The sequence below is a fragment of the Salvelinus fontinalis genome, chromosome 7 (assembly GCF_029448725.1).
Source record: "Salvelinus fontinalis isolate EN_2023a chromosome 7, ASM2944872v1, whole genome shotgun sequence".
In the NCBI taxonomy this organism is placed as follows: Eukaryota; Metazoa; Chordata; class Actinopteri; order Salmoniformes; family Salmonidae; genus Salvelinus; species Salvelinus fontinalis.
In genome coordinates, this window is record NC_074671.1 from 26,326,004 (window position 1) to 26,447,899 (window position 121,896).

General features: G+C 41.9%; 3 protein-coding genes and 1 pseudogene across 8 annotated transcripts; 2 read left to right on the top strand and 2 right to left on the bottom strand.

Moving 5' to 3' along the window:
- The window catches only part of LOC129859297 (solute carrier organic anion transporter family member 5A1-like), a 92,185-nt pseudogene extending 87,276 nt beyond the window's left edge, over positions 1–4,909 (bottom strand).
- Positions 4,910–31,195: 26,286 nt separating this feature from the next.
- apbb1ip (amyloid beta (A4) precursor protein-binding, family B, member 1 interacting protein) lies at positions 31,196–120,480 on the bottom strand. Of its 4 annotated transcripts, XM_055928903.1 has the most exons (15): positions 119,931–120,480; positions 119,331–119,453; positions 117,362–117,448; positions 49,011–49,070; positions 47,869–47,956; positions 47,104–47,402; positions 45,904–45,981; positions 41,022–41,181; positions 37,244–37,365; positions 36,368–36,442; positions 36,094–36,237; positions 35,387–35,497; positions 32,911–33,009; positions 32,658–32,790; positions 31,196–32,463 (listed from the first exon to the last, which is right to left on the bottom strand). In XM_055928903.1, exons 2-15 carry the CDS (start codon positions 119,343–119,345, stop codon positions 31,766–31,768), a joined length of 2,169 nt encoding a protein of 722 aa, XP_055784878.1. In that variant the 5' UTR covers positions 119,346–119,453; positions 119,931–120,480; the 3' UTR covers positions 31,196–31,765. The 4 variants fall into 4 exon arrangements, with proteins under 4 accessions (XP_055784878.1, XP_055784877.1, XP_055784880.1 ...); XM_055928902.1 differs by having other exon boundaries at positions 117,362–119,453; XM_055928905.1 differs by lacking the exons at positions 117,362–117,448; positions 119,331–119,453; positions 119,931–120,480 and adding an exon at positions 80,443–80,520.
- Positions 69,962–76,378, top strand: nell3 (NELL (neural EGFL like) family member 3). Its single transcript, XM_055928901.1, has 4 exons — positions 69,962–70,228; positions 70,459–71,138; positions 72,847–73,482; positions 73,646–76,378. The coding sequence occupies exons 1-4, from the start codon at positions 70,086–70,088 to the stop codon at positions 75,181–75,183; spliced, it is 2,997 nt and encodes a 998-aa protein (XP_055784876.1). The 5' UTR covers positions 69,962–70,085; the 3' UTR covers positions 75,184–76,378.
- On the top strand, positions 95,113–114,398 carry nle1 (notchless homolog 1 (Drosophila)). 3 transcript variants are annotated; one of them, XM_055928910.1, is made up of 13 exons: positions 95,113–95,174; positions 98,507–98,680; positions 98,868–99,088; positions 99,173–99,252; positions 102,880–102,956; positions 105,045–105,142; positions 105,227–105,419; positions 105,545–105,680; positions 106,654–106,700; positions 106,800–107,002; positions 107,457–107,616; positions 112,913–112,983; positions 113,067–114,398. In XM_055928910.1, the coding sequence occupies exons 2-13, from the start codon at positions 98,546–98,548 to the stop codon at positions 113,077–113,079; spliced, it is 1,434 nt and encodes a 477-aa protein (XP_055784885.1). In that variant the 5' UTR covers positions 95,113–95,174; positions 98,507–98,545; the 3' UTR covers positions 113,080–114,398. The 3 variants fall into 3 exon arrangements, with proteins under 3 accessions (XP_055784885.1, XP_055784883.1, XP_055784884.1); XM_055928908.1 differs by lacking the exon at positions 95,113–95,174 and adding an exon at positions 95,258–96,062; XM_055928909.1 differs by lacking the exon at positions 95,113–95,174 and adding an exon at positions 96,069–96,233.
- Positions 120,481–121,896: the final 1,416 nt, after the last annotated feature.

The following is a 121,896-nucleotide window of genomic DNA, read 5'->3' on the forward strand; positions in this document are numbered from 1 at the left end:
AGAAGCAATAGGATTTGAAGCAAAAGCCTACAACTATTTTAGCACTGTTTCATGCTGCTCTGAGACAAGCATGGGGACTGGTCTTGATAAACAATGATATGAAAATGTTCACTGAATCTTCGTTTGGGTATTGTTTAGACGAAAATTACACAAATAGGGTGTAGAAATGTTATGCTCTTTGTGTATCCTTTATTTAACTATTCAAGTCAGTTAAGAACACATTTTTATTTACAAGTACAGCCTACTCCTTCTTCCCCATCTGGGAATTAAACCCCGGTCTCCCACGTGCCTGCACAACACGGGGATTCTTTAGCAAAATAGCCAAGCACTGTATCCTACTCCCGCCCATCACGTTGTACAGTGCCATATTTTCCATTCCATCCCAACGGAAACTCCATAATATTAAGCTAATTAATTAAACAAATTTCTTAAAATCAGTCCCATATATTATGTTCTTACAAAAAAAGGTTTTAAATTCTCTAGTACAGCCACTATTGAAGGCTATGAAACACTTCTCAAAAATGCCCTCTGGTGGTCAAACTAGCACTAACTAGCATTAATGATACCAGTGGTTGGCAATTAAATAACGTGCCATAGAATTCTGAGGCACCACGCAAGCTGTGCTGCAGTACGCTGCAACTTTTAAAGGATGAACCACTGTATGTGTGGGTTACAGAGATGAGGTAGTCATTCAAAAATCATGTTAAACACTATCATTGCACACAGAGTGAGTCCATGCAACTTATTATGTGACTTGTTAAGCACATTTTTTACTCCTGAACTTATTTAGGCTTGCCATAACAAAGAGGTTGAATACTTATTGACTCAAGACATTTCAGCTTTTCATTTTTAATTTGTAAACATTTCAAAAAACATAATTCCACTTTAACATTATGGGATATTGTGTGCAGATCAGTGACACAAAATCTCAATTTAATATATTTTAAATTCAGGCATTTTAATGCAGTGGCAGGCACGATTTAGCAGTAAAGGGGAAACACTGACGTAACACCCTGTCTCTAAGCCAGTGTTGGGACATTAAGCAGCTGCGCGTGGGGGGTGTTACCCCAGACTGAGGGTTGTCCCCTTTGCCCCAATTACCCAGCTGGGGGGTATGAGCAGACTGCCCTCTAGACCCTGCCCTTAAGAGTCCAACCCACCACTCTGTGTTTACATTATTTATCACATCATTAGTCTGCTCATAATTGACATAATTGTGTACAGACTGCTGACAACCTGCCTTTGTTAGAGTTCCATGAAGATGTGAGGTGAACTACAGAGGAAAGGCTCTAGTCCTACGGAGACATTGAACCTGGGTTCTACAGGGGGCTAGACTAGTCGAGTAGAGATATGGTAGAGAGATATGGAAGACCATCCCTCACCATAACCTCCACATGTGCCGGTCTAGCCACATTTATAACGGAACCCAATCAGCAAAGCTAATTGGGACTAATTCTGTTAGCGACAGCTAATTGTGTGTCCCCAGAGCTCTGAGAGGAGTGTCTGTTCCCGTCCCTGTTCCTCACCCGACCTCTATGCTAAACAGAACGCATTGGAGAACGTACAATATGAGAACCAAGGTTGGGGCTAATTCCACAAATTAAATTCTAGTTAAATTCCCTCGGACTTTAAATTCAATTCAATTTCAATTCCTCAGAATGATTATGCGACTGTACTAGTTATACTGGAAATATAGAAATACAAGGTGAAATTATTATTTAAAAAATCCTGCAGTCAATGTTTTATACTAAGTGCATTAACTCCATTGACTGGGAAACGTACACATATTGAATTCTAATTCAATTCAATTCCAAAGATGAAATGTTTTTACAGTTCCGATACAAAAACTTGAATTCCAATTCAATTCCAATCCCATAACCTGAAGATTGTTGAAATTCGATTTTTTAATTTGACCTTAAATAATTCCACTGCACCCCCTCACCTCCGCCCCCCAAAAAGTATTTTGTGAACTAACACTTGCACTTTACTTTTCTTCCCACCTTACTAGCTCTAACTTTGCTGATAGCTACTTTATTGAGGAAAAATGTCCTTATTACGATTGTGATATGGTTCTCCCAACCTAGCATTCTTAAGACGAATGCACTAACTAAGTCACTCTGGATAAGGGTGTCTGCTAAATGACTCAAATGTCAATGTTAATGTAAACATAAATTCTCCACTTCATGAGTGAATTCAAGAATTTCTAATTAAATTGGAATTGACCCCAACTCTGATGAGAACATATGACAGCACTATGAGAACTTGCCGTGAACCTCATGATCCGCGAATTCCACTTTCCAGGGATATATATACTGTATTGTATGCACAGGCTACCAACGTTTGATAACACCTGAAACAGTCAGTAGCCCAGTTTACTCAGCAAAGGGCGCCAGTAAAACTTTCTGACCTCAGCTTGGTAGAAATGAGGTTGTTATAACAGATATATAACGATTAATCAAAGGCGTCTTACCGAGGTAGAGGGAGGCATTCTCCTTCTTGACGTTGTCGTCCAGGTAGGTGGGTCCCAGGGTATAGATGGGCGTCGACCCCATACCCACCAGGATCTGTGCACAGATAAATAGCGCCACGTACAGGTTGTGTTCGTTACCCTCCTGGTCTCGGGGGCACGACGCCACGTCCAAGGCATCCCGCCCGCTGCCGTTCCCGCTCTGGCACAGACCCTCGTGGCCCGTGGATGAGTTGAGCTCCTGGATCTGGTAGGGTGGTGAGATGAAGTGTGGCAAGGAGAACAGAGCCGCCCCTACGGCTATGAACACCCCTCCTACCGCCAGCCAACGCGGCCTCTGACCCCTGCCCCCAAAGTAGGAGATGAAGACGACGACGAAGAGAGAGCCGATGTCAAAGCAGCTGACAAGAAGGCCGGACTCGGAGCTGCGGAGGCTGTAACGCTTCTCGATGGTGGTGATGACGCTACTCAGGTAGCCCGATACCATCAGCGACTGGATGAACGTCAGGTAGCACATGCAGAACAGGAAGCAGCGCGAGTCTGCCAGGATGGCTTGCACATACTTCCTGGCGGGGATACGGAGGAAGCGGGTTAAAGAGAACCCTAGTTTCTTATCCCTGGCCCCAGTGGCCATGGAGCTTCTCAACCCCACCAGGCTGGAGGCCGAGGGGGACTGGAGCGTGAAGTCTGTCAGAGAGGAGTGAGACTCTGCCTGGCTAGAGTCAGGGTCAGTGGGGGTTTGGGGATGGAGCTGGAGCTGGCTGCTGTGGTGCTCGGTGGCTGCTGTGGCCATGGAGGTTTGGGTGGTATGGACCAGACGTGGTTCCCCCAGCAGAGGCTCATCACAGCCTGACAGACAGGGCCCATTCAGGATGGGGAGACTCTTGGACTTGAAGCAGCTCCCTGTATCATGGGTCATGTACTGATACTGGTTCTGGAACTGTAGGACCTCACGGACCTCCAGGGAATCTGATAGGTCGGAGCCCATCTCGTCGTTGTCTGATGACATCATTGTGTTTGTTGGGCTACTGAAGATAACTAAGGCTTGAGTATCACTGTATCTCAGTTTAGCTTATTTGGATCCCCATTAGCTGTTGCTCTGGCAGCAACTACTCTTTCTGGGGGCTAGTGTCTCAGGGTGGATAGCTAGAGCCACATTAGCACAAGGTACTAGTGTGACTACTACTACTTTTGGGCAGACAGCAGTAGAAAGTACACTGCCCTGACAGTAGATATGGAGACGTGTGTTGGTGCTGGTGGGACTCTCTAGCAATGGACATGATTCAGCTGCATTGCTGTTTGCACTTAGCAGAGCAATGCTGCTTTGCTTTTATCACAAACATACTATATATGCTCCTCATTTGGGCTAAAATAAATAAATACAAATATCTCACAAACAACGAACCAATACAGACAGCGCTCTCTGGGTTGGATAGAAAAACATAACGTTTTTCAACTGTGTGATTCCAGCGAGCCAGACCGACCGTTATTTCTATAAAGTAATTCTGTTGACAGGCAACACGCAAGCAAAACACTAAGGGAACTATGTAAGCTATCTGAGATGTTTGGATTTGGAGACGATAATAGGTCCTTTGTATAGTTTTTTTTTCAGTCCTGTTTTTCTGGTCAGTGGTGATTTGATAGCTCTTTGTTTCGTTGTCACTGCATGAAGTCCTCGTAGGAAGCTTGTTTCACTCTCAAACAGCTGAGCAGAATCCTACAGAGAAATGACAGTGGAGACAATTTATCACAAAAGCATTCACCTGACAGCACTTTGTGACATCAGCTGATGTAAGAAGGGCTTTATAAATACATTTGATTGATTGACAAATAGCTCTATTCTCAATGTATACAAGGTTGTTACATTTGTTACATATCCATCGTGGTTCGTCTTTCCTATATCCTACTGGCAACATTGTGTCATTTTAGAAACAAGTCATACGATATAGGTTACATATTCGATGAATGACGGTCAACAAGAAACAGTAATTTCTTACAAAACAAATCAACATAATTGAGCCGAAAGTAAAACCTGCCATAGCAAATCTCCCGTTCTGTCAAGCGATGAATTCAGAGAACAATGAAAAACACCACTGGTTACCCTTTCAGAAAATATAGGCTACATGATTCATGTAACTATACCGACATACAACTGTAACCGTTCTTGAACCTAACTATTATGTTGACACCAAACTTCCAGACAATGTAAAGAGAAAAGCGACCGTAAGATGCCATCGTTTACCGTATTGAGGCTCGAAACCTTGCGCAGGACCGAGAGACGGAAGTAGGCTGTTGTCTCCGACGCTGCCACTCAGTGACTGAGATTGCGGATGGTGTGGGGGAATAGTCTAATGTGAAGGGGCGAATTATTTTTCACACAAGCGACCGGGATTTGTAGTCCTTCCATCGCCATGCTCTCCCTTAATTTCCCTTACGTTCTCTCCAAACATGAGAAACAAGTGGTGATTGTCTGCTCTAGCCTACTCTGATTGTCGTGAAAACGACACACGAAGCTTCAGAAAAGATAGTGTATGTTTCGCTATAAATGTAATCGATTATGTGGACTGTGAGACACAGAGTTCCAAAATTATTGGTCAGCCGCTCAGCTCATTCAGAACACAGCGTTGCAATCGACAGCTGGGACCCTCGTTGACCCCACCGGGGATTGACTGCGGGAATGAATTGGCTATTTGCACAATCGCCTCTATTCTTGAAAGAACCCCTTACTGCATGCAGCCACTTATCCAGAAGCTGCATGGCATTTGGATTAAAAGTAAGGAATACTTTCAATTCAAATGCCATGCAGCTTGTAAACTCAATGTATGTGAATTAATTGTAAAGCATTGCGTTTGTTGTTTGCTGCTGTAGTTTTCTCCATATAAATCAAGGATGTTTTCTAGCATAATGTTCTCTATAAGGGAAAACGTATTTAACTAGCCTATGTTTTATTCAATATCGTATTAGCTCTGTTATTAATTAGCCTACATAGGTAAACACATTGGAGCTATGTGAATAAACTGTAAATAAAGCATTAATATAACTATTAGCCCCCACCTTCAAATAACCTAGAGCAGGGGTACTCTGTTAAAAACCCTGTAAAGGGGTTGCCATGAATTTGACAGTATCTTAAAGGGAGCTCTGTGGCAAGTACAACTCTGTATGTCATATTACAGTACACCTACTATAATCAGGGGTGTCATGCACACCAGACATCTGAGGGGGCACAAAGTACGTGAGGATGGCTGGGGGGGTGGTCCGGAGAGAGGCTTGCATATCCAAGCATCTCTGTTATTATCTATGCATAGTCACTTTAATAACTCTACCTACAGTTGAAGTCGGAGGTTTACATACACTTAGGTTGGAGTCATTAAAACTAGTTTTTCAATGACTCCACAAATTTCTTATTAACAAACTATAGTTTTGGCAAGTCAGTTAGGACATCTACTTTGTGCATGACACAAGTCATTTTTCCAACAATTGTTTACAGGCAGATTACTTCACTTATAATTCACTGTATCACAATTCCAGTGGGTCAGAAGTTTACATTTACTAAATTGACTGTGCCTTTAAACATCTTGGAAAATTCCAGAAAATGATGTCATGGCTTTTAGAAGCTTCTGATAGTCTAATTGACATCATTTGAGTCAATTTGAGGTGTAGCTGTGGATGTATTTCAAGGCCTACCTTAAAACTCAGTGCCTCTATACTTGACATCATGGGAAAATCAAAGGAAATCATCCAAGACATTTACTTTTACATTTTAGTCATTTAGCAGACGCTCTTATCCAGAGCGACTTACAGTAGAGTGCATACATTTTATTACATTTTTTTTACATTTCATTACTGAGACAAGGATATCCCTACCGGCCAAACCCTCCCTAACCCGGACGACGCTATGCCAATTGTGCGTCGCCCCACCGACCTCCCGGTTGCGGCCGGCTGAGACAGAGCCTGGGCACGAACCCAGAGACTCTGGTGGCGCAGCAAGCACTGCGATGAAGTGCCCTAGACCACTGCGCCACCCGGGAGACCTCAGAATATTTTTTTAGACCTCCACAAGTCTGGTTCATCCTTGGGAGCAATTTCCAAACGCCAATCTGTACAAACAATAGTACGCAAGTATAAACACCATAGGACCACGCAGCTGTCATACCGCTCAGGAAGGAGACACGTTTTTTCTCCTAGAGATTAACGTACTTTGGTGCGAAAAATGCAAATCAATCCCAGAACAACAGCAAAGGACCTTGTGAAGATGCTGGAGGAAACAGGCACAAAAGTATCTATATCCACAATAAAACAAGTCCTATATCGACATAACCTGAAAGGCCGCTCAGCAAGAAAGAAGCCACTGCTCCAAAACCGCTATAAAAGAGCCAGACTGGTCACAAATGGGTCTTCCAAATGGACAATGACACCAAGCATACTTCCTAAATTGTGGCAAAATGGCTTAAGGACAAAGTCATGGTATTGGAGTGGCCATCACAAAGCCCTGACCTAAATCCTATAGAAAATTTGTGGGCAGAACTGAAACAGCGTGTGCGAGCACGGAGGCCTACAAACCCACTCAGTTACACCAGCTCTGTCAGGAGGAATGGGACAAAATTCACCCAACCAGGAAGCTTGTAGAAGGCTACTCAGAACATTTGACCCAAGTTAAACAATTGAAAGGCAATGCTACCAAATACCAATTGAGTGTATGTAAACGTCTGACCTACTGGGAATGTGATGAAATAAATAAAAACTGAAATTAATCATTCTCTCTACTATTATTCTGACATTTCACATTCTTAAAATTAAGTGGTGATCCTAACTGACCGGGATTTTACTAGGATTAAATGTCAGGAATTGTGAAAAACGGAATTTAAATGTATTTGGCTAAGGTGTATGTAAACTTCCGACTTCAACTGTGCATTTTTTTATATTTTTTTATATATTTTTTATATATATTTTTTAAATATTTTTATTTATATATATATTTTATTTGCCTTCACCTCCCTTATCTCACCTCACTTGCTCACATTGTATATATACTTATTTTTCACTGTATTATTGACTGTATGTTTATTTTACTCCATGTGTAACTATGTGTTGTTGTATGTGTCGAACTGCTTTGCTTTATCTTGGCCAGGTCACAATTGTAAATGAGAACGTGTTCTCAATTTGCCTACCTGGTTAAATAAAGGTGAAATAAATAAATAAATAAAAAATGTACATATTACCTCAATTACCTCGACACTGGTGCCCGGGCACATTGACTCTGTACCTGTACCCCCTGTATATAGCCCCGCTGTGGTTATTTACTGCTGCTTTTTAATTACTTGTTTTTCTTATCGCCTACTTTTTTTAAACATATTTTCTTAAAACTCCATTGTTGGTTACGGGCTTGTAAGTAAGCTTTTCAATGTAAGGTTAGCTGTTGTATTTGGCGCATGTTACTAATCAAATTTGATTTGATTTGGACCTCTTGAGCTGTCTTTATCCTCCTGACTGGTGGTTCTTTTTTTTAAAGAAACTAAATATGCTTCTCTGCATCTCTGCTAAAATCTAGGTAAAAGATTTAAAGGAATGTGAGTCTTATTCAGTACACTTAGTTATTGCCTGCTTGCTTTGCTAAAGTCTACCAACCTTGCCAGCAGGAATGACAGCTAAGATTACCATTAGTCATGGTTGGCTAATGGCTAACCAGCATAGCCATCTCCTCCTCTCTCCTCCCTCCTCTCCTCCTTCCTGTGGTCACTCGCTCCCAGTCACGGTTGGCTAATGGTTAACCATCATAGCCGTCTCCTCGTCCTCTCTCGTCTTCTATATTCATCGCATGTGACAAATAGTATTTGATTTGATTTGGACTTCTTGAGCTGTCTTTATCCTCCTGACTGGTGGTTCTTTTTTTAAAGAAACTAAATGTGCTTTTCTGTATCTCTAATAAAATCTAGGTAAAAGATTTAAAGGAATGTGAGTCTTATTCAATACACTTAGTTTTTTCTTGCTTTTCTAAAGTCTACCAACCTTGCCAGCAGGAATGACAGCTAAGATACAGGTAACTGCCAAAATAATAGAAACAAGAGTAAATGAGGGATACAAAGTATATTGAAAGCAGGTGCTTCCAAACATGGTTCCTGAGTTAATTAAGAAATTGTCACGTTCCTGACCTGTTTTCTCTTGTTTTATATGTCTTTATTGGTCAGGGCGTGAGTGTTGGGTGGGCAGTCTATGTTTTCTATTTCTATGTGGGGTTTTGTGTTCGGCCTGGTATGATTCTCAATTAGAGACAGGTGTGTATCGTTTGTCTCTGATTGAGAGTCATACTAAGGCAGCCAGGGTTTCACTGGTGTTTTGTGGGTGTTTGTTCCTGTGTCAGCGTTTGGGCCACACAGGACTGTTGCAGGTTAGTCACGTTTGTTAATTTGTAGTGTTTGTTGGTTTGCCATTAAAACATGAATACCTACTACTCCGCATCTTGGTCCGATCCATGCTCCTCCTCCCCGCACTCGCCCTGAGGTGCGTGCCCTCAGCCCGGTACCTCCAGTTCCGGCACCACGCATCAGGCCTATAGTGCGTCTCAGCCGGCCAGAGTCTGCCGTCTGCCCAGCGGTGCCTGAACTGCCCGTCTGCCCAGCGGTGCCTGAACTGCCCGTCTGCCCAGCGGCGCCTGAACTGCCCGTCTGCCCAGCGGCGTCTGAGCCATCCGTCTGCCCAGCGCCATCTGAGCCATCCGTCTGCCCAGCGCCATCTGAGCCATCCGTCTGCCCAGCGCCATCTGAGCCATCCGTCTGCCCAGCACCATCTGAGCCATCCGTCTGCCCAGCGCCGTCTGAGCCATCCGTCTGCCCAGCGCCGTCTGAGCCATCCGTCTGCCCAGCGCCATCTGAGTCGCCCGTCTGCCACGAGCCATTAGAGCCGCCCGTCTGCCACGAGCCATTAGAGCCGTCCGTCAGTCAGGAGCCGCTAGAGCCGTCCGTCAGTCAGGAGCCGCTAGAGCCGTCCGTCAGTCAGGAGCCGCCAGAGACGCCCGCCAGTCAGGAGCTGCCAGAGACGCCCGCCAGTCAGGAGCTGCCAGAGACGCCCGCCAGTCAGGAGCTGCCAGAGACGCCCGCCAGTCAGGAGCTGCCCTCCAGTCATGAGCTGCCCTCCAGTCATGAGCTGCCCTCCAGTCATGAGCTGCCCTCCAGTCATGAGCTGCCCCACAGTCATGAGCTGCCCCACAGTCATGAGCTGCCCCTCAGTCCGGAGCAGCTGCCCCTTATCCCGGAGCTGCTGCCCCTTATCCCGGAGCTGCTGCCCCTTATCCCGGAGCTGCTGCCCCTTATCCCGGTGCTGGCCCTTATCCCGATGCTGCCCCTTCATTTAGGTGGGTTGAGTTGGAGGGTGGTCATTGGGAGGGGGATACGGAAGCGGGGAGTGACTATGGTGGGGTGGGGACCTCGCCCAGAGCCTGAGCCACCACCGTGGTCAGATGCCCACCCAGACCCTCCCCTAGACTTTGTGCTGGTGCGCCCGGAGTTCGCACCTTAAGGGGGGGGTTATGTCACGTTCCTGACCTGTTTTCTCTTGTTTTATATGTCTTTATTGGTCAGGGCGTGAGTGTTGGGTGGGCAGTCTATGTTTTTCTATTTCTATGTGGGGTTTTGTGTTCGGCCTGGTATGATTCTCAATTAGAGACAGGTGTGTATCGTTTGTCTCTGATTGAGAGTCATACTAAGGCAGCCAGGGTTTCACTGGTGTTTTGTGGGTGTTTGTTCCTGTGTCAGCGTTTGGGCCACACAGGACTGTTGCAGGTTAGTCACGTTTGTTGTTTTGTTAATTTGTAGTGTTTGTTGGTTTGCCATTAAAACATGAATACCTACTACTCCGCATCTTGGACCGATCCATGCTCCTCCTCGTCTGAGGAGGAGAACGACTACAACAACCATTACAGAAATTAACATCCAATCATGCTTAGGGTCATGTATGAAATGCTTTGCAGGTCATTATTTCTAAGGTCTTCGAAAGCCAAGTTAACAAAAAGATCGCCGACCATTTCGAATCCCACCGTACCTTCTCCGTTATGCAATCTGGTTTCCGAGCTGGTCATGGGTGCACTTCAGCCACGCTCAAGGTCCTAAACGATATCATAACCGACATGGATAAGAGACAATACTGTGCAGCTGTATTCATCGACCTGGCCAAGGCTTTCGACTCTGTCAATCACCACATTCTTATTGGCAGACTCAACCGCCTTGATTTCTCAAATGACTGCCTCGTCTGGTTCACCAACTACTTCTCAGACAGAGTTCAGTGTGCCAAATCAGAGGGCCTGTTGTCTCTTTTCTCTGTATACATCAATGATGTCGCTCTTGCTGCTGATGATTCTCTGATCACCCTCTACGCAGACGATACCATTCTGTATACTTCTGGCCCTTCTTTGGACACCGTGTTAACTAACCTCCAGATGAGCTTCAATGCCATACAACTCTCCTTCCGTGGCCTCCAACTGCTCTTAAATGCAAGTAAAACTAAATGCATGCTCTTCAACCGATCGCTGCCCGCACCTGCCCACCCGTTCAGCATCACTACTCTGGATGGTTCTGACCTAGAATATGTGGACAACTACAAATACCTAAGTGTCTGGTTAGACTGTAAACTCTCCTTCCAGACTCACATTAAGCATCTCCAATCCAAAATTAAATCTAGAATCGGCTTCCTATTTCGCAACAAAGTATCCTTCACTCATGCTGCCAAACATACCCTATTAAAACTGACTATCCTTCCGATCCTTGACTTTGGCGATGTAATTTACAACATAGCCTCCAACACTTTACTCAGTAAATTGGATGCAGTCTATCACAATGCCATCCGTTTTGTCACCAAAGCCCCATATACTACCCACCACTGCGACCTGTATGCTCTCGTTGGCTGGCCCTCGCTTCATATTCGTCCAGGTCATGTATAAGTCTTTGCTAGGTAAAGCCCCGCCTTATCTCAGCTCACCTGTCACCACAGCAGCACCCACCCGTAGCACGCGCTCCAGAAGGTATATTTCATTGGTCACCCCCAAAGCCAATTCCTACTTTGGCCGCCTTTCCTTCCAGTTCTCTGCTGCTAATGACTGGAACGAACTGCAAAAATCTCTGAAGCTGGAGACTCATATCTCCCTCACTAACTTCAAGCACCAGCAGTCAGAGCAGCTCACAGATCACTGCACCTGTACATAGCCCATCTGTAAACAGCCCATCTGTAAATTGCCCATCCAACTACCTCGTCCCCATACTGTTATTGTATTTATTTTGCTCCTTTGCACCCCAGTATCTCTACTTGCACACTCATCATCTGCAGATCTATCACTCTAGTTTTCAATTGCTATATTGTAATTATTTCACCACTATGGCCTATTTATTGCCTTACCTCCCTTATCCTACCTCATTAGCACACACTGTATATAGACTTTTTTTCTATTGTGTTATTGACTTTATGTTTGTTTATTCCATGTGTAACTCTGTGTTGTTGTTTGTGTCGCACTGCTTTGATTTATCTTGGCCAGGTCACAGTTGTAAATGAGAACTTGTTCTCAACTAGGCTACCTGGTAAAATAAAGGTGAAAAAAAATAAACAAATGACAATGCCCCTGTCCACAGGGCATGAGCGATCACTGAATGGTTTGATAAGCATGAAAACGATGTAAGCCATATGCCATGACATCAGTCACCAGACCTCAACCAAATTGAAGACTTATGGGAGAATCTGGATTGTCGCCAAACAAAATGTTTTCCACCACCGTCAACAAAAAAAAGAAGAATTTGATGAATTGTGGAAGAATTGTATCGCATCCTTCCAATAGAGTTCCAGACACTTGTAGAATCTATGCCAAGGTGCATTGAAGCTGTTCTGGCTTGTGGTGGCCCAACGCCCTATTAAAACACTTTGTTTCCTTTATTTTGCCAGTTACCTGTAGTTAGACAAGCTAGCTACTCTATCTTGATAGCCTGAAATGGCTTCTTGGTAGCTAGTTATGAGGTTGGACAATTGGGAATCTATCTGGGCTAGCTAAAGCCTACTTCATAAAATTGCTAGGTGGCTAGTAGTATTAAAGAGAAACAACAACAACAACAATTGTTCAAAAAAAATTAACAGGAGAAATCTGAAGGGGCACGTGCCCCTGTGGCATGGTTGCATGTTCGAATCACATCACGGACATCTTCAGCATTTTAGCTAATTAGGAAGTTTACTACTACTTACTACTACTTTTTAGCTACTTTTTAGCTACTTTAAATACGTAGCATGTTAGCTTACCTTTCCCCTAACCTTAACCCCTAACTCCTAACATTAACCTTAACCCCTAACCCTAATCCCTAGGCTAGCTTACATTTCCTAGTTCCCTCCTCTCTATCCCTGTTTATATAGCCTTGAGGTTTCATCTCCTCTGCTCCTTCTCTGTCAGTGTGTATTGATTAGCAGGCTGTGGGCTGAGACAGAGATAGAAGACCATTGTTCAGTGATGAAAGAGATTTGTCCCAAATGGCACCACATTCCCCAACGTTACTGTATATAGGTTGCCATTTGGGATGCAGCCATAGGCGTTCTGTCACGTTCCTGACCTGTTTTCCTTGTTTTTGTATTTGTTTAGTATGGTCAGGGCGTGAGTTAGGGTGGGCATTCTATGTTGTGTGTCTAGTTTGTCTGTTTCTGTGTCCAGCCTAATCAGTTCTCAATCAGAGACAGCTGTCAATCGTTGTCCCTGATTGAGAATCATATATAGGTGGCTTGTTTAATGTTGGGGATTGTGGGTGGTTGTTTCCTGTCTCTGTGTTTGTATTCTGCACCAGATAGGACTGTTTCGGTTTGCCACATTTTGTTCGTTGTAAGTGTTCACTGTTTTTGTTGAATTAAACATGTTGAGCACTGGCTACGCTGCGTGTTGGTCCGATCCCTGTTTCACCCTCTCTTATAGTGAAGAGAAGAGGGAAGGCTGCCGTTACACGTTCCATGATGGTGTGTGTCTGTGTTTTCCATGGAGGAGGCCTGCCTGTCTGTCGATGGGCGATGATGGTCCTTATTGATCCTCTTATTGAGTTTTGGGAGTCAGTGTTCAGGAAGGCTGCCTGAATGGGTCCTAAGATGTGTCCCAAATGGCACCCTATTCCCTATATAGTACACTCCTTTTCACCAGAACTTTATGGTCAAAGGTAGTGCACTATATCGGGAATATGGTGCCATTTTGGGTGCAGTTCTATTGAGGAGCTAGTCTAGTGTGTGGTTGTCAGGTTTCACTATACTGCAGATTGAAATATGGGATATAGAGAGAATCTCATGCAGAATAGAATGACAAGGCCTCTCCCATTTTATGTCTGCAATTTATGTTCTGCATCCCAAATGGTTCCCTATTCCCTACATTATGCACTACCTTTGAGAAAGTAGAATACATTTATCCTAGCCTGGTAATGCAGACTGACCTCTGCACTCACGTTTTGTTAAATTTGAAGTGAAACAGAAGGTGAGCTATCAAGACCAAGCTGATTCCGCCAGGCTACATTCCTGCTGGATAGACTAGAGGATCATCTCTTTCTGCAATGTTGTTATTAATTGCTTTGCATTGTGTGTAACAATTTGCAGTGTCTAATTTCAGATAGCATCCATCCATCCCCAAACCGGCTGGACTGGTTAATCATTAGCCAACTGGGAGGGAGGGACCACAGGGAGGAGGATGGAGAAGAGGAGGAGGAGGGAGAAGAAAGGAGGAGAGGATGGCTATGCTGGTTAACCATTAGCCAACCATGACTGGGAGCGAGGGATCACAGGAAGGAGGAGAGGAGAAGGAAGAAAGAGAAAGGAAAGAGGAGGAAACGGCCACCTACACCACGTTGTCCCAGGAAATAAATTAATAACATTGTGGAAAGGCATCCATACCTCCGATACTGCCATGACTAGCAAGTTCAGAGCAGCATGGAACAAGATCAGATCGGAATGAGTGACTAAATCTGTGTAGACACTTATTGATAAGGGTAATCTCCAGGAGATATTTTTCTTTGTCTCTGTCTGTAGCATAGTACATGTGGTCAGCATGATTCACTGTAGTAGCATAATATATAGCCTTATATACAGGCTAGCATACAAATGTATTAATATAGACCTATGTATTAATTTATCATTTAAACATATCTCTTTCTTCACGGTTTCCTTATTGCACAATTCACTAAACTCCACTGGCATCTCCACTGGCCTCTCTCCCTTCCCTACTTTCTATTCCCTAGTCGCTCTCTTTCCTCCTGTCTCTCTTTCCTCATCTCTCTCTCTATTCCTCTTACAGCTCTTGATTGAGTAGCCTTAAACAATGAGAGTCCAAGGAATAGCAACAGTTTGGTCACTAATGTTCAGCAATTTTTTTAAACTAATATAAGCCTGTTTGAGGAGAGAAGTAAGCTACCTTGCTCAGCAACCTGGACTCAGGGGTAGAAGTAATATAGTAAATGTAAATCCTCCTCTCCTGTGGATGTCCATCATCCATTTCGTATGATATGTTAAGAATTGCAATTCATACAATATGTTACGAATTTGCAATATTTACGATATGTTACGAATTCGATTTGTAACATTTGTTGTGGCTAACGTTACCTAGATGGCTAGGTGGCTAACGTTAGTAAGGTTGTTTTTAGGGAAATACTAAGGTTGCTATTAGAGGAAGTATTTAGTGTGTGTGTGTGTGTGTGTGTGTGTGTGTATATGTGTATGCGTGCTTGTGTGAAGGTCAGCCATAGCTTTAGTCTCTGCTGGCAAGGGACAGCTGCTATACAGAGTGCTTAACCAATGGCATCGTTAGAGATCACAAAGATTTCAAGTTCCTGGGCTGTGATTGGAAACATCTAGTGATTGCAACCAAAGCCCCTGGCGGCCATCTTTAGGGACCAACAGAGCCCTGTTCACGCTAATAGTAGAGGAGGCAAAGTTATGCTTTTTTAAAGACCTCAATAAAAATCTCATGATTTAAAGATGGCTCTCTTATCCAATACAATAACTTTGAGTAACTCAGCTAAAAGCAAGATACACAAAGTGTTGTTAGTCCTGAAATCAGATGCCAAATTTTACAAATCGAGGTGCAATCACAGGCAATTGACAATTTAAGTGGAACTTAAATTAAATGTATCTTTGTGTAGGAGAATGTATTATAATTGACTGTTAACGTACAGTATTGCCAACCTAAACAGAGGGCTCTGTCCTCTCCTGGTTGGTTTTATCAATCCCACACACACAGGCCAGCAGTTCACCCACTGTTACGGACTCTGGGCTTACACACTCTGGATGTCCCAATCCATTGATGACGTCAAAACCCTTCCGTTCAGACAGATATGATCTAGATTACTGTAAGGCCTTAGTGACTTTGGCTTTATTACAAGGTGAATAATAGATCAAACTAATCCAATCAATTACTTGGACTTATTGAACCCATTACTGAAATGTTTGTTCCAGTTTGGATGGTTTAGGTAGTCTCCTATCTTTGTCTTCCCAACCCGACAGTCATTCTGAATGTAGGTTGCGAAGGAATAAAATGTCAGAATGTTGGATAACCCCACTTTGGCTGGAATCCAATAGGAATTACACATCACGTTGCAAACCAGCATAATGTGATTTGTATGCCTGATGTGGCCTGTAAACCATGTGTTTCAGGACACGGTATTAGGGTAAAACTGGTGATGGGGAAACAAAGTTTCCCGAGGCATTGAAGTTTCCAGCCAATTGTGTCGTAACGAACGTCGTCGGGAGAAGGAGAGGAGGACCAAGGTGCAGCGTGGTAAGTGTTCATTATTTTAATAAACAACTGAACACTGAACAAAACAACAAAAACGACAAACGAACAGTCCTGTAAGGTGACGAAAAACACTAAACAGAAAATAACCACCCACAGACAAAAGTGGGAAAACAGGTTACCTAAGTATGGCTCTCAATCAGAGACAACAATAGACAGCTGCCTCTGATTGAGAACCATACCAGGCCAAACACATAGAAATAGAAAACCTAGACCTACAACATAGAATACCCACCCACATCACACCCTGACCAAACTAAAAATAGAAACATACAAAGCAATCTACGGTCAGGGCGTGACGTGTCAAAAATAGGTTCATTACTCAAGGCTTTGATCAATACAGTGTACACTAGTGGCACCTGCTGGTCAAAATAATTTAGGGTAGCTAAAGTATTATAGATGACGTCCCACACTCCATAGCTCGTGCACAGCATAGCCTTTTTGTCTTCTACCAAATCAATGCCAAAATAATCAGGTGGTTGTTCGACGAAACGAAGCTTCAGACGTCATTGATCACTTGTTTCTGATAAAGTGATACAAGCATCGGCACAGTGCTTCGACTTTGAAGTACACTGCTTAGCGATTTTGTTTAATGATAACATACTCACTTAGAATCTCACTTGGTCAAGGCCACAGGTTTGAAAATTGATGAATACAAGATCTCTGTCACTAACAAATACAGTAATAGGTGAGTCACCTCAGGCCTTCTAATCCATGATATTACATTTGACTGGGCATTGTCAATTGAAGAAAACATTCAGAAATTCTTGTTGAACCTTAGATCTAAAACAGTAGATATCTTGGCTCCATATGTGATCAGGGGCTCTATTTTCGGCTGGCGTTAAGGCGGTGCTAGTGCTAGTGACAAACGCACGTTAGTTTGCATTTTCAACATGTATAATCTGGCTCACTGGCATTTTCCAGTACTAACGCCAGGTTCACCAATTTACCTGTTTTACATCAACTCGTTTGCGCTCAGATGGGCGGGTGGAAATATTTGAGGTGTGTCCTTAAAAACACGATCCAAAATCCTAATTCCAGGCAGCGCCGAAGGAGATATTTAAGACCAACCAAAAGCTGGTTTTAGAGGCAAAGCAGTTGGTTATGGCATGTATTTTGACGGCGGAAATGCAGCCTATCAACCCGTGACGCACGCTGCGCATAGAACAATAGTAGCCCAATGTGCTTTTGGTACCTGTATACGTTGTATTTAGAAACATAAAAAATGAATGTGTTTTCCGCATTTTGTTTTATTTGATTAAAAACCAAGCATAGTCTCCCCTCCTCTCAATTAAGGCTTTTTTGTCTGCCTAATGTAATCATTGTCAAAACTGTCATTAAAGGGTTTGGCTCCTGAGACCGCTCAGAAATAAATCTTAATTAATATAGCTTTATTAAAATATAAAGTTTGAAAGGAGTAAAACAATTAGCTGACATTCCTTTTTATCTATGCATTAGACAGTAGGCAAGCCCACATTATTGTAGGCATTTAGGTCCCGTTTTGGACGTGCGTAAAACCCCCTCCATAATTTAGGCTACGTGTCCATGCCTATCATGAAACGAGAGATGAGTACCTCGTATTTAGAAGTAATCTGTAACCTGTAGAAATGACTTGTCTTTCGTTCAATTTTATTGCAACCAAACTGCGGTTTTATGGTGACAACGTCCGTGGCTCGCTTGTAATGGAACTTCTGGAGATGTGTGAATGTGATCGGATCTGTAAAAATCGTTCCGATTATGTTCATAAAACATAGGCCTATTTGGCGGCAGTATAACAGTGAATGGACATTCTCCCTTTCTATTTATATTGGATATTTGTCCAGCTACTGTGAAAAGTTTGGATGTGCGTAAAACCTTCCATGGTATGCGTTGTTTTAATATTATATGCCCCACTGGGAGAAATTACGGCGAATGTAAGTGTGACAAATCCAATTAGAACAAGTTGTTTTGTTTAGAATTTGATTCAAATTATTCGTTCAATTTTCAGGCCTTGTCAATAATTAATTGAATCTTGGTTATTGACTATGTTTGTGGCATGTCCATGCTCAGCCATAATGCAATTTACAGTAGGCAGAACCCCTATATCAGTGTGAATGCTATCGAAGTCATGCAATTACTTAGAACAATGTAGACTGCAAATGGGTTCAAGCTAACGTATTTAGCAAAGTTAAGTCTAGATTTTGTTATTTCGTTAATGTAAGCCATTTAACTAACTATAACGGACTAACATTGGAATTGGAGTTGATTCCAAAAGAGAAACATAAAAGACTATACAACTTGAAGCAACTAAGGGTTGTATGTGTATCTAGGTTTACATCCCAAATTGCACCCTATCGGCTATATAGTGCACCCTACGTGCCCTGGTCATAAGTAGTGCACTATATAGGGAATAGGGTGCCATTTGGGACTTACCCACCAGATTGGTATGGTATTGGTTTCGGTAGAAGATAAAAAAGGCTACTCTGCGCAAGCGCTAAAGTGTGTGGGACAGTCATCTATATTAATTTGGCAGCTCTAAATTAATTTAAACAGCAGGTGCCACTAGTGTACACTGTGTTGATCAAAGCCTTGAGTAATGAACCTATTTTCTACACAACTTGCTGGAACGCATCAATGCTGAAGGAGCTTAGTTTCCCCATCACTACATTTTACAGTAACTTAAAGGAAGCCGGGATGCCAGGAATAGAAGATTTCTGATGATAATTAAACGTAAAAATACTTCACAATCAAAAGCCATTCTCTGCTGTGAGCACATTTGGGACTCAGGCCTTCCTGAGATTTGAACTCCCGACCTCTTGTTTGGCAGCAAAATGTCCTTCCTTCCACACCATCAGGTAAATGGATTAACTCACATTAAGTTGACAGTGTATTTAAAGCACACTGGACTCCTCTAATACGTCCCTGAGTGTAGAGCTCCGGTCACAGACAGAAGCTTCCAGATCAACAGACTGGCCACTGTGCATGACTAGGAACATGGCGGACCAGTTGAAACTGGAGAAGAGCAGAAAGGAGAATACCAAAGCACAAAAGACTACAGACGAGAGAAACGCATTCAAACCTGTGAGATGCACAGGACGACCCAAAGACAGAAGTGAGTAAGATGAGAAGTGTCTAGATATCTTGTATGCACCCAGGGTCAGAATACCAATACAATGACTATAAAGATCCCAACAGCATGTTAGGTTGTATTAAAGATCCCAACAGCATGTTAGATTGTATTAACTGGGAAGGCATCGAGAAAAGCATTGCATGTAAACTCTATGAATTACAAGAGTCTACGGAAACGTTTGAGGAAGAATCTATGGAAGAACTTGTACTCCCTCATTGTGACATTTCACTGTGGTCGTGGGTCACACTGGGGTACAGATGGAAAAATCCTAATCTGCCGTTGGCGCCCATTCAAATTAGCCCATGGTCGCCTTGTTAAATCCCTTTCATTCTCTTAAAGGTCATGCTTAACAGTCATTCTGATTCCCATGCAAAATATCCTTTTGAGTGACTAAAATATCACCCATAATATTTGTTGTAGAAAGAAATGCTCAACATTTTAGAAAAAGTACATTTTCTCTCATGGCTAACTACCAGGAAGTTTGAAAAGACAGGCTGAGTGGGTGGGGAGCTTATATTCATAAGCTTGCCTTGACTGACAGCTCTTTGAAGTGCCTGTCAGGAAACTTGGATGCAGTAAGCAGTGTTGCAGTAAAATCATCTCAAGCGAATTTGGTCATACCCAAAGCAACTTAAACATTGAAATTGCATCAATGATGTCAATGTCTTTTGAAACATATGTACATCTCCCGTTTGGCATATCTGTTGTGAGGTGGGTCACGCAGCACTGACGGATGTGTTGACTTGACAACTGCGTCAGAGTTTTGAATGACCCTTCCCCTCTTTTGTTCCATGCTGGCTGAAAACCTAGCTTGCCAGTAACTAGCTAACACCAGACACAGATGTAAGGGGAAACATATAAGTATCTTTGCCATGGATGAATAGGGTAAACTTTTAATTATATTTGCTGACACCCTACAGTCAAAATTTGCCACCAGTAGAGTAGCTGTCTAGCTATAGAAATCACAGCTCTCTGTAAACACGCCTTCTGGTTACAAGGCGGTACTTATTTAAATTAGTTAAGAGAATATCATGTTACCATTGGTGTATTTAAATAAGAGGTAGGGTGATGTCACCCTGTCCCCTTAATAAGGAATCCAAGTGTTTTATATTTGATTAAAAATATATATTTTACCTTTATTTAACTAGGCATGTCAATTAAGAACCAATTCTTATTTACAATGACGGCCTACCAAAAGGTAAAAAGGCCTCTTTAAAATAAAATAAAAATCTAGGACAAACACACATCACCACAAGAGAGACACCACAACACTATATAAAAAGAGACCTAAGACAACATAGCATGGAAGCAACACATGAAACACATCATGCTAGCAACACAACATGACAACAACATGGTAGCAACACAACATGGCAGCAGCACAAAACATGGTACAAACATTATTGGGCACAGACAAGAGCATAAAGGCCAAGAAGATAGACACAACAATACATCACATGAAGCAGCCACAACTGTCAGTAAAAGTGTCCATGATTGAGTCTCTGAAAGAAGAGATGGAGATAAAACGGTCCAGTTTGAGTGTTTTTTGCAGCTCGTTCCAGTCGCTAGCTGCAGTGAACTGAAAAGAGGAGCGACCCAGGGACGTGGGGGAGGGGACCAGTAACTTTATGATTCAACTTTTATCAATGTAGAAGCAACCGTAATTTTTCATACTTTGGTCATCATACTTTGTTCTGGTTTCATCTAAATATCATCCAATTTCATAAAAAACATGATTTTGACTGTTCATGACCCTTTAAGAGGGGACAACAGGGGACAAATTTGACACCAAGCTGTAAAAAATGTAATCTTTTTTTTGTATCCTTCTGAAATTTGAGGACTTTGTCAAGCAACTAGCTACACACAAAAAATAAAACAATCTATTGTGATTTCTGTGTTAATAAAGAGGAATTAAATATAATCTCTCTTGTAAATACTAGTGGTGTTCCTAGCTCCAGCAGTGCAGTAATATCTAACAATTCACAACAATAAACACAGATCTAAGGAGTTGACTGGTGACTGTGACGTTAATATATATCATTCAAGATATTTGGCCAGGAGCTATAATCCGGTTATAATGCAAACTAAATGTTTTAATTTTGTGTGTCTTTAATGCTTGAATTCGGGCTTCTTTGAACTGCTTTCAATGGGGAAAGATCGGCGCGTTCCCAATTTCTGTGAATTTCGTCAAACTCTGCTTCTGGTATGGACCTATGTAGCATGAGCCATCTTCAATTGACCCTTCGCTAAACCACAGCCCAGAATTTAGGGCAATTTATCGCAGCGCTACGTTGGATAGCAACTGTCATCGCTATATGCTAAAGTTACTTTTACAGACGTTTTCAATGGTCTTTAATAGGCAAAAATGTAGTGCAATGGTCTTAGTGCAAAAACGTAATAAAAAGAATCTGGCAGAAGTAAATTCATCCACAAGCACGAATATACGTAACTGTAAATATATCTTAAATTACTGCATTTTCAGAGATTTGATTATATTCTCGTCAAGCCAATTCAAAAGATTGGGAGACAGTACCCGGAAATATGATGTAGGACAACGTCAGTTGCATAGCAGGTAGTCTGACCAGCCACGGACAAGCCCTAGTTTGAAACCCATGTTATTATTTGCTTTGTAGAGTTTTTTGTATCCAATAAAACAGCATCACTTAAAATCTATTGACAGTATATAAAACTACTAATGAGACATTGTTGTCCTGCTAGATGGGTTTTAAGTCTCTATTCTGTTCCCTGTTGGATAAATAAATTTAAACAGATTATTCCAACCTCTCTGTATTACTGAAACAAGTGGTTTTATATTCTACATTCCACACATATATATCACATAATGACAATAATAATGATAGCTTAGGTACAGTACCAGTCAAAAGATTGGACACACCTACTCATTCAAGGGTTTTTCCTATTTTTATTATTTTTCCTATTTTCTACTTTGTAAAATAATAGTGAAGACATCACAACTATGAAATAACACATATAGAATCATGTAGTAACCAAAAAAGTGTTAAACAAATCAAAATATATTTTATATTTGAGAGTCTTCAAAGTAGCCACCCTTTGCTTTGATGACAGCTTTGTACACTCTTGGCATCCTCTTAACCAGCTTCATGAGGTAGTCACCTGGAATGCATTTCAATTAACAGGTGTGCCTTGTTAAAAGTTCATTTGTGGGATTTCTTTCCTTCTGAATACATTTGAGCCAATCAGTTGTGTTGTGACAAGGTAGGGGTGGTATACAAAAGATAGCCCTATTTGGTAAAAGACCAAGTCCATATTACGGCAAGAACAACTCAAATAAGCAAAGAGAAATGATAATCCATCATTACTTTAAGACATGAAGGTCAGTCAATGCGGAACATTTCATGAAATTTGAAAGGTTCTTAAAGTGCAGTCAAAAAACCATGAAGCGCTATGATGAAACGGAAGACCCAGAGTTACCTCTGCTGCAGAGGATAAGTTAATTAGAGTTAACTGCACCTCAGATTTCAGCCCAAATAAATGCTTCACAGAGTCCAAGTAACAGACACATCTCAACATCAACTGTTCAGAGGAGACTGCGTGAATCAGGCCTTCATTGTCGAATTGCTGCAAAGAAACAACTACTAAAGGACACCAATAAGAAGAAGAGACTTGCTTGGGCCAAGAAACACGAGCAATGGACATTAGACTGGTGAAAATCTGTCCTTTGGTCTGATGAGTCCAAATTTGAGATTTTCGGTTCCATTCGGCGTGTCTTTGTGAGACGCGGTGTGGGTGAACGGATGATCTCCGCATGTGTATTTCCCACTGTAAAGCATGGAGGACTATAATTTTTTTCCAGCAGGACAATGACCCAAAACACACCGCCAGGCTGTGTAAGGGCTATTTGACCAATGAGAATGATGGAGTGCTGCGTCAGATGACCTGGCCTCCACAATCACCCGACCTCAATCCAATTGAGATGGTTTGGGATGAGTTGGACAGCAGAGTGAAGCAAAAGCAGCCAACCAGTGCTCTGCATATGTGGGAAGTCCTTCAAGACTGTTGGGAAAGCGTTCCTCATGAAGCTGGTTGAGAGAATGCCAAGATCGTGCAAAGCTGTCATCAAGGCAAAGGGTGGCTACTTTGAAAAATCTCAAATATAAATTATATTTAGATTTGTTTAAATAAGCATCAGTTTGGGGTCTTGGCCTGACTCCTCTACTGTTAGTGTTAACAGGGCTCTGCTGGCCCATAAAGATGGCCACCAGGGGCTTTGGTTATAATCACTAGACATTGCCAATCACAGCCCAGGAATTTGGCATCTTTGTGATCTCTGGCGTTGCCATTGGTTAAGCACTCTGTATAGCAGCTGTCCCATGCCAGCAGAGACTAAAGTTGTGGCTGACCTTCACAAACACATGCACACACACACACACACACAGGCACGCACGCACACACGCAAACAAACACACACACATACACACAAACACACATATACCGACATGTCATATACGCACACACGCAGGGTTTACAACACAAATATGGTCAGAAATCGAACCAAACACTGATATAAAACATGAACAGTTGCAGTTGTATTACTTATTGATTAGATATGCAGACAGACTAACTGTGACGTTATTGATTAAACAACATTCCCCACAGATTCTGTCTAGTCCAGTGGAGGCTGCCGATGGGAGAACGGCTCACAATAATCGCTGGAACGGCGCAAATGGAATGGCATCAAATCATGTGTTTGATGTATTTGATACCTTTCCACAGATTCCGCTCCAGCCATTACCACGAGCCCGTCCTCCCCAATTAAGGTGCCACCAACCTCCTGTGGTGTAGTCCTGCTGATTCACCAAAAATGTATATCATCTACATAATCTATAATGCGTCCCAAATGGCACCTTATGGGCCCTGGTCAAAGTACTGAATTCATAGAGAATAGGGTGCTATTTGGAATGCACACTATATTATGATGTGCTAATGAGAGAACATGAAGGTGTCTCCGCTACCCACAGGCACTGATCTAGGATCAGTTTAGCCTCCCCAAATCTTTACCTAAACAATGAGGGGAGAAAATACCAAACTGACCTAGGGGCATGTTCACCCTACTCCTTGGCTCTCTCTCAATTCATCCTTCCTCGATTTCTTTCATCCTCTCTCCTCGCCTTCTTCTCAAAACGTATTGGAAGGTCAGAGGGTAGGGGTTTTGGACCTTCTCCTCCAGTATGGTTGAGAAGGAGGGGAGGAGATAGGACGTGAGGAATCAAAGAAATACAATTGAGATTCACTCTAGGGGTAAATTCACCCTCCTCCTTATGGGTTGCAATGTTGTGGTTTTCAGTATAAAGGAGGATACCACCCCCTAGTGGTATGAACTAAAAGGCACATCTAATACTTTTAAGATGCACTTTTCTTGAATACCAGTCAGTACATGGCACTGTGACCCATTGATTAGTACAGGCCAGGTAGGCAAAAAGTAGTCTACCTGAGGATGAGGCTTGTGTTTGTGTGCAGTTCTTTTTCTTACCCAGAGGATGGACCCAAGCCAAGACCCCACACTGTCGCTTATTTAAGAGAGGTTGTGTTTTCAGTTGCAATTCTAGTAGGCTATTAGGACATGCCTAAGGTATTATTGTCATTATGTCATGTGGTTTATATGTGTGGAATGTAGATGATAAAACTTCTGTGACTGCAATTGAGTAATTGCAGACTGCTTTGAGTGGCCTGTTTGAGTAGGAGTGTAACCCACTGAGACTTTAGTCGACTGTGTTTGAGTGTCAACCGAAGAAGGTAAGATACAGGAAAGAGAATAGAGATGCCGTACAACACAGTTTCAAAGTCAATCTGTTTCATTGGCTACAATGAAAACCTCTGCCAAGCAAATACTGACAGTAAAATATAGACCTTGTTTCAGTATATATGAGACTTTGTTTAGGTGTGTTGGTTGAGTAGACTGCGTTTGAGTATGTCAGCAGCAGATGGTAAGGTAAGATAAAGGAAAGAGGTTTTGTACGTGTGTATGTTGCAGAATCTCACCTTTTTCCCCCTCACTCCTCCTGGCGATACAGCAGCTAAATGTATCCTACATTTCTCCTACTTTCCTACCAACACCTTCAAAAGGCAAATAAGCGCTGCAAGGGGATAAGCGTGTCCACTTAGAGGAGAAGAGAGGGAGAGAGAGAAAGAGAGCGAGAGAGAAGGAGGAGAGAGAGAAAGTAGGTAGACTGAGAGAAGGAGGTTGTGTAAGCTGGAGGATATCTCTTTGTTACCTTCACCCCAACACACACTCAGTTACTGTACGGAAAGTTGTACAGCATGGGCACATGCTGACAAGCCGCCATACAAACATGTTTTCCCACGCTCTTCAGGGGAACAACAGGAGAATATGATAAAAGAATCCAACACATCATAGAAACTATAGTTCAGACAGGAAACGCCACATATTCGTTTAACAATTTATTCGAAAAAGATTACAATAGAGCAATTACATTAGTCCTGACGTCGAGCTCTGCTCCTTCGGGGTAGCTCACTGCCAGAGATGCATCATGTTAAGATAATAATAATTACAGGCAGTGAGAAAGGTACGCTGTACAAATCCCTCTGTCTGAAACAAAAGCAGAGCCATGACAGGTGGAGGCTGGCGTGGGGTGGGAAAGCAGAAAACAGACATGCATGACGAGTAACACGTTACAGCAATATCACTCCAGTGTTCAATTGCTAAATTGTAATTACTTCGCCACTATGGCCTATTGTCACGCCCTGGCCTTAGTTATCTTTGTTTTCTGTAATATTTTGGTTAGGTCAGGGTGTGACAGGGGGGATGTTTGTGTATAGTTGTCTCGTCTGGGGTGGTTGTATGGTATAGGGGATTTTGGTAGAGTGTATGGGTTAGTGTTGAGTGTAGGTGTCTAGGTAAGTCTATGGTTGCCTGAATGGTTCTCAATCAGAGACAGCTGTCATGCATTGTCTCTGATTGGGAGCCATATTTAAGGCAGCCATATGCTATTGTGGGGAATTGTCTATGTGTAGTGTTTAGTGGCAGCACTATTTGTTTGTATAGCTTCATGTTTGTTGTTTTTGTTCGTTTGTTTCGTCTTCATAATAAAGAAGATGTCTTTCTATCACGCTGCGCCTTGGTCCACTCTGCCTCATTACGACGATCGTGACACCTATTTATTGCCTTATGTCCCTAATCTTACCTCATTTGCACACACTGTACATATACTTTTCTATTGTGTTATTGACTGTACGTTTGTTTATTCCATGTGTAAGTCTGTGTGTCACACTGCTTTGCTTTATCTTGGCCAGGTCGCAGTTGTAAATGAGAACTTGTTCTCAGCTGGCCTACCAGGTTAAATAAAGATGAATTACAATGTAAAAAAAAAAGCTGTTTTTTTTAGTTGAGTTTCGGATTATAGTTAGTCAATGCTGTATTTTGGTGACTCCAACTGCACACTGTATCCCATTTTCATGCATAGGTTATCTAGTTAACATGACATTATTACATCTCACAGATTCATTCTGCTATGGTGTTAGATGATTGATTCTTTGTTTTTAATGCCTTAGGCAGCGAGATGATTTTGTTGAATATAATCAACTCAGGATGAATAGTAAGCAATGATTAGTATAGTATACATATCAAGCTCCAGTCTTCTGAATTAAATCAAATTGTATTTGTCACATGCGCCGAATACAACAGGTGTAGACCTTACAGTGAAATGCTTACTTCCAAGCCCTTAATCAACAATGCCGTTTTAAGAAAAATAAGTGTTCAGTAAAAAATAGCTAAGTATTTTTTTTTAATAATAATTAAAGAGCAGCAGTAAAATAACAGTAGTGAGGCTATATACAGGGGGTACCGGTAGAATGAGTCAATGTGTGGGGGCAAAGGTTAGTCGAGGTAACTGAGGTAATATGTACATGTAGGTAGAGTTAAAGTGACTATGCATAGATAATAAACAGAGTAGCAGCAGCGTAAAAGAGGGGGGGGGGGGGGCAATGTAAATAATCTAGGTAGCCATTTGATTAGCTATTCGGGAGTCTTATAGCTTGGGGGTAGAAGATATTTAGAAGCCTTTTGGACCTAGACTTGGCGCTCCGGTACCGCTTGCCATGCGGTGGCAGAGAGAACATTCTATGACTAGGGTGACTGGAGTCTTTGACAATTCTTAGGGCTTTCCTCTGACACCGCCTGGTATAGAGGTCCTGGATGGCAGAAAGCTTGGCCCCAGTGATGTACTGGGCTGTACGCACTACCCTCTGTAGTGCCTTGCAGTCGGAGGCCGAGCATTTGCCATGCCAGGCAACCGGTCAGGATGCTCTTGTTGGTGTAGATGTAGAACTTTTTAAGGATCTGAGGACCCATCCAAATCTTTTCAGTCTCTTGAGGGGGAATAGGCTTTGTCGTGCCCTCTTCACGACTGTTTTGGTGTGTTTGGGCCATGATAGTTTGTTGTTGATGTGGACACCAAGGAACTTGAAGCTCTCAACCTGCTCCATTACAGCCTCATCGATGAGAATGGGGGCGTGCTCGGTCTTCCTTTTCCTGTTGTCCATTCTCCCGAGGCGGGGTATGCAGCACAACCCCAATGCTGGGCCCAGGGGTTAAAGGTCAGCTGTTCCTCCTGAGTGACGCCTCTGCCTCCTTATGACGGGACTCATCATAACACAATATGTTAGGTGCATTCAGGGTCACAAAAAATCTCTTCAACACCAGTTTCAACATTGTTCAGCATCTTTTGACTGCAGTTCACATCTACATAGCCATCATGGTGGAATTAATCTGCAACTATACAGTTAGTTCAGTACTTGCACGTATACATGTTCACGCAACTGTTGGATAACCATGAACGTAACCCTGTTTGCTGACCTCATGTAATTCAAGATGAGAAAGGAAAGGGAACAATCAGAAGCTGTTTTGGAAACACTGTGATGTCGCAATAGATGTGTGGTGTCGTAATAAATGTGTAATGAATGAAATTAAATGTCCTTTTGAACACAGAAACGTGCAATGAGCTCATTTATCCTTTCGTGCTTTAGAAAACAAAACGTCATCGGGTCTCCGCTCCTTTCCTGAGGACGGCTCACCTCTCACAGTTCTGGGTGACTTTAACCTCCCCATGTCTACCTTCGACTCATTCCTCTCTGCCTCCTTCTTTCCACTCCTCTCCTCTTTTGACCTCACCCTCTCACCTTCCCCCCCTACTCACAAGGCAGGCAATACGCTTGACCTCATCTTTACTAGATGCTGTTCTTCCACTAACCTCATTGCAACTCCCCTCCAAGTCTCCGACCACTACCTTGTATCCTTTTCCCTCTCGCTCTCATCCAACACTTCCCACACTGCCCCTACTCGGATGGTATCGCGCCGTCCCAACCTCCGCTCTCTCTCCCCCGCTACTCTCTCCTCTTCCATCCTATCATCTCTTCCCTCTGCCCAAACCTTCTCCAACCTATCTCCTGATTCTGCCTCCTCAACCCTCCTCTCCTCCCTTTCTGCATCCTTTGACTCTCTATGTCCCCTATCCTCCAGGCCGGCTCGGTCCTCCCCTCCCGCTCCGTGGCTCGACGACTCATTGCGAGCTCACAGAACAGGGCTCCGGGCAGCCGAGCGGAAATGGAGGAAAACTCGCCTCCCCGCGGACCTGGCATCCTTTCACTCCCTCCTCTCTACATTTTCCTCTTCTGTCTCTGCTGCTAAAGCCACTTTCTACCACTCTAAATTCCAAGCATCTGCCTCTAACCCTAGGAAGCTCTTTGCCACCTTCTCCTCCCTCCTGAATCCTCCTCCCCCTCCCCCCCCCTCCTCCCTCTCTGCAGACGACTTCGTCAACCATTTTGAAAAGAAGGTCGACGACATCCGATCCTCGTTTGCTAAGTCAAACGACACCGCTGGTTCTGCTCACACTGCCCAACCCTGTGCTTTGACCTCTTTCTCCCCTCTCTCTCCAGATGAAATCTCGCGTCTTGTGACGGCCGGCCGCCCAACAACCTGCCCGCTTGACCCTATCCCCTCCTCTCTTCTCCAGACCATTTCCGGAGACCTTCTACCTTACCTCACCTCGCTCATCAACTCATCCTTGACCGCTGGCTACGTCCCTTCCGTCTTCAAGAGAGCGAGAGTTGCACCCCTTCTGAAAAAACCTACACTCGATCCCTCCGATGTCAACAACTACAGACCAGTATCCCTTCTTTCTTTTCTCTCCAAAACTCTTGAACGTGCCGTCCTTGGCCAGCTCTCCAGCTATCTCTCTCAGAATGACCTTCTTGATCCAAATCAGTCAGGTTTCAAGACTAGTCACTCAACTGAGACTGCTCTTCTCTGTATCACGGAGGCGCTCCGCACTGCTAAAGCTAACTCTCTCTCCTCTGCTCTCATCCTTCTAGACCTATCGGCTGCCTTCGATACTGTGAACCATCAGATCCTCCTCTCCACCCTCTCCGAGTTGGGCATCTCCGGCGCGGCCCACGCTTGGATTGCGTCCTACCTGACAGGTCGCTCCTACCAGGTGGCGTGGCGAGAATCTGTCTCCTCACCACGCGCTCTCACCACTGGTGTCCCCCAGGGCTCTGTTCTAGGCCCTCTCCTATTCTCGCTATACACCAAGTCACTTGGCTCTGTCATAATCTCACATGGTCTCTCCTATCATTGCTATGCAGACGACACACAATTAATCTTCTCCTTTCCCCCTTCTGATGACCAGGTGGCGAATCGCATCTCTGCATGTCTGGCAGACATATCAGTGTGGATGACGGATCACCACCTCAAGCTGAACCTCGGCAAGACGGAGCTGCTCTTCCTCCCGGGGAAGGACTGTCCGTTCCATGATCTCGCCATCACGGTTGACAACTCCATTGTGTCCTCCTCCCAGAGCGCTAAGAACCTTGGCGTGATCCTGGACAACACCCTGTCGTTCTCCACCAACATCAAGGCGGTGGCCCGTTCCTGTAGGTTCATGCTCTACAACATCCGCAGAGTACGACCCTGCCTCACACAGGAAGCGGCGCAGGTCCTAATCCAGGCACTTGTCATCTCCCGTCTGGATTACTGCAACTCGCTGTTGGCTGGGCTCCCTGCCTGTGCCATTAAACCCCTACAACTCATCCAGAACGCCGCAGCCCGTCTGGTGTTCAACCTTCCCAAGTTCTCTCACGTCACCCCGCTCCTCCGCTCTCTCCACTGGCTTCCAGTTGAAGCTCGCATCCGCTACAAGACCATGGTGCTTGCCTACGGAGCTGTGAGGGGAACGGCACCTCAGTACCTTCAGGCTCTGATCAGGCCCTACACCCAAACAAGGGCACTGCGTTCATCCACCTCTGGCCTGCTCGCCTCCCTACCACTGAGGAAGTACAGTTCCCGCTCAGCCCAGTCAAAACTGTTCGCTGCTCTGGCACCCCAATGGTGGAACAAACTCCCTCACGACGCCAGGACAGCGGAGTCAATCACCACCTTCCGGAGACACCTGAAACCCCACCTCTTCAAGGAATACCTAGGATAGGATAAAGCAATCCTTCTGCCCCCCCCCCCCCCCCCCCCCTTAAAAGATCTAGATGCACTATTGTAAAGTGGCTGTTCCACTGGATGTCATAAGGTGAATGCAACAATTTGTAAGTCGCTCTGGATAAGAGCGTCTGCTAAATGACTTAAATGTAAATGTAAATGTCTCTCTCGTCTCCAACAGACATTGAAACACAAGAACAGTAATACTCTCTAGCCTAGAGAACATTATCTCAGGTGCACTCTCCTTTTTTAAAGGAAACAAAGTTGATCATTCCCTCCAATCGTTCAAAGAAAGTCTCTTTTGTTACCCACACAATCTATACGGATGTTAGGTTTCAAGAAATGAGGACAGAATGTTAATTTGCAGTACTGTATAATATATTTATTCAGACGAGAGAAGATTGGAAACATGTCTGTTCTCGGAGTAAAATGATCTTATTGAGAAATATGTATTTATACATTATTTAAACATAAGCCTCCACCGAAATGCAGAACTAGTTACAGTATGTACAGTACATAAAGTCATTGGATCAACTGCAACAAACTTTGTCAAGATCAACTCCAACTGGTTGCCGACTCCCGCCAGATTTTCCTTGTCGGCCAACGGATTCGAACCAGCAAAACACTTACTGGCCGGCTTCTCTAACCTTGAGCCTCCTTCTGCCCCTCAGTTGGTGACTAACATGAATATTTTTCAATCTTGCACTTTACACAGTAGTCTAATAAATCTCTTTGATGTAAAAGCCACTCTGATTCACAAACAAATATCTTCCCAACTAATTTATCACTTACAGTTCAGTAAAGATAAAGTAGTTGCTGTTCTTAAATCAGATCTGTAATACTCTTTGCTTTAAAAGTCTGTTTCAACTACTGTCACCGGTGGTTGATTTTCCAGAATGTAAGGGTTGAGTGTGTGCACCAATCCCCTGTTTACTGATTGCCACGTTTCTTAGCCATAGCCTTGGCTAGTTCTGACATGAAGTCCCCGCCCCCGGGCGCTGCTAGCGGTGGTGTAGTCCTCTTGGGTGGAGGGGGGCCTGTTCTCCTCACAGACGGGGTCGATTGTAACCCTGCCGAGGCAGGTGGGGGCGGAGGTGGAGGCGGGGGTGCTCCAGCCCCTATATAGGACTGGCGAGGCGGAGGCGCTGGTAAGGAACCCCTGTTGGTCACAGGGCAGAAGGCAGGATCAGGTGGTGGAGGTGGTAGAGGAAAGCCTGGGTCCGGTGGTGGTGGTGGTGGTAAGCTGACTGGAGGTGGAGGGGGTAACGAGCCGGCACCTGGACCGAATCCAAGAGTTGGAGGTGGGGGAGGGAGGAAGTCTGGAGGTGACTCAGAGCTGTCGTCCTGAGAGAGAGATGGAGGTGGTGGAGGGAGGTTGGCCATGGATGTCGGTGATGGAGGGAAGCTGGTGGGCAGGGTGGGCAGTTGTCGTGAGACAGAGGTTGCTGGTGGGCTTCTCTTGGTAGTCAGGGGCGGTGGTGGTGGGGGCAGCACTGGGTCAGGGGGTGGCGGGGGTAGGATCTGTGTAGGTAACAGGGGTGGTGGTGGAGGCGGTGCATTGCCAACCTTGGCCACAGGTTCTGCAGGGGGCTGGGGAGCATGTCCATTGGCCTGACCAGAAGCTTTGGCTGGGAGAAGAGCAAAGAGAAACAGACCAGCAATAAATAAGATTTTTCATCTTATCAATACAGTCATTCATTCAAATTTGATTTGAAGGGTTCTTGACTTTGGATAGATCATCGTTGCTTTACTATAATGGGTGTACATTGACAATCTTTTTGCTCACAGCTAATCTCTACCAGCAGAAAGGGTGTTTACTAACCTTTCGTGGTAGGGGAAGGTGTTGACGGAGTGGACGTTGTAGCTGCGGTAGCGGCGGTGCGGTTGGTCCATGCAGTGGTGACGGCAGCCTTCTTCATCGACGTTTTGTAGTTTTCGTACAGAGACTTCCCATACTGAGAGGGACAAACACCAACCGTTACAATACACACAAGACCGCCAAACCCTGTCTGCCTAACACGTCACCGTTTATGTTATGCCTTAGATATACAGGCTGTTGAGCTGTCTGCGTTCACCTTTGCGATGCGTATCCCCGTCACCCAGAGATTCATGGTCCAGGCGTCATCACAGCACAGATACTTAATATACTGAGACTCTTTCTGGATCTGGGGGTGCTGAAGTTAGGGATGGGGATGGAGAGAAAGGACACATCTTTAGGGTAGCGAATCAGTGAGACAAAACGATTGTCACCTCCAAACGCAGGTTTTTTGTATCACTACTCTGTATGAGCTTCCAATGTTTTTTGGGGGGGATGGGGGTGATTCCAGCCATATGATCTCTAAAGTACTCTAATTTAGATTGGATAAAAATATCAGATATCCACGTTAGCAGAATTAAGGGTTACAGACTGATGACAGCGGTGAGATTTGAGATAGTGAACTCCTCCTCCATATTGAATGCGTCACTGAAAAGCTGGTGAAAGTCAGACAGTCAGCACTCACGTGCCTCCCAAATTACATGGGAGGCATCCACCACTGAGATGTCCACCCGGCTCATAGAGTTATGGCACTGCGTCCATCACAGAGGGTGGTAAAGGAGGGAACCGAGTCATACTTTCTCCCCTGGCCCTTGTTCAAACACAGCAGTTTGTATGAGATCATTGTCTATCTGAGAGAAAATGTCTTGACTTTGCTGTAGGGCCATTACCACACACTGATTGGTATGATTCAGTGTTTTCCACTATGAAGCAGGATGTGCCTGGTAGTGCCACTAGGGGTCACAGTCTGTTTACAATTGTGGGCCAGTGCATTTTGTTTTGGTCTTTATTTTGGTCTTAGTGATGTTAAGCTCACCACTGGGCAGATGTAACCACTACTGTCTGGGTAATATACTGTGATTGAAACATTGGAGTGTTGAACCCAGTTAACATTGGTTGTGTCACTCTATAGTAAGATGATAGAAATGTCCAGCTTGTAGTCCCAAAAAATGAAAATGAGTTTTAATTTTCTACCTTTGGTTCCTGTGTTTACCACAGACCTTGTTTTCAGCATTTATTAAAAAAAACATTCAGTTCCCCATAAGCTTTGGCCAATGAGCCATGGTGGAGTTAGTCTCCACTAGTGCCTACAAAAAGATGCCATTACTATTGCTCTCTGTAACATCTGAGTCCAAATGCCTAGCTCCATGTCACTCCTTCAGCGATGCAGTATGAGCATTGATGACCCAATGCAGAGCTAGATATTAGAGACCTTTGCTAAACTTGCCCAGGGTTCCAACCTGTCTCCTGCATTGACTGAGATCATCTTCCTTCAGCCTCACTTCAACCCTCTGGCCTTGGGGGGGATATCTCTCAGTGAAATGTGATTCTGTCTCCTTGCCTCTCTAAGCTCTTTGGCTTTGGTTCCCAACACCTCCTAGACCTAGAGAGTAATGGTTGTTGCTGATTCAAGTGTTTCCAAAAGGAGGGAAGAAAAGAAAGAACAGTTTCAGATCCTTAAAAGACTATAACCACCAACCCATCCAATTCTCGTTTTTTCAAATCAGTGAGGAACTCGTGTTCTGAGAAGAAGTGCGGATCTTATTGAAAGATACAATGTGAAACCGAGCCAACTGAAGTGAGCCCACTATATTGCCTGCAAGTAAAGGGTTTTCACCAAGACAAATACTCTACTATGACTAATGTGTTACAAACCAAATAACCATTTTTGGCGACGTTTACAGTGTTCCTCATGCCATTAATTTTATCTAACTCACTTGTAAATTAAATGGCCTGTAAAAAGGGGGGACTTTTCACTTCCTGAAAATAATGAACTGTTACTATATATTGAAGTTCTCACTTCCAGCGAGGCAGCTGTTGGGTTGACCACAGTACCAGTCTGTAGAGCGACAACAGTATACCCGAGTTATTTACAAATATAATAAACAAAACCCTCACTGTATGCTTATTTAATATGTACATGCATAGTACTTACACTTGCAGCATATGAGATACCTTTCCAAATAAAGCTCAATATTAAGCTCAATATTCAATATTTAGACTATTACAGTAGCTCATAGTGGAAGAGTTAAGCTCGGTTTAAAGGAGCAATCTGCAGTTCAAACAATAACAAAGAGGACACCCAGCTACTGTTAATAGTGAAAAGCTGTGGGATGGGGCTGGAGAAAATGTAACCACTCTCAAATCCATAGACAGAGCTATGGATGCAAGGACTGACCATTGATACCAAAAGTATGGTCTTAACCATGTTTTGAGACTATACAGTGTTTGTTTAGAATTACAATGTTTACAGACAGAGGAGTTAAACAAGCATATTTTGGGTTCTGATGGGGTACGACAGTTGAACGAAGCTAATGAGGCATCGGTCAAGAATCAATGGGTATATATAATTCATTTAAAAGTCAATAAATGTACGTAGCAATTGAAGATAATATTGGGGAAGAGAAGCACTCGTAGTTTCTCTCTTTATCTACCTTGTACTAACTGTGACTTCTAAGCTGTGAGACTAAAATGGGGTCATCCTTCCAAAAAAGGGCTTTCAACTGTTCACTCACCTTCAGAACAAAACAGAAATCTGTTGGAGCCTTGTATTTGTTTTTGAACTCTTTGCCATAGTACACATTTACATTGTCGAACTGGACGAAACACACCAGGTCACGAGATGTCTGTGGGGAAAAAAGGTAGTCAAACTTGAATCTTGAATGACAGTATTGTGTTCGAACACTAAAGCCCAACTTCAAATAATGTGACCACTTAATCAATGCCTTGCAACAAGAGCCAGTAGCCACTGTAGCCTTTCAGTAGCACCTACAATTTAAGGATGTCATGTATGAATGGTGTGTGTATGAATAACTGTTGCCACAAGATGAAAGATGTAAGTTAATATAGGTAGCCAGTGAGGTGCAAATACTGCAGTTGTATTTTTAGAGCGGCTTGAAGGGAACAAGGGGTTGATACGGCAAAAAGTATTCAGCACTATAACTTTGTAGTCCAAGAGTAAAAAACCTCCCAGACATTTCATGAAGGTCTCAGTTGACATCTATTTTTCTCTTACCTTTTTTTTGTTGTTGCGGGGAAAAGGGTTACTTTTGATCACATAGCAACTGAACTGTGTATGTATGTTGGGTTAGCTAGGAGTGTACAGTGTTCTGTTCACACTAAACTGAGGCTGACTGGGCCATATATTCAGTGGATGTGTTTTCTTTATCTGGGTTGTAGCCCAAGATGTCCCTTTTTGACCTCTGAACTTTGATCTGCTGACCTTGCTCTTCCCTTTGGGTACATAATAAATTCCAGAGGCCCGCAGCAGGAAGAGCCGCTGTTTCCACGACTTCTTGCCATCCTCCCTGAGATAGAGCACCCCCTCTAAGTCAGGCACGATGATGGAGGTCCCACAGAAGTTCTCCTGTGTGGGGAGGAGGCAGGAAGGGAGCAAGAAGTCACAGAAAGGTCACATCATTGGAAACTGTCACTCAACATGAAGTCTCACATCTTTTCAGTGGTCTAGTCTACGTGGTGGTGTTTGTGTTGTTTACCTCCACGAGTAACTCCTTGTCTCTGTCTTTCATGTCTTTGATAGTTTTCTTGTCCTTCTTCCACAGATAAAAGTTCTATCGTGAGAAAAATATTAGCGTTACCATGCCTGTTAAAATAAGTCAAAGGGTCATATACATTTTACAACAACAACAAAAATCACGCATGGTACTTCAACCTTTATCTTAACTGATGTGAAGAGTTTGGAGAGCAATAGTAGCCATGCTATTCAACAGGGATTTAAGTCAAATGATATTTTCTTAGATTCACAAGGATTTACACGGTAATCATGTTTCCACGGAAGAATGAAAGCACTTAATAATTGTAAGAATACACAATGTAGTATTTTAGAAATGAGACAATCCCTCACACATTTTTCCATACACTTCAGGCCTGCATATGATACGACAGCCTCTCGCTGCCAACAGCCAAAACGCATTAATACATTACAAAGGGCTCTGTTGGAACAATAAACATTGTTTCAACATTATTTAATTGTCATGTTTTTCACTGGCGGACATTTTGTTTGATGCATTAATGTGAAGACATAAAGGGGTCTGTCTGTTTTGAAAGGATATCTCATGATTGAGCAAACATTTGAAAGTAACCAGAGTTGAAATAATGGAGAGATTGATTTGCAAAAACAGAGAGGTCAAGAAAAATAGTCTGCTGAGTATTGAGCTGTCGGGATATCATGACCAGACCACCTCACTTTATTTGAAATCAGGGCAGTCGGCAAAACCTTTTTCAATTCTTCTTATGGAACAGGCATTTCTGATGATAACTATGCAGGATGTGTGTTTGTTCTATGTTTACTCAGCACAAATGATACACTTAGAAAGTGATTGCAGTTTGAAAAAGCAATGTGAAAAACTCACCTGAGGGTTTTTGAAGACTTCATATTTGTCTGGTCTCTCTTGGAAGATAACTTTGTTTTCACTGTCTCTTGTCCATGCAGACAGTGGGTCTACTAGGTTCTCGTGATCTTCAAAACCCCTTTCTGTCAATACAAAGGCACACGGAGCTCACACAATAATCTGTTATTCATCTATTATAATGTGCTCTTATGTCAGTCCTTGGAAAATAATCTATCAGGGGTCAATCAACTAATGATAAGATGGAGCCTTTGGCCTACCAACATGTAATCCTTTTACATTTACTTATGTTGAATGAGATTATTGATAGTATGGTCAATATAATATCATTATTGCAACGCCTTTGTTTCACAGAAAAATATGCTGTAGAATATAATGGTGACACTAAACCCTGATAAAATGTCAAACACAGCTATGAAAATGTACACTCTTCACTGCATACATTAATTTAGTTTTGTTCGGTACTGTTATTTTTCTAAACAATTCTAGCATATCACCAAATATAGTTTACGAGACCAATGCACATGGACACACATGGTTTGAGGTAGATTTCACTAACATACAATTCTCCATTTACAGTTCTACGCAGAATGGTATTGCGCTTAAAATGGACCCAATAAAAGGCAAGTCACTCATTTGCTTACAGATTTAAAGTGGCATTACAACACATTAAGAGTACTATTAAGAGAACTTTCTGCTTCTTCCCACCACGTTGCCCACCCACACTCTGGTGTTTCATCATCATGTCTGGGCGTTTCATTGTAGTTTCACCATGTGTCTCAATGACAGGCTACTAGTACTAATTAAAACAGAGACAGGCTTTAAGCATTAGCCAATAGCTTCCAGGGCTGTAGTCTGTGGCCAGGCCTATTACTGCCATTAAATGGCTGGTGAGGGCGTGAGACTTTGCCCCTAAAGGAGTCCTATAGGGAGTGGTTACGAGTTCAACTCCCATTGAACTACATTACTGTATCTGCATGGTATGTTGCGGTGCAGGATGCTGTGTATGGTGAACACATGGATGTCTCATGGAAATGAAAGTATTCTTTTTTATTTATTTCACCTTTATTTAACCAGGTAGGCTAGTTGAGAACAAGTTCTCATTTACAACTGCGACCTGGCCAAGATAAAGCAAAGCAGTGCGACACAAACAACAACACAGAGTTACACATGGAATAAACAAACATACAGTCAATAATACAATAGAAAAAGTCTATATACAGTGTGTGCAAATGAGGTAGGATAAGAGGGGTGAGGCATTAAATAGGCCATAGTGGCAAAATTATTCTAGTATGGCAAATTAAATACTGGGGTGATAGATGTGCAGAAGATGAGTGTGCAAGTAGCGGTACTGGAGTGCAAAGGAGCAAAATAAATCAAATAAATAACAATATGGTGATGAGGTAGTTGGATGGGCTCTTTACAGATTGGCTATGTACAAGTGCAGTGATCTGTGAGCTGCTCTGACAGCTGGTGCTAAAAGCTAGTGAGGGAGACATGAGTCTCCAGCTTCAGTGATTTTTGCAGTTCGTTCCAGTCATTGGCAGCAGAGAACTGGAAGGAACTATACCTGCTGGAGCGCGTGCTGCGGGTGGGTGCTGCTATGGTGACCAGTGAGCTGAGATAAGACGGGGTTTTACCTAGCAACAACTTATAGATGACCTGGAGCCAGTGGGTTTGGCGATGGATATGAAGCGAGGGCCAGCCAATGAGAGCATACAGGTTGCAGTCGCGGGTAGTATATGGGGCTTTGGTGACAAAGCCCCATATACTAGCGATCGGTTGAAGAGCATGCATTTAGTTTTGCTTGCATTTAAGAACAGTTAGAGGCCACGGAAGGAGAGTTGTATGGCATTGGAGCTCGTCTGGAGGTTAGTTAACACAGTGTCCAAAGAAGGGCCAGAAGTATACAGAATGGTGTTGTCTGCATAGAGGTGGATCAGAGAATCACCAGCAGCAAGAGCGACATCATTGATGTATACAGAGAAAAGAGTTGGCCCGAGGCTTGAACCCTGTGGCACCCCCATAGAGATTGCCAGAGGTCTGGACAACAGGCCCTCCGATTTGACACACTGAACTCTGTCAGAGAAGTAGTTGGTGAACCAGGCAAGGCAGTCATTTGAGAAACCAAGGCTGTTGAGTCTGCCGATAAGAATGTGGTGATTGACAGAGTCGAAAGCCTTGGCCAGGTCGATGAATACAGCTGCACAGTATTGTATTTTATCGATGTCGGTTATGATATCGTTTAGGACCTTGAGCGTGGCTGAGGTGCACCCATGACCAGCTCGGAAACCAGATTGCATAGCGGAGAAGGTACGGTGAGATTCGAAATGGTCGGTGATCTGTTTGTTAACTTGGCTTTCGAAGACCTTAGAAAGGCAGGGTACGATAGATATAGGTCTGTAGCAATTTGGGTCTAGAGTGTCTCCCCCTTTGAAGAGGGGGATAACCGCGGCAGCTTTCCAGACGATACGAAAGAGAGGTTGAACAAGCTAGTAATAGGGGTTGCAACAATTTCGGCGGACAATTGTAGGCAGAGAGGGTCCAGATTGTCTAGCCATGCTTATTTGTAGGGGTCCGGATTTTGCAGCTCTGTCAGAACATCGGCTATCTGATTAAGTAAATGGCACTTTAAGGGGGTAGACTTCAGCTTTAATTTTACAATGCCAACAGAGGTAAGCTATTAGTGTACATTTGACAATTTTCCAGAACATTTGCACCATGTAACATGCACAGTAAAACATTACGTTCACAAGCAATTTTTAGGACGCAGATCAAAATCTATTTCACTTCCAATCGATCAGATATGTTTTGAGGTTTTATAGAAGCAGACGTACTGTATGCCTTCAAACAAAAATAGGTTTTGTTGCGAGTGGGGCGTAGCTGTGTCATAGACAGGAGTGGAGCATTGAGCATACAGTCATATCAGCAGTACTTCTGGTTTGTTCAAGAGTAACACCCTGTCATGGAATATAGTCGTGAGGGCTAGCATGTGGCAGTCTAAAATGTCATGCGGGTGAGGTGGCCAACATTGGTCTTCAAATAGCCCTCATGACAAAAAATAAACCAAGTGTTGACCAGGGGGGGAAGTTCCTTTTTCCACTCATCTCCATTGGGGTTTACAATACAGGCAAATGCACCACTGTATTCAAATTGCACTAACAGGAATTCAAAGACTTTCATGAAGTCAAGTTGTGCTCCGCCGTTATAGAATATGGTTGGTTTGAATGGTTTGAAGGTTTGTCTTGACTCTCCATAAACTGACTGCAATTAGAGGAATGAGCTTAGTGTTATAGGGGACCAGAAAGGATTACAGATGATCAGAAATGTATTACATCAGGTAAATCATGATTTGTATGTTTTTCCCAAAAGTAGGGCTTCTCCAGAGCAAACCAAAGACATGGTAATGAGCTGACTGAACGAAAATGTTGCCTTTAAAGTCCAACAGTAGCTGAGGTAGAGAGATGGAGGATTGAGGTCATGAGGACTATATTTCCGCATAACAGGGAGGATGACTGACCGTGTCCAATGCAGGAAATGAAACCCACCTGCCTGGTGTGTGTGTGTGTGTGTGGTGGGTTGCATCAACGCCTCATTGTGTGCTCACCACAGCAAGGCTGTCATCGTGAATCAATGAAAACACAGTCCATCATCTGGACCTGAATAAAAAACCCCACCTGGTATATCACCCTCTGTATGTGTGGTATAGAGTGAGTGCATTGAAACCACAGAACAGTATATGCGTGGGTCTGTGTGTGTTTGGCGAGAGGATCAGGCTCACCAAGCTGCAGCTCGGGGTTGGTCTCTGACAGGCTCCAGTCCACGTTGCAGTCACAGTGGGTCTTCTCAAACAGGTTGTCCAGAACATCCCTCACTGTCTGTCTCTCATCCACCATCAGTGTCTTGGAGCTACCGTCATGCATCACTACCTTCACCACCAGCTGCATAGAGATAAGAGACATTTACAGAGATGAACATTTAAATATTGGCGGCATTGGAAAGTATGTATTGTGTACTAAATCCTAGTAATACGTGTAATGACAGTAGGACACTGTCCAGGTTGTCGTTTCATGTTTTATTTATGTGTTACAGAACGAGATGTGAGCTTCTTATAATCATGGCTTTAATGTATATGACAGCTTTATAGCCCAGAGTGTGTTTCCAGTATGATGTTGATGAGAAAACAGTACAGGTGTGGGGGGAATAATACAGATGCCTTGATTCCATCTGACCGTTATATAACAGTCCGCAAAAAGCTAGCCGTTACCGCTAGCATTGGCGCTAGCTGAGCAGTCATAGAGCATTGAATGATCATTAGCCTCTATGGAGCTATGGCGGTCATGGTCTTGCAATCGCCCCATAAATAAAGCCCAAAATAGACTGGAATTAAGCTCACACTTCCTGGCTCATGTGGCCTTGAACTTCCTGTCGTCTGGCAACAGATCCCGACTTAGGAAGCAGAGAAGCTTCGCAGACCATCCAGAGGTCAGCCAAGTTGTGTCATAAAAATGTGCCTTTCGAAGACGATAGCGTCGTAGAGGATTTGTCGTTTTAGTTCAGGTTTTTCCCCCATCTCCTTCGAAGAACAATGGATGGATGTGCACCATATAGTTAAGTAGTGTGTGTAATGGATCACTTCTAGAATTAGGTGTCTTCAAACAAGTGGATTCACAAAGGAAATGTGCTCATTCTGGAACGTTCGCTTTAACCTTTAGAACACATAGAGGAAAAGGCCTCATTGGCGTTTGACCACAGAGAACGACACTGCAGACCACTGAGAAATGAAACGTCTCGCTGCTCAGGACAGGTGTTTCTATGAAACCGACCAGAGAAGGCAGAAAGTCTGTTTCCTGAACCTTCATTAGTGCCATTTTATATTACCATTAGGCACATAGGGCTACATGACATAGGCCTAGTCTAGTTACCTTACACACTGCTTCAGGCATTTACCAAAAAAACGCATTTAACCTTTATTTTGACATGGAGTCATACTGAGACCAAGGTCTCGTTTACAGATGAGCCCTGTAATTACAAGCATATACACATCAATACAATATGAAAACAAAACAGAGATGCAAAACACAGTCATGGAAAACAAGCACATTCTTCATTAAAAATGTCCTCAATCAGCTGTCTGAAATGCCCTAGATGCACCAATTCATCCAATTTTAGAACGTTTGTGAGATTATTCCACAAGTAAGCTGATTTACCTAACTGTAGACACCGAAGGAATTTCCAGAGTTAGCCATCCCTGAGACCGGTATGCTAATGCGTATGTCTAAAGCGGAAGTTTTTGTAAAATAGCTTTATAAACAAAAAGAGAGAAATGCATCAATCTACGAGACTTCAAAGAGGGCCAACCTACTTTCTGACACAGAATCCAGTGATGTGCACTGAGCCTATTGCCCGTAATAAAGCGCAATGCGCTGTGATAAACTACATACATCCAATGGTTTCAGCGTTTTGGTAGCTGCCTTCATATATAGATGGTGTCGTCATAGTCTGGGACCGGCAGGAATGTTGACTGAATTATCTGCTTTCTGTTATTTAATGAGAGGCATGACCTATATCTAAATACAAAGCTCATTTTTATTCTCAGCTTCTTAACTAACTTATATATGCCATAGATATTTACAGTATCTTCAGAAAGTATTCACACCCAATATTTTGTTGTGTTATAAAGGGAGATTAAAATTGATTTGTAATTTTTTTGTCAACAATCTACACACAATACTAATATACTGTATCTTGTTTACGTAAGTATTCAACCCCCTGTTAATCAATACATGTTAGAATCATCTTCTGCAGCGATTACAGCTGTAAATCTTTCTGGGTAAGTCTCTAAGAGCTTTCCACACCTGGATTGTGCAACATTTGCCCATTATTCTTTTCAAAATTCTTCAAGCTCTGTCATATTGGTTGTTGATAACCCTTTCCAGGTCTTGCCATTAATTTTCAAGCAGATTTAAGTCAAAACTGTAATTCTGCCACTCAGGAACATTCACTGTCTTCTTGGTAAGGTACTCCAGAGTAGAGTTAGCCTTTTTTTGTTATTATCTTGCTGAAAGGTGAATTCATCTCCCAGGGTCTAATGGAAAGCTTACTGAACCAGGTTTTCCTCTTGGATTTTGCCTGTGATTAACTCTATCCTGTTTATTTTGTATCCTGAAAACATTCCTTAACAATTACAAGCATACCCATAACATGATGCAGCCACCACTATGCTTGGACTATGTAGAGTGGTACTCAGTAATGTGTTGTGATGGATTTGGCCCAAAAATAACACTTTGTATTCAGGACAAAAAGTTAATTGGTTTGCCACATATTTTGCAGTATTACTTTAGTGCCTTGTTGCAAACAGGATGCAAGTTTTGGAATATTTTTTTTCTATATAGGCTTCCTTCTTTTCGCTTTGTCACTTAGTTTAGTATTATGGTGTAACTACAATGTTGTTGATCCATCCTCAGTTTTCTGCTATGACAGCCATTAAACTAAATTCACCATTGGACTCATGGTGAAATCCCTGAGCGGTTTCCTTCCTCTCCGGCAACTGAGTTAGGAAGAAGGCCTGTGTCTTTGTAATGACTAGGGGTATTGATACACCATCCAAAGTGTAATTAATAACTTCACCATGCTCAAAGGGAAATTCAATGTCTGTTTTTTAGCATCTACCAATAAATGCCCTTCTTTGCGAGACATTGGTAAACCTCCCTGTTCTTTGTGGTTGAATCTGTGTTTGAAATTCACTGCTTGAGTGAGGGACCTTACAGATAATTGTATGTGTAGTTTACAGAGATGAGGTAGTCATAAAAAAATATTTTAAACCCTATTATTGCACACAGAGTGAGTCCATGCAACTTATACTTGTTAAGCAATATTTTACTACTGAACATATTTAGGCTTGCCATAACAAAGGGGTTGAATACTTCTTGACTCAAGACCTTTCAGCTTTTCATTTTTTATTAATTTGTAAAAATTCTGAAAAACATAATTCCATTGTGACATTATGGGGTATTGTGTTTAGGCCAGTGACCAAAAATCTCAATTTAATCAAATTTAATTCAGGTTGTAACACAACAAAATGTGTAAAAGGTCAGGGGTGTGAATACTTTCTGAAGGCACTGTATAAGCAAGGACACAATCAATGTTGGCACCATCCAATGTGCTTATGCATAAATCATCATATACCATTTGAAGTGTTTTGGAAAATAACATATACTTGGTTTTACCTGCATTAAGTACCAATTTCAGTTCAACAAAGCCTTTCTGCAATGGAATAAAGGCAGATTGTAGCTCTGAAAGAGCCCGGTCAACTGTGGGGCAATAGCATACACAACTGTGTCATCTGCATACAGGTGTATGTTCAAATTTCTTGCAGATAGACCAATATTGTTTTTATAGACAGTAAAAAGGACAGGACCTAAAATCGACCCCTGTGGGACACCTTTCGTATTATCAAGGAAACTTGACTTAACACCATCAGAGAATACACATTGTGTCCTTTCTGTCAGGTAGTTTTTAAACCAATTACATGATGCCTGATCCAGGCCAACTTCAGACCATCTTTGAATTAGTAGAAAGTGGTCAACAGTATCAAAGGCTTTTGACAGAACAATGAAGAGGGCAGCACAGAGTTTCCTACAATTTACCACATCATTTAAAACCAGTGATTCAGCAGAGATGGTGCTATGATTTGACCTTAAAGCAGATTGATAAGCACTTAGAATGAATTTCTTAGCTAGGAAAGATATAAACTGAAAGTTGATAGGCAAGACAGTTTAGAGATCGGGCAATAATTGTTTAGGTCGGAGGGGTCACCAGCTTTGTAGAGAGGAAGCACATGGTCAACCTTCCAAACCCTGGAGTTAGCACCAGAGATAATCGTCAGGTTAAAAGTATGAGTCAATGATTCCGCAATCAGGGGAACATAAAGCTGCAACAAGAAAGGATCAAGCAGATCAGCCCCAGTGCATTTTAATTAAAAAAAGTATCAAGCAAGGCGTCTAGTTGTTGAAATGAAAACAAAGATTGACTAGAAATTGACAGATCTTTCATTGAGTAAACTAGAGGCTGGGAGACGGGAAGCAGTTTAACTGTTTTCCAAAATTCAGAGCGATCACCAGCAGTCTAAGATAGAACTTAGAGTGTAGCTTGATTTGATCTTTCTTAATTGAAGAAGTGCATCTATTTTGTAATTGCCTGAAAAGCTGCCAATCCGCTACTGGGTGACAGTGTTTGACATGTTCCAATGTCATGTTATGATGCTGTTATGACAGCTCATTACATCTATTAAAAAATATTAATGATGATAATATTAATGACCGCATTATTGCGGTGAATCTGAGTAAAATTGTAGATTTCACAAACCAAGCTATTTTCTTTCTTGCTAGCAGTAGTGCCTGGAAGGCCACATGTGTCAGTGATTTAGCAGACGGCTGCTTTGAAGATGTGGAAGTGTCCACAAATCACACAGAGAAGGAAACCATTTTGTCCTGTGTAAGGCAGACATCAATTATCAGGATGAATGGAAACAGAAAAGAGAATGATCATTCAGCTTGACTGCTGTTCAGGGTTTTCTTTCCTTCTCCCCGAAATGCCTCTTTTGGTTGGTGGACAGTGTGTTGGGTTTTGTATAGTGTTTCGCCCTCTGTCATGCTACTTACCTTTTTGACTTTGGCCTCTTTCAGCTTCTCCAATGCCAGTTTGATTTTGTCTGCTTTCATTTGTGCCTCTATTTCTTCCTGAAGGAAAATCAATGATTGGTTTTTAATTAAGTGACATAGAGCACAGTAGGTTTATAATTAAGCAATAAGGCCCGAGGGGGTGTGGTATATGGCTAATATATCAGGCCTAAGGCCTGTTCTTAGGAACAACACATTGCGGAGTGGTATATTGGCCTTTTATCACAAACCCCCAAGGTGTCTTATTGCTATTATAAACTGGTTACCAATGCAATTAGAGTAGTCAAAATAAATGTTTTGTCATACCCGTGGTATACGGTCAGACATAGCACGGATGTCAGCCAATCAGCATTCAGGGCTTGAACCAACCAGTTTATAACACACAACAAATCCTTGCTACTGTTTATAATGTACATTAGTCATACGTTACGTAACATAGGTTATGAAAAACGGATGATGCTTGATGGCTATTGAATGAGGTCAGATAATGATGGACTCAGAGCCATATACTGGATACACACATCTCCATACAGTATATGCCTCTGAATGGACAAATAGCAGAGCAGGAGCTGAGTGATGATGAACAGTATTATGGGTAGTGTTATGTGTGACTGTGATGGATACCTGGTGTTTTTCATCTCCATCGGATGCGGTCATAAGGACTGTTAAATGAATAAAATCTCTCACACTAACCCCTCTATCGATCCTGTTACTCTTTCCTCCCCATCCATGTGTGTGTTTGGTCCATTCCAGACAGAATCCCTGCTTTTCCCTCTGAGGTATTGTAATAGATGCCCCAGTGGCCTGGGCCAAGAAACAATCTCACTACGACTTCACTGTGAGAAGGTGGTAAATACAATACCATCCTTCCCTGACATCTAGTACATGTATAGCGTCATTATACAGGCCCTCCATCTTGCAAGTATCTGTTTCAAGCACCTAATGTAAACAACAAATTTGTGTTGATCTAAATTTCAATTAGTCACACTAGAAAATAGCGTCTGCTACAGTAAAGTGAGAAAAACAATGTGGATATAATCAAATGAGTCTGTGCTGTCTCTGTCAGGATGAGATGTGGCTGACAGGCTTTAAAACCATGGTAGAGTGTAGCTTGTTCACTTCCTCTGTGCTCAGCTAAAGGCCTTTAGTGCTGGCCTAGGTGTGGAACCTTAGCTGACTCACCATGGAGGGCTTAGCATGCTGTGGAAGCGTAGGTTGCGAGTGAATGGGTGCGGGGGAGTCAGCTAGTGGGGCGCTAAAGGTGTTGGGGCCCCTCTCAGGCGAGGTGGGGGTGGAGAGTGAGGGGACTGGGTAGAAGCTGAGCCCATGCTGGGCGGGAGGTAGGTCCGGGTGCGGCGCTTCAGCCTCTTTCTTCCCTCCTAGCTCCGCCGCCAGCTTCTCCTCTGTATCATTGAGGTCGGCCATCAAATCAGCCATCAGTGCGTCCAAGTCATTTTCCTCCAATTCATTCAGGGATTCGACTGTGTAGAAAAGAGGGAAAACAAAATGAAGCTCAAGCTACAGTATAATAACAATGGACATTTTGACCTTGCTATGACACAAGCTCCAGACAAATACTGCTTGTTTTGCACTAAGTGAAAGCCGGAGGCCTACAGCTATAATTGGTGTGTAGGCTGGATCTTAATCTGTCTGAAATTAGAGCCTGAACAGTAGCCAGACATATTCCAGAGGTATGATTAGTAACTCTTTTCCTACCTCTCTGCGTCATTGGTTCAATCTTAATTTCTGGTAATTTTCTAGGTAATTGATGTCATTCTTCCCCCGAAAAGTGACCCACTGGAGAAATAACAGGCGTCAAACTGTACCAAAGTTAGAAAAGGCCGACGTTGGCCTCTGGGATTTTTAAACTGATATCTGAGACATTTTAACACTATACTTTTAACACTAGCAGTGTTAGGTAGGGCCATAATTAGGCTTATGATTTACCGTTCATATCAGCGAAGCCCATGGAGAAGTTCATTTCTCTGCTTGAGCTAGAAGGTGGCTCTGGGGGCAGCGTTTCAACCCCAAGACTCTGCAGGGAAAAACAAAGAACAAAGGAGTTTAACAATAAACCAAAGACAACAACTCCAGTCGCCATGTAGCCATCTGGATTTTTAAATCCAATGTGGAGTTCCAGGAACTCAAATAAAGTATGCTGATTCTTGCATAGAAAACAGTTGAAGGACTAATGCCAAATTCATGAAATCAAATGAGAAATGATGTTCAATATGAGGTATTTCAGGCAACATGGAGTTTTAATAGAAAACACAAAGTGGGTGGAACAGTATCAAGTGATCATACGTGTCTTCAAACAGTTATGCTAACGTCTACCCTGCTTATGAGTTTAACGTTTTACCCCCTTTCTTAAAGTGGTTCTCTCGCTGTTTCGCGGGTGCTTGGCAGTCTGAAGTGTCTTGTTGAGCGCTCGTGTGTTTTAGTGTTACTGTCATGTTTCACATAAGCAGTGCTTTATTTACAAGTGGTTTCGGTCCAAATAGACAGGGAACCATCCGAAACATCTCTACCGTGTTGCCCATAGAATATCATTGTTATTATGTTACCAGCAACTTTTCAACGGAATGAGGAGTAACGTATGCATCTTACGGGAAGATGGGGTCCATAATACTGACCATATTGTATTGTAGATCTGTGTGTATGAATAATGTATACATGTTTTTCTTGCATAATAGTCAGCAACTGCTGGCATTTGGGGGATCACCTTGAAGAAATAAAGAGAGATGAATGCTGTCTTCCCTGGTGAGCGAAAGCATAGCAGTCATGACTACTGTCAGTTTGAAACTTCAGGACATTTATTGTGTACGGTATATTGGGTCGTGTGAGGTTCTTTTATCAACAGTTGTTGGGGATTTCTATCCTGTGTGACTGCCGGCATCCGTTGTAAAGATGTTTTAACATGCAGCATGGCAAACTTTACGAGTCACAGGCATTTCTAACATTTCTAAGAATGTAATAAACATTTGTAAGTATTTATAAAGGCTTATTCATGGAAGTTGTTAATACAGTGTTCACAAAGGGTGAGTTACAAATGCCCCAGGCGTTTGCTGTTGTGTGCGGACTGAACTCACCTGGGTGAGGAGATCCATCTCCCCCAACAAGTCACTGAACATAGCGTCGATGTCGTCCATCTGTTGAAGACAAGTCAAGGGATGAGCGAGGAAAGACCTAGAACCTATAACATTGGTAATAGGTAAAGTCGTAGATTGAGACTGATACATTACATCTCAATACAAGAACGCTACCTCCAACCGGAGAATGTTAGGAATGAGTTTTGAGATTATATTTAAGATTGTCGTTGCGCAAACATACTGTGTCACCTTTGAAAAAGTGCACACACTAACTTCAACACACACACATTGCATTTCTCCATTTCTGTGTTGAACCGCCAACTGTAGGAGATTACTGCACTATAGAATGTTTTCATTCGTAATATGTAGCCAAGAGCCAAATGTTCTTGCTCAACCTCCCCAACATAGACTCCAGGAAGTAAAGCATGGTATGTATAACTCCAGGCATTCATTGCTTGTCAAGACATGCAGTGCCTTTCAAAACTCCTTTTTGGGGGAACTGCATGAGTACAACAAATGATGAAAGATTGTTCATTACTTGTTTCTTATGTTGTTTGGTTGATAATCCAATAATGTGGAATTCATAGAAAGTCAATCAATCAGATACTGGAATTCACTTCCTGGTTAGGCCAAACAAAAAAACAAACGTTCAAACAGACCTTCCCCTTGCCCAGAAATGCTACACCAACTGTATATCACTGATAGAGTATGTACAGTACGTTGATATCTTAGATTAGGGCTGTTGATTTTATGCATTTGAAATGCAGACAGTGATATCTTTCCCTTTGATACTTTTAAAATGACCTCATAATTTGTCATTTCCTTGATTACATTCAAGACCACCTTTGAGTTCTCAAACTCAGGAAAATAATGATATGGTAAATTAAGTTAAAATAGTATAATTTTGGTATGCCCGGTAAATCATTAAATTAACTGAGGGTAAAAGTTATACCACAAACTATTACTCAATCACGATACCATCATTTTGAATTAGTTGCTTATCAAATTACTCATCAAGAAGGAAAATCCAGACCCACTTTTAACAGACATGAACAGATCCTCAGTTGTCATACTATGACTCCCATGGTACTATTGTTGGCATGAGTGTGTAGGCTTAATTTATCATGGGGCCACCTCCATCAATTTGATTTACTTAAGTCAAAGTAAAAAATAGATTGGGAGCCATATTTCGAGAGCTACTGTAGTCATGATGTACATTATGCTGTCTCTTTTCCACACACAATATGTTAAGCCCCATTATCTGTAGTAGAACAAATGTTACGGTGTGCCGGACTGTGCAGTCAAAACACAAATCGTGTTTTTCTATTGTAGAATATGGCTAATTTAGTAGTGATGTAGGATTGGTGAGTTGTATAGGATATGTAATTAAATATACTCATGCGTAATTCACATACAATTAATGTCAAATCCAAAATTCATATCAAAACAAACCATTGAAAATAAAATGTTTTGTCAAGACATAATCTATGACCAACTAGACTGGCATTCGACGAACGTTAACTTCTCAAGAAAAAATGTGATTCACTGCTTCATGCAGGCATCATTATATACAGTAACGTTAGTGATATCAAGTTTCTCTAAAACTATTTTAACCTATAACAGATTGAGCACTTGTTTGTACAGATAACACCTGTGTGTGTGGGTATGTGTGTTGCTCCCCCACCCTTGCTAGAATGTCCGGTGTGTCCCAAAACAGAGGGAAGTGGTTACAGGGCAACTTCCTCTTGCTTCTCGTGATGTTGAAAGTATTTGTGAAGGTTGCAGGAGATGGTAATATGCAATGTCTTTTGCAAGCGCTGCAACGCCTGATGTATTTGGTCCTCGCTAAATACCCCATGAGGTTAACATGATCATATCTTGTCAGTTTAGCACTCAGAACACATGACTCTTATTTCACTCAAAATCTGATTATGGGCGAACAGTTGAAAATCCTATATTCAGTATTAAACGTGAGCAAATTCACGACAAAACAGCCAAATGTAAACAAAGTTCCTTCTGCCCCTCAGATGTAGACAGCCTGGTCTCGTAGACGTAATATAGGAAACGTAAATCCGGGACACTAAAATTAGTATGACATGTTACGTTTGGTATGGTTACGTAAGACTGATGTTGGCTAACACTTCCCCTATCCCTAACCTTAACCTTTTTAGCTAACACTTCACCTAACCTTAACGCTTTAGCGATCCCCTTCCCCTAACCCTAACCTTAACCCTTTAACCCAACTCTTCAACTTAACCCCTAACCCCTAGCCAAGCTAAAGTCAGCCAGCTAGCTAACGTTAGCCACTTATTCGTAACATATTATACACTTTTCAAATGCAAAACATATAGTAAATGTTGCAAATTCGTTACATGTTGTATATTTAGAAATGACACATAATACACCTTTAGCTATCCCCTTCCCCTAACCCTAACCTCAACCCTTTAACCCAACTCCTAAACTTAACCCTAACCCATAGCCTAGCTAATGTTAGCCAACTAACTAACATTAGCCACCTAGCTAATTAACATATCATACATTTTGCAAATTCGTAACATACAGTACTTTTTTCAAAATCGTAACATATTGTATATTTTGAAATTCGTAACACATAATACGGTTTGTAATTTGTAATATATCATAGGAAATGGGTGATGGACATCCACTAATTATTACATACCGTACATATATTACGAATTACAAACCGTATTATGTGTTACTAAATGGAGTCCCTCGGATTTACGTACAGAATAATACGAAATGCTCTGAGACCAGGTTGCAGCCCAGTAGCAGAGGTTTGTGTGGTTACAACTGTTTAAGACAGCAGATGAAACGATGAGAAAATTAGACAGAGCATACTTTCTTACTAGGTTTCCCCCACTTCTATGCTCTGTAGTTGTTTTCCACTCTGCATTGGGTTTCTGTTTTGCTTTGTGTTATGACAACCCCAGAATATCATACAATAGCCATCTCTTGGTGATTTCTGGAAACGTCAGCAATCTACAAAACGTACAAACACATTGTGTAGCTGATGTCAGTTTCCATTTGTGCTTGGACGTCACAGGAGGAAAGGATTAGTGTATCGGTCATTTAGATCCAGCCAGCTGTGTTTAAAAGCATCAATTTGAAGAGGATACTAAAGTGCACAGTGCCAAATCTCAACATTGCCTCTCTGAAGTGACTGAAAAATCACTGAGGTTGACTTTTCAGCAAACGGTCAGAACAGGGAAAGGGAAAAGGGATACCTAGTCAGTTGCACAACTGAATGCATTCAACTGAAATGTCTTCTGCATTTAACCCAACCCCTCTAAATCATAGTGGTAAGTGACACCCTTAGCTTGAATGAGAGACCAGTGTCAGTAGCTAGAGAATGGGTGAAACGTGACCTAACAACACCTACAACTATCTTTACGGCATATCATATCTTATATATTATTTTGTTTCAGCCCCAGGAAGATCTAATGGGGATCCTTCATAAATACAAATTCCACCTAGCCAGAGAGGACGGATTGAGAGAAGTCAGGTACAATACTCAATCCGTCGGCTCTGGTTAGTGGTTATATTCCACCCTGAGCAAACATGGTAGAAGATATTCAACAGAAAGCAGTTGGCAGCACTGACCTAGTTTATGTTCAATGCTATATTATCTGATTGGTGCAATAACCTATTGCTATCAAGATAATCTGTGACCCCCACCCCTCTACATAGAAGCCCAGAAAGCCATGTTACTGGAAGATGTGTGTGTAACGGCTGTTGGAAGGAGAGGACCAAGGTGCAGCGTGGTACGTGTCCATATTTATTAAATGAACACTGAAATAACAAAGAATAACGACCGAAACAGTTCTGGCTGGTGCAGACACACAACAGGAAACAACAACCCACAAAACACAGGTGGGAACAGGCTACCTAAATATGGTTCTCAATCAGAGACAACGATAGACAGCTGCCTCTGATTGAGAGCCACACTCGGCCAAACACATAGAAATATAAAACATAGAACAAAAACATAGAATGCCCACCCCAACTCACGCCTTGACCAAACTAAAAATAGAGACATAAAAAAGGAACTAAGGTCAGGGCGTGACAGCGTGTCAAACCTCATAGCTTCATTTTGCTCATTACCTCCACAAACAGTTGAGTTGTAAGCTGCAAAGTGATGTCAGCAAAACCACTAACATCTATCTTAGTTGTCAGTTAACACCCATCATCCTGCTACATGAAATGTTATGCAAGACAGACACAGCATTTGTTACAATGTCAGTTTGTGTAAACACAAAACTACTAGGTATTTCAACCATCGCATCAACTTGAACTGAGCTGCAATTCAAACTGTATGTATGAGGAAGCCATTTTTCTTGAAATGTTGTGTGATTTTATCAACATGGAGGTTTGTTGACTCAGATGAAGAGTACATGCGTTCTCAGGGGCGTCATGCATCTCAAAAATCTGAGGGTGCACAAAGTACGTGAAGATGGCTGGGGGTGGTTTGACAGTCCGGAAGTTGGAGAATTTTGCATTTTTCAAACACTCGAAACAGCTTTTTCCTGCAATTCTATGTAAAAAAAAAAAAAAAGTAAAAAAAAAAGTCATTTTTGAATGCGTATCTAAGCATGTCTCTTCAGCTATCTGAATCCTCCTGTATCCTCCTGTATCCTCCTGTATCCTCCTGACTGGTGATTCTTTTTTTAAAGAAACAAAATATGCTTCTCTGTATCTCTGCTACAATCTAGGTAAAATATTGAAAGGAATGTGAGTCTTATTCAGTACATTTCATTTTTGCTTGCTTTTCTAAAGGTTGGGAGATTGGTTCTCAATCTGGGCTAGCTTAAGCCAACTCCATATAATTGAACTGTAACAGTTTACAGATAAACTGTAATACTGTATTTTGAAAAACAGGACAAATCTGAGGGGGCACGTGCCCCTGTGCCTATAAGCAGGACATCTCTGTCAGTTTACTTCTTCTGTTCAGCGATCATCAACAAAAAGTACAGTTAAGAAACATCTTGTGTTTTAGGCCAAATATACAGAAGGTCTGCAGTGAGAATAGAAGTGCTTCGTGTTTGGAATTGAGGCGACCAGCATTATGATGAATTTCACATCTAGTTAAATAAATAAAAAATCCTGTTTGCAATAAGCCCCTAAAGCAACAACAAAATAGGCAAAGAAATTACCTTTATGTCCTGAATAGAAAGTGTTATGTTTGTGGCGAATCCAACACATCAGTGAGCACTACTCTTCATATTTTCAAGCTGCATCATGTTATGGGTATGCTTATCATCGACAAGGACTAGGGTTTTTTGGGGATAAAAGAAACAGAACAGAGCTAAGCCAAAGCAAAATCCTAGAGGAAAACCCGGTTCAGTCTGCTTTCCGAACAGACACTGGGAGACAAATTCACCTTTCAGCAAGACAATAATCTAAAACAAAAGGCAAAATATACACTGGAGTTGCTTACCAAGATGACATTGAATATTCCTGAGTGGCCTAGTTACAGTTTGACTTAAATCGGCTTGAAAATCTATGGCAAGATTTGAAAATGGCTGTCCAGGAATGATCATCAACCAACTTGACAGAGCTTGAAGATTTTTTTTAATAATCATGTGCAAGTATTGCACAATCCAGGTGTGCAAAGCTCTTAGAGACTTACCCAGAAGACTCAGGGGGTTGAACACTTACAGTTGAAGTCAGAAGTTTACATACACTTAGGTTGAAGTCATTAAAACTTGTTTTTCAACCACTCCACTAATTCCTTCAAACTCAGTGCCTCTTTGCTTGACATCATGGGGAAATCAAAAGAAATCAGCCAAGACCTCAGAAAAAAAAAATTTAGACCTCCACAAGTCTGGTTCATCCTTGGGAGCAATTTCCAAATACCTGAAGGTACCACGTTCATCTGTACAAACAATAGTACACAGGTATAAATACCATGGGACCACGCAGCCATCATACCGCTCAGGAAGGAGACGCGTTCTGTCTCCTAGAGAGGAACGCACTTTGGTGCGAAAAGTGCAAATAAATCCCAGAATAACAGCAAAGGACCTTGTGAAGATGCTGGAGGAAACAGGTACAAAAGTATCTATATCCACAGTAAAACGAGTCCTATATCGACACAACCTGAAAGGCCGCTCTGCAAGAAAGAAGCCACTGCTCCAAAACCGCCATAAAAAAAGCCAGACTACGGTTTGCAACTGCACATGGGGACAAAGTTTGTACTTTTTGGAGAAATGTCCTCTGGTCTGATGATACAAAAATAGAACTGTTTGGCCATAATGACCATCATTATGTTTGGAGGAAAAGGGGGAGGCTTGCAAGCCGAAGAACACCATCCCAACTGTGAAGCACGGGGGTGGCAGCATCATGTTGTGGGGGTGCTTTGCTGCAGCAGGGACTGGTGCACTTCACAAAATAGATGACATCATGAGGCAGTAAAATGATGTGGATATATTGAAGCAACATCTCAAGACATCAGTCAGGAAGTTAAAGCTTGGTCGCAAATGGGTTTTTCAAATGGACAATGACCCCAAGCCTACTTCCAAAGTTGTGGCAAAATGGCTTAAGGACAACAAAGGCAAGGTATTGGAGTGGCCATCACAAAGCCCTGACCTCAATCCTATAGAAAATTTGAGGGCCGAACTGAAAAAGCGTGTGAGGCCTACAAACCCGACTCAGTTACACCAGCTCTGTCAGAAGGAATGGGACAAAATTCATCCAACTTATTGTGGGAAGCTTATGAAAGCTTCCCCGAAACGTTTGACCCAAGTTAAACAATTTAAAGGCAATGCTACCAAATACTAATTGAGTGTATGTAAACTTCTGACCCACTGGGAATGTGATGAAAGAAATAAAAGCAAAAATAAATAATTCTCTCTACTATTATTCTGACATTTTACATTCTTAAAATAAAGTGGTTATCCTAACTGACCTAAGACATGGAATTTTTACTAGGATTAAATGTCAGGAATTGGGAAAAATTGAGTTTAAATATATTTGGCTAAGGTTTATGTAAACTTCCGAATTCAACTGTATGTAATCAATATATATTAGTGTTTTATTTTTTATGAATTCTTTACAAATGTTTCACTTTGACATTAGAGAGTATTTTCTGTAGATCATTGATAAGAAAATTACACTTAAATCCATTTTAATCCTACCTTGTAACACAACAAAACGTGGACAAAGTCAAGGGGTGTGAATACTTTCAGAATGCACTGTATAAGTGCCTGTTGGTACAATAAAGATGATTAAAAAACGAACTCTCTCTCAAAACTAACAAAATATGGAAGTTCTCACAAAACCAGACGATAGTGCCAAAACCACACAACGGGTTATGGAAATACACAGCCCTGATTACAGTTTCCACAGACATTACTTTATACTGAATAAAAAAACATGGCATCTTGAGTCAATTTTGTATTTTCTAGCAAATTATTTTCCAAACTGATTAGGATCACTTTATTCATCAATTGTACACAGGGTTCAACCATTTACCTTTCACTTTGTTCTAACTCTTCCAAAAGACGCACATACATATGCTGAATTGAATGCAACAAACATGTCTCTGTCACTAGCAAACACATTCATGGGTGGTAATTTCAACATTCACTATCAGGCACTCTGGGATATATGCAGATATTTACCTACATTAGCATATATCCCAGTGTGCCTTCAGAGTTAATGTTGGAAATACCACCCATGACTATGTTTGTTAGGGATAGAGATTAATCGATTGCGTTCACTTGCATGTGTATTTCCTATCTTCAAAAAGATTTCCCACCTCTTTACATTGTTGTGTTACAAAGTGGGATTAACATGTATTGATTTTAATTTTTGGTAATGAGCTCCACCAAATAGTCTGTAGCGTCAACGTGGAATAAAAATTCAAATGTTAGTAAAAACTATATGTGAAACTAAAAACACTAATATATCTTGATTATGTAACTATTCAACCCCCGAGTCAATACATGTTAGAGTCACCTTTAACAGCGATTAGAGCTGTGAGTCTTTCTAGGTAAATTATTTGCACATCTGGATTGTACAATATTTGCACCTTATAATTCTACAATTCTTCAAGCTCTGTCAAGTTGGTTGCTGATCATTGCTACAGAGACATTTTCAAGTCTTGCCATAGATTTTCAAGCCGATCTAAGTCAAAACTGTAACTAGGCCACTCAAGAACATTCAATATTGTCTCAGTGAGCAACTCCAGTGTACAGTATATTTGGCCTGGTGTTTAAGGTTATTTTCTGTTGGAAAGCAGACAACCAGGTTTTCCTCTAGGATTGTTCCTATGCTTAGCACTATTCTGTTTCTTTCATTCATAAAAAGAAGCTCCCTAGTCCTTGCCATTGACAAGCATACCCATAACATGATGCAGCCACCACCATGCTTGAAAGTATGAAGCGTGATAAGTGTTGGATTTGCCCCAAACATAATGCTTTACATTGAGGACATGAAGTTAAATTCTTTGCCACATGTTTTGCAGTTTTACTTTAGCTCCTCATTGCAAACTGGATGCATGATTGGAATATTTGTATTCGGTACAGGCTTCCTTATTTACACTCTGTTAATTAGGTTAGTATTGTGCAGTAACTACAATGTTGTTGATCCATCCTCAGTTTTCTCCTATCACAGCTATTAAACTCTGTACTTGTTTTGAAGTGACCATTGGCCTCATGGTGAAATCCCTGAGCGGTTTCCTTCCTCTTCAGCAACTGAGTTAGGCAGAAAGCCTGTATCTTTGTAGTGATTGTGTGTATTGATACACCATCCAAAGTGTAATTAATAAAGTTACCATGCTCAAAGGGATATGCAATGTGTGCTTTTTTTATTTACAGATAATTGTATGTGTGGGGTACAGAGATGAGGTAGTCATTCAAAACTCATTTTAAACACTATTATTGCAAACAGAGTGAGCCCATGCAAATTATGTGACTTGTTAAGCATATTTTTAATCCTGAACTTATTTAAGCTTGCCATAACAAGGGGCTTGAATATTGACTTAAAACATTTTAGCTTTTCATTTTTTATTAATTTGTATAAAAAAAAGAAAAACATTATTCCACATTGACATTATGGGTTATGTGTGTAGGCCAGTGACACAAAATCTACAGTTAATCTACTTTAAATTCACGGTGTAACACAACAAAATGTGCAAAAAGTCAAGGGGTGTGAATAGTTTCTGAAGACACTGTATGTTAATCAGCCCTCTGACACCATTTAAAATGTATTTCTCCAAGGCTAAAAGTAAGCAATACAAAAGCGTCTGCTAAATGGCATATGTTATGGAATTATAAATCAATACAGAATAATTTAATAAACAATACTTTGTGGAATTAGAATTATGCATCCATATAGAAGGCATCCTTAAGGGATAGTTCACCCAAATTACAAAATGACAATGTCATAGTTCATAGACTTCTTAAAGATGCACTATGCAGAAATCGCTCTGCCATTTCCTGGTTGCAAAAATTCTAATAGTTTGCTTAATTTCAGTTTATGTGACCAAACAAGCAACTATAGTGTAGAGAACCATTGTACCATCTAAACCGCTGTTAAATATATTTTCCGTAACCAAAAAGATTGTATTTTCAGTTGTTTGAAGCTGGTGTACAAAAGTGAAAGTGAAAGACGCAAAAAGAAAACTTAAGAACGTGAAGCATAGAAATAGCATACATCTTTATTTTACCCCAATTTCATGGTATCCAATTGGTAGTTACAGTCTTGTCTCGTCACTGCAACTCCCATACAGACTTGGGAGAGGCATGGGTCCTCTGAAACACAACCCAACCAAGCTGCACTGCTTCTTGACACAATGCCCACTTAACCTGGAAGCCAGCCCCATCAAGGTGTCAGAGGAAACACCATACACCTAGCAACCATGTCAGCATGTGCTGCGCCCAGCCCACCACAGGAGTCCCTAGTGCGCGATGGTACAAGGACATCCCTGCCGGCCAAACACTTCCCTAACCCAGTCTATGCTGGGCCAATTGTGTCCTACCACATGGGTATCCCAGTCACAGCCAGCTGTGACAGAGCCTGGACTCAAACCCAGAATCTCTAGTGGCACAGCTAGCACTGCGATGCCTTAGACCACTGCGCCACTCGGGCGTTACTTGCATGAAAACAACTCAAGATGTCAAACAGACCAGACTGATTTAAATTTGAGAGAAATGCAATCTATGTCAAAGTCTTCCAACATTCAGTCAAAAGAAATTCTGCCTACATCCTTCAGCATACACATGAAAGTTCAAATACACCTGACCTTCTGAAATAGGTTTTCCCCCTGGTCACTCCTTCCCTTTCTCATTGGAAAGTATTGAGAGAGATATTTCACAAGTGATTTTGCTTCTCTCTCTGTAATAGTGTCTGCAATCATTGGTGGTCATCTCAGCAGGAATTTCAGCAGCCAGGAACTTTCTGAACACCAATAGGGAGAAATAACTACTCTACTTGCCTTCCTGGTGGAATTAGAGGCTAACCAAGTCCTTCTAGCCTGACTCCTGAGTCATACAACAGCCTATATTTAGTTAATAGTCAACCCTAGTTGGAAAGATAAAACACACAAGAACTGGCACGAGCCAGAATGGCTCATAGGAGCAGATCTGTTTCTGCATGAGGCAGCTTGATATACAAGTACACCCCCTGGACAAGATGCTAGTCTATCGCAGGGCCTTACCCCAATCTCTCTCCTTAATTCTGAGTGCCAAGCAGAGACGCATCGGGTCCCATTTTATGACTCTGGTATGACTCGGCTGGAGATTGAACTCCCATCCTTCCAATCTCAGAGCAGACACTAACCACACTCTACCGTGTAAACGGTGTAACGGTGTGGGGAATGTTTACCTGGCACACGTTAGGTCCCTTGATACAAATTGAGCAACGTTTGAACGCCACACTTTGTAGAATCCATGCCTCGAAGAATTCAGGCTGTTCTGTAGGAAAAGGTGAGTCCGACCCAATACTAGGTGGGTGTACCTAATAAACTGGCCACTCTTTGCAATTCTGTCCTCTTTTAATCAGATATTAATACTATGTATCACTCAGGAAAACTTGACAACACAGACATACTCGTGTACGTAATCTGACATGTCTATGGAAAGTACATGATTTTCACATTGATGGTATCTGACATTTAGATAAAGACAGAAAAATAATTTGCTTAAGCCTGATGTAGAGAATATAACGAACATGATTGACATTGACAAATGAGGAGATGATCCTATTGTTAGTAGAGGTACTCTTTCAGTACTTACTGTGTACGCAAGCAGCATTGGAAGACAACGGTTAGTTATATAGTCTCTTCAGTGGATCAAGTGGATCCCAACAATAACAGAAATGGAACTCACCTTTGATACCTGAGTAATCCTTTTTCACGTATCGATAGAATAATAACAGGTTATAGGACGTCAATTATGTCTAGTTTTCTCTCTAATAACACTGAACAAACACCACAACTCATGAAGGGTTGGGTGTGTGGAGTTGGACTGTATCTGACTCAACAACTGTTACTTGAGTTTCCTGGTCTATGCGGAAGTTCAGGTCTAGACCTGTCAGTGCATTCCATCCAGAGCAGAGCTGAACACTTTTACAACACTGAGCTCTGGGCAGTGCCAAAGTTCGCATATCCACTTGCTTAACTGTAAAGTAATGGTGAGTATGTACATTACTGATAGGCGTGATTTAGCATTAAAAGTTAGAGAATAGTCTCTTTTATTTTTCATGTAGTGCAGATCTCAATTTGAAAACAACGCGTGGCAATGAGAAACTTGAGGTTCATTGATGTTGATACTGGGAAAGGAGTGTCTGGAGAGGGGAATTGTTGAGGTGTTTAGGTTCAGAGATAATTTTCTCCTTTGAAAGTGATTAACAGATGAGTGGGTGTATGCTATGACATGTCAACCTTAGGGTTTATAATGGGGAGTTGCCTTTGGCTCAATGTGACCAGAATTCTATATTACATGGTGCCAATGGAGCCAAATGATGTAGAAAACATGTAAAGTAACTATGCAGTGCTTCCAGATTTCTTTTAAATAATGACCTATAATTAATTACAATATGAGTAAAATACTTTACCTATTTAAAAATCGTATTTAAATATGCTGAAAAAGCAGATTTTCTTTGTCGCAATGGTGTGGGCATACCCCAACAAATATTCATGCGAGTAGACCGCTGTTTGGCCAGTTTAGCCAATGTGGCAGGATGACATCGTTCTCTCTTAAGGATCTGCCCCTTTTTTGTCAATTTTTGCCTAAAATGACATACTCAAATCTAACTGCCTGTAGCTCAGGCCCTGAAGCAAAGATATGCATATTCATGGTACCATTTGAAAGGAAACACTTTGAAGTTTGTGGAAATGTGAAAGGAATGTAGGAGAATACAACACAATAGATCTGGTAAAAGATAACACAAAGAAAAAAACAGCTGTTCTTTTGTATTTTTTTGTACCATCATCTTTGAAATGCAAGAGAAAGGCCATAATGTATGTTCCAGCCCAGGTGCAATTTTGATTTTGGCCACTAGATAGCAGGAGTGTATGTGCAAAGTTGTAGATTGATCCAATAAACCATTGTATTTCTGTTCAAAATTTTGTATCAGCCCAAATGTGCCTAATTTGTTTATTAATAACTTTTCATGTTCAAAATTGTGCACTCTCCTTAAACAATAGCAAGGTATTCTTTCCCTGTAATAGCTACTGTAAATTGGACAGTGCAGTTAGATTAACAAGAATGTAAGCTTTCTGACAATATCATATATGTCTATGCCCTGGGAAGTTTTCTTCTTACTTACAACCTCATGCTAATCACATTAGTCTATGTTAGCTCAACCATCCCATGGAAGGGACACCGATCCCGAAACAGAAATAGATCTATGTTTGAGATATAAGTTTCAGTTTTTTAAAGTGTTTTTTTATCCAATTGATGCTTTAGCCACAAATACAAGTATAAGATGAGTCAACATTATTTGGCCACGAGTTAACAGACTATTCACTTTTAAAAGTGAGATTGTCATTGGACAGGTTTATTCTGAAAACGTTAATAAAAATGTGAATGAAAAATATGTTACTGAAAGGGAGCACAACAACTCATAACTCTGAAAGATGACTAAACATACTAATATACCAATAACTATTTTGTTTTCTAAAGCTGTTTGAATATTGGTGTATATATACAGGGTATTGTGGTGTGAGTTCAGATTTGTTCAGGGTAAAGTCAGGGACAGGGACTGTAAAGCTATGAATACACGCAGGGCCATTATCTAGTAAAGCAGACACACAGACATTTATATTTATCCAAATATATAATTGATGAAAGTTATATTAAGATCCGAAATATCTTTGTCAAGTAAACCTGGCCAAGAAGACAGAACACATTAGTTACAAAATAAAATCTTGACACATCATGACTTATGTGCCCGATATTATACAATCAGGGATCATAAAAGAGCAAGACTTCCTTTGAGCAACTGTAGTTAAAACCAAGATGGTTAGGATTCATTTCTGGCCAGTCAAATTAAAATGCTATAAAATGATGAAAAACCTCATAGGGAATCTTAGTCCATTTTCAACGTGAACTGGATTTAGGTTATTTCCCTTAAGGAGCCTAACTAAAAGGGAACTGACACCCATCTCCACCTTGGCAACCAACAGTGGAAAGAACTTCACTAAAAGTGGAAAAATAGCAGCAAGCTTCCCATATTTTCTGTCTATTATTCAGCCATTATTAGCACTGGAGCTGTAATGTTTGAACCTATTTTCTCTTGGGGGCCTGCCGTTGGTTCCAATGGGAAACACAGACCACCCTCTCTCTCTGTGGCGAGAGGCTGTCAACATGTTGTGTGGTTGAACTCCATGGGGGGAAACAGAATAGCTCCGAATGAGTCTAGAGCCTTTCATCAGATGTGATGTATTAAATAAACACTTGGGGAAAGCATGTGCTCCACCCACTCTTATTTCCTATCCCAGGGGTTGAAAAACAGATGGGAGCCATAGGCTGCCTTTGCTGCCCCTATTAACTCTATATGATCGCGTAAAGGCTAACACAGTCATATTTTAGAAAGTTCTATCAGGGCCAGCTCTAGCCTTTTGGGGGCCCAAAGCAAGATTTCCTGCAATTCTACCCATTTTGCTGACATGGCTAATTGATTGACAGTGTGACTGACGTAACAACAGAAAAATTGCTGATGCACAACCACACTACCGACTTCCAGTAAGTTGACAAAAGTTCCTAAAGAAAGTTGAAATAAAATTGTGGTTAGGGCCCCCCTAGCGGCCTGGGGCCCTAATCGACCTCTTATGTTACTTGTTCCTGAGCACTATCCAAATAAATTCACTGAATGAAAGATCACCATTGTTGAGTTAAGAAGCTATGTTTATTGTCCCTTTCCTTTCCTGTCCGTTCACCTTTCATTGACTGGATGGAGGTGGTCAGCGGAGAGGGTAAATATAAATTGTGTTGTCACCCTCGCCGGTATATGGTTTATGTCAGCTATCCATCAGATTTCAGCTCCATCCATAAACCCTATGACGAGGGAGCTATGTTTCTGCTATAGCATCCCCATACCATGTGTTTTAAAGCTAGAATCCATAGCTGTGAAACTGCCACTTCCTTTTACAATATCACAACAACAAAAATACTTCATAACAGTTTTTTTCTTCCATTGCACACAGCGGTGTCATGCACCCCAAAACTCTGAGGGGGCACAAAGTGCGTGAGGATGACGGGGGGGTGGTCCAGAAGTTGGAGAATGTAGAATTTTTCAAACACCTGAAACTGACATTTCCTGCAGTCTACAGCCATAATCATTATGCTTCATTTCATGTAAAAAAAAGATAAACAGAAAAAAGTAAATCTAAGCATGCCTCTTAGATATATATTTATGTACATAATGTTGAATGCTCATTTCCTTGAAACAAAAACAAGAATAAATGCCCCTGGGGCGGCCGGCATTGTTTCACCTATTGCTTTAAGGCTCATTGGATCTATTTAAAAGCACTTGACAATAGCAAGCTTTCCGCACCATTCGCTCTGTTTATCTATAGCTGACTAATAGGAAGACGTTTGAGATCATGCTTCTGAGATATAGGAACATGAACAAACAACTTAACCTCTGACCATTGTCTGTGCAGCCTCAACAGCAAACTTAAACACACATTTAATGGAGGCAGCATTTGATACAGTGAAATGGCAGTTTGAATACAAAAATGGACTTTGACAAAGCTCTCTTTGACAAAGAGCAGTCTTGCCTCCAGTACAGGAAAGCGGTTGTGAAAATCCATACCAGGTTTCAAATAACTGCAAAAGGCCAGATGGGAAGGTGTGAGGGTTGTGGCGTACATGAAAGGTAAGGTAAGAGGGCATACTTTAAAACCATTATTATTGTCTCCAGAGTGTTATTTCTCTTAAGCTATGTGCTAGTCCACACCTCACATTGGCTTTCCAAGTAATGCCCTTCCAAACCTAAGTGCTGTGTGATAATCGTAAAAGCAGTTTGAAAACCCTAAAACGTTCATTGAAATACAATAAAGTGTCTGTAAAAATGTAATTCAACACAAAAACCCAGGTCTATGTTTTATCTAGTTATGCATACACAAATATATTTTCCAGGTGTGCAGTAGCGCCCTCTACTGTGAGGTAACATTAGCTTTCCTTCGGTCTCATATTAATTGCTACTGAACTTGGTGGGTGGTGTGAGGGTAGGCAATGCCACCAACCTTGAACCTTTCTTAAGACTGATAAGTCTGAACACTTAAAATGTTTAAAGGGGTACATTTATTAGGGAGCAGCAGGAACAGAAGTTTAAAAGTGTCAGGGCAGAAACGTTGAGTTAAAGGGTTTTGATCACTTTGCTCTATTGACTGGCTATTTTCTCCTTTCATCATGTTGTGGCAAAATAAGTAAACTCAGCAAAAAACAAAACGTCCTCTCACTGTCAAGTGCATTGATTTTCAGCAAAATTAACATGTGTAAATATTTGTATGAACATAACAAAATTCAACAACTGAGACATAAACTGAATAAGTTCCACAGACATGTGACTAATAGAAATGGAACAATGTGTCCCTGAACGAAGGGGGGGGTCAAAATCAAAAGTAACAGTCAGTATCTGGTGTGGCCACCAGCTGCATTAAGTACTGCAGTGCATCTCATCCTCATGGACTGCACCAGATTTGCCAGTTCTTGCTGTGAGGTGTTACCCCACTCTTCCACCAAGGCACCTGCAAGTTCCCGGACATTTCTGGGGGGAATGGCCCTTGCCCTCACCCCCAATCCAACAGGTCCCAGGCGTGCTCAATGGGATTGAGATCTGGGCTCTTCGCTGGCCATGGCAGAACACTGACATTCCTGTCTTGCAGGAAATCACGCACAGAACGAGCAGTATGGCTGGTGGCATTGTCATGCTGGAGGGTCATGTCAGGATGAGCCTGCAGGAAGGGTACCACATGAGGGAGGAGGATGTCTTCCCTGTAACGCACAGCATTGAGATTGCCTGCAATGACAACAAGCTCAGTCCGGTGATGCTGTGACACACCGCCCCAGACCATGATGGACCCTCCACCTCCAAATCAGTATATCAATGATGTCGCTCTTGCTGCGGGCGATTCCCTGATCCACCTCTACGCAGAAGACACCATTCTGTATACTTCTGACCCTTCCTTGGACACTGAGCTAACTAACCTCCAAACGAGCTTCAATGCCATACAACACTCCTTCCGTGGCCTCCAACTGTTCTTAAACGCTAGTAAAACCAAATGCATGCTTTTCAACCGTTCGCTGCCCGCACCCACCCGCCCGCCCGACTAGCATCACCACCCTGGACGGTTCCGACCTAGAATATGTGGACAACTATAAATACCTAGGTGTCTGGCTAGACTGTAAACTCTCCTTCCAGACTCATATTAAACATCTCCAATCCAAAATCAAATCTAGAATCGGCTTTCTATTTCGCAACAAAGCCTCCTTCACTCACGCCGCCAAACTTACCCTAGTAAAACTGACTCTCCTACCAATCCTCGACTTCGGCGATGTCATCTACAAAATAGCTTCCAACACTCTACTCAGCAAACTGGATGCAGTCTATCACAGTGCCATCTGTTTAGTTACCAAATCACCTAATACCACCCAACACTGCGACCTGTATGCTCTCGTCGGCTGGCCCTCGCTACATATTCGTCGCCAGACCCACTGGCTCCAGGTCATCTATAAGTCTATGCTAGGTAAAGCTCCGCCTTATCTCAGTTCACTGGTCACGATAACAACACCCACCCGTAGCACACGTTCCAGCAGGTATATCTCACTGGTCATCCCCAAAGTCAACACCTCATTTGGCCGCCTTTCCTTCCAGTTCTCTGCTGCCAGTGACTGGAACGAATTACAAAAATCGCTGAAGTTGGAGACTTTTATTTCCCTCACAAACTTTGGACATCAACTATCTGAGCAGCTAACCGATCGCTGCAGCTGTACATAGTCCATCTGTAAATAGCCCACCCAATCTATCTACCTCATCCCCTTACTGTTTTTATTTGATTTACTTTTCTGCTCTTTTGCACACCAGTATCTCTACTTGCACATCATCATCTGCTCATTTATCACGCCAGTGTTAATCTGCTGAATTGTAATTATTCGCTCCTATGGCCCATTTATTGCCTACCCCCTCATGCCTTTTGCACACACTGTATATAGACTTTCTTTTTTCTACTGTGTCATTTACTTGTTTATTGTGTTATTGGCTTGTTTATTGTTTACTCCATGTGTAACCTCCATGTGTAACTCTGTGTTTTTGTCTGTGTCACACTGCTTTGCTTTATCTTGGCCAGGTCGCAGTTGCAAATGAGAACTTGTTCTCAACTAGCCTACCTGGTTAAATAAAGGTTATGTAAATAAAATTGTTAGGCAGTACTATAAAATAGACTACCCTAGTCACCACCCTAGACATGGTGAGTTTGACGTGACAGACATTGGAAGGACAACAGCTGTCTCAACAATAAAGATGTCAGAGCAAAAACCTACTGACACCTCGGACAACACTGTTGACGACAATGTCATCAGAGAGTCAATTCAGGACAAATGAGACATGCCAGTCAATAAAGGGTAAGCTGTTCTATAAATACTTTCAGCTTTTATGGAACTGTGCAATAAGATTTAGTAGCCTTGACTATAAATTGATGTTGAAAAGGCACAGACATTTAATTTCCTCTTCGTTATATATTTGCATAATAGCTAGTACATTATTTTTAACAAAATCAAAGTTGACAATAATATTTTATTGGCAAGTTGGCATTGGAAATATACGTCACACTGCAAAGGACACGCCATAAAAAGTGACATCAAAGGATGCTATTCACACTCAAACATGATGGTTCCTCAAAGGTTCTTTGGGAAGGGTGATGGTTCAATGTGGAACCATACTGACCCAAAAAACTCTTTGAGCCCTTCAATGGTTCTTTGCAGTTAAATGTAGGGGCGGAGGCTCAATCGAATATTTTGGGGCGTGTTTTTTTCACAGCTCTTTTTGTGCAACTGTGAGTGAGAGTGTCATTCCATTTTATCTACTCTCTTGAGGATGATTAATTAATTCAGTAGTTCTCTAGTCTTTCCTCATGGACCACCCAGTCGTTCCAAAGCTAGCACACATGATTCAACTTAATAAGAAACACAAAAATAAAATCAATGAAATTTGAACAATATGCCTATTAAACCAGAAAAAACACCCTGTATGGTTCTACAAAGAACCTTTGAGATTGAGAAAGGTTCTTTATAGAACCATTCTCCTTAAAGGTTCTATCAAGAACCATAAAAAAAGGTTTCTATATAGCCCCAAAAATTGATGTAACCATAGCGGAACCCTTTTTTTGGTGCTTTAGAAAATACTTTTTAATGGTTCTTTATAGAACCTTACAAGTTCTATTTAGAACCTCTTCATGTTCCTAGAAGTAATGGTTCGGCCACACCGGCGGAACCTTTCCAGTTGAAAAGGTTCCTTGAGTAGCACCTCTGAACAGGATCTTCGAAGAACCCCTGTGTAAAGGTTAAAACCAGAAACTTTTTGTGATGGGAGGGTTTCAATTGTGAAACTTTTAAATAATATATTGTACAGGTGGCAGCCTATCAGATTGGAGGCGTGGCTTTCAGATGGTTATTTCTGGTCAGCCGTTAGCGTAAATGTCATTCCTGTTCATCATCTTAAGTTTGTATACTGCAAATTAAAAATTTCCTTCAATATTTATGCATAGTGCTCTCTCTGTTTATTATCAATGCACGGCCACTAACTCTACCTACGTGTACAGTTGAAGTCAGAAGTTTAATATTAACAGTTTTCACCAAAACTGTCAAAATACTCTTAAACAAATGAAGGAAGAACTAATGCAGACAAAATATCTGCACCACATTGTGAGAAAAAAACATATATACAGTTGAAGTCGGAAGTTTACATACACTTAGGTTGGAGTCATTAAAACTCGTTTTTTAACCCCTTCACAAATTTCTTGTGAACAAACTATAGTTTTGACAAGTCGGTTAGGACATCTGCTTTGTGCATGACACAAGTAATTTTTCCAACAATTGTTTACAGACAGATTATTTCACTTACAACTCACTGTATCACAATTCCAGTGGGTCAGAAGTTTACATACACTAAGTTGTCTGCACCTTTCAACAGCTTGGAAAATTCCAGAAAATGATGTCATGGCTTTAGAAGCTTCTGATAGTCTAATTGACATCATTTGAGTCAATTGGAGGTGTACCTGTGGATGTATTTCAAGGCCTACCTTCAAAATCAAAAGAAATGAGCCAAGATCTCAGAAAAAAACCAGCACAAGTCTGGTTCATCCTTGGGAGCAATTTCCAAATGCCTGAAGGTACCAAGTTTATCTGTACAAACAATAGTATGCAAGTACACTGCTCAAAAAAATAAAGGGAACACTTAAACAACACAATGTAACTCCAAGTCAATCACACTTCTGTGAAATCAAACTGTCCACTTAGGAAGCAACACTGATTGACAATAAATTTCACATGCTGTTGTGCAAATGGAATAGACATAAGGTGGAAATTAAAGGCAATTAGCAAGACACCCCCAATAAAGGAGTGGTTCTGCAGGTGGTGACCACAGACCACTTCTCAGTTCCTATGCTTCCTGGCTGATGTTTTGGTCACTTTTGAATGCTGGCGGTGCTTTCACTCTAGTGGTAGCATGAGACGGAGTCTACAACCCACACAAGTGGCTCAGGTAGTGCAGCTCATCCAGGATGGCACATCAATACGAGCTGTGGCAAGAAGGTTTGCTGTGTCTGTCAGCATAGTGTCCAGAGCATGGAGGCGCTACCAGGAGACAGGCCAGTACATCAGGAGACGTGGAGGAGGCCGTAGGAGGGCAACAACCCAGCAGCAGGACCGCTACCTCCGCCTTTGTGCAAGGAGGAGCACTGCCAGAGCCCTGCAAAATGACCTCCAGCAGGCCACAAATGATGATTAAATTAAAGATGCTTCTATTGGTTTTTAAATCAATGCACGATTGTGCACCCCAATACATGTCAGACATGCTTTTAAGTTGTGTACCCAGTAGGTTCCTCTGGCACTGCACTTTTAACTATCCCAAAGCCTAGATCCAAGAGGCATGGAGAGACAGCCTTTAGTTATTATGCCCCTGGAATAGCCTTCTAGAGAACCTGGGGGGCAGAAACTGTGGACATATTTCAAAGAGATCTTGAAACACACCTTTTAACTTTGTTTTTCCTTCATTCAGTTTGCGTTATTCTTTTGTTTTATATCCATTTATGTTTGTTGTGTAGTAAATATTTCAGTTTTTATTGTCAATGTTTTTTGTTGTTGTTTTTCTTTCTGTAAAGCACATTGCGTTGCATTCCATGTCTTAAATGTGCTATATAATGAAGCTGGATTTGATTTGATTTGAGGAGTGTAAAGTACCAGAAAGGATTCCGCTATTCTTACAAGCCCAATAACCCGTATCTGGCACTATATAGAACCATTTGTTTTTAGTGTGTTCCGATAGGAAGGAAGAATAGGAAGGGGAAGGGTTAATTTGCGGCTGGGGAAACCAGATGCTAATTAAGTCTTTGGAATGTCACATACTAGCATTCTATTCCAGAAGCCTTCAGAGTGGGTCAGACATGGAGTGAGGGGAGCGACGCACGTTTCAATTTGTTTTCTTATCTTATTGACGACGTTCAAAAAGAGCATCCACACCAAATACCAGAGCCACAGGTAATGTTCCCTATTGTTTTGTCTGTTGGAGTTTACTTTGTCATATCTGGATTTCAGGTAGCCTACTTTAACTGTTATAGTTAAACAAGAAAATACATATGGGGGAAACCAGCCTAAACCAAATCTAATTTAATCAAATAAGCACATATATCCAAAATGTGACATGTTTGCGCACTGGTGTCATAAGAGCGAAAAGATGCTGAAGTTGAAATCGTTTTCATTTTCTCCAGGGAGATAAACAAATGCAAAATGGCATTGTCCAGAACAGTGCTGTTGTTATTGGTGTACTCGTTATCACTACATGACACAGTAAGAGGTGTCGCAGAGATATGCCGGGGGACGCACTGCCACGGTGGCGAGACTGGGGATCCCAGACCCTGCGTCGGAGCCCACTGCCTGGGGGGTAGATCATCCAGACCACCGCGGCAATATAATCCAACAACACAGGGCAGATCGGGACAGACAGTCCACAGCCAGCATCATGTGTACCACAGCTCTCAGTCAAGAGGAGACACCACAGACACGTATGTTGTTCAACCACAGCGCGGTAGGCACAGTGACAGCGCTAGGGAAAGCGCAAGGATGCAAACGTATGACGTTTTCGGTTCAGGATGTACTGGAGCGGATTGCGTTACTCCTCAGAAACAGCTCCAGGCTTTTAACGACACCAGAGACTGTAAAGGGATCGAATGTAAATTACCACTAAGGATACGGCCGAAGCCCCGTCCAAAGGATTGTGTGGGAGAAGGCTGTCTGGCTGATGATGCCGCAGCTTCCAGTCAGCCTTCCCCTGTCCATATGCCGGACAGAGCTGCTCAGTTTCTGGGAGAATTTCCAGAGTTTGGATATCCTGCGTCTGAACTTGGCAGTGCGCCTTTGGGAGTGCAGCTCACATGTGACATTAAACCAGGTTAGTATATACCCACACATCAATTGTATATAAAATATATTATTATTAGTGTTATAATGCATTCAAATACTACACAGTAACGGAAAACTGTAAATTATATGGTCATTTGGTGTATTATAAACAGTCAAATACTCTGAAACATTTTACTGCACCATACTGTAAATTATGGTGCATTGTGGGAAAATATTGTGGTCATGGCAAAACATTGCTGTATTTTGTATGGTACTGTCATTCCACCCCACAGAATACAATACCATACCATATCTTTGGTGCACTAATAACCGTTTGACCACTAGTGGGTGCATGGTATTGTTATTTTTGGTTCATTAACATATTTTGAGGGTTGGGCTTGTAATAGGCTATATTTGTTGCACCCTCAAGTGAGAATGCTGTACTATGTGGTTATAGTGCCCCATCAATTTGGATGGGCAGCAAGTATTAAACCTTTACCATGTCCTTTTGGTCTGTTTTGTAGTGATGGGAGTACAAAGCTTCCTGAAGCGTTAAGATTTTCCATCCAATTGTGTTGAAAATAAGTTCATTATTCAAGGCTGTGATCAACACAGTATACACTAGTGGCACCTGCTGGTCAAAATAATTTAGAGCTGCCAAATTATTATAGATGATGTCCCATAGCGTGAGCGTAGCGTAACCTTTGTCTTCTGCCAAATAAATACCAAACCAATCAGGTGGTTGTTCAGCAAAGCTTCAGACATCATTGATCACATGCTTCTGATAAAGGGATACAGTCATCTGCACACTGCTTCGCGATTTCAACGCATGCCTCGGAGCTCCAGCATTAAACGTAACATCACTACTGTTTTGCCCTGTAGTCGATGCCAGTTTGGAAGCCTTTGGTAAGACCTCTAGAAGTGCAAGTGATTGCATTAGGTGTACTGTAATATGAAATACAGAATTTTACTTGCCACGAGCTGACTGTAATCTACTGTCAAATCCACATAACACCTTTACAGTGTAGGCTATCTATTAAGAAAAACGTAATTGACAGATGAGGGAAGATACATAGTGTGTAAAAGGGGTTCCAACTCATGCCAGATTGAACTCCATGGATGTGTGCGTAATTTGGAACCCCTTTACGCAAAATAACCAAAGTAGTCTCATTCCAGAACAAGTGGTTTTGATAGCGATTTATTGTCCGGTAGGCGACATAGATTTTTGTATAGAAATGATATGGCGAAATGGAAATCACATAATATTCCTTTAATTACTTTAAATTTATTTGGGATTCATTTAAACACGCAACATTAGGCATCATTGCTACCATCTTCTTGTGTTTGAGACCCAAGATTATGCATGCATTGACTGCAGTCCAATTGAACTAGAAAAATGTCTGGCAGTCAAGAAAACTTAGAATGCTTTGATGTCTATAAAAAGCCTGCCTAGGAAACTTCCATTACTTGATGTTGGACTTTTAGATTTTCTGCCAAAATAGTTTAACAATTTTTTAAAAAGTATTTCATCTCAAAAAGTGATGTACTGTATTATCATAATTTCACAGTATATTTAACTTAGCATTAACCACAATTTCAGTAATGATTTGCTGAACTGTTTTGAATTCTAATCATCTTAGAGTACAGGAGCACATTATTAGTACTTGATTCCAGTTTAATAGCTAGCTATGCATAGTTCCACATCCTATCTCTGACTACTCCACACTTTTTAAACCCTGCCCTATTCCATCTCACAGGGGAGAACGAGGTGCCTTCAGAGGATGCGCTCATCTTACACCTCCAACTGGCTAAGGGGCAGGAGAAGCTGGTAGAGGCCCTTCAGGCTCAGCAGACGATCATCCGCGACCTGCAGCAAAAGCTAGCCGAACAGCAGGGGGCACTGTTGGCCCAGCAGCGGGAGATCCTGGAGCAGCAGCGGCGCATGTACGAGCAGATGGACGTGGTCAAGGCACAGTACGGCCTGCTCTCTGACACCGTCAAACAGGTGTCCTTCCAAGGCCTCCAAGGGGAGCTCCAGAGCTACTTCGAGAGCCACCTGGCAGGCCTACAGAGCCAGGCTCGGAGCCACCTGCAGAAGTCCTATGCCGTTCGCAAGGACATGCACATGGATGTAGATGCTAAGTTGATGGATGTGGTCGGGGAAGCCCACCTTCCGCACCCCCTGCTGGGGTGTGGCGCCCCGTGTGGACCGGAGGATTACTGTGACTTCCAGAGGGAGCCGCCGCAGTGTGAGAAGTGTACCATGTGCCCACCTGGTTTCTTCCTGGTCTCCCAGTGCTCTCCCAATGCAGACAGAATATGCCAGGACAGAGACGAATGCCTTGAATTACCAAACCTATGTGAACAGGGAGTGAAGTGCCTCAACACTCCAGGTAAGGCTTACAACATTTCTAATTTGTAATTAGACATGATATCCATCCTGGTTGCAGAAGTCCTTTTACTGAATAGTCAACTAAGAGTATCAAGCAATTTGGCACATGCTCATATTTCTGATCTCCTTCTCCCATCTCTTTGTCGTTGTCTGGTGCTGAGCAGGAGGGTTCAGGTGCCTGGGCATGTCGGAAAGGGAGGCTGCTGCTGGAGTATGTGGCCATGACTACTTCTACAACCAGGAGCTTCCGGAGTGCCAGGCTTGTTCTGACTGCAATGGAGAACCCATTGCCATCCCCTGTACAGCCACCAGGGATTCTGTCTGTGGACCCTTCACAGACAACCTGATGTCCCAGTCCTGGGGCGCCACCGTGACCTTGCCCCCAGCCAGGGCCCCTGGCAGCCACATCTTCCCTGGCCTCCAGCTCAATGTCCAGAGCAAAGAAGCCAGCGACTTGCTATCCAACCACGCCGGCCGGCTATCCTTCCAGCAGCACGGCTTGATGTGGCTGGACCATAACTTTGCCCTAAAGCACAATTGCAGGAACTTCCTCCAGGTGGGCATGCGGCTCAACAGCAGTCAAGAGGAGGAGGGCCACGACCTCAGTGGGGTCCGCATTGAGCAGCCAGACGGGAAGTACTTCCAGGGAGTTAGCGTTAGTGGCAGCGCAGAGGTCGAGCCCAACCACATGCTGACACTGTTCCTGAAGAGTCCCAACCAGCATTGCAACCAGAGTAAGGACCTTCAAGTCTACGAACTCAACGGGCCTTCCTTCAGCATGCTCTGGCTGTCCCACGATACTGGAGCCGTGGCCATGACAGCACAGATGTCAATGTCGGCCCACTACCAGACCAACTACCGTCCAACCTTCCGCATCACCTCCGTCTCTGACCCTTACATGGTGGGGTTGACCCACGACAGCCGCGGGGTGCGCTTCACAGAGAGTGGCGTGGTGAAATTTGTCCTACAGCAAGCGCTGTACTCCATGGGCCACACCTGCATCCGAGAGGGCTTCTCTCTGGTGGCCTACGCCAACCGCAATGGGACCAACCAGGAATTGATGCAGGCATTCAAGTCTGGCGTCAACTACAGGGACACATCCATCACCCTTTCTGGGGCTGTCAGGGTGGATAGTGGGCACTCGCTTAGTTTCGAGATCCTATCCCCATCCCAGTGTAATATCCGCTACTTTGGAGACAGTACTGGGATCAGTATACTGAGCCTTATCTGGATCCCTTCAGCTGTCTCCTCTGCTCTGACTGCCACAGTGTCCAGGACAGGCCTTCCCTCTGGAGTCGTCCGCAACAAAGCCCTCCTCTTCCAGCAGGTCAGCCCAGAATCAGACCAAGTGCGCTTGGCCCGTTCTGGGGAACCCAACGCCCAAAAGAACTTTGTCTTCTGGGGGGATGGGACAGCTAACGTGGCCCTCAACCTGAAGCTGATCCATTCGTGTAACGTGGTGAAGCTCACCCTGCACCGGCAGGGGGGCAGCGGGGAGGGTGGACAGGCTACACCCGTGGCCCAGCAGATGTCTGGGCACATGCCCGAGGGCAGCGAGTGGGCCAACGTGGGCCTGAGGGCCTCCTTCCAGGTCCAGAACGGTACAGCCATCTATGTGACACTGGACTGCGTACGTGGTCGTGTTAACCAGATCACCCACAAGGGAGGCACTAACATATCCATCCTCTGGGTGGCGTTGTGATCCAAAAAGAGGAACTTTTTTGTTGTTGACTCTGTCACATTTTGTCAATACGTTTTAGAGAAAAATACGGTTTCGCACTATTTCAAATTACAGAGCAAATTTGGAACCTCACTTAACTTCACAGGTGCTTCCAAGGTAGAGGAGATTTTTGAAATGGAAGGTTGTGTTTTGTCTAATGTTAACATTTTTGTCATGTTAATGTTGTTTGTATCTTATGTCTGATACTTTGTTGATTCATTGATTATTTTTGGATGACAAGTACTGATTTTGCTCGAAGTACTTCGGCTGGTTGAGCAGTGACCAATTATTTTGTATGGAGTAAGCTGAATGATGTGTGTGTGTGTGTGTGTGTGTGTGTTTATAATGTTTGTTATGCTTTTTATTATGCTATATCTTATTCCATCAATTTCCTGCACATGAATATGAAATGTTGCCTTTCTATGCGTGTGTATTGCAGAGTATTTTGATAAGAGCATTTAAATATTTTTAAATGTATTATATTTAACTTTCACCAAGCGGTTATTTTTATTTCATATTTTCAATAACTTATTCTGAATTTTATGTCACTTAAAATAATAGTAGTGTAAAATTGGAAAAAATTGTGTCGATATACTATTGGAAACAATACCTTACTTCATAACCAGAATTGTACTTCAATCTCTTTTGATAAAACAAACAAACAATCACAGTTGTGTCAATACTGTACTTCTAGGATACATGTATGTCAAACAATAGAATTATGTTACAAATATTTATGTGACCATGGAACTACAGTATAAGTGTAGTATACATTTACTTATATAAATGGTGTAGGGAAAGTTTATCCTCAGATTATTATAATTTTTACATTTGATAGTTCACACATCAGGTTTTATGTAGCAACAATATGTAAACTGTTAACTACATAGTGTATGTTATGCTTTAGCCTCAATACTCTTGGCCCTGTGGAAGTGCTGCATATGCATAGCATTCTTAATTGCCTTTGTGCATGTTCTGTCCCCCAAACAATTAGACACAATGAAGTGTTTCAGCGATTTGGCAGCGAAGCAAAGTGGTCGGTCACTGAAATACTTCTGCTTTATTTTCACTTCGCTATGCAATGCTTGGTGATTTGTTTTACTTCACACGTATTGTAGAACAACAATGAGTGTATTATTTTTTTCAAAGCCAAATAAAATTCACAAATATTTTGTAAGATGTTGATTCTCCCTCTTGCTTTAAAAAAATGATATGTACCAAAAAGTGATGAAGAGGTCAGCATCTAGGTGTAATTTTTGGGATGTGATGAGATTGATTGAGATGTCATTCATGTAGAAAATGTATGTCCTGATATAGAGGCTTTGGTAAAAATTTGAATGACAGCACACAGTCTCATCTCCACCATGTGACTGCATCACATGATATGAGCCTAATTCTTCAGTCTTCTCAACCATGACAGCTTTAAAACTGACTCCACCATCCTGACAACCATCATACATGAAATACCCAGTATTTTCCACAGTTTAAGTAGACAACTTAACAGTCAGACATTACTCATGTCATGGAGTCCCAAACATATTGAACCTATTTGAAATCAACTTTTTGAGCAAGGTGTCCAAATTGCAGAAAAAAATCATATAATTGTACTAATTATTGGTCTTGAATCATTTTAGAATCAATCTATCATATTTAACTCACAGGTAAACTATCCCTCTCCAAACATGACTAATAGTGGCTGAATCGGAACGAAAACTGATTGTGAGAAATAATAAAATGTTTCTGTCTGCAGTCTCAATTGAAAACAGGTGTTTGAGATGGAGCGCCGCTTCAGATTTATCATATTGTAGATCAAATGGGACCCACAGTGCATGAGGGGAAATATCAAAGCCAGCAGAGAGACAGAGCTGTATGTGTGTGTGAGAAAGAGGGAGAGAGAGGGAAAACGAGAAGAGAGAAGATGTCTGTGTGCATCTGCTTGTATGTGGGTGTTTATATGTACGTGTACGTACGTCGTGCATGTGTCTAGAGCAAAACAATAGTGTGCATTATTAACTACGGACCGTTAAGACAGAAGTAGTAAAACTGAATCTTCACTTTTTAATGTGAACCATGTGTTTCTTCTACATTTCTCATACTTAACACTCAAATGTTTGACACAAATCACGTGTGTGTGACAGTCAGTGTTAATTCATAAAAAGACAGTCCAGTATCATTTAAAAGATGGAGCGTTAAGGTGCTATGAAACCTGAATCACTGTAAACTTATCCAGTGGTGTTTGAGAGGCCTACAAAAGAGACATCATTCACCACCACACAGCATATATTGTATATGCAGTTAGTTTATTTACCCTCTTATGGCTCATCCACCGATGTATATTAACCCTGGATTTCTGATGCTATGAATTTGCCAATGAGAGGCTTTGAAGGCATATCTTTTTTGTTCTTCCAGTGGGGACAGTAACATTAGTACTTTCACAAAATTATACTTTAAGGACATTTTTTATATATATTTTTTAGCTCACATAATATAATTTAAAAGTACGCACGAAGGTAAGGGTCTGTAATAGAATACATGTGGCAAAAACTAATGTCGATATTTATAATGGCATTTCTATAGCTTACAAAATATTTTTACGAAGGCGGGGGAGTGTCAAGATGGAGGCCTTAAAAAGGACAAACCCAGAGCAGGAGTCTAATCAAAAGCGGATGTGAAAGCAAGTCATTCCTCTTGTCTGCAGTCAATGTAAGCCATGTGGGCTGTTTTCCTCTGAGGCCACATGCCACCAAATAAATACAATAGCTACAGGAGGTTAGCCTGACATGGATTGGCTGTCTGGATCTTCGTGTTGTATACTGTTAAAGATGGTCGTTTCTTATTTATTAAAAAAGAATTTAGGCCCAATGTTGATGTCTAACACAAAAAAATATTTTGAGAGGATGTGATGTCACACACAACATCATTACATAGCATCACTTTGACAAGAGAGTAAAGTGGGAAAAACACATGTTGTGCATTTGTGATGACTCATTGTAAATAGAGTATATCCATAATCATTTACTCAAAACCAGCAGACATACTGTACTGGATGAGCATTATCCATTAGAAGAACAAGTTGAAAGTGTCTGTTTGGATTGGATGAGTGTTATGTACTGTTACAATGTTAATAGAGTGTATTTAGCTTTTTGTGAGGCTCTAAAACGCAGATGCTGCTTGCATTTCATCTAACAGCTTTGACATTTCTTGTTGGAGTAGTAGAGTGAAAGTAGTCATTTTCCATTATGCTAACGCACCTTCTTAGAAGACAGGGGCACTTTGCAACACTATCTCAGTTGGTTGCTACAGACCACATTCCATGCCTGGCTACTTTAATAATTACACCGCCCACTCTCTCTGCTAATAAGTAACTAATGGTTCACCAATTATAGCTAACAGCACTGGAATAGAACAGGGAGCGAGTGTGTGTGTGTGTGTGTGTGTGTGTGTGTGTGTGTGTGTGTGTGTGTGTGTGTGTGTGTGTGTGTGTGTGTGTGTGTGTGTGTGTGTGTGTGTGTGTGTGTGTGTGTGTGTGTGTGTGTGTGTGTGTGTGTGTGTGTGTATGAACTCCTCTGACCACTGGTTGCAGGGTCATGACCAGTTGATGAGAGGTTTCAGTCGACCGTTTTTGGTCACTGATTACTTCTCACTCTCCTTACCATCCTCTACAGTATTATAACCATATTATGTTTCTCTCTCCTCTAAAGCCCCGTTTAAACCTTGTGTGTGCTTTGCCCTGATCTTCTCCACATTCTGACTGTGCCCACAATTTTAGACAGGTCAGATCTTATTTTGTTAGCAGACAGGATAAGAACAAGATCAGGACAATATCAGGACGCATGTTAGCGGCAGGTATAAACGGGGCAATAGATAATCTCTTCCTCTTTCATTCCTCTTCTCTCCATCTGTGCAAGTCTTCACTCTCTTTATCCCTCAGAGGGGTTAGTGATGCATGCTGGAATGAAGTAGCAGGTCACTAGCCACAAACACAGGCTGAAACTTACTGTTAACGGGCCCAAGCAAAAGCCTTTCAGTTCAGAAGGCTGCAAAATTCTGCCTGCCTGCCTGCCTGCCCCCTCTCTTCTACTCCCATTGGCTCACAGCATGCTGAAAGAGTAGCATTTGCTGCAGGGAAAGAATACCCTTTACTAGAATTATGAAATATGCCTTTTCTAGACACATTTTGGGCCAAGTTTATGTTCTTATCAGTCAAGGTTTGGGGCAGTTATTGGGGCAGCTAAAAATGTTAGGGCAGCTAAAAAAAATATGACTTTCAATTCACAATATCTCAGCTTTGGCCACAGCTCTGCATATTTCACCCCAATGTATGGCCAATTCACTGATTACCAAGATCGTACCATTTAATTTGCAATCTCTTTTTACAACCTTAATCATGTTGGCGTCAAAAGCAATCCGAATGATTGAGTCATGCAGAATCTCAATGAGGAAAGGAAAAAGCTGTGTGTCTCTATAAAAACATGTCTGAGAGGGATTGCGGCTATCTTCATGAATAACCAATTAGAACGCTGACGATAAATAGCTAACTTCTTGGCTGGATATGAGCAAGCATGTCCCCCTGGTGTATTTTTTTTAAACAGTGGATGGATGCTCCCCATTTCACATCAACTCCCTGGTGGACTCTACAGTTAATTGCCTTCTCCAGCAGGCACTTACAGATGATCTAATCTCTGAATACAGCCACACAAATGACTGATTGCAGCCGGTTGAGGTCTGTGAATGCATTGTGCATTCGACCACAAAGCTGTTTATGTTGCAAGAGCATTGACACTGGTACAAATGTTAGCAAATTAGTTTAGCCTATAACTGCTTAAAACAGGACAGTGGAACCTGTGCAGACATTTCCCTTTCACTTTTGAAATGATTGTCTTCTCATTTGTTAAAATACATTTTACTATTACTTAATCCGACCGCTCTTAATCAATAATCACTTAACCTTTGGTAAACCTATACATTTTAAACTGGTTTGTCTACAACAGATTTTGAACTTTTTAATGAAAATCGATGTTTGCATAAATACTTAAAAGTATGATTTACTGTAATGTACTATTATAACTATTGTGATTTTACTTCACAGCAAGTTGAAACAAAATCTGATTTTGACAAGATCAGATATGTACTTGCATGTAACGCATGCCCTATGCAGTAAACATGCATCCAAAATAAAGTTGCTGGGGTCTTTTCACACTGCTTTACTGAAATTGCGTTAGCCAATGCTGTAATACATACCACTTACGTAGCAGGTGTTTTATCCAAAGTGACGACAGTGAGTCATGAACCCAGTGGGAATCGAACCCACCACTCTGGTTTTGCTAGTGACATGCGCTTACTAACTAAGCCACACAGAACCACTTGTCACGTATACTCCCTCTCCGGCGCTCATTATTTCGCACACCTGTCACCATCGTTAAGCGCACCAGCGCCTCATCCGACTCACCTGGACTCCATCATCTGCCTGATTACCTTCCCTATATACGTCACCCCCTTTGGTTCTTTCCCTAGGCGATATTGTTTCTGTTCCAGTGTTCATGGCTGTGTTTCTTGTTTTGGTCAGTGTTAAATTATTTTTTAAATACACTCCCTGAACTTGCTTCCTGACTCCCAGCGTACACATTACACCACTACAATACATACAGTGCATTCAGAAAGTATTCATACCCCTTGACTTATTCCACAATTTGTTGTGCTACAGCCTGAATTCAAAATGGATTAAATAGATGCTTTTCCTCACCTATCTGCACACAATACCCAATAATGACAAAGTCAAAATACGTTCTTAGAAATGTTTGCAAATTTATTGAATATGAAATACAGAAATATCTCATTTACATAACTATTCACACCACACGAGTCAATATATGTTACAGTCACCTTTGGCAGCGATTACAGCTGTGTGTCCTTCTGGGTAAGTCTCTAAGAGCTTTGCACACCTGGATTGCCCATTCATTTTTACAAAATTCTTCAATTTCTGTCAAATTGGTTGTTGATCATTGCTACACAACCATTATCTTCTTGGTTAGCAACTCCAGTGTAGATTTGGCTTTGTGTTTTAGGTTATTGTCCTGCTGAAACGTGAATTAATCTCCCAGTATCTGGTGGAAAGCCGAATGAACCAGGTTTTCCTCTAGGATTTTGCCTGTGCCTAGCTCCCCAGTCCTTAACGATTAGAAGCATACGCATAACATGATGCAGTCACCACTATGCTTGAAAATATGGAGAGTGGTACTCAGTAATATGCTGTATTAGCACCAAACATAACACTTTGTATTCAGGACAAAAAGTAAAATTGCTTTGGCACATTCTTTGCAGTATTACTTTAGTGTCTTGTTGCAAACAGGATGCATGTTTTGGAATATTTTTTATTCTGTACAGGCTTATTTCTTATTTCTTTCTTTTGTCAATTAGGTTAGTATTGTAGATTAACTATAATGTTGTTGATCCATCCTCAGTTTTCTCCTATCACAGCCATTAAATTCTGTAACTATTTTAAAGTCACCATTGGCCTCATGGTGAAATCCCTGAGCGGTTTCCTTCATCTCCGGTTTCCTTCATCTCATCTTCATCAACTGAGTTAAGAAGGATACCTATATCGCAGGCTATGGTCTATTTTTCTCCACTTCCTGTCTGACTGACGTGCCCAAAGTAAACTGCCTGTTACTCAGACCCAGAAGCCAGGATACGCATATAATTAGTACCATTGGATGGAAAACACTTTGCAGTTTGTAGAATTGTTAGAATGATGTATGAGACTATAACACAATTGATATGGTAGGAGAAAATTCAAAGAAAAACCAACCGGGAAAACATTTTTTTTGAGAGCCCATGCTCTTTCAATGGAAAGCTATGGGTCCTATGCAATTCAGACAATGCAGTTAGATTAACAAGAATAATTTTTATGATTATTTATTTGAATTTGCGCGCTCTCCAATTTCACTGGAAGTTGTCGACAGGTGTCCCGCTGACAGGACGCCTAGCCCTAAAGAAGTTTTAAATTCTGTAACTGTTTTAAAGTCACCATTGGCCTCATGGTGAAATCCCTGAGCAGTTTCCTTAATCTCAGGCAACTGAGTTAAGAAGGATGCCTGTATTGTCATAGTGACTGATTCACCATCCAAAGTGTAATTAATAACTTCACAATGCTCAAAGGGATTTTCATTGTCTTCTTTTTTTTTTACCTATCTACCAATAGGTGCCCTTCTTTGTGAGGCATTGGAAAACCTCCCTGGTCTTTGAGGTTGAATCTGTGTTTGTAATTCACTGCTCGACTGATGGACTTTACAGATAATTGTATGTGTGGGGTACAGAGATGAGGTAGTCATTCAAAAATCCTGTTAAACACTATTATTGCACACAGAGTGTGTCCATGCAACTTATTATGTGACTTGTTAGGCACATTTTTACTCCCAAACTTATTTTAGGCTTGAAAGGGGTTATTGACTCAAGACATTTCAGCTATTCATGTTTAATTCATTTGTAAAACTTTAGAAAATACATAATTCCACTTTGACATTATGAGGTATTGTGTGTAGGCCAGTGACAACAAATCTCAATTTAATCCATTTAAACTCAGGCTGTAACACAAGAAAATGTGAAACAAGTCAAGGGGAAGTGTATACTTTCTGAAGGCCCTGTAAAAGTACAATACAATATGGTGTGTGTATGAGATTGTTTACAGTGTGTGCGTGTGATTGCGGTTCCAAATCAGGGATAGTACCAAGTGCCGTCCCCATAGACATTTTTGATGTATCAGTGTCGAAACAATCAACATCTTACTCAAAAGTTGTACTCTTATCATACAAAAGTGCACAATGGGATAATGCAAAAAGCTACACTAGAGAACATAATTATTATTAGAACTTCTAAATGAATAGTTTCCTTGAAATATGATGTGTTTTATCCTATCAGTCTGTAACATTGCACTCTCTATCTGGATGACTCCAGGATGCTGTTTCTTTGTGTGTCTAAAGAATGAAACAAAAATTGCAGAACTTATGTTGAAATGGATGTTCAAAATGACATTGTATCATTTGTTTCTTTATGTGTGTGTGTGTGTGTGTGTGTGTGTGTGTGTGTGTGTGTGTGTGTGTGTGTGTGTGTGTGTGTGTGTGTGTGTGTGTGTGTGTGTGTGTGTGTGTGTGTGTGTGTGTGTTTGCATGACCATGTGTATGTATGTCTGATACCACTAGCCGACATATAGGACTGTCGCTATGGACTACTGTATCTAGTAAATGTATTATTACTATAAAGAGTATAGTATATTAATGATGTGTTGACCACTCTTCCCTGGGCAGTGATATCATTGGTTAATGTTCACTGTGTATTTACATCAACATGGATCAATCATCTTTCTGTCACGTTCCTGACCTTATTTCCTTTGTTTAGTCTTTGTTTAGTTGGTCAGGACGTGAGCTGGGTGGGTATATTCCATGTTATGTGTTTTCATTGGTTTAGGGTTGTCTAACTAGCCTGATATGGTTCTCAATCAGAGGCAGGTGTTTTACGTTGTCTCTGATTGGGAACCATATTAAGGTAGGCTGTTCTCACTGTTTGTTTGTGGGTGATTGTTGCCGTGTCTGTGTTTGTTCGCCACACGGTACTGTTTTCGTTCGTTTGTTCACGTCGTTTATTGTTTTGTATTTTGTCAAGTGTTTTTCGTCTTCGTTTAAATAATTAAAGTATGTATTCAAACCACGCTGCGCTTTGGTCTGATCCTTGCTCCTCCTCAGACGAGGAGGATTACGACGAGCGTTACAGAATCACCCACCACAAAAGGACCAAGCAGCGTGGTAACGGGCAGCAACAGCAGCAGCAACAGCAGCAGCAGCAGCGGCCGAAATCTCAGGACTCCTGGACATGGGAGGAGATTTTAAACGGAGAAGGACCCTGGGCACAGGCTGGGGAATATTGCCACCCCAAAGCTGAGCTGGAGGGAGCGAAAGCTGAGCGGCGACGATATGAAGCAGCACGGCAGCGCGACAGTTACGAGGCAGCCCCAGAATTATTTTTTGGGGGGGCCTAAGGGGGAGCCAGGTAGTAGACCTGAGCTCACTCCTCGTGCTTATTATAAACAGCGAGTTACTGGTCAGGCACCGTGTTATGCGGTTAAGCGCACGGTGTCGCCAGTACGTGCCCATAGCCCGGTGCGCTATAGGGCAGCCCCCCGAAAGTGTCATGTGAGTGTGGGCATCCAGCCAGGGCGTATTGTGCCTGCTCAGCGCGTCTGGTCTCCGGTACGCCGTTTCGGTCCAGGGTATCCTGCGCCGGCTCTGCGTGCTGTGTCTCCGGGGCGCTGGGAGGGTGCAGTGCGTCCTATGCCTGCGCTCCACTCGTACCGGGCAAATGTGGGAGTGGAGCCTAAGGGAGATGTGCGCGTAGTAGGCACTAGATCTCTAGTGCTCACCCACAGCCCGGTTCAACCTGTGCCTGCACTCTGGAGGGTCCGGGCTAGAGTACTGTCACGTTCCTGACCTTATTTCCTTTGTTTAGTCTTTGTTTAGTTGGTCAGGACGTGAGCTGGGTGGGTATATTCCATGTTATGTGTTTTCATTGGTTTAGGGTTGTCTAGTCTGATATGGTTCTCAATCAGAGGCAGGTGTTTTACGTTGTCTCTGATTGGGAACCATATTAAGGTAGGCTGTTCTCACTGTTTGTTTGTGGGTGATTGTTGCCGTGTCTGTGTTTGTTCGCCACACGGTATTGTTTTCGTTCGTTTGTTCACGTCGCTTATTGTTTTGTATTTTGTCAAGTGTTTTTCGTCTTCGTTTAAATGTATTCAAACCACGCTGCGCTTTGGTCCGATCCTTGCTCCTCCTCAGACGAGGAGGATTACAACGAGCGTTACACTTTCTTTATGTTATAACTGTCCTCAAACAGTTCCTTCAAATGTCCTTAAATCATTTATGAGTATCTATACCGACTATATGTCTACATATATGTATGTAATGGGTCTCTAAAAGATGTGTCTCTGTGTAGTCATGAAATATGCCTTTAGAATGTTGATTTGGGATTAAACTGCCTTCTATTACTCCATAAAGAGAAACAATGTCTGTATTTTTTTAATTATGAAGCTAATGTAGCTAATTATATTTACAGTGTACGTACAAATGTTTCATTGTAAACATAGGCCTACAATTGTGTACCAGTAGTGGGTTTTTACAGTACTCAAAATCATTCGGTGACTTTATGTGACCGGGGAGAAAGAGCTCACCATGTTGGCGCACTCATAGAGAACTTGGTCATAAATCACTGAGAGCCACCAGGAAGATGATGTTTACGAAACTCTCAAAATGGTGGATCCACTTCCTCCTCTTTGACCTCCCACATCCACCATCCTGATCAAAACAACATAATATAAATCTCATATCACACCCTTTTCCAAATATGGCACTACTTTTATAGCCTGGGTTACGTGACGTGGTACACAGCAAGGGAGAGCTGTGACACACTAGTCTGAACAGGAGTCCATTGTTACTGCAATATTCGCACAGAAATGGACTGAGCTTTGATTGATTCTTTCCTGGGGGGAGACCTCACATTGTTTGGATTTGAAAATCCAACCATTGTATTGGAAGGGGGTGGCACTCAGAGGCTGTGTGTGACAGTCCATGTGGGTGTTTGAGTGAGAAAGACATAGATGAGAACCAGTCAGTAAAAAAACAAGAGCCCCCTTTATTATTGACACATCGTGCCTATAACATCCAGCAGCCTTTCCAGATGGTGAAATCATGAAACACCAAGGAGATAAGATGCACGAACTGTCAGAAAAGCAAAATAACCTTTTTGCCCGTCAAGAACTGAACCCAGACAGCTGTCAGTACAGGGTCTGCTCCGTCAACACCTGAACCCAGACAGCTGTCAGTACAGGGTCTGCTCCTTCAACACCTGAACCCAGACAGCTGTCAGTACAGGGTCTGCTCCGTCAACACCTGAACCCAGACAGCTGTCAGTACAGGGTCTGCTCCTTCAACACCTGAACCCAGACAGCTGTCAGTACAGGGTCTGCTCCGTCAACACCTGAACCCAGACAGCTGTCAGTACAGGGTCTGCTCCTTCAACACCTGAACCCAGACAACTGTCAGTACAGGGTCTGCTCCGTCAACACCTGAACCCAGACAGCTGTCAGTACAGGGTCTGCTCCGTCAACACCTGAACCCAGACAGCTGTCAGTACAGGGTCTGCTCCGTCAACACCTGAACCCAGACAGCTGTCAGTACAGGGTCTGCTCCGTCAACACCTGAACCCAGACAGCTGTCAGTACAGGGTCTGCTCCGTCAACACCTGAACCCAGACAGCTGTCAGTACAGGGTCTGCTCCGTCAACACCTGAACCCAGACAGCTGTCAGTACAGGGTCTGCTCCTTCAACACCTGAACCCAGACAGCTGTCAGTACAGAGTCAGCTCCGATCATTTCATCACTAGTAAATCAGATCAATTTCGAGTTTAGATGTTAGTGGTTATGCTAACCAGGTGTTAACAAGACTAAATTAGTCAACATTAGCTAGCTAGATGCTTGTAGTCTAGCTATTAGCATGCGTCTCTCTCATAGGTGGTGCGTGGGTTAAGTTTTGGGGAGGCTATTTTTTCACCATAAAAATGCATCTTTATAAATAAAGCATTGCATGCATCTATCATCGCATTTGCAGACTAATGTAAGCCTGTTAATCCTAACGTGATGGGTGGATTGGATAGTCATAATCCAGCCTATTAAAGCTCAATCTAATCACTGTGCATGGCTGAGCTCAAAGTGGCATAGGCCTAGAGGCTATATCAGAGACATTTCTTCTCTTTCATTTGCACAGAAAAAAAATGTGGCCTTTGATAAACACATTTCATGCAATTCTATTACACGTTATATGGCTGGAGACATTAGCAGAATCTTTTTTAATATGACAACTCAAAGGGTAGCCTATTCTGCTGACACTGACAAACAGATCAATAGAAACGACCTTGTCTTGAATGCAACCATCTAAGCGATGCCTTTGAAAAGGGGAGACACACATTGTACAATAAATGACATCCATCCAGCCTGGAGGACATTGTAAAAACAAATACAAAAATAAAAACTGGTTTCATAAGTGGAGGGAAAATGTATGGATATTACAGCATAGGGCAAAGGCCTCAATGGAATAGGACAATCGGATGTGTTGACTATTGGTTGTTCCAGCCCAACAATAGATTAAATATGCCACTAAAACACCTGAATTAATTAAACACAAGCAAACAATCAAGAGCCCTGACGGTACAGGTGACCTGAAGAAGTGATATTCTAACATCAGGGGTGCTTTTCATTTGTTTATGTACTGTAGGTTCACCAGCTGACCTCTATCAGGACACCCATGTTGACTGGATTCCCACTGTGAAGATGAGCAATGTTGCAGCAGAATCAGTTTCTACCTTTTCCAGATATGAAAAGGAGACATCCCTCAGGTAGACAAAATGGTTGTCATATGCTGTGAATCTGAATGATGATGTTGTGCCATTTGAGTAGAGAGCACCTTTCCCCTTTGTCTTCATGACAAAAGTGCCCCATTGAACCGAATGAAGGGTGTATCAATAACTGCTGATCAAACAGAAACATTTTCACAGTAATGTGGTTATGTACACATTAATATATGAAATGTAATTTGGAACAACATGCAAAAGACTATTGTTTATGATATTGTAAACATTCTGTACTTTGACAATAGGCTATATTGTTGTATGTGTGAAATGAAAAGTATTGTGTGTGTGTTTTAACTCTGCTTTGCCTTAACCCATTAAATAAAATGTATTTCTTATAGCCCAAATTATTTGTCTTTAATTTTACAATTTAAACACATTTTAAATTGTTGTAGTAGTCTTATGCAAACCATGTTCATTTATCACAGTGGCACAGTGCCACTCAGGCCTTGAACATTGGCATTGAACTTTGTAGTAGTAGTTGTGTGTATGCTAAGGATCTCACCATCTCCTGCTTCCAGATGGATTTGCACTAAACAATTTCATGTCAGCACAAGGAATGTACAAAATCTGGTACAATGATTAGCCTCATTTACATTGTCCAGGGCCGGCTCCAGGCATAAGCGGGACCCCGGGAGCTAGGGATCAGTTGGGGTCTCAACTGTTAGAATAGCAGAATACACAAAGTGTTTGAAAATGTGGTTGTGCATCAACAGTTTTTCTCTTGTTTTGTCAGTCACTGACAGTCACCAAATATTTTATTCTGATTATTCAGGGGGTGTTGCAGCAGATTGTGACTATGAGGTTGAAAAGTGGCGGAATTGCCCTTTACAACTGCAATAACTTCTGTCCACCCCATGGCAAAGTGTGTAGAACTGCAGAAAACTTGCCTTAAAACATTCTCCGTTCCCCATGGCAAAATGAGTAGAATTGAATGAAATGTGTTATAAAATGTACATGTTTTCTCTTTGTATAAACCTTTGCCATGGTTTATACATTTACTGTATATATTGTCCGTGACTTTTGAACTGTATTATTGTTTACAACATTTGCTAACATAGGTACAAATATAAACCATGGTATACAAGGATGTTGGTCACCTCCCTGACCAATTCCCTTCTCCCCCAATTTCTCAGTTTGGCTGGACAGCCAGCTCCAGGAAAAGTCTTGATGGTTCTAAGAATGATGGAGGCCACTGTGTTCTTGCATACTGCAGAAATGTTTTGGTACCCTTCTCCCGATCTGTGCCTCGACACAATCCTGTCTCAACGCTCTACGGCCAGTTCCTTCGACCTCATGGCTTGGTTTTTGCTCTGACATGCATTGTCAACTGTGGGACTTTAAATAGACAGAAGTGTGCCTTTTCCAAATCATGTCCAATCAATTTAATTTTCCACAGGTGGACCCTAATCAAGTTGTAGAAACAGCTCAAGGATGATCAATGGAAACAGGATGCACCTGAGCTGAATACTTATGTAAATAAGGTATTTCTGTTTTTTTATTTTTAATACATTTGCAAACATTTTGAAAAAACTGTTTTTTTTCTCACTTTGTCATTATGGGATATTGAGTGTAGATTGCAGATGTTTTATTTAATCCATTTTAGATTAAGGCTGTAACATAATAAAATGTGGGAAAAGTCAAGGGGGCTGAATACTTTCGAATGCACTGTATATGGATCCTACAGCTATCCTATTTCTGACTGTTTAGGTATCACGGCTTGCATATCTGTCATATCTTCTTTTTGTTTTCATTCTCATAATTGTTTCTTCATTACCCACTCTTACTCGTCAAGTCGGCTAACTTAATTGTTATTATTATTATACATAAACACCCAAAATATGCTGGTTAAGAGGTCTCACATATAAGGCTGCCACTCACCGTTATGCTAGCAAGGAAGGGGGAAGGATTTCTGGTGGGCCTACTGGGTGGGGAGCGACCAATGGGTGGGTTTCCCTGTGGGTCCTGCTATTTATTTTACATCTATGGGCTTATCAACACTAAATATAATAATTACACCCAAAAAAACAATGGCAACACTAGCTATACTCGTAGGATTTGACAGCCCTTAATATTGCTATCAAACGTTCCAACTGTCTTGGTATTCTAGCAAGAAACCATATCGATATAGCAATGCTCCAAGAAACACACCTGCCTCAAAAAGGACACACATAAAATAGAGAACCATTTGTACAAACTGGCTGCTTTTTCATGAGCCCCAAACAAAACTAAGGGTGTAATCATAATGATACATAAGAAACTCAATCACCATCCTTGGTGAAGGCGAAGACCAAGAAAGCAGAATCACTTTCCTTAATGGAAAGACAATTGCCTTTGTTAATGTGTATGCTCCAAATGTATATGATCCTACGTTTCTTTGAACAGCATATTTAGAATTAACTGACTTCCAACTGGTTATTGAGACAGATATGAATGTCATTCTGGCCATGCGGGACAAATCCAATAAGCCCAACAATCCACAGGCAACCAAGGCTCTCGAACATATACTCTCTGATTACAACCTCATTGATGCCTGGCAAGTAGAATAACCCTGAAGCAAAAGACTACTTTCTATTCAAACAGGCAAAAAACGTTCTCCCGAATCGATTTCGTACTATTATCTACTCCTCTATTTTCTTTAATCAAGATAATAGAAATATGAGCCAATCATGCATAATACTGCCAAATACACATTTCAGAATCCCTTAAAAGAGCCACAAGATGGTGCTTTAATATTTCCTCACTACAAAATCCTACTTTATGTGAACAATTTGAAACTGAATTAATTAATTGATAATAAAAATGTTGTCAATGATCCTCGGATTTCATGGGACGCCATTAAATGTTTTATTAAAAGCAATGCAACTGCATTTGCATCTGGGCTGAATAAATCACAATTAGATATCAGAATGGGAAAAGGTATTAACGATGTTAGAGCATTCTCAATAAACACTTTTTTGAGACCAGGTAGTCAAGACAGAACTAAATCTATTGATAAGACAGAGAGCAGAACTTGCCATCCATCGAATTAGACTCAGCCATTACTTCCATGGTAATCGACCCAGTCCACTACTGGCTAACACACTTAGCAGTAATGATCAATTAGCAGTAATTGCAACTATTGAATCTGAATCAGGTGAATTACTATCAGAACCTAAATGAATCAACCAAAGATTCTCCCATTTCTATAAAGAATTGTACACATCTGATTGTAAATCCACACCAAGCCAGATCCTTTTTAAAATATATATTAATTTGTTTTCTCTCAAGTGAGGAAGCCGGCTTGCTGGGAGCCCAAATCTCTCTCCAAGAACTCAAGGGCATTGGATAACATGAATAAAGACAAATCACCTGGTTGTGACGGTATTCCACCTGAGGTCTATTTAAAATGTTGGAACCAATTAGGTCCACTATTACTTGAAATTATTAACACAGCTGTTCACAAAGGTTAATTTGAAAGGGCTGTAAATACTGCAGGTAGCCTAGTGGTTAGAATGTTGTGCCAGTAACCGAAAAGTTTGCAGGATCGAATCCCTGAGCTGACAAGGTAAAAATCTGTCGTTCTGCCCCTGAACAAGGCAGTTAACCCACTGTTCCCGGTAGGCCGTCATTGTAAATAAGAATTTGTTTTTAACTGGCTTGCCTAGTTAAATAAAGGTTAAATAAAAAAATACAGCACTAGTTGAGCTTTTATTTGAAAAAGATAAGGATGCCAACCAGTGCTCTCATTATCACCCCTTATATTTAATAAACACAGATATTAAACTATTTTCTCAAATTTTGTTGTCCTGTCTCAAAATTTACTTACCTAAATTGATACATCTGGACCAAAGCGGTTTGTTAAACTGTTATCCTCAGATAACCTCCGTCCTCAGATAACCTCTGTACATATCGTACATACTTAATCAGAAACTAAAGCTCCTTGGGCAGTTCTATATCTAGATTTGACTATCTATGGAACCCCTGGCCCAGGCAATTCGACAACCGAAAGAAATTACACCAATATCTCTAAATTCTACGGATCACGTCATCTCATTATACGCTGACGATATGTTACTTTATCGAAACAATGCATCACAATCCCTCCCAAAAGCTTTGAAGATCAAAGACAAATTCAGCTCCAAGTTATAAAATAAATCTAACCAAATCAGCCCTTCTGCCTCTCAAGACCCAGACGGAGGACTCCATCTCTACTTATGCAATCCCAATTGTTTCCCATTTTAAATATTTGGGAATAGATTATTTCCTTCCTTAGATAAAACCATTGCCAGAAACTATAACAGAACACACAAATCAATTCAATCAGACCTCAGTATATGGACTAATGCCCCAGTTGCTTTAACCGGCAGAATATCTATTGTCAAAATGAATATATTGCCATGGCTGAATTTCTGTAGTTCAATGCTTCTCTTAACTGTGTTCGAATACCCATACTAACATACTGTATACTACATACTTATTGAGTATTTACTACATACTATTAGTTCATTGTAGTATACTGTAAATTAATGGTATCGTATCAGTTGAGCGTACTAGAGCTTTGCCTGTCTACCGGAAGTTGATGCTGTTGCTATGCAACCTCTTGCTAGCTTGTTAGCATAACAAATGACTAGCTAAACATTTTACGATTTCGGGTGTTCGTAAATTCATTCTGGAGTGCCAGAGTGCGCTCTGGTGGATCATCTTTCATAAATTCAGTGTTAACTGGCTAACGTTGGCTAGCTACTTCCAGACACAAATGAGAAAACACCTCACTCTGACCATTTTACACTTCTAGCAGAGCTGGTTAGGCTGTTTTCATGTTATCCAGAGCGTTGGTGACTGTAACTGTGCTGCTGGCAACAATTTAATTACGCTTTTCTTTTCTTTTTTTTTGCACATGTTTACTGACACCGGCCATATTCAACCGGTGTTGAGCGTTTGTAAATTCATCAGTTGTTCTGACTAAGAGTGCTCTGAAATCGGAGCAGATAGTCAGAATTTACAATGTCCATTGAAACGCACAACGACTACACCACTTAGCTAAGAATGATGTGAATAATCAAGCCAATAAACGTTGAGTAGTTAGTTAGATAGCAGATAGTTAATATACTGCCTGGCAAGTTCGAGTAGCCAACTAACGTTAGCTAACTATCTAACATACCGGTACATACTGCTGTAATGCTATGCGGTTCGTAAGGGTAGCGTTGCTGTCAGCCAACATAACGTGTAGTGTAACTTGCTTGAAAAGTCATTACATTGCTCAACATTTTCTTAATATTTGTCATAATTAGTTAAAGCAAGGAATTTGTATCTGCTCTCGTCGGATTTCGGCTACATATTTTCCGCCGTTTTCTTCAAATCTGAAAACGTTGTGAAGCCACGCCTATTTTCAGAAGAATTGCATTATGGGCCATAAAAGTATGAAAATAGTGTCCAGTGAATGTATACTTCGTATTGTGGCGAATTTAGTACGACATCCGGGAACTTTTGGCATACTAACTATATCCATACTATGCTTTGTCATTATGGGGTATTGTGTGTAGATTGAGGGGGAGGGGGGAAACTATTTAACAATTTTAGAATAAGGCTGTAACGTAACAAAATGTGGAAAAATCAAGGGGTCTGAATATTTTCCGCATGCATTTTATATATAGAGTGTGCGACTCTATTTTTATAGCAGGCTAGAGAGCACGTGCCTATACCAGAGTGGGTTTACGAGCTACCTAACGCAATTTCTTTTGTGGGAAAACCATCAGTAGAGTTGAAAATGCGATGGAAACCCATTTAACTTGTAGTTTTTATTCGGTACATGGGAATTTAACCGCACGCAAAAGGTATTTTTATGTGCTCTACATCATCACGCACATCCTTTTATCCTAAAAAAAGTCAATTTGATCTAAACACATCTCTGGTGGGAAAATGTGCGTAATGTTTTTATGCAGATTTTTGAATATTTGTATTAAATCTGTTGACAATTGGTTGGAAACCTAGGTATTGAGGGAGATTCAGGCTCCCAGCAGGGCGGCTTCCTCTTCAAGCATGCCATGACAAGAAAATGTGTATATTTTGAATCAGGGAAGGATGGAGAACAATACACACATTCTTTTAGATTTTTTGGAAGATTAAAACCTAAATAAAAAATATGTTGATTGTTCTCCATCCTCGCCCGATTCAGAATATACCATTTTCATGGCATGCTTAGTTCAATAGCTATTGATGAGAGAAAACCGAACATCTAGTATAAAACTAATTTTACCTCGGTGCTGAACTGAACAATATACCTACCTGCTCTCTAAAAAGTTGGTTAAACAATACTCACTGGAGAAATCATCCGAACGAGGGAAATTGCGCCCCTCTGTCTCAGTATGTGTAGCCATTGTATCTGATGTTGTCTTGACCAAAAGAGTATAACATGTTGCCAATGTAGCATTTCATTGACTGATGCCAGCAAGAATTTGGCATCCCTTGATACCATTTTTTAAAATAAAATAATTGGCCAATAAGCGTTGAGCTGTGCTCAACTTTTTATTTTACCTTAATTTAACTAGGCTAGTCAGTTAAGAACAAATTCTTATTTTCAATGACAGCCTAGGAAAAATGTGTTAACAGCCTTGTTCAGGAGCAGAACGACAAATTTTTACCTTGTCAGCTCGGGGATTCGATCTTGCAACCTTTCGGTTACTAGTCCAAAGCTCTAACCACCTGAAGGGAGGCCAGTTTGGATTTGGCTTCAGACCAATCAAATCACATCCTAAGCAAAAACTCATTTTCAGGAAAAACATGTCTGTTTCTGGTCTGCTTGTGTTGATGTCCTGCACTAGCTAGCTTGCCAAATTGTCCCTTTCCTAAGCCATGGATGGGGTTTGTGGTTTTCACTTTCTCTGTACAGGCCAATGATTATGATCGAACCATACATTAATATGTTGTGCCACTGGCATGAGATCATTGTTCAATATGTCACCTAGTAGGCTCATGTTAACTTGTTAGCTAGATAACTTTGCTGGTTCTGTGGTTCATTGTTGCCTATACAAGGAAGTTAGGCTAACATTTTAGCTCGGTAGCCTTTGACAACAAAAATAAAAAAGTGTACTGTATGACCGAGCCATAGTCAGAACGCTTTGCCAACAAGGAGGATGGCATTGGCTTTCAACAAGTCTACAAGTAGGGTGAGTCAACATTTTTTGTTTTAAACAAACAGACAGAAATCCTGGTCAGCCACATAATATTGAGCAACATTGATTGAACGTAATTATTTTTGTCATCTATAAGTTTGTTTACAGTGTATTAAACTAAGCATATAGCCTTGTTGATATGGTGCTGGAATAGTGCTCCTGTTGTCTTTGTGTAACGGATGTGAAATGGCTAGCTAGTTAGCGGGTACGCGCTAGTAGCATTTCAATCAGTTACGTCACTTGCTCTGAGACTTTAAGTAGGGTTTCCCCTTGCTCTGCAAGGGCCGTGGCTTTTGTGGAGCGAAACGCTGCTTCGTGGGTGACTGTTGTTGATGTGTGCAGAGGGTCCCTGGTTCGCGCCGTGTCGGGGTGAGGGGATGACGTAAAGTTATACTGTTACATTTGTTCTGACTTGCAGTAACTTCGTAACTCTGTGGTTCTAAACAGTAGTTCTTTAGTAAACTGTTGAAAACATTAAGGTCCTTGACCATGTTGCAGGTTATATAATGTTTTGTTTCATGCAATATTTGCTTTGTGGACTTCACCTGACAAAAGTGTGTGTAGTTGAATTTATTCTGCCACTATGTGACTGTTGTATTTTTGTTGTCACTGCTTTATTGTATATCATGGTGGTGTACGAATGAATTGTTTATAAGTAAACAACGTAATCTGACTTCTTACTTGCTTGGCTTGCTCAGTGATTGTACCCACGCACATCTACTGGCTACAAATGTACTGCTATCAATGGACGCACGTGGCATTCTGGCGACTTTGACAAAAACTGTTTTATATTGGAATTGTCTGTTCACCCGCAAATCTAGCCACTCATTGGCTAGAATGTTCCCACCTGATCTCGCCTCCTCCCGCCTGCCCTTTTCGGACATTTAGTCGACTGACAATATAATAGATACTCTTTGTTATAGCCTCTCCATTTCGGTCGTCACTAGTTAACACAGCCACAAAGTCATAAACCCTGCCTTTTTCTACAATTTATCTTCTTAAACTCTGATTTGAAACCTAACCTTATCCTCAACCACACTAAGCTTATACCTAAAATTCAATTAAGACCCCAATATTTGTTCATGAATTTGTACGATAAAGCCACAGACTTGTGTTATCCAGCGGGAGCCCCTCCCTTTCACTTCTAACCAAGTCAGTCGCATTTTAGTGACGTATGAGAAACTTCCGTTGCTAGGTCTGCTGCGTGCACTTCCTACACACGTGTTGCAATTCAGAAGTTGTTGGAACACTGAAAAGGTATTTATTTATCTGTGTTTAACGTTACGGATTGATGGTGTAAAATCGTTTGGTTTTAAGGTCGAGGTGTCGGCTGCTGTTAGGAGGATGCGATTGTTGGAGGAACCGAAACAAATGATCAGAACCGGCATAGTTTGCCACAATAACATGTCTGGGAAACAAGCTAGCCAGGTAACGTTATCTAGCTAGCATGTTAGCCCGGCTACTGTTTGAACCAAATATATGATATCATTTATTGACTTCTCCTATTAATATCATTATTTACGTTAGTTTGTTGGCATAACGTTAGATGGGAAGCCATCTCTCCCTGTTGCTTAACATAGTGTATTACGAGCACCTAGTCTGATTAATCAGGTTCTAATACATCATTATTTGGAATAACTACACTGCAAAATCGTGTAAACGTTCTATACAAGCCAGAATGTTGTTTACATTTACGTTTGAACTTACTCTACCGGTTGTCTGTGGTGTCTGGCCTTCACATGTAGGAAATTTGAGACAAAATATCCACAGAAAAGTAACTTAATGTTTAACCCACTTTCTAGAGTCTGGTGCTGAAGAAGACATGTATATTACCTGGTACATGTGTAACATTATTGCTTTCGTCCCTCTCCTCGCCCCTACCTGGGCTCGAACCAGGGACGCTTAGCACACAACTGACACCCTCGAAGCAACGTTACTTATCGCTCCACAAAAGCCTCGGCCCTTGCAGAGTATGGGAAACAGCAACTTCAAGGTCTCAGAGCGAGTGACATCACCGATTGAAACGCTATTAGCGCGCACCCAGCTAACTAACTATCCATTTCACACCGGTTACACATGTGCACGACCATGTAAAAGCCTGCTGACTTCACTTAGTGTGCATGTACTTCTGTCTTGAGCAAATGTGTGCACATGTTGCATACATACTAACTGAAGTCAGCAGGTATTTAAATTGTTTTGCAGGTGAAAGGGAAATGATAGTCACACTAAACCCAAACCAGATGGGATGGTGTATTGCTGCAGAATGCTGTGGTAGCCATGCTGGTTAAGTGTGCCTCGAATTCTAAATAAATCACAAACCATGTCACCAGCAAAGCACCATCACACCTCCATGCTTTACGGTGGGAAATACACATGCAGAGATCATCCGTTCACCCACACCGGCTCTCAAAGACATGTCGGTTGGAACCAAAAATCTTACATTTGGACTCCAGACCAAAGGACAAATTTCTACCGGTCTAATGTCCATTGCTCGTGTTTCTTGGCCAAAGCAAGTCTCTTCTTATTGGTGTCCTTTAGTAATGGTTTCATTGTAGCAATTTGACCATGAAGGCCTGATAAACGCAGTCTCCTCTGAACAGTTGATGTTGAGATGTGTCTTACTTGATATCTGTTAAGTGTTTATTTGGGCTGCAATTTCTGAGGCTGGTAACTCTAATGAATGTATTGTATGCAGCAGAGGTAACTCTGCTCCTCCATTCCTGTGGCAGTCCCCATGAGACAGTTTCATCATAGCGCTTGAGGGTTTTTGCGACTGCACATGAAGAAACATTCAAAGTTCTTGAAATGTTCCGCATTGACTGACCTTCATGTCTTAAAGTATGAATGGACTTTTTCTCCTTGCTTATTTGAGCTGTTCTTGCCATAATATGGACCTGTTCTTTTACCAAATAGGGGTATCTTATGTATACCATCTCTACCTTGTCACAACACAACTGATTGGCTCAAACACAGTATTAAGGACAGAAATTGTTTTAACAAGATACGCCTGTTAATTGAAATGCATTTCAGGAGAATAGCTCATGAATCTGGTTGAGCGAATGCCAAGAGTGTGCAATGCTCTCGGGGCCAAAGGTGGCTATTTGAAGAATCTCAAATGTAAAATATATTTTGACTTAACACTTTTTTTAGCTTACTACATGATTCCATATGTGCTATTTCATAGTTTGGGTGTCTTCACTATTACTCTACAATGTAGAACATAGTACAAAATAAAGAGAAACCCTTGAATGAGTAGGTGTTCTAAAACTTTTGACTGGTAGTGTGTGCGGTTCTGCCTGCCCCTCTCTCCCTTGCGCTGGCCTGCCTGCTGTTTTCTAATGACTGGATGTGTTCAGTCTTCGGTCTGTTGTGTGTAGAATATCCTTGTTTAGGCCATTTATGGGACCGATGTTGCCTGGATACAGTACAGCGGGACGGACCTCGGCTGTGCTGATAGACATGAGTATGCAAGTTGATCCATGAGACATATTTGACAGAGGTACCGAAAGTAGCAAATTCTAATACCGGACTGTTTTTCATGGTCTAGTATGGGGGAAAAGTACAGAAGTTTTGGTATACCATGCAACGCTACAAGCTATTTGACATGCAATTCTTTCTTTTTTAAGACCAATGAGTTTGGTCTGTTTCGTGTGGTTTTTATTTTTGCCATCGAAAAAAGGGTTCTGCTTGTATCGTCCCAGCCCTAGCTCCAACCCCTAATCCATCCCTGAGCAGAAAGGATGTCCAGTGACGTGGAACGGCTGTTGATCCAGTTTCAGGATGAAGCGGGGGAGCCGCTGGGTTCTCCCTTTGATGTCCCGCTGGACATCACACCTGACAAGCTACAGCTGGTCTGCAATGCACTGCTACAGAAGGTACACCCAACGCTCACACACAAGTATTGCCTTCAATCCCCACGGACAGCACCATGATCCACACTAAACTTCCATCTCTCTAACCCTGCCTCTTACTCCCCTCCCTCTACTCTGTCCTGGGCTGTTGTGATAGTTTATTTGGATCCCCATTAGATTTGACTAATACCTCTTCTCCGTATCGCTCCAGGAGGAGCCGGTACCATTGGCGTTCTTTGTGCGTGGCGAGGCGGAGGTGTTAGAGAGCCTGAGGGTGTGTGTGAAGGCCCTGGGGGCGGAGACTGAGACGGTTCTGCCCGTAGTGTACCAACCCCAGGCGGTGTTCAGGGTCAGGGCTGTTGCTCGCTGTACCTCCTCACTACAGGGACACACAGAGGCTGTCATCTCCGCTGCATTCAGCCCTACTGGGAAGTAAGTATGTTTACACACACACACACACAAAGACGGAGATATACACACACGCTGGGCTAGCTGTAATGTGTGTGTGTTCCTCAGGTACCTGGCCAGTGGTTCTGGAGACACTACAGTGAGGTTCTGGGACCTGACCACCGAGACACCACAACATACCTCCAGAGGTACACGCACTAGTGTTGTTACGATACCAGAATTTTGACTTCGATACCAGGTTTAGTATGACGATACCGAAAACGATACCACAGCAAAAAACAAAGTGTTTTAACCAGACTAACCAGCAGGTGCTCTCCCAGTGGCACTTCACATTATAGTAAAGAAAACTGCTGTGAAGAGTAAGACAATATTCACAACATAATGACACAATTAGTCTTTATGGAATACAAATCTAATTTTATAAATTACAGTGCTTTCAGAAAGTATTCAGACCCCCTTGACTTTCTCCACATTTTGTTACGTTACAGCCTTATTCTAAAATTTGACCCCCCCCCCCATCAATCTACACACAATACCCCATAATGACAAGGCTAAAAAAGGTTTTTAGAAATTTTAGCTAATGTATAAAAAATTAACTGAAATATTACATTTACATAAGTATTCAGATCCTTGACTCAGTACTTTGTTGAAGCACCTTTGTTAGTAATTACAGCCTCGAGTCGTCTTTGGGTATGGCGCTACAAGCTTGGCACACCTGTATTTGGGGAGTTTCTCCCATTCTCTGCAGATCCTCTAAAGCTCTGTCAGGTTGGATGGGGAGCGTCGCTGCACAACAATTTTCAGGTCTCTCCAGAGATGTTCGATCGGGTTCAAGCCCGGGCTCTGGCTGGGCCACTCAAGGACATTCAGAGTCTTGTCCCGGAGCCACTCCTGCGTTTTCTTCGCTGTGTGCTTAGGGTTGTTGTCCTGTTGGAAGGTGAACCTCCGCCCCAGTTTGAGGTCCTGAGCACTCTGGAGCAGATTTTCATTAAGGATCTCTCTGTACTTTACTCTGTTCATCTTTCCCTCGATCCTGACTAGTCTCCCAGTCCCTACAGCTGAAAAACATCCCCAGAGCATGATGCTGCCACCACTAGGCTTTACTGTAGGGATGGTGCCAGGTTTCCTCCAGACGTGACGCATGGCTTTCAGGCCAAATAGTTCAATCTTGGTTTCATCAGACCAGAGAATCTTGTTTCCCATGGTCAGAGTCCTTTAGGTGCCTTTTTGGCAAACTCCAAGCGGGATGTCATGTGCATTTTACTGAGGAGTGGCTTCTGTCTGGACACTCTACCATAAAGGTCTGATTGGTGGAGTGTTGCAGAGATGGTTGTCCTTATGGAAGGTTCTCCCATCTCCACAGAGGAACTTTGGAGCTCTGTCAGTGACCATCGGGTTCTTGGTCACCTCCCTGACCAAGGCCCTTCTCTCCCGATTGCTTAGTTTGCCCAGGCCGGCCAACACTAGGGAGTCTTGGTGGTTCCAAACTTCTTCCATTTTAAGAATGTTGGAGGCCACTGTTCTTGGGGACCCACATCTGTGCCTCAACACAATCTTGTCTCGGTGCTCTATGGACTATTCCTCTGACCGCATGGCTTAGTTTTTGCTCTGACATGCACTGTCAACGGTGGGACTTTTTTATATAGACAGGTGTGTGCCTTTCCAAATCATGTCCAATCAATTGAATTTACCACAGGTAGACTCCAAGTTGTAGAAACATCTCAAGGATGATCAATGGAATCAGGATGCACATGGGCTTCAAAGCAAATGGTCTGAATAGTTACAGTGGGGAGAACAAGTATTTGATACACTGCCGATTTTGCAGGTTTTCCTACTTACAAAGCATGTAGAGGTCTGTAATTTTTATCATAGGTACACTTCAACTGTGAGAGACGGAATCTAAAACAAAAATCCAGAAAATCACATTGTATGATTTAAGTAATTAATTTGCATACGTGGCTTATTATAAGTTACAAATCTGTTTCCTACTATAGGCAGTTGGCTGCCTAGTGATTGCAACATTAAACTCGCCGACGTGAATAGTTGGCTATGATGTTTCTAGGTCTTACTGAATTAGCAAGTTCAACTAAAATGCACCAGCTGCGCGTGATACACATCCTTATTCTAGTCTATTAATCCATTCAAAGTCTGTATCTGCCACGTTCCACTCTGCCATACCATACATGACACGGGTGGCATGTGTTGATCTTGCCTAGAACGGCAAAACTGGGCACACTCAAGCTGTTTTATGTAAACGTTGACTGTCATGGTTTATCCAGAAGGTATTCACACCCCTTGACTTTTCCCATGTTTTGTTGTTACAGCCTGAATTTAAAATGGATTCAATTCAGATTTTCATGGTCACTGGCCTACACACAATACTCCGTCATGTCAGTGGAATTACTTTTTATGAAATGCTTACAAATGTAATTAAAAATGACAAGCTGAAATGTCTTGAGTCAATAAGTATTCAACCCCTTTGTAAAGCCTAAAGTTCAGGAGTAGAAATGTGCTTCACAAGTTGTATGGACTCACTCTTTGTGTAGTAATAGCGGGTAACCTGATTTTTTTTTTTTTTTTTTTTTTTTTTTTTTTTTTTTCATTATTATTTTTTTACCCCACAGATGCAATTATCTGTAAGGTCCCTCAGTTGCGTAGTGAATTTCAAACAGATTCAACCACAAAGACCAGGGAGGTTTTCCAATGCCTCGCAAAAAAGGGCCCCTACCTATTGGTAGATGGGTAAGAAAAAAAGAATAACTGAATATCCCTATGAGCATGGTGAAGTTATAAATTACACTTTTTTTGCATGGTGTATCGATACACCCAGTCACTACAAAGACACATGGCGTTCTTTCTAACTCAGTTGCCGGAGAGGAAGGAAACGGCTCAGGGATTTCATCATGAGACAAGTGGTGACTTTAAAACTGACAGTTTAATGTTTGTGATGGGAGAATGCTGAGGATGGATCAACAACATTATAGTTCCTCCACAGTACTAAACTAATTGAGAGTGGAAAGAAGTACAGAATAAAAAAAATATTCCAAACATGCATCCTGGTTGCAAAAAGGCACTAGTGTAATGTGGCATAGCAATTCAGTTTTTGTCCTGAATACAAAGTGTTATGTTTGGGGCAAATCAACACACCTTACTGAGTACCACACTCCATATTTTCAAGCATAGTGGTGGCTGCGTCATGATATTGGTATGCTTATTATCGTTAAGGACCGGTGTTTTCAGGATAAAAATAAATGGAATGGAGCTAAGCATAGGCAAAATCCTAGAGGAAACTTGGTTCAGTCTGCTTTATACCAGACACTGGGAGATGAATTCACCTTTTAGCAGGAGAGTAACCTACAACACAAATCCAAATCTACACTGGAGTTGCTAACCAAGAAGACAGTGAATGTTCCTGCATTGCGGAGCTAAAGTTTTGTCTTAAATCTGCACGAAAATCTATGGATAGACCTGAAAATGGTTGTCTAGAATTTTGTAGAGAATAATGGGCATATGTTGCACAATCCAGGTGGGGAAAGTGCTTAGACTTACCCAGAAAGAATTGCATCTTTAATCGCTGCGGAAGCTGCTTCTACAAAGTACTGACTCAGAGTTGTGAATACTTGTACAGTATATAATTTATTTTTAAATGAATACTCTGTAGGGTAATCGAATACTAACGTCCGTTCAAATATTTAAATATTCAAATAACGGGCCACCACACACACACACACACACACACACACACACACAGAGCAATGTGTAGAATTGATCAACCTGACCCCTGTGAACACTCACTGTCTCCTCCCCTCCTTTAGGCCACTCCCACTGGGTGCTGACTATTTCCTGGTCACCTGACGGAAGGAAGCTGGCCTCTGGCTGCAAGAACAGCCAGGTGAGACACACTTACACCAGGGTTGGGGTCAACTCCACAAATTAAGTTCCCTCTCCCTAGAAAATCCATCAATTCAAAATTCTATAGCAGTTCTTAAATTGAGTCAATTCAACTAATCTCGAGTTCGAATTATTCAAAAATACAATTCCTAATTCATTATTCTAGATAAATGAAAGCTGTTTAATATGAACAGCATGAAATAATGACCAAAATACTCTATTCCACTCAGTATTATTCATTATTGTGTTATACAGGTTTTTCCCCAATTTGTTTGGCACAGTGTGGGAACAAAGCTCCACGCTCTAAAAATGATTACAATCACTAAAACTTTTTTGGAGATTGGGCAACACCTAAAACACTTTTGCTACACTTTTCCCATCTCCACCTTTCATGAAAGCAGAAATACTGAAAGTAGAGTGGAATTCCACTCTCAATAAAAATGCATGAGAGGTTTATTCGTTCAGGAGTTAAATTAACATTCGGTGTTGTATAATAACCCCAAGGTGTTAATAACCAGAGTTGAGTGTGATTGTCTTTTTACTTTACTGTGTAAAGTTAAACACTCAGACACTCAAAACGACGCCCATCATTATCATATTTCTCAGCATACTTTATTGCAGCTTGATATGTTTAAAATGAAATAAAAATAGTTTGTTTCAGTATCGGTGTTAGGGTAAAACTAGACTGCTGCGGTTCTGCCTTGTGATATGTAATGTATTTTCATAAAGTGTTGCATTTTTAAGGATAGTATATTCACTTAGGCACTCACTTGGTGAAGTATTTGCATATATCCCAGTGTGCCTTTAGAGTGAACACTGGAATTACCACTCATGACTGTTTGTTAGTGACAGACTGTCATTGCATTCACTTGCATGCCCAGCCTCTTATCAAGGGCTGCATAAATTAACATGCAATTATACGTTTATTAAAATACCTGAAGATGCATGATAACCTTCAGGGTGGTGTTTTTTTCCCATTGAAATCCAACCAATCGGAGGATTTGCAGTATTTAGGATAGTTCATCACCCGTCTTTTGCATTCCGACTGATTGCAAGTTGACCAGACAACCTAAACCATATGAACTGGCTCCGCCATCTCAACAACGGGTGCAGTAAATCCAACCGCTGACGGACTGGAGTAGATTAAAAAATATATTTATAATTTGTATTTCTTTGTGCTGCATAATATAAAGAGCGATCAATGTACACCGACACAAAGAATTGTAAAAAATGGACCAGTCAAACATGTTAATCAGCCCCCAGACACCAGAACTGTTCGAGGTTAAAAGTAAGCAATGCAACATGTTGTAGTCCTCTGTAGCTCCGTTAGCAGAGCATGGCTCTTGTAACGGCAGTATATTGGGTTCCATATGACGTTGAAGAACGGTGCGTTGTGGGTAGTTTAGAAGATGTTCGCAAATAAGTTAAATAAATATGTAAAAACCCCAGAACGTAATTGTTTGTAGTTATATTTAACCAGATTGTGACTACAACTGTCTTTGACCACACTGTTACTTCGGTGAGTAAAAACTCATGCTTCCTACCCTTTAAGGGATAGTTTACCCAAATTACAAAATGGCAGTGCCGTAGTTCAGACTGCTTAAGGGTAAGGAAACCAATGTGTAATTCAGTTGAACTATCACTTTAATTGGACAAAAATAATCTAACTGGAAATATATCGCATGTCAATTCCTCATTAGATAACATTAAAAATAATGTATACACATTCATTTATATAATTATTTGATTTAAAACAAAGTTTACATTCCAAATGCATTAACTCCAGCAATTTGGAATTTGCACAATTCTAATACAATTCACGTTTTAAAATTCGATTCCAAGGATGGTTTTCTTTTTCGATTCCAATTGAGTCTAAATTCTAATTCAATTCCCCAAATAGTATTTTAAGATTGCTGCAATTCCAATTAAATTCTAAGTGTTTTCTCCACTTGCTTCAACTCCAGAATTGAATTTGAAATGACATTGGAGTTGACACACACACTCACTGTTTCTCCTCCCGATCTGTATCTGGGAACCAGTCTCAGGTGTGTGTGTGTGTGTGTGTTAACCAGTGTCTCTATCTGTGTAGATCTGTATATGGGACCCAGTGACAGGACAGCAGATGGGGAAGACCCTGGCAGGACACACCAAGTGGATCACATGGATCTCCTGGGAACCTCTACACCTGTAAGATTAGACTTCTATTTATCCTTTCATCTCCTCTTTTCTCCTTTCTCTCTAATATAACTATCTTGCGCGCTCTCTTCTCAGTAACCCAGAGTGCCGTTACCTGGCTAGCAGCAGTAAGGACGGGGCGGTGAGGGTTTGGGACGTTGTGTTGGGTCGCTGTGAGAGGATCCTGACGGGGCACACCCAGTCTGTTACCTGTGTGAAGTGGGGAGGAGACGGACTGCTATACACATCATCACAGGACAGGACCATTAAAGTCTGGAGGGCTAAAGACGTAAGTGTGTGTGTGTGTGTGTGTGAGACCCTGGTCAAAAGTAGTGCACTATATAGGGAATAAGGTACCATTTGGGAGGCAGACATTCTACTTCATCTGACCCCTCTCCTCTTCCCCCTCCTCAGGGGGTCCAGTGCAGGACTCTTCAAGGCCATGCTCACTGGGTCAACACCCTGGCTCTCAGTACTGACTATGTGCTACGGACCGGCGCCTTTGAACCCGCTGACGCTACCATCAACCCCCAGGACCAGACTGGCACATGTACGTACACCTGTCCTCTGCCTCTCTCTCCTTCCTCTGTGCCTCTTGTCGTTGCAATTTCCCGTATTACCAAATGAGGAGAGTTACAAACCACACACCAGTCAAAGTTATACTTAAACTTCATCTTTAATAATATGAGATTTACAATAGCCCTTTGACTCTCAGATCAATTCATTGTCTATAATGAATTCTGAGTCCCTACAGAAGAATACAAAGATCTTTTATAGCCAAGATACACCTCTCTCAACTTACATGACGAACCACAGATCTTAGGAACAGTTCAAAAAGAAATACTTTTACTTGAGAGAGGAGGTATCCCATAGCCAGATAGCATTCGCTTTAAATTATCGTTCAGTTTGGTCTCTAAGACGAGGTTCTAATCTCGTTCCTGGTACTTCATAGTACAAAAACGCCAACTCATCCAATGGCATATATCAATTGTCAACTCTAGATACTCCCATCTCAAGTAAACCCCCTCTTCTCCCCACTCCTGGACAAGCTTACTGAGGGGAGTGACTTGCGTACAGACATTGTGGAGACAAGTAATTGGTTCCCCCTTAATCACGCCATCCCTTCACATGGTTTAACAGATACATTCACATACAAAGACAATGTTCCATCCTGTCCTCTTCCCTTTCTGATATTCTGCATAGCACCAGAGACATGTAAAAGACAAGCCTGACCTCTCCCCTCTCTGGGCCCCAAATGACTGAGCCCCAGCTTAGAAAAAAGTGCATCTGCCAACACTACAGTCCAAAAGGATACATTCTAATGACAAGGATCTCACATAAGCATATTATGTAAATAAAACATCTTATTTATCTATGTTACCCAACTAATTCTGATTAATCCGCCACACTCTCGCTCCTTCCTCTGTGCCTCTTTCTTTGCTCTTTCTGACTCTACATACGTACACCTCTGCCTAACTCTCGGAGTAGTGATATTAAACCTAGTACCTCTGTTCTCTCCACAGTTGAGGAGCTCAAAGAGAAAGCCTTGCAGAGATACAACAAAGTCAGGGTGAGTGTCTCCTGTCTCTGCTGTGTATTTATTAATATCCCCATTTAGCTGGTGCCAAGGGGGTCCTGAGGTCCACTGAACCTCTGACCCTTTGTGTAGGGTGAGGCCCCGGAGCGTCTTGTGTCGGGCTCTGATGACTTCACCTTGTTCCTCTGGAACCCAGCAGAGGATAAAAAGCCTTTGGCGAGACTGACGGGTCACAGCGCTCTGGTCAACGAGGTCTTGTTCTCCCCCGACACACGCCTCCTTGCCTCTGCTTCCTTCGACAAGTCCATCAAGATCTGGGACGGACGCACCGGAAAGTATGTATAGTAGTGGTGGAACTGCGCTACGGAGTATGTATAGTAGTGGTGGAACTGCACTGGGTAGTATGTAATAAGGATGGGGGAATTCTAATCCATAATGCATGCCATTTAGCAGTGGCTTTTATCCAAGCGACTTGGAAATGCATGCATAAATTTTTTTGGCACCAGCGGGAATTGAGCCGACAAGCCTTGGGGCTGCCAGCACCATGTTCTATCGACTGAGCCGCTGTGCTTGCATAATGACAGTCCAGATCTCTGTTCTATTCTGATTCATACTGAACATTTGAATCACTAAGCACCAGTTCTTTTTACAGAGAATAAAAACATTGATACAATACCTGACGTAAACACTGTCTCTGTATGTAGTAGTTCTGCTTTCCACCGGGTGGGACTCTAACTGTGTGTGTGTGTGTGTGTGTGTGTGTGTGTGTGTGTGTGTGTGTGTGTGTAGGTACCTACAGTCCCTGCGTGGTCATGTAGGAGCAGTGTACCAGGTGGCGTGGTCAGCAGACAGTAGACTGATGGTCAGTGGGTCCAGTGACTCCACTCTGAAGGTCTGGGACATCAAGACTGGCAAACTACACACTGATCTACCAGGACACGCAGATGAGGTGAGAGGGAGGGATAGTGTTTTCCACAAATGGAGCTCTAAAATAAACAGAGATGCTCAATTAAGTTCTGTGTCCACACGTGTTGTTCTATCACTTCTCTTAACATCTGTTAAATGAGTGAAAGAATTTCAACAAGTGTTTGCAACTCTGTGAAGTATGCAGTATGTTATTTATTTAAAAAAAATAACTTGTTTGACAACTGACCCACAATTTATTTTTAAAGAATCTTGAAAAATTGGGGCGGATGGGAGACCCACGGAATAAACGCGTAACGCACGGAGACGTCAAAGTGCGTTTAAAAAATCGTCAGACTATTTTAACCTAAAGCGTTTAATAAAGACATTTATAGTACCATATTATGGGGAATGAGAACGGGAGGGCTACTGAGTGTTGGAAAGGGATCACAGCAGTGATTGAATGAGGGTATGAGGCATGAGTTGAGGTGTTCAGAGGCTTGACCAGTGCAGGATGGGATTTGACTGGGAAGACCAACAATAACACACTACACAGTTAGACAAAAGAGCTAAGAATGAGTTAGTCCAAGCAAGGAGTACAATCATTGATGTGTAATAATGTGATTGACTCTACATACAGGAATGAGAGAACATTTATAGGGGTATTCACAGTGCTTGGAAGGGAAACATTCAATGTGCCAGTGGATGAGCGGGCACATGAGACGTGGCTTCAGTTCATGTCAGGAGAAAGTTGACAAATGTAGTGAAGTGGAGTAGTCATCACCTCTTAATCAGGGAACAGGAGGGGACTTGGCTGTAAATACAAATAGCAGAGACTTTCCATTACAGCTGCGTCATCGTAGGTTTGGATGACGAGTTTTTCTGTGAACTTTAACATCTAAAAATTCATTTAGTCAAACAGACGGCGGATCTCGCCCACTTGGCACATCAAAGAAGCCTTAGAAACGTTCCTGAATAAAGCCCTGATCATCCACATACCTGACAACGATAACTGCAAGCAGACTGGTGGCACCATAGATCCCAGAGCGGTGGGGCAATTTTTACCCCCTGGAGTTTTTCTTATCTGTTAACCTAACTAGGGAAACTCTGCACTCTAATGTATGAAAGTGACTAATCAGTTAAAACATTTTTACATGGGCTATGATGGGACCAGTTTTTCCTCATCAGGTCACATGATTTTTTAACTCCTGGGGAAAAACTCCTGGCCTTGGGGGGATGAAAACCCTGTCAAACTGCAGCTACCTTATATTTGTTCATATAAATTTGATTTAGATTAGGAGGGGGATTTCCTCTACCCAGACACATAGACAACAACTGATAGACAATAGAATTTACAGGGCTGAGTTTGCTTTATGCATGTTTGCATCATGCAGGCCTATGCAACTGTAGGCCTTATAAAACAATTTACTCAATTCCATCACTATGTTGATTCATTAATTCCAGTTAATCATTATGGATTAAAAACGTTTAGGCAGCCTAGCCAGCCCAATTCTGAATATAAACAAAATTTGATCACATTCACATCTTCTGATACAAAAATGGACAATAAATACATAACGTTACCAATTAGTTACCCTGAGCAGATGGACAGGGTGCATAGGCTATGTGCAGCTGCTCTTATTAGTAGCCTACAGTTGATCAGACTGAAAAATAGTCTTGTTTTCATCCCATACAGCATGTCAGATCTCTAATGTTTAGGCTGCTGTAACATTTATATCATGAGTTTTTGCTTGTCTGTCTGGGGTGATTGTGTTATCATCATTGCTAAATAAATACCGGAGGAAAGTGGAAAGCCTACTTGGGCGCATGTGGAAAACTGCACTGCGTCAAACTCTTTCATCTTTTAATGGATAACGCAATGGAAGCTGTTAAGTCATTCGGAATTGTTTGACATCCCAGAAAAGACAGTCTAAAGTTCGATATGTTCAGCAAGTAAAGCATCGTAACGTGCAATTACCTCTGCAAGGTCCTTGTAGTTGCCCTTGTCGGTGGAACTTTCCATCTCGTCGTGTCCTCTAAAGGCAAATTCTTGCATGTGCAAAAAACGCAGGCAAAGCCAGCAATACAGGCAGCTTGATGAAAGGCTCCCTGTTAACCAGATATACTTTTGATACCAGTTGAAATTGAACGCCCTCAACTATCCATCCTTCTACATGAAACTGATCTCAGGCAGAGGTCGACCGTCAATTTTACTTCGCACCTTTTCTGTGTATCCCAGAGAATGAAAGGGGTTCTTCAACAAAAAGTCCACAACATTTTCGTCAGTGTTGGCTATTCTATCATTCTGGCACAGAAAACTGCACACTCGTGCTGGTACAGTAGCTGGCTAGCTACTGAAGTTATTAGCATGGCAAGTTTAAATAAATTGTATTAACTTTACACAAAAATAAAGATCGAAAACAATTTATAATATACTTCATAATTTGAATTGAATAATATACAAAAAAAACGACCTTTTCACTCTTAATCTCTATCCAACAATGTCACCAAACTTCTCAATGCATAGAAACCCCATAACGCTCTGTGGCACAATCCCAATACAACTCAATAGGTTAATTCTCTGATCCTAATTCAACAATTGGATGGACAACATGTCAGTTCATACTGCAAAAGCTTTGATTGGTTGGAGGATGTCCTCCGGAAGTGGTCACAACAGATGAGTGATCACTTCTTCCTCTCTGACAAGCGGTTTCAGCTCGCTTATTTGCATTTGAGGTTTGTTCCAACAATCGGTCATATGTTCACCGAAAGACACAAAAACATTACTTTACTGTAATAGGAGAGACCTTAACCTTTTCTAACAATACCCTTTTTATGTCTCTACTCCTCATTGTGCACAGAGCAGACACTACTAAAACGGGAGTATCAATGAACAGTGATTCTGGAAAATGTATGCTCACCATTACAGTACCACGTACCAAAGACTTATACGAGCTATCTAGTCTGTTTTTATAAATGTACAATAAGCATAAAAGACAATTATATAAGGAATTGTCAACTCGTTCTCATTCTGAGAAATAAGGTAGGTCACTTGATTTAACATCTGAGCGAGGCAACAGTAAACTGTCGTCCCCCACGAATGATGCAGAGCCCCACCTGGGCCAATCGGTGTAATTGTGTATATGCCAGATCTCTATGGCAAGACGCATCGTTCACCCAAGTTTTGTCACAAACGGGCCAGTGGTGTCTGAGATATTGTGTGTGGCTAACGTACTTACGGATGGAGACCAGTCCACAGTCCCCTCCCCGATTTTCATCGTGGAGGACAACAAAGTGGACAGGCTAGCATGCTGTTCAAACAGTTGGAGACGGACAGAAGGGTTTTTTCACAACAGTTCAACTGTCAATTGTTAGCTTGCAAATAGATCCAAGTTGGCTAAACTTGAAATATAAAGATGAGCTGGCGGCTCACTAGCAGGTGGTCTTGTGCTTGAGAGATTGTTATTGAGACCTACTTTTCTGTGCCTGCTACAAGAAGGTAGTCATTAGTGAATGTGCATTATGCATGGTTCTGGTTAAATTTATCACAAAGGGTATTTTCATTGGCACACTTGATAACCCAGATCAGGGATTATTGCAAAAAAGTAGGATGAACTATTTTGATATAATAATAATTAAATTATTAGTAGGTCTTATGGTTGTGGAAGGCTTATATTTAGCCTAGGTGTAATTTCACAAGCCCTGGATTCATTAGATTATTGCTGACTGTTTGAAATGCAGTGTATTTTACCTTTTCTAATTGTACAACTACGCTTATTTAGAGAACTTTTTAAAAGTGGATATATACAGTATCAGTCAAGTGTGGACAATACACCTAAGGTTTTTTATTTTACTGTTTTCTACATTGTAGAATAATAGTGAAGGTATAAACTATGAAATAACACATGGTATCATGTAGTAACAATTTTTTTTTTTTACAAATCAGAATATATTGTATATTTGAGATTCTTCAAAGTAGCCACCCTTTGCCATGATGACAGCTTCTGTGTGAATCGCCTACAAGTAATAAATAAATAAAATATATATATATTTTTTTTGTGTTGGTAATATCGCCTAGCCCTTAAGAGTGAGGACTTGTGAAGAGCAGAATCAATACCTTTTGCAAAGTTGTGAGTGTGTAAAATAGGGGTGTGAAGGTTTAAAATAAATTTGAATCCTTAATGTTAAAAAGGGGAAAGAACGAACCAATTTCAGTATTTAAAATGTTTTATCACAGTGCATTTATCACAAAACTACCATTTAACAGATCCCAATCATCATCATAATGAAGGGGGAAAATTCAACAAATATACTTGGTGGGCAGCCTTTGTTAAACATGAAACAAAGTAGACAGCTAGACTAATAAATATATGCAATTTTCCTTAATGTTTTTTGGGTTCATATTTCATTCTGTAACCTGTCTAGGTTTAGGGGGGTTGTAACCTATTCTAAATGGCACACTGTAGCAGTTAGCAAAAAAACACAAAATAGACGAGACTCATTTATTCCAAATCTGCAGCTTATGGTTGGAACACTACTTTAATCAACCAGTCCATTTTATATTTGTGATTTAAAGTGTTGTGATTTGGCAAGGAATGTAGCTTTGCTACAGTTTTCTTTGTGTATCCCATCAGTTAGATATGTTTTTATAGGCAATCATTTCTGTAAGCCTAATGGGATCTTGGGTGCGGGGGAGAGTGGTCAGATCGAAATTGAGTGAGACCCGTAACTGAGGGAAAGAGCTGTGATCACTTGCTAGGTTATTTTTTTGTTGAGTCGCGTATGCACATAACAAATTTAAAGGAACAACAGTCAGGGTGAATGTCAACTTCGGGACAGAATTCAACCTATTGTGTGACTGCGTTAGAACTTCATTGCTCCCTAGTCGGCATACCACGCAATAGGATTTGACTGGGAATTCTGTTAAGTGTTATTGTTTTAAAAACCAATAAATTGCATTTTTAAACGGCACAAGACAGGGATGTCCCCTCTCCCCCCTCCTGTTTGCACTGGCAAATGAACCACTTACAGAAAGAATTAGACAGGACCCACAGAATGGCATGGCTCCCAAAGTTTGTTTATTTTTGGTAATAACAATTACCCCACCGAGTAGATTCTTTAAAGTATTCTCGGTCATAAGACTTTATATGGGCAAATAAAATGTGTAGAATAAAAAGGAAGTTATTTTTCAATTTTACACTTCCTAATTCTGAGGGTGGTTTTAACCTTCCAGAGTTGGAATTGTATCAACTTGCTACAAGGCTTTTACTTGTGACATATAGTTAAATGAAACAATGGGTACATATTGAAGATGCACATGTTTGTCACTCTCTCACTCACAGGTGTTTGCAGTGGACTGGAGTCCTGATGGCCAGAGAGTAGTCAGTGGAGGAAAAGACAAGTGTCTCAGAATGTAAGTCCCTCTCACACAGTCACTACCTCACACACTCTCTCGTGGTCAGTAGAGTAACCGCTCTATTTCCTGTATCATAACAGATGGAGGAGGTAGCCACACCAATCACGTGCTTTACTAGCCCCTGTCTCCACCAATCAGGAAGCCAGGATGACGGACAGAAGGCGGGGCCAGTTGTCTGAGACTTCCTGGTCCAACATTGGAACATAATGCCCTGCTTTACCTGTCAACAATAACCACACTTACTGAGGACTGCCGATCAAAGTGATGTAGGAGGGAGAGAGTGATGAGAAATGGAGAGGAGGATATAACCAGAGGCATGGAAGTAGAGGTGGGAGTAGTGGAGGGAGCCTGAGGCTAGTAAGGTACAATATCTAATAGGTGTGTGTTGACGTCTATACCTGAGCCCTAGCTGGCAGGTACACAGCAAGGGGACTGTAGGACTAAAGTCTTAATACAGGTTGTTGGAACACTTGGTTTCTTCTATTAATGCAGCCTCTCGCTCAAGGTTAATATAGTAAAGTAAAACTAATCAGGAAAAAAGTATTTAGTCAATTAAAAAATATATATAATTAACAAACCCGTTTGAAAAATGAAAACTATATTTGACTCCAACTACTTAAAAATAAAAGCCATCATGAATGATCAGTTATTTTTTTGTCCCTAATGTTCTGCATAAATGTAATTGGGTTTAAGGTTTTGGGGGGTCAAGCTACTGAATCTGGAGGGTAAATGCGGCCAGAAGATGGCGATATTTCAAATAGGCCTAGCTTGTGTATCACTAGCTAACAGGAAATAATTGCTAGGTAGTACATCTAGATGTACTACTAAAGTTGAAAAGTATTGGATTGGTGTTAACATGTGCAACAGGGTTTCCTTCTATATCTTTGGCACCAGTCACATTTATAATTTAAACCTATAACCTATGACCATCACCTTTTGTATTACTGCCCCCCAGTGGCAAGAAGTTAACCCCCCCCTTCTCCTCCTAGCTTCCCAAGCATGCTTTTTATCCCTAACACTAAATCTAAAACCGAAACGGAATAGCAATTTTTCTATACAACTCAAACTATAATAGCCTCCCTCGTCCTGGCTGCTTCTGACCTGCTGGTTCTCTCTTGACTAATAAAGCCTACTTTCCTGACACACTCTGTCTCTGCTCTAATCCTCTGTGGTCAGTCAACTGCAAGGCTGAAGGGCCAAGTCCTGCCCTGCTGCTTCCCTCTACATTAGTGACAGGATCATTAGCTGCTCTGTTCTTTGACTGACTGGTCCTCTATACCTAGCCTAATGGCTCTATTTTTAAGTTATCTGCTGTGTCTTATCTAGTCACTGTCTGAAGGACTACTCCCTCTGTATTCTACTATGTAAACCAAGATCATAGTGCTTCATTATTAAACACAGTAGATATCACAGGTTCTGAGTACTGTCATTTTGTGGAAGTCAGTTTGTGCCTTAGTTTATAGAATCAGAGAGGAATATAATGTACTCTTTCACAGAATAGTCTCTGTGATTGGTTGACCCGACTTCAAGAACAGACTCTAATTAGGTGACCACATGCTTATTTTGATGCCTTGTTAAATCTCTTACCAGTTTTGGACTAAAGCAGGGATTCATTCCAAGGCACCTTGTAGAGAAGCACATTGCTCTTGGTAATTTACCCTTGAGACGACATCTGCAGCATTTACCGTGAATGTGATCTCTTTAAAAGGTGTATTGACGACATAGTCATAGGTGCCTGAGCAAACGGAGCAGCTGCACATGTTTCTGCACCCCCCACTTTTATTTGACCCTCGTGGAATTTGTCATTTTCAATGATTGTTTTGAGTTAGTCTGTATTAAAATACACTGAACCAAAATATAAAAGCAACAATTTCTAATATTTTACAGAGTTACAGTTCATATATGGAAATAAGTCAATTCAAATAAATAAATTGGGCCCTAGTCTATGGATTACACATGACTGGGAATACAGATATGCATCTTGTTGGCCACAGATACCTTTAAAAAAAAAAAGTAGGGGCATGGATCAGAAAACCAGTCAGATCATCCTTGATGTTTCTACAACTTGGAACTGCCTCATTGAAGTTCCGAGAACCTATTGACCTCCATTATTAAATGGAAAATGTTCGGAACCCCCAAAAGGGAGGTGACCAAGAACCTGATGGTCACTGACAGACCTCTAAAGTTCCTCTGTGGAGATGGGGGAACCTTCCAGAAGGACAAGCATCTCTGCAGCACTCCAATCAGGCATGGTCTCGTGGCAGCGTCATGCTGTGGGAATGTTTTCCAGCGGCAGGGACTGGGAGACTAGTCAGGATCAAAGGAAAGATGAACAGAGCAAAGAACAGAGACCATTGGTGAAAACCTGCTCAGGACCTTAAACTGGGGTGAAGTTTCATCTTTTAAAAGGACAACGACCCTAAGCACACAGCCAAGACAACGCAGGAGTGGCTTCGGGACAGGTCTGAATGTCCTTGAGTGGCCCCGCCCAAGCCTGGACATGAACCAGATCGAACATCCCAGGAGAGACCTGAAAATAGCTGTGCAGCAATATTCCCCATCCAACCTAACAGAGCTTGAGAGGATCTATAGAGAAGAATGTGAGAAACTCCCCAAATACAGGTGTGCCAAGCTTGTAGCGTCATATCTAAGAAGACTTGATGCTGTAATCGCTGTCAAAGGTGCTTCAACAAAGTACTGAGTAAAAGCTCTGAATACTTAGGGAAATGTGATTTCGATTTATACAAAAAAAATGTGCAAACATTTCTAAAAAACCTTTTTTCGTTTTGTCATTATGTGGTATTGTGTGTAGATTGAGGGGGGGGAACAATTTGAGCGATTTTAGAATAAGGCTGTCACATAACAAAATGTGGGAAAAGTTGAGTGGTCTGAATACTTTCCAAAGGCACTATATATCTCCAACCAAATTAGTGCGCTAGGCTTTTATTACTCCATTATGAGCCGAGAAAAATACTCCTCAGCACCCCCTTTCAATTTCTCTTATCTTAAAAGGCATGATTCTCAAGGTAGGCTACAGAATGATTGTTCAAAATGTTTGTTTTTTTAAAGAACCAAAACCCAATCACGTTATATATGCAGACTGCTGTTCTTTCGTTTCTATTAATCAAACTAGGCCTACACAATAACAAAATATGCAAGCAGTAGCCTAAATGTGTAGCTCACAAAAAGTTATTGTATGAAGTAGTAGGAAAATTGTCTATGGGATGTCCCATAGACGGCAGACATCCGACATCGATAGGCCCAGCTAGCTAGTGTGGAATACAGCATCATGTGTTGGTCTATGGTAATACTCAGTATCATGGATACAAGCTGACTTCTACAGACTTTGAGTAGACACAGTTGCTCAGTCATACTCTTCAAAAGCCATTACCGAGACAGCTGGGTCACTATGTTGTATAAACATTCTAAGTGCTCAGCCTGGCCTCCGTAGACGTAACATAAATGTATATCTGTGACACTCAAATTAGAATGATGTTTTATGCTTGGTATGGTTACGTAAAGGATAATTGCACTTCCTGATTTGGCCTCATTTGGAAAATTGCTCATTAAGAAATGCTAGCAGCCATTACCGATGCCAAGCGAGAGTTGCCTTGGGGGTGTGGTTTGATGTGGGTGTGTTATGTTCGCATATCGTACCATGGCAGGTACTGTTGTCCTGAGTAACTGTAGCCACTTCCTCAAGATAATAAAATAAATATCTAATTTAGATTTTTTTTAGTAGACGAGATCTTAGTCACAATTTTACATCTAGCTAAGGTGTTTGGTGCTGTTTTTATTTAAGTAAAAAAATGTGCAGTGAAAAACTAGTCAGTGCACTGCATACAGTCTCGAGACAATTCTGGCTGCGTGCTCAGCACTGATTTCTGAGAACAAGAACATGTCTAACTTCATCTGCAAGCTGTCAAACTATCATAAATATAAGACAAGCGACACTGGCAGTATTTCAAAGCGAATCATGTTACAAAGCAGGTCTCAGGAGACACAAGATGCGCACAAATTGGTTTTGTAATATTTACAAGCTGTAGTTGGGATACAAGTGCACTCTGATCATCTCAATTCTCATTTTGCCTGAAAAAAGTGCCGCTCGAGTGATCCCTATCAGCAATCTAGTCATTCCCCATGCTCCCCCTCTCTTCTGTCCTCCACCTGCCCCCTGATTTTAGTTGTCAGACTTCCAGACATGGTTGAGTAGTTAAACCACCTTTTCATAGATGACAAACACGACAGACACATCCTGCCCAGCCTCGGCACCGTACCCTTATAGAACCTAGCCACACACAAAGGGTGATTGGGTTAGATAATGGCCACATCCAAGCGACCGAGTGGAGGAAGAGCAAGAGAGAGTGTTACTCACGACTGTGGTCCTTCGTTCTTGAGGATCTGGAAGGCACAGTCCATCGTGCTGCTGTACCGGTGGGCCTCCAACCCCTACGTGAGGCTTCTGTGGTATATCATTATTATTATTTTTTTTCATAAATTCAATTGAGCCAGTCACATGGTATGATTGTTTTACAAAAAGCACACAGAACAAACATGACGATCCACTGTTGAGCAGCACTAGAGTTGATCAAGTTACACTTGAAATTCACAACTACTGTTTGCCTGCTAAATATTGTGTAACTATTAGTTACTATCCAAATACATTGTCTCCAGCTCAGGGCTCCAGCTATGCATTAGGTTTGCTAACGTTAGGTGGCTAGCTTGCATTATCAAGCCTCTTCTGTATCGCACACACCGGAAAATCCTACAAATTCCTAAACACACACACAGTGCTCGCTCTGTCCCTGTGTGTGTGTCAAATCTTATTGGTCACATACATGTGTTTAGCAGCCGTTATTGCGGGTGTAGCGAAATGCTTGTGTTTCTAGCGCTGACAGTGTAGTAATATCTAACAATTTCACAACATATACCCAATAAACACAACTAAGGAATGGAATTAAGAATATATAAATATATGGAAGAGCAATGTATTTAGGCAGAAGCCTCTCTGGGCTAGTGATGGCTATTTAACAGTCTGATGGCCTTGAGATAGAAGCTGTTTTTCAGTCTCTTGGTCCCAGCTTTGATGCACCTGTACTGACTGCCTTCTGAATGATAGCAGGGTGAACAGGCAGTGGCTCGGGTGGTTGTTGTCCTTGATGATCTTTTTGGCCTTTCTGTGACATCGGGTGCTGTAGTTGTCCTGGAAGGCAGGTAGTTTGCCCCCAGTGATGCATTGGGCAGACTGCACCATCCTCTGGAGAGCTCTGCGGTTGCGGGCGGTGCAGTAGCCGTACCAGGTGGTGATACAGCCCGACAGGATGCTCTCAATTGTGCATCTAAAATTTGTCAGGGTTTTAGGCCTTCTTCACCACACTGTCTGTGTGGGTGTACCATTTCAGTTTGTCCATGATGTGTATGCCGAGGAACTTGAAGTTTTCCACCTTCTCCACTGCGATCCCGTCGTTGTAGATAGGGGGTGCACACTCTGCTGTTTCCTGAAGTCCACGATCATCTCCTTTTTGTTTTGTTGACGTTGAGTGAGAGGTTATTTTCCTGGCACCACACTCCGAGACCTCACCACCTCCCTGTAGGCTGTCTCGTCGTTGTTGGTAATCAAGCCTACTACTATTGTTGTGTCGTCTGCAAACTTGATGATTGAGTCATGGGTGAACAGGGAGTACGGGAGGGGGCTGAGCACGCACCCTTGAGGGGCCCCAGTGTTGAGGATGAGCGAAGTGGAGGTGTTATTTCCTACCTTCACCACCTGGAGGCGGCCCGTCAGGAAGTCCAGGACTTAATTGCACAGGGTGGGGTTCAAACCCAGGGTACTATGGTGTTGAATGCTGAACTATAGTCAATGAACAGAATTATTGCATAGGTAAGTCCCCCCCGTTTCATTCAGTTTGCTGCGGTTTGGTTCTGTTTTGGTTCTTGGTGAATACACCCCTGGAACAAATGGGAGTGTCTGCTAAATGACTTGATGTACGGTACATGATTGATGATCACAGGTCTGTTTGTCCGTCACTCTCACCCTAGTTTTTGATGATCTCTCGGATTTTATGGAAGAATCCTTTGTAGCGAGGGTTAATAGAACACTGGTCATGAATAAACTTCACCTGGAGAGAGAGATGCATGAGGAGTGACGAGAGCGAGAAGGACGAGAGGTGAAAGCTGGAGAGGAGAGAGCTTGAGAAGACCGGGATAGAGAGATGGAGGAGACGGGGGAAGGGATGTTCAGAATAGTGATTTGGCTGTGATAAAATATTAATGTTCTATGTATATTATCTTGGCCAGTTGTTACAATGTGTCATGTTTTATATCTAACTAGGAGCTTTGCCCACCTTAAGCGTTTCCATTGGACCGACGACGATGATGGCCTCCGCTTTGCCTGCCACCAGGCCACACCATGGGCTGTGTGTGTTATCTAGGCGATGGTTGTATCACACACCTAGAACGTCCCAAACCTGAAGAGAGAGGGAGTGATAAGAGGGAGATAGACACAGTCATAAGGTGAATGCACCAATTTGTAAGTCGCTCTGGATAAGAGCGTCTGCTAAATGACTTAAATGTAAATGTATTGCTACTCATATCCTATGTTGTAGGTATCTAGGATGGCTAACTTCACTTGTCAAAATAGCTAGCTAGATCGACATGATCATTGTTCCACAATGTTGTGTATCTAGCTAGGCATTAGCCATAGCAACGCCAGCTTGTCTTGTCAATTAATGAATGACTGGTTGAGGTCATTAAACCTAGTTCCACTAGCTAGCTCACTGTGAGATGAGATTGCGATAATGCGATTCTATGGGGTGAGCTGTCTGTCTAGCATTACACCTTTCCACTAACGTTAGCTACAGTAAATGCTGTGCAATGAATTCGTCTCTGCTATAGCTACAGTGTTACATCATTTTTCTATAACGGTAGCTAGCTGCTGCATTCACCTGCTAGAATGGTCTTCCCCAGGTGGGTGACTTTCCTTCCTCTGACCGCCGTGGCCACCAGCATCATTATAGCCGAGTAGGTGTGGTAAATCTCCGGGGAGCAGCCCGGCTTGGTTGCGTTGGTCCCCCGGTGTACCCATCCCCCTTACCATGGGATTTGACGTGTCTGGGAGGAGCATTCTCCTCGCTTGAGACCTCTACTCTCACCCGGCCCATCAGACACAGAAAAACGGCTATCATTAACTCCACAGCTCTCTAAAGTAGCGGAGAATTTAGAGACATGTCACCAAACGTAGAGCCTAGACAATTTTGGGAGCAGGCCGAACAGATCAGCCACCCATGCCCTGGTCCGTATGCTTGATTGCCTATACAAAGAAGCTGACACTCCATCTACAATACCCGCTTAAACACCGGACTTTTCCAAAGCCTTTTGACCACACCACAGTAATAGAGCGTCTGATCCAACTGGGCGTGAGACCAGCACTGCTACCATGGGTTTGTAGTTTTCTGGCTGGCCTGAAAGCAAAGGGTGCACTACTAGGACTGCCACTCTGACTGGAAAGAACTGAGGGGCGTGGCCCAGGGAACACTGTTTGGTCCACTGATCTTCCTTGCTGTTATTGATAGTGCTGCCAGAGACGATTACAATCGCTGGAAATATGTTGATGATTTACATCTGATCCATACCTGCCCAGGTGAATAATATCTCCGCCCCACTATCTGTGTGTGCGGTCTGTGTGTTTAGTTAGATGTTGGGGATCATGAAAGCAGAGATGTATGTCCTCAGTCTGTTGTGAGTAGCGTGAAATCTCCTTCAGCTGCTCACATCCTCCTCAGTCTCCTCCTGCACAGAGTACATCCTCACTTCGACATCATCGTATAAGTGTGTGCGTGCTGTAAAATATGATTACAGGTGGAAGGTGCATGATTGCCATCCCTATTGGCGTGCCCCCCTCCAGGCCTATGTCTGACTTGGATTCGCCATGCCAAAAGGTTTTTCCCCAGGTGCATGAACAATGAGGACATTTACTGCGATGTCGATAACCTTTGATCACACATGGGCTAATTTTGGTGGGTAGTGCAAGTGCATTGCCAAATGTGTGAATAGTGTTATGCACTGTAATTTACAGTACTGACACATTATATTCAAAGGGCAATTTTGAAAAATGTATCTTTCATTTTTGTTTCGCTATTTGATTAACTGGTTGTTGAAACAACTAAATTGAAGATGATTGATTCAATGTTCTCATGATATTTCACAGTGATATTATATTTTGGATCAATGTGTGGTGAAAGATGTCTCCAAATAAAATGAATGCCCAATAAAAGGTTTTGATTATAAGACTTGCTGCGTTACACGTGGTACCAGTGTGCAGTTTTTGTACGGAGAGTTTAGAAAATTCACCGCTTTTATTGCTTTGGCGAAAACGGCACCAAAGTGATCAACTGTAACCGGCCAATTCCGCTATATATTTGGTTAATGCAGAACCAGTGTTTGCACTGGAGGCCTTTCCTCTTCTTTGTGTAATCACATTGAGGATTACAGTGTTAGTGCTTTATAGGCCCTGAGATGTGGGCCACATGTGGCGGGTCATGGCTGACACTAAACCGATACACTGTTGATAAACGGCCCAGCCAAGGGGATCTACAACACTGTTGAGAAACGTCCCAGCCAAGGGGATCTACAACACTGTTGAGAAACGGCCCAGCCAAGGGGATCTACAACACTGTTGAGAAACGGCCCAGCCAAGGGGATCTACAACACTATTGAGAAACGGCCCAGCCAAGGTGATCTACAACACTGTTGAGAAACGGCCCAGCCAAGGGGATCTACAACACTGTTGAGAAACGGCCCAGCCAAGGGGATCTACAACACTGTTGAGAAACGGCCCAGCCAAGGGGATCTACAACATGAGAGGACATGTGCTTTGGCGAGAGGAATCTTTATGTGGAGGAGGAAGTTGAA

Coding starts and splice junctions, on each gene's coding strand:
- apbb1ip (XM_055928902.1), bottom strand. CDS start 117,481: ATGAAAAAAAATAATAATAATGATATACCACAGAAGCCTCACGTAGGG. Junction 36,443..37,243: donor AAGTCTTCAAAAACCCTCAG/GTGAGTTTTTCA, acceptor TTCTCACGATAG/AACTTTTATCTGTGGAAGAA. Junction 32,791..32,910: donor CGGGGATACGCATCGCAAAG/GTGAACGCAGAC, acceptor TGTCCCTCTCAG/TATGGGAAGTCTCTGTACGA.
- nle1 (XM_055928910.1), top strand. CDS start 98,546: ATGTCCAGTGACGTGGAACGGCTGTTGATCCAGTTTCAGGATGAAGCG. Junction 102,957..105,044: donor CTGGCTGCAAGAACAGCCAG/GTGAGACACACT, acceptor CTATCTGTGTAG/ATCTGTATATGGGACCCAGT. Junction 105,681..106,653: donor CCAGGACCAGACTGGCACAT/GTACGTACACCT, acceptor TTCTCTCCACAG/TTGAGGAGCTCAAAGAGAAA.
- nell3 (XM_055928901.1), top strand. CDS start 70,086: ATGTCACATACTAGCATTCTATTCCAGAAGCCTTCAGAGTGGGTCAGA. Junction 70,229..70,458: donor ACCAAATACCAGAGCCACAG/GTAATGTTCCCT, acceptor CATTTTCTCCAG/GGAGATAAACAAATGCAAAA. Junction 73,483..73,645: donor GAAGTGCCTCAACACTCCAG/GTAAGGCTTACA, acceptor GGTGCTGAGCAG/GAGGGTTCAGGTGCCTGGGC.